Source organism: Pithys albifrons, chromosome 3 (assembly GCF_047495875.1).
Source record: "Pithys albifrons albifrons isolate INPA30051 chromosome 3, PitAlb_v1, whole genome shotgun sequence".
NCBI lineage: Eukaryota > Metazoa > Chordata > Aves > Passeriformes > Thamnophilidae > Pithys > Pithys albifrons.
Window position 1 is genome coordinate 44,125,202 of NC_092460.1, and position 121,896 is coordinate 44,247,097.

Sequence of the window (121,896 nt, forward strand, 5' to 3'; positions counted from 1 at the left end):
ACACAGCAATATTCTCTAATTTGTTCTTTCCTTGTTTGTTATTGGTATTCACTGTTCAAGCAGCCTGCTGATATTTGAGTCTTCATCAAAGACAGATACAAAAAGAGGCTTTAAGGGTTTCATCCCCTTAATGCAATCTGTTGGGAGTGTCTTTGTGTAAATAGAAAGCCAGATTTTTTTCTTGATCCCTCTTAGTCTACAAATGTTTCAGTAACATGAATTCTCATTACTCTTGGTATTTTTTTATATTGATGCTCACACTGTGTCGTGGCCTTTCCTATTTTGATCATAGATAGTGTGATGGTGTTTTTCAGTGATGCATCTCCAGCTCTCCCTGTTTTCCCTTTAGACTCACTTCCGTAAGCATATAGTTCCTTGAGAAGGTAGAAATATAATTTTTCCCCCCTGTTCTCCTGCCTTCCTTTGTGTCATCACTTCTGTCATTCCATCACCATTCCTGCCCAATTTCTCCATTTCAAGTAGTTTCTCTGTGTTAATTAGGATGAAGTTTAGGAAGACTTTCCTTTCACTAGATTTTGTGGCATCATCGGAATGTCACTGATGCATTCTGGTAATCGCTGGACAACCTGCATTCTGCTGTAATTGTTGCTCAACAAATTACAGACAGCTCTTTCACCCACAGGAAAAAAAGACCTCAAAATCTCCAAGAGCTTCACACCTACCTCCTGTTGTCCCTGCTGTTGATGTCTAGTAGTGATCCCACCACTGCAGTGCTCATATTCTCATTGGGGTTTATCAGTAGAACTCTAAACCAGGTGTGATTTACTGAACTGGGAGATTCCAGGGTCTTCCAAGAAGCCCAAAGACTTCCAGGTCACCTTCTTTATACCACTTTTCTTATATTTATGTACTGACACCATCAAGCTGGCGCCATCCTGCCTGGTTCTGACTCTTCTCTGATCCTGTAATGCATAACCCTATTCCAAGTAATTTTAGGCCCTCAGCTGAGTGGTTAATACTTTCCGGGGAGCTTTTATGGCAGCTCTTTCCTTCAGCCTGATGTCAGGCTTGCAGGTTAGAAAGCTCACAGATAAAGAGGGGGTTTGTGTGTGTGAACAAGCCCCTGACAGGGAGAATGGTGCTTGAGATGGGACATTCATGGCAAGGCCTGTGCTGATAGGCAGGAGAACGGCACAGCTGGGAATGTTTTGGAAACCTCTCCCATGCCATAATGGCAGCAGGTATCTCAGAAGATCAGCTGTCTTCAGCAGAATGAGCCCATCTGAGGCCCTCAGGAGGGAGTCACCAGTCCCTGTCATCCTTTGATCCCTTTGGGAGGCTCAGAGTTAATCTGCTGGGTGCTGCTCACATCAAAGCAAAGCTCTTGTCATGAGTATATTTTTAGAGTAAGAGTTAAAATGTTAAGATTATCCTCAAGTTTAGGGAATACCATAAAACACACTTGATAAATCTATAAAATGAGGCTGGCTGAATATTTCTGCATTTTGCTTAAATGGAAATACATGTTCTAAAATTTAACAAAAATAATTGTTCTAACTTTCCTTTTCATGGGTTACAGTAAATCTATAAGGGATGTAAAATAGATACAAGTGGGACACATTACCTATGCTTTAATTTCATTTGTTTCTGTCCTTAAAAATTATGAGAAACTCAATTTTTATTTATTTTAATGGCTTACTGATGAAGCTTGTGGTATTTCAGTAAGAAGGGTATGTGGTCCATATCCGTGGACTTGATTACAGGGCTTGAGAAAGAAAGGTATTATGGCCATTCCTCCAAAAGGAGGAAACATGGAAGTGATGTACTCAGGATCCAGGGAGAGAGAAAATGTCTTAGGATGAATTTTTTTTCCTTTTAAATTCAATGGAAATACTTTCATTAACTTCTTTCATGTTAGCTTAGCCATCTCATGTTAACTGAGGAGGCATTAAAGGATCAAAGTGGCTCCTTAGCTGATGGAGAAACTGGGGTTTGTTAGAAACTAAGCCTGGGATTTGGAGGTCCAGGATCATCATTTGCAAAAGAAATGTCAGAACAGTATCAGTCAATTTTTATTTATTTATTTCTAGTCTGTAAAGGAAACATTTGCATAGCATAGGCCTTGGAATCAGTGTGTGCTCTGGCTTGATCAACTTATCATTTTGTTTTATATCTGAGTGTTTTCTTCCATGTCTTGCATGTCATTAAAGCAGTTGTGCTCATTATTGCTGAATCAAACATTGGAAACTACAAAATAAGTGACTTGTCTTCATGCACAATCTCCCTGCTTTCCAATCAAACAGATTGAAAATCAAGCCACCAAATATGCCCAGAACAGAGCTGTTGGTGAGGTAGTTAAAAGGCTGAGGGACAGAGTGATACAACAGGCAGCAACTATTCAAGGCAGCTTTTTACCCTACAAGCAATCACATGGGAAAATCAACAATAGGGGGAGGAAAGTTTTCAGATGTGTCTCACGCACTTTTCCCAGAAAGATTCTTGTTGCCTTAGTTATGTGGCTGCTCTCAGAGCTCCAGTTAAACCCTCCAGAAACGTTCCAGTTCCTGAGGAGTTAAACACATCTCATGCAGGTTATTGTTGAGAGAGAATCTCAACTTGTCTTTAAAGACATAATGAAACCTTCATTCTTCCGAGTTGTCTAAAGACCCTCAGGTGAGTATCTTTCTGCAGTTTCATGCAGAAAGGGAAATGGCTTGGAAGTGAAGGAGAGGGAAAGAGGGGGCAAAGAAAACACATAGAACATTTTTCTTAGTATTTCTTGTTATTAATACACTTATTAAGAACATGTAAGCTGAAACCCTTCCTTCTATAGAGCCCTGGCACCTGTGGCACACACCTTTGGGCCATTTGCTATTTACACTGCAGTGTGATAATCTGAAAGCTTGAATGTTGCTGGGAGCTACTGCAGTAAGGTGTGTTTTGTCACTGTGAGACAGAACAAACTCACCCTACCTGCTGCTTTTCCTCCTAACAGCGTTGGCTGTCTGGGAACAACTCACATCTGAGGCAGCTGTACAGCACCAGAAACTACTGAACAGTTAGTCTTAGTGATGTTATTGTTCTTCTATTGCAGTGGGGATGATGCATTTCTCAAGTTTTGGCAAAGCACAAAGAATAAAAAAAAAACATTATGAAAGTGCAGCCAGGTGTGTGCATCCTGGACTGGGATGTTCTTGCACCCTGTTTGCTCAGCAGACTCTTGAAGGTTTAACAAGACCAAGTGCTGGGGCAGCCCCTGGAATCCCTCCAGGCTGGGGATGCCCACATGGAGAGCAGTGCCAGGAGAAGGATTTGGGGGCGCTGGACAGCCCCCTGTGCCACGTGCCCTGGGATGACCCTCCCTGAGCAAAGGGGCTGCAACAAGTGAGCCACTGGGGGCCCTTCCAGCTTCACCTGTCCCGTGGGATTGTAATTCACAGCTTGAGGACACCTTTTAGCTGCTTGTCTGTGGAGTACCAAAGGTGTGAGGTGTGTTGGTGAAGGGGATGCCAAACTCCACCTCCTTTACCAGACAGGCCCTCTGGCTTCCCTGGGAGCTGGGCAAGGAGACACAGCCCCTGCCTTTACACCTTTCACTCCCTAATTTTTGGTACAGTTCAGGCTCAGGGAGATGGGAACTGAAGCTGTGTTAGGGATCACAACCTTTATTTGTGACTCCACTTTGGTGCAGGGTTACAAATACCTCCTCCTCCAAGGTTCTCATCCATCCTCCTCCTTTAAATAAGAAGACACTTTCCCTTTTGTGATCCAATCAGCACAGGAACAGGACCCAGTCATACAATTTAATGTAACTTAATCTTGCATGCAGCTCTGGCAGAGTTCTATCACTGGCTTTTTCCTCTAGATAAAAGTGCTAATAGTTGAGACTGTAGTCACCAACATTACTATTGTGACTGATTCTCTCCAGCTTTGATTGGATTTGTGCAGCCAGATTTCCTTATCTCTACTACTAAGCATTTGATCTGATGGTAAATACTTGTTCAACTGAACATAAAATGTGCTTGCTTATCCAGAAGCTTTACATTCATAGAAAGGAATGATAATTTGCTAATTATTCTCAAATTTTTAGCACTCCTTATGCTGTTCAGTTATTTAATGAATTTCTTCTTTTAATCTGTACAATTAGCTAAAATATAATGGCAAGAGTAGTTGCTGTAGGAACACTTGGAAAGCCAGGACAGAGCCAAGCAGGAGAGTTATAAAGAAATACATCCAAGTCAGGAGTTCCAAAGCAGCTGAAGGAAATGAAGAGTTTGTAGAAAACCTTCAGCAGCAGCAGGGGCTGCAAGTACAAGTTTTCAGGGGAACAGGAGGTGGGAAAAGCACAATAAAACCAGGGACTCTTCCACAGCAGACTTAGGTAACACTGAGAGGGGCACAGTGGGAGATGCTGCTCTTCTGAGATGCAGAAAAGCATCTCTGAATCCATTCTGAATCCAGCCCTTCTTGCCCTGGAGATGTTTCTGGCAGGCTTGTGGGGAACAAACAAATTCTACAAATGACACTTTTCCTCCAGTTTCCCAAAAGAGCTCCTGTCACTTCTTCTGGCACTTTTTACTTTTCAGGTGAAGTTTAATCTTAGCCTGTCGCTCGGTGCTTTGGCTTAAACAGTCTCAGAAAATACAGTCAAATTTTGCTCTCTGACTCTCTCTGTACTGAACTGAAGTTGTACAGAATAGAACTATATTTAAATGTCTTACTGTCAAGGTAAAGGAAGAAAGATAATTTTCAGTGTAATTTCAAGTTCAGCCATAGGATAAAACACACAGATATTTAGTATTCAAGATGGCCATTACATAACTCACTTTATTTCTCATCTAACACTTGTTGACAGTTCGTGGCTTGGCAATGGGTGATACTCAATTTAATCTTAGACTGAAGTTTGGGTTCCCAGGTGGAGGCTGAGTTATCTGGATTTTGTGGCAGTACTGGAAGGTTAAAAAAGCCCCAAACATTATCAGCAATGAAACATGAAACAATCCTTTCCTGGGACACCCAGAACTTTTCTATTTCTACTGAAGGCTATTGGTGAAATTAGAAGGAGATCAGTGATGTGATTTTTAGCACATGGATAACTTTGCTCTCTGTAGTTCTTTGGCTCCTGATCCAGCAAAGCCAAGAGGGAAACTGAAACCTGTGGGATGTGAACTAACTAAAGAACTAACTTGTCCTCAGCACTTCAAAAACATTCTAGTCTTAGACTTATATTTCATCCTAAATTATAGTGGGTGATTTTATAATAGTGATGCCCAGCAACTTTTTCTGTTCTGTGTAAAAAGCCAGAAGACAGTAACTGGTCCTTTCAGGGAAGAGACACATCAGTGACAAGTTTGAGTGGCAGGATATGCAGCAGGAACTCTGTGGTGTGAACTGGTTACGTGCTGGTTTATGCGTTTAATTTCAAGTGTTGCTTTTGGATGTTTAAATTGTTAAGGAATGTTGCTAGTAGAGGTTGCTGAAATGCCTATAATGTGATTGATAGGTGGATTAGAGCACCAGGAATCCCAGGGAGAGAGCAAGGTTTGCTCCTGGTACAGACATTTGCTCACCCATATAATGAGCATGTGGCCTTCATTGGTTTGCTGTTGCTGAGGAATGAAAACCAGAGGAAAATATTCATAATTTGGAGGCACATTTCTTTCATCTCAGCTATTTGCTTACCCCATCAGTTGTTTTCCCTGATTTCAAGGCTCTGGAACTAAAGATTTCAATTTTCAGCTCTTGAAAATGAAGACTCTGTGGAGTCTGAGCCAATGGCTTAGGGTGTAATAATTCACTTCTCATTCATTTTATGTTTATGCTTTAAGTTTAGATTTTATCAGTAAAATTCTGGTGCCACTGAAGTCAACAGCAGCTTTACCACTGTTTTCAAGGCCTGTTTTAACTTCCATGTTGTGCCTCTAATTTTCCCCACAGATACCTTTTTTCTGACATACCATTATTTCCTGCTGTCATTATTCCTTTTAGAACTAAGGCAAGAAGAAGAGCTGACACAATAGTCAGGTTTCTCTTCATTCAGGTCTAGAAGTTTAGAAGGTTGTGACTATAGCCAGCTAACCATGTGCACCTTTACATTCAGTAGCCTCATAAAAGATGTTTGAAACAGGTTAATCTCAGGGAAAATGAGTGTGTCAGCTCTTTGATTTAAATCAAGAATCAAAACAGTGTTTTGTCTGTATTTAAAGCTTTTGCCAATTATGGGAATCACAGCTTTTCTTTCCATATGTTACTATATCTCAGAGTTGTAAAAGAAGTGTGACCCACATTTAAGTAAGACTCAGAAACCAAAAGGCACAGAAAAAAACACCCCTCCTAACTTTTATTTTTCAGTGATTTGTGATTCACTAGGATAGAGTCTGTAGTTTCAGAAAAAGAGACCTGATTTTTTTCTTATGAGCTTTAGTGGGAAGATAATATAAGTGCAAATGTTCTTGACTACACTTCAATAGAAACTGGAATTGAAAAAAGGGAAGGGTATTGGATGTCTGTAATGGGGAATAGGATTTAAAGGGTAAAATGAGGAGTTAAATTGATGCAGAGAAGACTTTTTTGTGATTCTTTAGAGCAGTTGTACAGGCTCTTGTATGTCAGAGTATGTAAATCTTTTTAAAAGAGAAGAAATATTCCTTTACAACAGCCCACTACCTTGGTGTTTTTCTTATCAGTCAGGAGGAGGATGCAGGGGATTGTCAGAGTGTACATTTGTCCTTGTGAGTTTTTCCCATTTCAAAATCTGTCATGAATTACTTCACTCCTCTACATGACTCACACATTGTAGGAAAGTTCTAAAACGCTCAAGAGGCTGCACAAAATGCTTTTTCTCTTTTCCCCCAGAAGCAAAGCAAAATAGGTTCCCAAAGTATCCCTGCACAATGAGCAGGAGGAAGCAGATCTTGCACAGAGACCAAAATAGCCTTTCTATGGCCTAATAAAAGTGTCTGAGTCCTCCTGGGCTGGGAGTACTGGGTGCCCTGCTGGGCTGGGGGACAAAAGGCTTGGAATTGGATGGAATTGCTGTTGGGAGGAACACAGGCTTTCCTGGTTTGTTTGTGCCATGTTCCTGAGCTGTCCATCAGGTATATTGAATATATGTCGGTATTTGCTGCACTTTGATGCTGTTCTTGCAGATGGGAGCTGGAGTGGGGCAGGAGTTACGTTATGGAACAGCCCAAACCAGAGGAAATGATGCTCAGTATCACTCCAGGGCTGCTGGAGAGGGTCTCAGCCAGCTCAGTAATGAGCTGATGGATGTCTGGGGGGTAAATACATCAAGCCTCTGGCAGTGAGGCTGGTAGCTATTGTGATACAAACATTTATTTTTAAACTTGGTTTAGAGGAGCTGTTGGGAAGGTGACTCTAAAAATTACCCTGGATTTCAAGTCTTCTGTGTTTTCAGAAACTTCCTGTTCAAATACATTTGATTTTGAAGGCAAAAATGTGGGATTTTTTTTCTTAATTGTCTTCTCTGCAGCCTCTGCCAGGAAAAGAAGTTCTGAGTTATTTTTTCCCCTCCTTTTGTGAGCAGAGCTATTAAAGATTCTGCAATTAGAAAAGAATATCTTTGTACTGCTCATTCATGGAACAATCTATCCATTCATGGGAATGATCTTTGAAGATGTTCTTTGTCCCTGAAGTTTGCAACATGGTGATCTTCAGGAAGAGTTGGTTTTCCAGCTTCTCTGTTTGCTTTTTATTTTCTGTGATTAATTAGAATACACCCCTTGAATTCTCACCATGGATATGCACAGTCTAAAGGATCTCATTTTACAAATGACTTGTACCCTTAAACCGTGTTAAAATATTTGCCTGTTGCCCATAGAAGTCTAGAGCAACTCCTTGTTATTTATGTTTAAAAAGTTTTCAGCTGATGTGTGAAATATATTAAGTTGAATAATTATGTTAAAATTAATTTGAATATTTCTATTTAAATTCCTATAAAATTAAGTCAAATATTCCTTGTTAGGACACCTATTCTGCCTTCTGTGAAGGTACGAATGGGCTTGACTTTTGGCAGTTCTTGGACAGCTTTCTGCTTCATCTGAGGAATTCCTGTCCCAGCTGCCTTGTTGGGAAAAACTGTAACATTAGCAAGAATTGTGCCAACTGCTCCACACCCAGAACACTCAAACAGAGGAGGTACTTCCTTGGCTTCTGCCATCTCACAAGGTAGAAAGAAAAGGTTGTGCAGAGCCTGCAGTAACCTGATATGTTTACAGAAATGAACACACTTTGAACACTTGTATTGGGGATCAATATAAAAATATAGTATTAAAATATGCTATTATCAAGCTGAAGTTGGGTGGCTTTTCCAAGTTCTCAGTGATTTAGGACTCCATAATCCACTGAATTCCTTGAATTTAGGTAAAATGCTGGAAGTACCTCTGGTGGCTGCTTAAATCCCTAAGTCAGATACAGGGCAGGTAAGATCAGGTGGGATGTGCAGAACAGAGCCCAGTGCAGGGTAGAGAGGAAATGCTGCAGCTTCCCTTCCTGGGAGAAGGGATGCTGCTTAAAACACCTGGAGTTCTAAACTTCCAGCTTCAGTTTAATGATAAACAACATCTAAGCAATAAAAAATTCATTCTAAACACTCAGTGTGGAGCTCTGTTTAACTCTGCAAACAGAGACAAATTCATAAAAATAATGACAAGATGCAGCAGGACTGACAAAGCTCCTGCTCAGCAGCTCCTCTGCTGAGGCACTGATGATGTGATACACACACATAGGCTGATTTCCCAGTTTTATTTGTCTCCTACAGCATTGCTCTTGGCTCTGCTGGGAGGAATATTTATATGTCTGCTTTGTTTGCCTTTCTTCCTCAATTGGACAGCTGAGTGAATCAAGGACATCAGTCTGAAGCCAGAAAGGAGAGGGATCATGGAATTGTTAGAGCTGGGAAAGAGCTCCATGAGCACTGAGTGTAACCTTTGCCCAAACACCACTAAACCACCTCACAAAGTGCCATGTCCACTCCTTTGTTGAACAGTTCCAGGGAAGGTGACTCCCCTGCTTCCCTGGACAGCCTGTTCCAGTGCTTACCCACTCTTTCAGAGAAGAAATTTCTCCCAGTATTCAGCAGGAAACTCCCAAATGATCAGTCTTGCCACCAGTTGGCATTTGACACCATTTACTGTCATGCTCTCATTTCTGTTTCAGTTTGGACTCTGCTGGAAGTTGAAACATTTTGAATTTTGCTTCAGAATTTCCTTCTTTCAAATCCTTTGTTTCAGAATCTCAACAAAGAATGTAGAGTGGTTGAAAACCTGAAGATCCCTTGAATTTTCACATTTAAGGATGGTCAAATTTTTATGTTTATGTAATCTTCTCTCAATAATTGAGAGTGGGAAAATTCAGAAGGTTCTCAAACACCTGAAGTAATTAAGGTGTCAGAATTTAGGCCCTTGTTATGGTGGCTGAATTGGCAAATGTGAGCCTTGCTTCCCATTTCCAGCCATGCCTTGGTGACTCACCAAGTTAGTTTTGCTCCATGTTGTTGATAAATCAAGGATAATCTTCCTGGAGTTGCTCCAGGATCTAATTGTTTCTAAGATAATTAACATTTCCTTCTATGTGTGTAACTGATCCTTGCTGGCTCTTGAGTTTGAGGGAGACTTGAACAGCATTGATTGGAAAATAAATAGAGAATTACAAAACTTAACCCATCCTTGCTAACCTGCAGCAAGGGAAATAAGCCAATATTTAAGGAATTAAGTTTACACAGAAGTGAAGTAACGATCTTTACTGGGGATCTTAGAAACCAGAAAACAAACCCACTGCTGCCATGAGGAACAACAAAAGGGAAGGAAACTGGAGGAGATGAAAGCTCCCATTAAGGTAAAACATAGATGTTATTTTATTTTTTCCTTTTCTCTGGAAAAACCCCAGATGATAAGGGATGCAGAGCTAGCTTGTGATCACGCTCATTACTATCTTGTTATCAAAGCAAGAACCAGATGGCACGACCTGAGAAGGGTAAGAAGAATGTTTTCTTTAAATAAATAAGCAGCACTAATAGATTTCAGAACATCGTGCAATGTTGATCTTCAGATCCCATAAATATTCAAAGAGACCCTTGCAAAATAGCTCATTAATGATAAAAACTTACTGTGTTATTAAAAAAATTTCCCCGTTTGAATAATACACAATTTTTGCAACGTTGATGACATATTGCAGTTATTTTTCAAACTTTTTTCTGATTTTGCTATTATTAGTTGTATTTAATGTTTCTGTTGTAAAAGAGCTGTTGTGCTGTGGGGTCTGTTTTACCTTGTGCTGTACATAGACACCTTCTCCTGTGCTGTCACTCACTGTCAAGCACTGACATGCAAAAATGACTCCCAGAAAACTGTCCTGTAAAAACTCTTTCACCTTTTTAAACTTCACAAAGAGTTGCAATGTTTGGGCAACAAATTAGCACAAGGGAAAAATTAATGTAATTTTTTTCATTAACTGTGTGCTGGTTTAAAGGTGAACCAGCAGGGGAAATGAACTCACCACGAGAGAGATTATAAGTCAGAGCTAAAATTTAATAATAATATTACAATAACAACACTGACACACAAGGGAAATTGCTTTCAACTCACAAAACCCCAGCAGTATAACCCAGTGTCCTGGGGCACAAACCCAACGGGGTTTGTTTGCCCTTGTGCTGAGACCCCTGTGGTTCCCCCAAGTCCAGAGCAAAAGGAAAAGAAAAACCTGTTGGTGCAGGTGAGGGCTGTGGTCTGGGCGAGAGCGGTGATCTCCTCCTGTCGAGGTCCTGCTGCTGCTCTGGATCCGACGAGAGGTTCCCGAGGTCTTCTTACCCACCACTTATGTACCCTCAGGGAGCTCTCAGTCCCTCCCCCTGGGCGGGGACTCACACAATGGGTGATTAACTCTGGGAGCCAGGGGGTGTTGAGCTGTTGATGGCCCATTAGCAGCTCCGCCCCCCTCAGGCTGGGTGTGAAGGTGATAATGACTCCCTGGGCAGCTGCTGCTAATGGCCCATTGACCTTGGGGAATGAATAGAGGGGGTAGAATACACAGCTTTGATCACCCCCACACAGGGTTAGCTGGTCCCTCCTGCTGAACTAGGACATTATCCACCCCTTATTCTACTCCATCTAGTCATTCCCAAATTAATGCCCTTTTTACCTATACATATATATACACATATGAAAACATTACAAACTCTTCTCACTCAAAATTAGGTCCCCTTGTGGTACACAATGTGTTTCTCCATCTTTTTGCATTACCCACCAAGTGCAACCAGGTCCTTGAGCAAAGACAATCCCTCGGATGGGTTTGCCTTTGTTTGAGGTGGGACTCACCCAAACAGTCTTTCCTAACATACCTCTCATATGGACCCAGGGACTTTATCTCCATCTACAGTATTCAAGAGTTCTGATTGGGCAGGGCCAGCTCGATTGATGGAGCCCCGGGTGTTGACCAACCAGGTGGCCTTTGCCAAATGCAGCTCCCAGTGTTTGAAAGTTCCCCCACCCAACGCCTTCAAGGTTGTTTTCAGCAGTCCATTACATCGCTCAACTTTCCCGGCAGCTGGAGCATGGTAGGGGATATGATACACCCACTCAATGCCGTGCTCTCTGGCCCAGGTGTCTATGAGGCTGTTCTTGAAGTGGGTGCCGTTGTCAGACTCTATTCTCTCTGGGGTGCTGTGTCTCCACAGGACTTGTTTCTCAAGGCCCAGGATGGTATTCCGGGCAGTGGCGTGAGATACGGGGTATGTCTCCAGCCATCCAGTGGTTGCCTCTACCATGGTCAGCACATAGCGCTTGCCTTGGCGTGTTTGGGGAAGTGTGATGTAGTCAACTTGCCAGGCTTCCCCATACCTGTATTTCGACCACCGCCCACCATACCATAGAGGCTTCACCCGCTTGGCCTGCTTGATGGCAGCACATGTGTCACAGTCATGGATAACCTGTGAGACACAGTCCATGGTTAGATCCACCCCTCGGTCACGAGCCCATCTGTATGTCGCATCTCTGCCCTGATGACCAGAGGCATCATGGGCCCATCGGGCTAGAAACAATTCACCTTTATGCTGCCAATCCAGATCTACCTGAGAGACTTCAATCCTGGCAGCTCGATCCACCTGCTCGTTGTTACGATGCTCCTCATTAGCCCGGCTCTTGGGTACATGAGCATCTACGTGACGGACCTTCACACTCAGCTTCTCTACCCGGGCAGCGATGTCCTGCCACATCTCATCTGCCCAGATGGGTTTCCCTTTGCACTGCCAGCCGGCCTTTCTCCAACGCTCCAGCCATCCCCACAGAGCATTGGCCACCATCCACGAGTCAGTGTAAAGGTAGAGTCTTGGCCACTTCTCTCGTTCAGCGATATCCAAAGCCAGCTGAACAGCTTTCAGCTCTGCAACCTGACTTGATCCACCTTGTCCTTCAGTCGCTTCGGCAACTCGACGTGTAGGACTCCATACAGCTGCTTTCCATTTCCGGCTTGTCCCTACAATGCGGCAAGAGCCATTGGTGAAGAGAGCATATCGCTTCTCCTCTTCTGGTAGCTGGTTATATGGTGGGGCCTCCTCAGCTCGTGTCACCTGCTCCTCTTCTTCTTCAGAGGACAATCTGAAACTCTCACCTTCCGGCCAGTTAGCGATGATTTCCAAAATCCCAGGGCGATTAGGATTCCCTATCCAGGTTCGCTGCGTGATCAGAGCGATCCACTTACTCCATGTGGCATCAGTGGCATGATGGGTAGAAGGAGCTTTTCCTTTGAACATCCAGCCCAACACTGGTAGTCGGGGTGCCAGGATGAGCTGTGCCTCAGTGCCAATCACTTCTGAGGCGGCTCGAACTCCTTCATAAGCTGCCAGGATCTCTTTCTCAGTTAGGGTATAGCTGGCCTCAGATCCTTTGTATCCCCGACTCCAGAATCCCAGCGGTCGTCCTCGAGTCTCCTCAGGTACTTTCTGCCAGAGGCTCCAGGATGGGCCATTCTCCCCAGCTGCAGTGTAGAGCACATTCTTCACATCCTGTCCTGTCCTGACTGGCCCAAGGGCTACTGCATGGGTAATCTCCTGTTTATTCTGCTCAAAGGCTTGTTGTTGTTCAGGGCCCCACTGGAAATCATTTTTCTTCCGTGTCACAAGGTAGAGAGGGCTTACAATCTGACTGTACTCAGGGATATGCATCCTCCAAAAGCCCACGGCACCTAGGAAAGCCTGAGTTTCCTTCTTGTTGGTCGGTGGGGACATAGCTGCTATTTTCTTGATCACCTCTGTTGGAATCTGGCAACGCCCATCTTGCCACTTCACTCCTAGGAACTGAATTTCCTGAGCAGGTCCCTTGACCTTACTTCGTTTAATGGCAAAACCAGCTCTTAGGAGAATCTGGATTATCTTCTTTCCTTTCTCAAAAACCTCCCCTGCTGTGTTCCCCCATACAATGATATCATCGATGTACTGTAGATGTTCTGGAGCCTCACCCTTTTCCAATGCAGTCTGGATCAGTCCATGGCAAATGGTGGGACTGTGTTTCCACCCCTGGGGCAGTCGATTCCAGGTGTACTGCACCCCCTTCCAGGTGAAAGCGAACTGCGGCCTGCACTCTGCTGCCAACGGAATGCAGAAAAAGGCATTGGCAATGTCAATGGTGGCATACCACTTGGTTGCCTTGGACTCCAGCTCATACTGAAGCTCCAGCATGTCCGGCACAGCGGCACTCAGGGGGGGTGTGACCTCATTGAGACCACAGTAATCCACCGTCAGCCTCCACTCTCCACTGGACTTTCGTACTGGCCATATGGGGCTATTAAAGGGTGAGTGAGTCTTGCTGACCACCCCTTGGCTCTCCAGCTCACGAATCATCTTGTGTATGGGGGTCACAGAGTCTCGGTCAGTGCGGTATTGCCGACGGTGCACTGTGGCTGTGGCCAGCGGTACCAATTGTTCTTCAACTTTCAGCAGTCCCACAGCAGAAGGGTCCTCTGAGAGGCCAGGCAAGGTGCTCAGCTGTCTGATTTCCTCTGTCTCCACAGCAGCTATGCCAAAGGCCCAACGCAGTCCCTTTGGGTCTTTGAAATATCCATTCCTCAGGTAGTCTATGCCAAGGATACATGGGGCTTCTGGACCAGTCACAATGGGGTGTCTATGCCATTCCTTCCCTGTCAAGCTGACTTCAGCTTCCAGTACAGTCAGCTGTTGGGATCCCCCTGTCACCCCAGAAATAGAGATGGATTCTGCCCCAACGTATCCTGATGGCATCAACGTGCATTGTGCGCCAGTGTCCACTAAAGCTTTGTATTTCTGTGGGTCTGATGAGCCAGGCCACTGAATCCACACAGTCCAATAAACCCGATTGTCCCTCTCCTCTACCTGGCTAGAGGCAGGGCCCCCCTAGTTCTGGTCATGGTATTCACTGTGCTCTCCCTGTGAATATGACCGGGAGGTTCCTTCAAGAGGATCGGGCATAACATCATCATTCCTATACTGTCTGGAGCCTTGCCCACGAGAGACCGGAGCAGCCTTCAACCTTGAAGAATTCCCTGTGTTAGTTGTGCCTCTTTGCAATTCACGTACCCAAGCTGCTAAGGAAGAGGTGGGTTTCCCATCCCACTTCCTCATATCTTCTCCATGCTCATGGAGGTAAAACCACAGATTGCCGCGTGGAGTGTACCCTTTCTCCTTAGCCGGAAGACGCCTGCTTCTGATGGCAGAGACTCTCGTTTGTTCTGGAGAGATATGAAAGAGTCCTTCCTTAATCTTCTCTTCCAGTTCAGCCAGTTTTGTTTCCACAGCTGAGACGTGGAATCGTAATGGAGCAGTGACAGTGTCTTCATAAATCCTGAGTTTGCTGACCAGTGCACCCACCTTGTCTTCTCCCTCTCTCCACTGCAATGTTGCAAGGTAGAGAGAATACATTTCTGGCCCAAGTCATGCAAATTTTAACCACATCTGGGATGTGCACTGGACACCATCTGGACTTTTAGGGAATCTCTCATCCTCTGAAAAGATTATCTCCAGTACGGCTAATTCCCTTAAGCACCGGATACCTTGTTCCATTGTGTTCCACTGTCCTTGCTGTACGTGGAGGTCCTCCTTACAAAGATATCTCTCCCTCACGCTTGACAACAGTCGCCGCCAGAGACTGAGTTTCCTGTCTCTTTCCAATGCCTTGATCAATGACAACATCTCGAGAAAGGGATCCCAGCTGCCTTGCCTCACTCCCATCTAGAATTGTATCATTGGCTGCAGCATCCCAGATTCGAAGTAGCCAGGTCAAGATGGACTCATTTGCCTGTCGTGTGAACTCTCTCCGGAGCTCACGCAGCTCTCCCAGGGATAGGGACCGGGTGATTATTTCTGGCTCCATTTCTTCTGCTTGAGATGAAGGTCCTGACTCTTCCTCATCATGCGCTATACGAACTGATTTGGTCTTTGATTTTCTTTTCTGGACAGGGGCAACTGCTATCAGTTTCTGTTGTCCTTCTGGCTCAGTCGTGGTCTGGGTGGACATGGTGCTGGTTGATGTGTCTCTCTTCCTCTCTGGCTCAGTCGTGGTCTGGGTGGACATGGTGCTGGTTGATGTGTCTCTCTTCCTCTCTGGCTCAGTCGTGGTCTGGGTGGACATGGTGCTGGTTGATGTGTCTCTCTTCCTCTCTGGCTCAGTCGTGGTCTGGGTGGACATGGTGCTGGTTGATGTGTCTCTCTTCCTCTCTGGCTCAGTCATGGTCTGGGTGGACATGGTGCTGGTTGATGTATCTCTCTTCCTCTCTGGCTCAGTCATGGTCTGGGTGGACATGGTGCTGGTTGATGTATCTCTCTTCCTCTCTGGCTCAGTCATGGTCTGGGTGGACATGGTGCTGGTTGATGTATCTCTCTTCCTCTCTGGCTCAGTCATGGTCTGGGTGGACACGCTGCTGGTTGATGTATCTCTCTTCCTCTCTGGCTCAGTCATGGTCTGGGTGGACACGCTGCTGGTTGATGTATCTCTCTTCCTCTCTGGCTCAGTCATGGTCTGGGTGGACACGCTGCTGGTTGATGTATCTCTCTTCCTCTCTGGCTCAGCCGTGGTTTGGGTGGACATGGTGCCTGTGGATTTGCTCCTTTACTCCTCCTCCTGACAATGCTGTACCACACCAAGCAGTGTGCGGTAGGCAGTGGCCAGGGCCCAGCAGGTTGCTGTGAGCTGCACATCTCTGGGACTACCAGAGCATCTTCCTTTCACATAGCTTAGCATTTTGGCAGGGTCCTGCAGTTGTTCTGGGGTGAATTTCCAGATCATTTGAGGAGAGATGGTCTCCAAATACTGACCCATATCTTCCCACTTCCCATGCCACTCAACATCATCCGCTCCCAGGGCAGGCCTCCAGCAAGTCTCCTTAGAAAGCCCAGTTCTGACCCTAAACATGGTGTATACAGTACAGAGGAGACAAAGCAACACTAACAGCACTAACAGTAGGATTATGCTGTCCCTAACATCAAAAGGAAGCTCAATATTTTCAATGACTGTTGTAGCAGAGGTGAAAAGGTGGAAGTAACCATCTCTGCCTGTTTTCCCCACAGTCTGGGTGCTATTTTTAATGAGACCCCAGAGGTCACAACCCAAACCAGGACAGGCAGACCAGACTGAATATACATTCACAATGAAATTCATTGCTTCTGATGTTATGACAACATAAACATAGTATATTAATAAAGCAATTTTGATCCTTCTCCCTGGTATTAAAGAGAGCATCAAAATAGGCACATGGTTCCCCATGTGTCGAAATATGAACAGGCCCAGATACACCATCCACATGAATACATCAAGCAACATGGTAGTCAGGGAGTTTCTGTATCCAAATACACAAAATGAAATTGTAATTCTGACTTCTCTCTCGTGGCCCCACGTTGGGCGCCAAAAGATGTGCTGGTTTAAAGGTGAACCAGCAGGGGAAATGAACTCACCACGAGAGAGATTATAAGTCAGAGCTAAAATTTAATAATAATATTACAATAACAACACTGCCACACAAGGGAAATTGCTTTCAACTCACAAAACCCCAGCAGTATAACCCAGTGTCCTGGGGCACAAACCCAACGGGGTTTGTTTGCCCTTGTGCTGAGACCCCTGTGGTTCCCCCAAGTCCAGAGCAAAAGGAAATGAAAAACCTGTTGGTGCAGGCGAGGGCTGTGGTCTGGGCGAGACCGGTGATCTCCTCCTGTCGAGGTCCTGCTGCTGCTCTGGATCCGACAAGAGGTTCCCGAGGTCTTCTTACCCACCACTTATGTACCCTCAGGGAGCTCTCAGTCCCTCCCCCTGGGCGGGGACTCACACAATGGGTGATTAACTCTGGGAGCCAGGGGGTGTTGAGCTGTTGATGGCCCATTAGCAGCTCTGCCCCCCTCAGGCTGGGTGTGAAGGTGATAATGGCTCCCTGGGCAGCTGCTGCTAATGACCCATTGACCTTGGGGAATGAATAGAGGGGGTAGAATACACAGCTTTGATCACCCCCACACAGGGTTAGCTGGTCCCTCCTGCTGAACTAGGACAACTGTGTACATCAGGTAGTTTCACTGGTAATCTCAGTCCACAAGATGAGTGGTAAAAACACCAACAGACCCAAGCAACCAAAACTCAACCCAAAATCTCATTCATATGAGATAGAGAATGAGCTGGGGAGAAAATCTGCAGGTCTGACATTTCTCACTGCAACCTGATTTAGTGGAGATGTCCCTGCTCGTTGCAGGACATTGGACTGGATATCATTTAAAGGTCCTTTCCAAGCCAAAGTATTCTTTGGTTCTATTATTTTCATTTTTTTTCTTGATTCCCATTATTTATTAAGCTTATAGAGAGATCAAACACTTTGTCAGACTTGTTGGTTCTTGTTAGAGATGATTCCTTTTACATTCCAGGATTTTCAAGGATCTGACAGCAAGGGAAATGGCATTATACAGCCAAGGGACTTGAAGTAGTTCTTGTTCACATTTGGCATTCCAATCACCCTGGAAGAATCCAAGGTATGGCAACTCTAAATGATTAGTTCTTGCAATAATGGATCTTTTGTGGGATTACAGAGCAGGGACTGACAATAGATGATACTGTACAAGAAATATTTTACTTTGTTATGATTGTGACCCCAGATCAAGACACTGTGTTACAGGAGGATGTGTCTTACCATGCTAAGCTCAATTAAATCCATCAATTTCCAATGAATTAAAAGACAGGACTTTCTCTTGGCTTCAGTGTTGCTGATCCCTTTAATTCAACATGTATTTTATTCTTGGGTGGCACTTTAGGTCAGTGGTTAAGTTAACTTTTTTCATCTTTTTTTTTTTTTTTTGGACACACAAATGCAACCTCTCCTTTTCAGGGAACTAAATTTACTTCCAGTATTTCCAGCCTAACTAGATGTGAGTCAGTCAAAAGAAACATGCTGCATCCCAAATACATAACAAAAGAAAGCAAGGCAACTTCCTGCTGGGTAAAGATTTCGAGGAATATCACGAAGTGTTTTTACAGACGAGTAATTTGTTGTGAAGTGGGGAAAGCTTGTCTGCCTTCCCCAAAGAGGAGCTATGCTATGAACTGGGCTTGCAGTGGCACAGATGGCAGCTGTGTGTGACATTCCATGGAAAGCTCCCTTTATTACAGCTCTGTTTAAAGAACTGATCACTAATACATACAATCAGGGTACTGCATTTTGCGTTCAAACCGCATTGACTGTATGGATTTTTCTTAGCACTGATTCATCTCTGAAGTATTTTCTACTCCATTAGAATTGACTTTCCATTCTTATTCCTTATGGCACACAGGAGAGTGTCCTTCTTGTGCAGTTATGTGCTGCATAACTTCCCTGCCATCAGCCACTCCTCTTGCAGAATAGCTCAAATCTCTTCCGTGCCTGCTACGTCTGGAACTTGAATAAAGGAATTGGAGTGAAGCTGAGGCTAAATTAGGCATTACCATGCACAGAGCACTAGCAGGGGAAGCCACTGCAGAGGGAAAAACCTGAAGCTTTATACCTAAAGAAATATGACAACTGTTTATGAAGCTAAACCTGGGTCTGTGAAGGGTGATTACAATGCTGAGCACCCCAGGCTTGTGTGACCAGTTTGAGCCACCTGAGAGTGGATTTTTAGCAGACCAGTTCTCTGCCCCTCAAAGCAGGCACTGCAAGGCTGCAGCACTGAGAGCTGGAGGACACCCTGATGATTTGGTCCTCAGGGTGGTATTTTTGGAGTGCACTCTGTGATTACGATGTGTAAGCCCTGTCCTCTGAGTCTCATGCAAAGTCACTCATTCCTTTGCACCTCTGTAAGGAAGGGAAGTCAGGGACATTTAAGCTGTTAAGTCACTTAAGGACATCTGTAATGCCTTTCCATGGGGAACACATGAATATTTAAAAAGAGCATTTCTTTCTCCAGGTATGATACAGATGAAAAAGGATGTCTTACTCACCAAGAATTTTTAAGGAACTGGGGATTGAGTTGCATCCACTGACATGGGCTCAGCCAACACATCACGGAAGAGACAGCTCTGCACATTTACAAGCACATTATAATAATCAACAAAAGAAGCATTCAAAGCTGGAAGAGCAGTAGAAACAGCAAACTAAAGCTCTGCATGTAGAAGAAAGGAAAAATCAGACCAAGTAAGTTATTTATGAGCTTAGCATATGAGTTTCAGTGTTTGTACTTAGTTTAAGATGACACTGTGTGTAATATAAATATAATTTCACCAAAAAAGACTCTGAAAAGGAGCCTTCGAAGGTACTGGACAAGCTTATCCATAGTGTTATTCCCTTGATTTGCTGGAGATAAGCCTAACTTGGTGTGTCCTGTGAGATTTCTCCTATAGACAGATATTCTCCAGGGCTTACATTTCTTACTTCGTGGGCCTTATGGCAGCACCTGTACTGACAAACCAGAATGGCCAGAGCCATCCCCAGAATGCCATCTCTGCTGCCAGACTGCCCAAACTGTCCTCACCATGCTCTGGCTGTGTCAGCTCATGTTTTCTGACTTTTGGGAGCAAGAATCCTTCAAGGGCAGTTTGCAGGCAGCTGCTCCCCTCTGGGGGCTGAGAAGGTTCCCTGGCAGATGTGCCAGCTGGGCCTGGTGTCCAGAGCCTTTCCTGGCTTGATTATTGGTACCAGCTCAGAGTGAGGGAGAAGAGAGAGTGCAGTTTCATCCCCCTGCAAGTCTCTGCCCCTCCAGCTGCTTCAGGCAACATTAACTGAGACCCTTCTGATCCATCCTGGTCCATGGCCAGGTGGCCACAGGTCAGCAGTGCCCTGGAGCCAGGAGGGACATCCCAGTCCTGGGGGGGATAAAGCAGAGGGAGAGGATTGTTCTGCTCTGCTCTGCACTGGGGTGGCCTCACCTGCAATAGTGGGGCAGTTTGGGCAGACACAATATAGGAAAGATATTGAGCCTTTGGAGAGTGTCCAAAGGAGGGACACAGGGCTGGGGAAGGGCCTGGAGGGGAAGTTGTGTGAGGAGACTGAAGGCACTTGGTGTGTTCAGCTGCAGAAGAGGAGACTGAGGGGAGACCTCAGTGCAGGTACCACTTGCAGAGGAGGGGCAGGCCCTGATCTCTGCTCTGTGGGACCAGGGACAGCACCCAGGGAATGGCTGGAGCTGTGCCAGGGCAGGGACAGCCCCCAGGGAATGGCTGAAGCTGTGCCAGGGCAGGGTCAGGTTGGATCTCAGGGAAAGGCTCTTCCCCCAGAGGGTGGTGGGCACTGACCAGGCTCCCCAGGGCAGTGGGCACAGCCCCGAGGCTGTCAGAGCTCCAGGAGTGTTTGGATGATGATCTGGGGCACAGGGGGTGACTCTGGGGATGGGCCTGGGCAGGGCTGAGGGTTGGACTGGGTGGTCTTTGTGGGTGGGTCCCTTCCCACTCGTCCTATTCTGTGATTATGCTCAAAGACCCTTTCCCTGAAGCTGGACAGGGCATGCAGGACACTGCAGTCTGTCCCTTGTCCCTGTCCCTTGGCTGAGGGCCACGCAGCAATCCCAGGTAGCCTCACACCCCTGTGGCAACAAGTGAAGCTGCTGTCCATGGCCCTGTAGTTGCAGCATAACCAGCCCTGACAAGGACAGCCCCTGGCTCCACATGACAGGAACAAGCATCTCGTCTCCCAGCAAGACAAATCTGTCTGAAACAAAATCCACATTTGGAGTTAAGAGGTCATTGCTCCTGAGAAGAGCATTTGACAAACAAATGACAGGCTGATGTCCTCCTCAAAGTGGAGTCTAATGATCCGTGCTTGCCCCAGTGAGTCAGCAGTGATGAGCCTGCTGCTGGTGCTGCTGTTACAAATTCCTGCACCTGCTAGCACATTGAGGCAGCAGGAGAATCCCCTGCCCAGCACAGTGCTGTTAAAATTTCCTGTCTCCAGGCTGTGCACACACACCAGCTGGATGCTTATCATGTGTTGTTCTTTCACTCTTCTCCCGGAATATTTTATATTTTTATATTTGTTTAGGAGTATAAACCCTCAGGAGCAAAACCCAGGTAAAACATACCCCCAAGAGCACAGATTTGCTTTCTTTTGTGCCTGGAAAAGTGCCTGGAAGTTGCAGAAACTGATAAATTATTATTGATGAGAATCATAATTCCCCATGACGTTGTTGGTAAAGTTGATAACACTCATAAACAGAGAGAAGCAGCCTTGTCTTGCAGCTAAAGGGGCAGCTTGGGAAATCAGCAGACAAAAAATCCTCCACAAAACAGAAACAGAAGCCTGTAAGCTCAGAGTTCTGCCTTTTTACCCTGTGTTTTAAAGTTGTGGTGTTCTTTTTTGTCAGTATCCCAAACAGGCTGAAGGAATAAGAGCAAAACTGTCCTTTCTTTTCAGCATCACATCTCTCCCACCTGCATTGCAGCTCTCTGGCATAAACTGCACTTACAACACCCACAGGTACCACTGAGTGTTCCACCTGTAAAAAATTGTGCAATATAAAGCAGAGATGGTGAGACAGCTGCTGCACTCTGGGCATTGCTTATTACTGGATTTGTAACTGTCTGATGGGACACTTAGGTCCGACTGCCTCACACTGGGCTTTTCCGCTGGTTTTGGTACCAGCTTGGTAGTCTTGCTTGGATAAAGAGCTCTTTTGGTCAGGAACTCTCTATTTCTGCCTTGGTAGTCCCATGCCAAGTGCAAGGCAGCCCTGCCTCCAGTGCTATAAATAAGAAGCAGCTCTGGAAGGCAGGAGGATGCTGTGCTGCAAGCAGAAATTATGCAGCGTGTCTCCAAGATGCAAATACTCATCTTGAAGCAGCTGGAGAGTAATTAAATCAATGGAGAAGATGGGTAAAAAATAAACCAGTCATGATGTGACATGCTGGCAGGTCCACATCCTTCAGAATTATTTACTTTTGAGAGCCTACTATAACAACTATGTATAGAACCATGCATATGGCAATGATACACACAAATACATATATATGAGTGCACAGTCACTGCCTGACTGCAATTTGGAGCAAACACAAATTGGAGACTGGGTCACATGAGAACTGGATGTAGTTACCTCCTAGAAACTAGAGCCAGATATTCCTGGTTGAGGTGGAGCAACCCTCTAATAGATGGGTGTGGAATGTTCTGCCCCCTGCACTGGGGCTCTCTCATCCTGAGCAATGTTAGTTTGGTTTAAACCTGCAGAAGGGACTTTCATAACTCCTTTCCAAATTTATATTCCAATTATTTGTTAGATTCTGCTTTGCTTGATATATATATATATATATATATATGTGTGTGTGTGTGTGTGTGTGTGTATATATATATGTGTGAGTGTATATATATATATATATAAAACACCTAGTTCTGATTTTAATTTCTTGAAATTTCTGGCTCCTGCAGCTTCATCTGGGAGTGAGTTCACAGCTTAATCACTGGTGGTCTGCAAAAGTACTTCTTGTTATCGATTATTGCCACCTTTCTGTTCTGCTGAGTGTTCTCTTTCTGCCTCCCACGCTTCCTCACCCCCCTCCTGCATAGTGGGAGCAGCTCCTGACTGGTTTGCTCTCTCAGGAATCTGGATGTGCACGAGGAGTTGAATCCAGACCTCTGAACTTCTCAGGTTCCTCGGAAGGCCCTGCAAAGTCATAAATGACTCTTCAGCTGAGGTAATCTGATGAATGAAATCCATGTGGGTGTGAAGGCAGAGATCCAGCTGAGTGTCCTCCTGCTTCAGGTTCCCCAAGGCAGGTGAGATGTGAGAAGCAGGCGTGGTCCATGCCCTCCTACTGCAAAGGTCAGTGTAAGGAGATCAGCTCCTGGTCAGGAAAAGGGATGCAAAACCTCTCCGTGGGTCTCAGCCCTCCTCAAGGAGCTGGAAAACTGATTCCTTTCACCTGCTGGATTCAGACTGGGAGGAAATATTCCTAAGGTGTGAGTTCTTTGTTTCTAGGACCCACTTCAGCAGCCCTGGGAGCAGCACCCACTCCCCCTGCTGTGATCCTGTGTGAGCCCATCCAGCCTGTGTCCTCACTTGTGCCTTTCTGCAAGGGCTGTGACCTCACCCCTCCAGCTCTGGAGCAGTTTCATGCCCTGTGATTGCACACTGTGAGACAGACAAAAGTTCTGGACATCTTACAATTCAAAACATACTGCTGTGCACTCTTTTTTTCCTTCTCTTTTGCTTTTGTTGTAACTCACAGGAACAAATGGCCCAAATTAGAAACAGACACTGAACAGAGGCTCTGCAGCTCTTTAAGAAAGATACAAAACATTTGCAAGAAAATATTATATTTTTTTTGGCATTGGAGCGTGATCTATAGTTTTAATCCTCATTTTCTCCATGCCCATATTTACTACTATGAGTGGAATAATTACCACCTGGAAATCTTTTATTAGACCAAAAAATGTTGAATGCCTCAATTTGCCAAAAATATGGCTCTCAAAATCTCAGCCTTTACTTCTACTGGGAAGATTGAAGTGGGGGATGACAGTGGTGATGAAGAGTGGCACTGACAGTAACACACAGCTGCAAAGGGCTGCAGAATTTTTCTGCCATGAGGGTACAACATAAAATGGATCATATCAGGATGGAAGGAGCAGTGGTAAGGAGATTTCCAGGGCTGGCAGAGACCAATCTCTCACTGAAACAACAAACTGCCCTTAAGGGTGGCTCAGCTGGTTTTGGCTTTTAAGTTGCAGTATCCTGTTTTTTAGGAGTGACTCTCTTGGTCTCTTATGGCTCCCCCACTGCCCCTTCACTGTAAAGCTGTGGGATGTTAACCCCCAAAAACCCCCCAAAAGCAATCCCTCTGACAGGAGACTTTAAGTGTGTGTCTCTGCTGGAAAGTCTGTGGGCTTCTGAAGATAATAAAAGGTAAAACTCAGAGATGTAATTAGCAGATGTTGGATCTCTAGGGCCTCATGTCTAAGAGGAGGCTGAACAAGTGTAAGCTGGTTAGTCAGTAATTAGAGACGTGGAGATTGGAGGGAGGGAAGGCAGACTGAGGGCAAGGGCCCTGTGGCTGCTCACCCTCTGCACCATCCAAGCCTGGCTGGGAGTGAAAACCAAGGGCCACGTGGTAACAGGAGTAGAATGTGAAAGAGGGGAAGGAATTAAGTAGAAAACAAGAGATTTGAAAGAGAGAGAAAAAGTGATAGCTCTTCAGGGGCTTTTAGAGCCTCTAAACCACACTGGCAATATTGCAGTTTCCTTGAAAAGACTCACATTGTGCTTTGAAACACACACACACAGTGCCTGGATTAATCATAAGGAAGTATTTTCTGGAATATTGCAGTAGTAGGAGCTATCAAAGTTTCTAATGACATGAACCCCAGCCAGGGAGAGAGGGCAATCCATGCAGCTACAGAAAGAAAGCTGGAAGGAACAGTGCACTCCCAAGAAACCTTGAACTTCTGAAAGACACAGGTTTGGTCTAAGAATGCAGGAGGAGGAATCCTTTGAAGAATTTTTAGCTGGTCTTAAAATACCAGATCAGTCAAGTAACTCTGACATTTCAGAGGTTCCATTTTTAGGGATCAGATCAAAGATCCAACAATACAGAAAAGATCCCAGGAAGGTAAGACATAAAAATCTGTTTAGTCAAGCTAGGGCAGTTGTGAGGGACAATGTGGAATTACAGGACCTGCTGTCTGTCAGGAAGGGGAGAAGAGGAGAAGGACCTGCTGTCTGTCAGGAAAGGAAAGGGGGAAGTTTTCAAGGGACCCTTCAGAGCCACCTGCAAGTAGCCAATGTGAAATAGGTGAAAATCCATAGATTCATGTTATGTTCAGGAGTTTAGGAATTTTGCAGCAGCTCTAGGAAATGGCTATTTTGCAGCTGGAACAGCAGAAGCAAAAGGGAACATCCTCCATATGTCCAGAGCAATGTGAAGGTGCACAAACATGCAACACAACAGAATATCACAGAGAATTGCTGGGCAAAAGCTGCACAAGTGGCTGCAGACTAAGGATAAACACTCCCTAAATTAAAAGCTGGTGCTCAGTCAATGTTGGCTCCAAACACTATAAAATATTTGACTCAGTCTTCCTTCATGTGGAGAGATCCCTATCAAAACTGAGGGTATCTAACTTATTATAAAGGATTGTATGACCTTAAAATGAAAATTCAAGCTACACAGGCTGGTTTAAATTTATAGGCAGAAAGAGCTGATGTTTTGTTTAAGATGTACTTGGTTAAGGCATTGAGTCTGATAAAGGGGAAACCCAGGAGATCAGTAGCAGAAATCTTCAGTGTCAAGACTTTGAGGCCTGAATTAAATACAGGTAAGAATTGGTGTCTCAGAGAGGTTTCAGGGGGCTGGTGTGAGTCAGGAGAAGCTCTGAACATCCTCCCCTGGGCACGTGGCAGCCCTTGCACTGCTCCAGGTTTGGGCCAGGTGTGGGTTTGTTGCAATAGTTGTCTTACCGTGTCAAAGTGTCTCAAACCACTGAGAGTGGCACTGCCAAAGCTTTAGAATTTTAATGGTTGCATTAAACATCCTGTAACTCTGCTCAGGACAGGCTTTAAAAGACAGAACTGTATTTTGCATCAGCTCTGAATGGAGAGACAAACCAGTGAATGTCCCAGGGAGCACTGGAGGCTTGAGCCAGGCAATTCCATGTACAAATTAAATGTATGTGGCAGGTTGGGTTTGAGGCTTATTTGTGAGTAATTTGGCCATATTTGAATAAATTTTATGAACATCCCAGCCACAAATAAGCTCAAAATCTTTCCCTGCCCCTCTACCCCTGCTTTATATATTTGTTTATCATTTTTAGCTGATTTAACAAAGGAACTAAAATAAACATCTGCTGTCTTTCAGGGATAAATTTGGGGATTAATTCCAAGATTTCCATAATGTTTTCCATAAAGGGATAGAAATAGAGATGGCTGTGTAAAACAGGACACTAGAAGAATTCCATTATTACTTTGACGATGATCAGTTCAAAAGTCATCTAAACAGGTTTGTGTATGATTATTCAGTGAGGATCTTTTTGGTCACACCCACCAAAGCTTATAAGCTTCTGTTGAGGATTAAATATATATATATATATATGTGTGTGTGTGTGTGTGTGTATAGATAGATAGATAGATAGATAGATAGATAGATAGATAGATAGATATGTATATGTGAAATTATTACTTCAAACTAATGGAGGTGCCCACATGCTTAAAACTGCATATGTGTGAAAAATATTCTTACATAATGAATTGCTTTTTCAGGCAACAAGACTTGAAATGGCTTCTTACATTAAGGACAGTATGTTTTGACTATGTGTATTGTTTGCCAAGTTGTTTTATTTATTTCATTTAAGTATAACAGAGCAAGAGTGTGAAACAGACCTCCTTCAAAAGAGAAACACAATTAAATCAAGTTATAAAATAGCATTAACTTTCAAATTATCCAGTGCTGCTGCCACAACAAGCTGTGCTTTGAATTCTCTATATTAATGTGAGTAAGCAGAAAAATCTCTGTTGCAGAGAACACAAAAGACCTGCCCCAACATTGGGTGCTGCAGTTCCTGCACCAAACAGCCCCCCAGAGGTCGTGGGTTTTGTTCTCCAGAGCCTGCCAGGCCAGACTCTTTTCTGAAATAAAATTAACCAAGTCTTTTCAGAGTTCACCTTTAATTGGATGATCAACTTTTTTATGAATTGGAACCTTAATAAGGAGTCCGCTGCTTGTTCCTTCTCAAAGACCTCTTGATGATAAACACCTCCATTCATTGTAATTTTGTGCAGATTATTCCTTTCTTGATCCAAAATAGTCTTTGCTAAATAATACAGAGTAGATTAGCATATGCATTTAGTTTTATTACTAAAATTTTAATGCCCACTTGGCAATTTATTTCTCTGCTGAAATGGTGTTGATTATTTCCTTTTGCACACACTGTCTTCAGTATTGGAGCCAGCTTGACACAGGGAGCCTGTGCAGCTGCAAGATGCAAAATCAGGCCTCTTGAATGGGGTTTTTTCTTACTAGCAGATATGGGGTCTATAGTTAATTTCTTTTCCAGCCTGTTTTATAAAGCTTCCTCTTTGTTTTACTGGCTCTCCCATTAATTAGACATTCTTGTAACTGGATATTCCGGTGATTGGTAGCTGAGGCATTGGCCCCCAGGGATTTGCTGTGGAAATAGATGATAAAAGTGTGATACAGGAATTCAGTTTTAAACCAGAAAATCAGGGTTCTGTGGTGGGGCATCTCCTCTGTCAGGTCTTGGCTCTCTAGGACTTGTCAGGACCACGATTCTGACAACAGAACTGAGTGTAAGACTGAAAAAAGTCCTCGGCTGCATAGGAATTGCCTACTCAATACCTGTGTGTAAAGACTCTGTAGTCTGATAATTAGCTATAAAATTATTAAACTCTATTCAAAAGCTCTTCATAGGTGTAACTCTAAGGTCAGTCTGGGACAGTTCCATGGGAGCCAGAGGGTCTGTATGGAAAGCTCCAGGTGCATGTCCTAGTTTGGAGGCTCTGGTGACCTTCCAGCAGCAGGAACTGGCACAGACTGGCTGCTCTGGCTCAGGGCTGGCAAGAGAGGCAGAGCAAGGCCCCGGTGGGGATGAACTCCACAACTCTTTAGACTTGGTGAGAGTTCTTGTTTAAAATACTTCAGGTGTCTTTTCACTAAGTGTTCACAGGATTTTGAAGGAATTTAGTGGTTAGTGCTATTCATCTTAATTTTGCATGCTAAATAACTTTAGTGGTCACATATTTTCAGTGTATGTGAAGCTTGCTTTAATTCCCATCTTTCTGTAGTAAAATATCTTTGTCACTCAATGAAACTAATTTTATTCAAAGTCCTCTGCCAAAAATAAACCACAACAAAACATTCCCAAATTCTGTTCAAGAGCTCCTGATTCTCCATGGTGATATTTGATGCAGAAATATATTCACTGTTGTTACCTGGAGCGATCTGCAGTCAGCTCTGTAGCCCACACAGCTTCCAGTGTGACAGAACACGCAATTCTCCAGTGTGTGAGATCCAGCAGATGTTTCAGCTGACAGCAATTCCACAGGTTGTGAGTGCAGCCTGTGATTTCCCAGCTTTGAGTTGGGTTTCCAGGGATGGGCTGGCCACAAGTGAGCACAATAAAACAGAACAAAACCCCTCACTGGAGCAGGAACCCACTGCACTTGAAGTAGCACTTCAGCAGCTCTGAGTGCAAGGTACTTTTGTGAAGCTGAGAGTTAAGGGAAAGCACCAGCACTTAGCACAGGGAACATCTGTTCCTCACCAAAAGGTCCAAGGTTTGCACTCTGAGGTGAGAAAGAGCTTCAGGGACAAGGTTGGGAGCCTGCCTGTCCTCTGGCCACACTGAGGATGGTGTTCAAAACACTGGGCTGTGTTTCAAAAGCACAGAGCTCCTGCTGATGGGCTGCAAGGTTGGGCACTGGGACCCAGGCCAAAGCAGGTCTGCCCTGAGCATCTGGAGATGGGCCTGGATCTGCATCTCAGAGTTTGGTTGCCTTTAATTGACAGGATGGGTATCTTGGACCTGAGAAAGATCCTGTTAGTCCCAGCCCAAGCTCTGCACACTGACACCACAAGCTTATCCTGAAGTGCTGCTGCAGTGCAAAGAACACATCACAATAATTAATAAGCTTGACAACAGTGAGATAATGATTTAAAATCATTGATATCTCATTGTGTGTTCTCTCCCTTAGCTTGGGAATCAGCATTCATGAGAGCAAGCTCTCTTATTCTGATTTCCTGAGAGCAATTGGGGATGGCAGAGCATCTGAACAGCAGCAGAAACAAAAGCAGCCTGCACCACCTGCAAGCCTTGCAGTGCTCAGCTGAGAGCAAACCCCAACAAAGAGGAAGGAAATGGTTACATCATCTTATGGTTTGTTGTACAAGGGAAGTTTTTCACAGGGTCATCCCATCTTATTTAATGTCTGCTTTTTTCTGCCTGGCTGGGGACTCCCCCAAAGGCTTCAAAACTTTTCTGCTCTCAACAAGCTTGGCCTATGCAGGAATAGCATCTTCTGCCAACTGCTTGTATTCTGTAATTCCACAAAACAAACATATCAAATCAAGCCCAGAGGCTTTGTGAAGGTAAGGTTTGGAATGAAAAAAGCAAATAGCAAATTATCAGGACCTACCTTTCTCCTCCAAACCCTTTTTCCTCTTCTAGTTGTCTGTAAATTGTGTCCCAGGCATGTAAATATGTCTTTCAAATAGCTCTGTTGAGTTTCCTAAGGTGAGACTTGTTATAACTAGATATATGTACTACTGCAGGCAGGCATTATGGTTTTGTCAGATGAAAGGAGCATGTAGGAACTAAGGATAAAGACATCTGATCAGATGTGAGCACGTTACAGTGGTTACAAAGTTAGCACCTGTCACCTGGGGCTCTGCAAGGATCTGCATTTAATGCTCTTGGCAACTCCTGATTCTGACACAGGCAGATAAGGTGCAGTAGCTGTCAGGCAGCAAGTGTCCTGGTTTTCCCAGCTGTAAAACGAGAGCAAGAAAAATAACTGTTTCTCTCTAGAATTTTAAAAGCTCTGAATGAAAAAAAAAAGAAAAAACTGTGTGTTAAGCAGTCTTAGACTGCTGTGTTGGAGTCTACTGAGATGCAGCAGCCTCCAGAGTAAATAATTCCTCCTGCCCCAGTCAGATTGTTTTCAAGCATGGGACACAATATCCAAAAAGACTTGAAGGAAACACTGCTGTTGCACAGAACTCTAGAGCCATGTCACTGCCCCTGCAGTTTCAGGCCCAGTTTAAGCTCGTGGCTCTAGGGCAGGGTTATCCCTGCAAAAGTGGTTCTGTATCCCCAGGACTGTGGTCCCTCCCTCCTGCCTGGTGCTAAAACTTGTCTTCCAGCCCAGTGACCAGGCCCAGGAACATCAGCCTCAGAAAAGCCTGGCAAGGGTATGTGGAGACAAGATTTGGACACCCCTGTGATGTTTTAACTTACTGGGGTCGTATTGTCACAACTTTGATCCCCAACAAATCAATCCAGAGCTTTTCTAGACTTCGGTGTCTGCCACTAACTGGAACTACTCTCTCACAAGTTGCTGCTGCTGCAACTGTTTCCTAATCCCTTTCCACTAGGAAACTTTAGAAATCTCCCACAAGGAATAGGCTGGGAATTTTGTGCAAGGGAGGAGGAGAGGAGAGCAAGGAAGCCTTCAGGATGAGCTGAGGCTGATGAGGATGAAGGATTACTGAGTGTTTTACAGAGCAGAAAATGAACTTGCCCAAACAAGGATGGTGGTGGAGGGGACAAAAGGTAAATCCAATAAGCTCAGGTGAGTCTAATTAAAACAGTTTAATGTAAATAATTTAATGCAGCTCTCTAACCTTTTTGTTTGTTTCCTTTCTTTGGATACTTGTTGAGCCTTTGCTTTTACTGCAGATTCTTGTTTATTTCCACACTTACATTTACATGTTGCACAGAACTACAGACTATTTTTGGCTCACTTCAACAATTGCATCTCATTTTTAAAAGAAAAATTCAGACTATAGTTCTGAGAAACGTGTTTTGTGCCTTCATGTATAAAATACCTGCAGTTAAAAGGCATATGGATCTCAGGTATTTCCACATGAGCTGCTAAATGGCTGCTTAAAAAGACTTCTCTTTAGGAAGGTCTGGGTTTGCTTAAATAATTTCAATTCTTGCTCCTCGGGCAGTTTCTCTCTGTGGTGAAGAAGACAGTGGAGTAAACAAAGAAGTGGAGTTTTGGTGAGTGCTTGACCATTTCTCCTTTAAATTACCAGACAAGTAGTTCAGGAACCTTCTCAAGAACCTTGACCTTTGTGAGAACTTCCCAGTTCTGGAAAGTTTTCCTGAAAATTAGAAACCACCTCGTAGACATCAGAAGAGCTATCAAGCTATAACATAATTCTTTAAAAGCTCTGATAAATTAGCAATGACTGACTGATTAAGCATGTAAGTCACATGTATTTCTGCTGAGTTTTAACTCCACAAAGCCCTTATTCTCCTACAAAGGAGTGGGAAGCCTCACCATGTTTGCAAATAACAGGAACATCATCAAAAGGTGTGAGTAGAAGTCTCAGTCCTATTTCTTTTCACAGTCCTTTCCTCTGGCTTCTCCCCTCTTAGCCAGCAGGAATCAGGTATAAGGAGAGCTGAGCATTCAGGAGTCCAAATGTCATTACCTTACAGCTCATTCCTGAACTTGGCCAAGGATGTGAGAGTTGGTTAAAAAGAAGACAAAAAAAAAGGAATACTGAGTATTAACTTGCAGCTTATGTTCTAAGAAGGAACTATGTTTCATTTTCAGAAGTACGTGCTCAAAGCACAAATAAAATGAGACAAATACTAATCAACACCCAATGGCAAACTATATAAAAAGCCTTCTGCTCTATTGCCATGGCAATAACAGAATGTTGTGCCAAACAAATCCACATAAAGCTTTACAGTGATTAAATCTTCTGTCATAAGGTAGAGGCTGGAAAACCAGTGAGATCTGTCTCACCCTCTTCAAGAACCATGTCAGGCATCAAATAAATGCAGGGCTTGAGAAGGAGAAGGAGAGAGCACAGGTTTGGAAGGAAGGGGGACCCAGAAACAGCTCCAAACATTTGTGATGTGGTTCCAAAGGTTTATAATGTGTTGCAGGCTTTTGTAGCTGGTTAGAGACTTTGTGCATGTCAGCCAGCAGAAGGCAAAGTTTTACCAAAGTGCTTATTGTAAGTGTAGCTTTCTTAAAAATTTTATAAGGTTGCTTGAATGCATTTTATTCTCTGTAAATTTAGCATTAATATTTATAGTAGTGCAACTGTTACTTTGTCCTTAGTGGCAAGACTACATTTAATAACAGTTATTTAAAAAATTGTTGAGGATTTAAAAATGTTTGTATTTTCAGCTTACTGAAATTAAAATGAAGTCTTAATAGATAAAATAGATTACATGGTTCTAGTGTGTGAAACACTGGAATACTTTGTACAGATTAGAAAATGCCACATTTCCCCCTTTCCTGCTTTTGTGCTGGTATAAATCCACTAAGTTTCACCAGAGTCCTAACAACACAAAGACCAATTGTATGAACTTTAAAATATCTGGATCATTATTTGAAGAATGTATTTGTGTGCTGCAATATTGAGCCACCAGCAACCTTTAGTTAGGGAAGGGCTGGTTTGAAGTGTCTTCTCCTCCCAGAAGGTGCTCAGCATCCTTACCCACTTGTCAAGCTGCACATTCCTGGGGTCAGATTCTACAAGAGTGTGTGTTCCAACGTGAAGTCTCTTCAACAGTTAGTCCTCCAAGATGCATGAATACTTTCCACCTCAACTTAGCAAAAAAATCAAGTGCCTCCACATCTTTCAAGGGTCCCTGACAGGACTGGAGCTGTACTGCTTTTTAAAACACTGAGCATTCACGTTGAACAGTTTGCTGTGCTGTGTTAGGGGGAGAAGGGAGAAATCCATCATTAAAATCTGAAATTAATCCCCAAGGGAACATTTTTGAAAAGGCAAAGCAAATACAAAGCAGGCTTGCAGTGCTAGTTCAGCTTTCCAGATGCTCTCAAATGTTTTCTTTTCATTTTGGGTTCAGTCCAAAGCTTCCCACACCTTTAGTCTCATCCCACCCTGGTTCTGGGGTATTCCTGGGCTCCTGTGCTGGTTTAGGAGGAGGCTGCTGCTTAAATTGTTCACTTTATCCAAAACCACCACAATTTTGGCCTGCAAAGTGAGTATCTAAATTAATGAGTTATGCAACTCATTCAGGCACGTTGGGAAAACTGATCATTACACTACACAATCAGATCACTGAAGTATATTAAAAAGTAACAAGTGAAGTCTGCGGCTTGATCATTAAAGTTTGGAAAATTTACTCAACTAGTAAAATATGAGCCTGGGATGACTTTTGTCTCAAATGGCACCTCATAAATAAAACCCATAACCACAGAGGCAAACATTCACAAACCCGAAATTAAGTTGTGGAGTATTTCCTAGAAAACAGCTGAATAAGGAGAGATGGAAGAAAAAAAAGTCTTGTGGAAGTGGTTTCTAAATGTTTCATGTGTCATGTGGATCTTTTGATGGCTTTGGCACATGTTGATGAGCTTTACATTGTGATTCACTCTCTAGAACAGACACTGCAGCATCTGTACATGAGCAGGATACCCACTGAGACACTTCACTGAGGAGCTGTAGGGCTGTGCTGTACAAAAGAGAATTAAAGAAAGGTAAAGTTTTATGAGAAATATGATTGCACCTTAATGTTCCAATAGGAAAGAACCACAGTGATGACTTTTTCCTTGGTATTTCCAACTGACTGCAGAAGAGCTGAGGGAGGAGGCAGAGAGGACATTGTCCTGGGTGGGATGCTCTTAACCACCAGTGGATCCTCTGAGGTTATTTGTAAAAGTCCAGGCCCTGTAGCTCAGAATAGACATTTTCTTGGCTGTCTTGTGATTAGCAAGGCCTGAGTGGAGTTGATCTGCTGTAGAATCAGTGGCCAGTGCAGTCAGGACTAAGGAAAGCTGCCACTGGGAGTCAGACTCACATGTCCCACCCACTGTGAGCTGTTTCAGGTGGGGAAGGGGAAAAAGCAAAGCTCTGTGAAAAGCACTAGTTCAGGGCACATTAGTCAGGCTTAGAGCAGCAAAGTGTTCATACAGAACCAGCACAGCTGCCTGGAGAGGGCAATGTGTGGACAAGGGAGGGATTATGATCAGAGCCAAACAATTTACTGTTTAGCCTACCTTGTTTGTTTTCAAATGTGATTTTGTCTGAAATGGTGGCTTTGGGAATTACATTGAAGCCCAGGGCTTCTTTGCAGGAAAATTTGCAGAACGTTTCAGTATCAAATCAGGCATTTAGATTTAGGTTCATCCTGAACATTCCATTTCCACAGTAAAGTCTCCATTGTTCAGCTCCTCTGCAGTGTCTCTGCAGTCTGTGCCACGCTGCCAAGTGCCTTCTTCACCAGCTGAGTGCCTTTTGTTTTCAACCAGTGCCATCTAATGAACCTGCCTGCAAAACTGAAGGCCTCTTTGTTCCTCTCTGATGGCTGAGGGAACATCCTGCTTCTCCTTGGGTAGTACCTGTGGGAGGATTCCCCCCACACAGTAAGTTTGCACCTCTTCTTGGAGTCTGGCACTGTGAGAACTGGAGCTCCAGGTCCTAATGCCATGATCTAACTCATGTTTCTATTGATCCATAAAAAACTGCTCTGAGAATTCCCCTTCCTTGTATTCCTGTGCATTACCCTCTCCATGCCTGCAATGTGTTGCCCCTCACTGTGCCAGGATACCTGTTTTTGGTACCTTTCCCCATTTATGAGTTTGTCAAAGCTGCTCCTGCCTTTCCTTCTCTGTTCTTAGTGATGGAGAAAATGGGATTTCAGTATGTGAACTTGTTCTGTGGGATGGGAGCCTTTCACTCCATGTTTACCAAGAGTAGAGGAAAAGGTGAAAGCAGAGAACAGAGTAACAGGCCACCAGTTGTGCTGCTGCTGGGTTAGACCCTGCTGGGGAAACAGGAGCAGTGGCTGCTTCTTCTTTATCCAGTTCTACTCAGGCTTAATATTTTGCAGTTATTTAATACCATAGTTATTTTAATTGCATGTAGAAGAATGTGAGAGGTTTCTCCCAGACAAGACAGAGGCACGTGGGCCACCTTTACCTCATTGTGTCAAATCATTTTGCCAAGCCATTATATACAATTACATATTCCAAACCTTCCCAAGAGTATTTTATCCTTCAAATGTGACCTCAAAACATGAATCTGCCTGTTGCAAGCAGTTGGTCAAAAGGAAAATGGTACAGTACAAAATGACCCTCACTGAAGTTTTCATCTTTTATTTATAATTGGGTTTATTATTGCAAACTCCTGTTGCACAGCAGCTCTGAAATCCTCGAGAGGGGTAAGTCAGCACTCAGGTTAATGGAGCAGGACTGAGCACTGCCAGATGAGGACACAGCTCTGCTCATAACCCATGGAGAAAACAGCAGCTCCTCTCCAGTGCTGAGAGCCTGAGAGCCAGAGCAGGCTGGCTGCTGAATTCCTGGTTATCTGGACAGGAGAAGAACATGCTTTCCCACTGCAATCCATGCTCAGGCAAGTGAAGCCTGCTGCTTCCACATCCTTAGGGAAGAGCATTTCTGGGAAACAGCTTGAAAATATGCTGTAGGAGGGTCTCTGGGCTGAGCATAGAACTCCAAAACTGTGCACACTGTCACAGGGTGATTGCTCTGGCCAGGGCAATTCTCACAAAGAGGAAAGGCATCCTGTTTCAGGGGAAGATACCAAGCTGTTTGCCAAGGCCTGGCTTTCTGAGCTTCCCCAGACAGGGAAGGTCAGGCTTGTGACAGGGCAGTGAACAGAACCAGAGAAACTGTAATTTCTCTTGGTGTACTGATTTACTTTCTAATTAAGAATTCCTCTTAACAGAAAAATCTCCCAGAAACAGGAAGGAGCTGCAGGAATGGAGCTTCTCTGAGCAGGTGTGGGTGGTGGAGCCTTCTTTTATTACTAATCAGCACAGTTATGCCATTTATAGAAAAGGACATGAGGCTGTGCAAGGAACTTTCTAAAGAAGAAAAACACAGCCCTGCTTTGAAAAGCAAGCAAGATCCATAAGGTGGCCCATGAGAGATGCCTCCTAATAATCCCTCATCTCTCAGGAAAAGCAGGAGGTGGGAGTGGGTTTTTACCTCCACCCGAAGTGCTCTCAAACTCTGTCAGGAAACATGAGATGGATGTGCTGAGCAGGACAGTTAGGAAATCTGGACTTCACCTGCAGCTCAAGACTACTGGTAACCCCAGTCTGTGTAAAAGGTTACTTTCAAAGGCAGAAATGCCACTTAAATGTCTGAGATTTTGGGCTCCAGCTCCCTTATTTCAGCTAAAGGTGATTATTTTAGCTGCAGGTGTCAGAGTCAGGGATACATTCTGGATGTATGAAATGCACAGGGTGGAGGAATGTTCAGTCTGTCCTTTGTAAGAACAAGTGATTTATTTCTTTTATTGGCTCTCCAAACATTTTAAGATCAAAGTGCATTAGATCTGCAATAAACAAAATGAAAAATGAAAGAAATTAGGAAAGTTTGCACTCACAAAATACTGCCTCTTTAAAAGGTTGAGGGAAGTAGCACTCTCCCTAAGTCCTTGGCTTCATTAGGATAATTAAAAGCTGTGGCCCGGCTCCTGTGCCTGCACAGCCCATTCCTCCTCCCTGCACAATAATTCAGCTGCAATGCCCACCCTGCACACGTGTCTCATGTAAAGCACAGTTAATCCCCCAAAGAGTTCTTTGCATCTCAAGACAGTGGAGTTTTCTGATTGGGAGGCAGGTTTCTTGCAGCTCTGTGAGAAACATATTTTCTTTTCCATCCAGTTATAATGATCATGTGAGATGTGACAAGGAAACAGGAGCGCAGGACCAAAAGCCATCTGTTTCTTTTTTGGGATTTCAGATTGCATGGAGCAAGAAGGTGGCAAAGCTTCTATGCTTCAGCATGGGGGTGGAAAAGATGATAGTAACATTTAACATGCTGCAAAGAAATAGCTTTGAACCAAAAAGAGATATTTTTTTGTTGTTGCTGTTTTTACCAGGACCTCTTAGCACAGCTATAGTAAAACTGGCTGCCACTTGTGTTGGTGAAAAGTTTGCTTTCAAGATATTTTACATATTTAGGTTAGACACTTGAAGTGGGTGTAAAGTCAGTTTCCTTCCATGAAGATAAGTCATTTATTCTTCAAAATTCTGATACTGCTATTCAAAATTATTATTATTTGACATTGTGCCATTCCTGGAATTGATTTTATAAGTAAAACTTGGTTTAATTTTTAAAAAAAAAGTTTACTGCCAATTCCACATGTCAAATGGAAACATTGAATAGATTTCATTGATATTTAACTCTGTGAAAAGCAGCTTTTTGGATGCAATTACCTTTTTGGCATTGTCAGGTCTGTCCATAACAGCCTGGCAGTGCTTCGCCCTGCAGTTTATTACAACCAACTCTATTTTTTGTCGTTTTACTTCTTCTTGCGATATGACCACCTACTGTAGTTACCCAAACGTGGGTTTCCACCCTGCAGAATTAGAATGGGCTTTTAGTCAGTACTAAACTCCAGGAGCAGGTTTTACAAACCCAGCCCCGCTGGGGATGCCCAGATTAAAAGCACCGCCCTAAAGACACCTGAACTCAGAAAGGAAAGGGGCATAATTGCCCTCCCTTTCATCTCAGGACTGGAGTGCCTGTTCAGTCAAAGAGATTTCCACTGCTTGCTAAAGACTATTCAGATGAGAAGAATAGTTTGGGATATTTGGGCTGGTTAGCCCCCACTTCCCTTTTCTGCTGCAGTAACAGAATAGCCTCCTTTGTAAGATCACCTCATTTTTTAGAGCAAGTTTCTTAGTTTGGGTCACTCTTGGAGTCCCGTGCTTTTGTTGGGCTGTCACCAGCTGGATCACATTTGTAGTCTGTTTTTTTCCCCCTTAGCTACTTGCATAGCCCCTTCTCCCTTTTGTGGTGCAAGCCAGAATTCCTCGAAGCAGGTTTTACTGCCTGCAGGGTCTCCAGGGCTGCCTTCTCCATGGATGTTTCCCTCTTGAACTGGCTAAATGCCACACAGTGGTCTGGGATTTATTTAGTGGATCCATTGCTGATTCTCTGTGTGTGTTTCTTGTCCAGACTGAGGAAGGACAAAAAGTCATTTTGCCCAAATCTGCTTTGGGAGCTGTCAGGGAGAGGCATCCTCTGAGACACCAGAAGTGGTGACTGCTGGTTTGAACACAAGGGTTTACAGATATTTCCTCTTCAAAAGAGAACAGAGTATTAAAGAGGAGTTCTGGGATACAGGTGACTGACATTTCCAGTGGCTGACTGAGGAATGAGTAAGAAAACTGTATTTAGCCTTGTTAATTTAAGTGTGCAGCTGGGTGAGTTGGCTGTGGCTGGAGATGTGTTTGCACACTCTTGTGGATAGGCAAGCAGTGTAAAAATTTGGATGCAGTGAAAATGTTTTCAGGCTATCATTCCATGAACATTTGTTGTTACATTTGTGCGAGATTATTTTTCTCCTTATCTCAGAGTGTGGTTATGAACTATAATAATCACAGGTTTTCTAAAGCAGAGTCACAGAGATGCTATTGCTAATACTGAAGGTGTGAATTTAAAGCACAGTAGTTCTTTTTCCCTAGCTCTTTATCGGTAGGTTTTCTGTTTTAAAAGTTTCTTTTCTTTCAATTTTTAAATGAATCCACTTCCAGTTGATGGGGAAAAAGCCTTCACAGCACAGCATAACAGGTATTTCCCAGGGGGCTAATGCAAGTTCCTTTTTTTTCCCAGTAGCTCTTTTGTCCTGTCCTCCTTGGACAAAGGGTAAGCATTTGCCACTTCCTGCCCACCTCTCAGTTATGTTTCTTGGTTAAAGCTTCCCCTAGTTTAGCATTAGTAGTTGATGTAACCTTGAATTTAGCCTGAGTGACTGAAGTCATGGCACGACTGGCAGCACAAACCTTCTGATCAACCCAGTGCTGATCTCAGGGGATCCTGGGAGGACAGTCTGTCATCAGATTCTGCTTCTGCTGAACTTAAAATGAATTGTTGGCACTGTTGGTTCAATGTGGGTTTTCCTACTCCAAAGAGGAGGTGAAACACAGGGAAACTTGATTGAAAGATTTTGGGTTTTACTTAAAAGCACTCCCACCTTCCTGCTCATGATGGCATTAATGATGTTGGGCAGCAAACTGAAAGACAAGACATGGAGCCTCCAACCTTGGGCACGTGACTGACTCCAGACAATCCACCACTGCAGATACACCCTCTGGGTTCTTGGGCCAACATTCTGGGCTAGAAATTGCAGACAGCAGTAGGGCCTCATTTGCAATTACAGCAGAGACACTGCACAGTCTGCCAAGTTATCATGCTGTGGACGTGTAAAATTTGCAGAGGAAAGCACTGAAAACAAAATGAAAGTGTTTGCCACTTCCCCCTTGAAAATAGCCCCTAAAATAGGCTGTGTGCTCTCTCCACAGCAGCCATGATTCTGGTGAGCCATCAAGTGCAAGTACTGAACTGAAGTCTCAGCACCAGGTGGGAGCAGCAGTGCAAATGTGGTCCCATTCTTTCTTCCTCCCTGTAAAGCACTGAGCAGAAGAGCCAGGCTGGGCTCAAGGCTGAGTGAGGAGAACACAAACCTTCCTGAGCTATGGAAAGTCTCAGGTGGGGTTTTTTGATTTTTTGGAAGCAATAAGGCAGCATCTCCAGCTGAAGAGTCCTCCAGGCTAGATCCTGTCTACTTTACACTCAAGAAGAAGGGAAGGGACACAGGAGCTATTTTATACTTAAAAGAACCTCAGATAAGTGAGGGAAAAAAAATCTTGATAGAAACTGTCATCCATAATAGCAACGAGAGGCAGGCCTGAGGAGCCTCATTTATATAAGCAGCAGCCTCTGTGAGTGAGTGAGTGAGCTTCCAACCCTGTATTTCCAGAGATATCTTGATTTTGACAGGCCTCTCAAAGAAATGCCTACGTGCATCTATATGGAGATGCCCCAGGAGAGCCTTCCAATCTGGGGGCCATTCTGACTGTTGTTGCTGCTCAGAGCTGGTGCACAAGAGTTACTCATAGTCACAGGCTGGATGACTTCACGGCAAAGGTCTTCTTTTATCCCTTCCTGGGTGATGGCCACTCACTGTTTGCTGTTAGCAAGGCTCAGCCGGAGTCTGTCTCAAGTACTGGATGGAGAATTTCTTGCTGAAGTTTGGCTTCTTGGTCTTCTGAGTTTCTGATGCTGTGCCCTTTTTCATAAAAGGCTAAGGATGGTAAACACACTGCAAGAGAGGTGTTGATTAATATCTTGCCTAATGACACCCCCTTTTTATCACAGACTCTTTTGTCCTCTCTACTTGAACTCCCTTGACTTGCTTGAACCCTCTGCAGTTCCCCAAATGGCTGAACTTCACTTGGTGTTGAAACAGTATCCAGTTATAGCTAACCCAGTTCATCAGGGTGTTGTTCTATTTAATGGAAGTTTGTAATACACTTCGAGATCCTGGTGTGAAGTGTGAAGTATAATCACAAGCACAAAATAGAGTTGTTTTTAATTCATAATGTGGTAGCAGGCAGGCCAATGGGGGAAAGTTGAAAGGAATTTCAGAACGTATCCTTTGCCCTTTGAAGTTTGACTGCAACTTGGCACATGCATCAAAGAGGTGACTGGTTTCCTTTAGGGTTTAAGTCTCTGCCGAAAAAGATCAAATCCAAAGCAATCTGAGGTTCCCAATTAGATTTACACTAAAAATCAATAATGAAGACCCTAGAAAGGCATGCTGGTGGCTCTTGAAACACTCACCAAGTGAGTGCAGCTCATTTTAAGGGCACGCTGTGGTAATCCTTGCTTTGATGAGTAGCTTGTTTCAGGAATTGAACCATTTTATTCAGAACAGCCACCTATGGAATAAAGGCTGTTCAGTGGGAATTGAGCCCAAGCCCCGTGATTCCAGAGGGTGGGATCCCTGCCCAGGGTGAGGCCAGGCAGGCGGCACTGCCCCAGCTCCCCCCGTACGGCTCCTGGGCACAAACTTTATGTGAGTTTAAAGGCTGACAAGGTTTTCTATGTCCTTTTTTTGTGTGGTTTATGTTTGCCCTTGGGGTGAAATAATTGGTTGGTGCAAACACTGAGGAACCTCAGAGGCCTCCTGAGGGGGTGGTGTCACTGAGGTGCACCTGAGAGCATGAGAAACTCTGAGATCAGCTCAGTTGGTTAAAACTTGGTTGTAATAATGCCAAGGTCATGGGTTCAATCCCCTGTGTGGGCCATTGACTTGAGAGCTGGACTCAATGATCCTTGTGGGTCCCTTCCAACTCAGAATAGTCTGGGATTCTGTGCAAAACTCACCTCAGTGGTGCTTAGGCAGGATGCAAGTGCAGCATGGATTTGATTTACATCTTAGAGCCTTATTCTTCTATACTGCAGCTCAATCACTGTGTCTGATCACAGCGTTTAGTAGTTTAAACAGCTCACTAAGGGCCCAATTCAATTAAAAAACACTCTGCATTTTCCTTTTGTCATTGTTCTCCCTGTCTTGTGCTGGCTTCTGCAGAGAAGCTGTGGGGTTTTATTTTTGTTTTAATAAGATGAGCCCTAGGATTCCTTTTATTCCAAATCGTCCTCTCCCTTTCTTTTTGATGTGTTTTGTCATATCCTCGGTACATAAAGGGGTTCTGTTGCTGTAAAATTAACATTTACAAGAGTCATCTTTTGCTTCTTCATTAGTCTGGAAGTCTCTGGGGGCAGTGGCTGGTTGATCAGGACTTCTTGGGTAAGTTCTGGTACTTTTACCAAGCCATGTGTGTTTTCTCAGCCCAAAACTCCAGCAGGACAGGAGGGTGTAAGTGGGCTTGTTTTAGGAATTTTCTGGATTTTCCCTTCTATGCACAGGCTGAAAACAACACCTGTGGAGTTCAGGTGTTTCTGAAACCAGGCACAGCCCCCTGGCAATAAGCAAATGAAGGAATTTGAATGACTGTGTTACAGTGGCAAAAGTTGGGCCACATAACTCCATGAAAGTCAAAGGATGTGTGTGATATACACCAATGGATTCACAGCAAGGTGGAGAAACCATTCCAGGAATTAAAACTAAATATCCCCCTTGAGGAGCTTTACCTGTCCATTCCACAGGTTTTTAGCTACACCCAAACTTACAACAGAAAAATAAAATATTTAGGATTTTTCAGTGCCTGGAATAGGCTTGGATTTTCTGACTACTTCTACATGGAAATGTTTAGCTACTGGAAAAGAAATAACAGATTGAGCAAATTAAAGATGCAAACAACTTGTCAGGGCTGGTAAATCTAAATATTGGCCAATTGCTGTCTCAGTTACTGCATTCACTGTACGCTCTTTCTTGAAAAGCACAGACAATGAGCTACATGAATCCTTTGTGCTTTGAGCAAAACTGTGTTTGTTGTTTAATAAGGAAGAGTTTGGAGAAAACATAATGATTTGCAGATTAGGCCAAAATAAGAAAAAATGGTCATGACCCATTCAATGAATTTTTTTGAATACACTCAGGATCTCACATTTTTTACCTGGAGTTTTGCAGATCAAATTCAAATCAGACTTGGAAGTCACTCAAGTAGTATGTTAATCTCAACTCTGGGAAACCAGAATCTGGATTTTTCATCTGGTATTTTGTCTATGCAACTGCTACAACTCAAAAAACCAACCAGCTAAAACCCAAAAACCCAAAAGCATCGCCTCCTTGTGTGCGAGACATTCCCACTCAGAATTAGACACTCCTTGGAAAAGGAGCACCCGGCTTTACTCGTAGAAGTTTGTCACCACCTCCCCATTCAGTGCCATTTCTGGGCCTGGGGATGTTTGAGGGAGTGGATCCCCCAGGGCTGTCCCTGTGGGCCTGTGTGTGCTCCTGGCAGTGCTGGGGCAGGGCCACCATTTTGTGTCTGAGGGGTACACCTGCCATTTTGTGTGTGAGGTGCAGGGCTGCCATTTTGTATGTGAGGGATATGTCTGTATGTGTGGCTCGGCTTCACGAACAAAGATCGAGAAGGGCTCACCCGTGTGGGTGTATCCTTGGAGCCTGCACAGTGGATGTTTTAGGTGAGGCACAGTGTGTGGAACTGGCCCCACCCTTTGCTCCTCAGGCTCATCTGCCATGGCTGAGTGAGCTTGGACAGTGACAGTGAAGGCCTCAGGGACTAGAACCTGCAGCCCCCAGTATGGTATTGCCAGGAGGGCTCCCACCCAAGTACTGACCGGGCCTGACCCTGCTCCGCGTCCAAGATCTGATGGGCCCAGATATCAGGGAGGCATTTAGTTACCTGTCTGAGGGGCAGGGCCGCCATTTTGTGTGTGAGGGGCAGGGGCGCCGTTTTGCATGTGAGGGGCGCCGCCGGCATTTTGTGTCTCAAGGGTATGTCTGTATGTGTGGCTTGGCTTTGCAAACAAAGATTGGGAAGGGCTCACCCATGTGGGTGTGTCCTTGGATCCTGCACGTTGGATTTTTTAGGTGAGGCACAGCGGGCGTAGAACTAACTCCACTCTTTGACTCTTAATGTTCAAATGCCACAGCCAAGCGAGCATTAAAAGTCAAATTGACACATTATCAGAGTCCTGAAACCACGTAAAATGTAAACTGCTCTCCCCTGAGTATAGAAACATACATGTACCTGACAAAACTTGTAAACAGAGGACAATCACTGGCTACTTTTAGGAGTGACAACACCAATGTTGTTTGTTTGCGTTTCAGAGGAACTCAGTTTATATTTAAGTGAAGAGAAAACTAATGAAATAACAACAAAATATGATTTCAAGGATACTGGAAGCGTTGCATCCTGTTAAAAGCCCAGGAAAGCTTATTGCTCCAGAGGGTGATTATACAAAGACGCAAGAGCTGGTATGTACAAAGCTTATAAAAACCAAAAGGACAATTTTTTTTAAATATCTTCTGCTGTGCTAACAGGATATTTCATGGCCTGTTTCTATAGTAATTTTATTCAAGGACTTTTCTTCCTCTTGTTTAATCCCATGATACTAATTGCTTAGTATTCATTTGGTAAACCCTTCAGCTGGAGGATTGAACTGCTTGGGGTGATGCTTTGGATATCAAGGCTCTGTGGTAAAATAGCCAAATTTGTTAAATTTGGGAAAACAGGGAGAGATGATGGTTCAAGAGCTTTTGTTGAACTAAATACAAATCAAGCTAGAAATAAAAAATGCATGGGATGTATCTTAGGGTGGCCCTGCCTTTCAGCAAGCTGTGCCTCTGCTGCACACCCAGTGCTGGATGGAAAGCCCAGAGAGGCTTCAGTGGTCACTAAAAACCAGGCCTGGCCACGACACTTTGTGCCCTTGCAGCTCTGCTGCCACACGTACCTGCTCCCCAGCTGGGATAAAGGGGTGAAAAAAGACAAAGGAGTCCCAGGCAAGCAGCTCCACACAAGCTGTTCCACTCTGCCCCCATCACTCCAGGGCAGGAAGGATCAGGAGAGACACACCAATCTGGCTCTTGTGGCCCAGAAAGGGAGAAGTAGGAACACTGCCAAATTCCAAATCTGCTCATTCAGAGAGCCTGCTACGATTTTAGGCTGTTTCTGATTGTGTCTAATTAGTTTAGATATGGTTAGTAGCAGCATTTTATAGAGATATTACATTACTGAACTGTTTTTAGATGTGGAATGAACATATTACTACCAGGATATGAAGAGATTATCATCAGGAATTATCAAGTATTTGCTACCAGGAGAGAGAGTAAGGTAAAACCATTAACTTTTGCATCAAAGTACCTCATTATCTTACATAAGGTTTCTTTTATACACAACCTTTATGCTGTCAACTTCCTTCTCAATATTCTAGGGTGGATAAAGCAAAAATATTTAAGTCCATGTGCAGTTGTTTCAAATATTTTTAAAAATTTATTCTATTAAAAAATAATGAAGGGCTCAATCTGTGTCTGAGCACCTTTGTGTAAGGAAATATTTTGAGTTAAATTTCCTCATCAGTTTCTTGGTTCATTCCACCCAGCAAGTATAGAGATACATATCAAAAAGAATCATAAAAAGCCCAAATAAACCACTTCTCTTTTGGTGGCAGGCAAAATTCCTTCTCTTTCCCAAAAGCCTGAGAGGATAAACAGCTTCTGGAGACTCCAGTGACACGTGCAACTGGTGCCCAATTACAGTAATAAAGACCAGGATAGTGCAGGGAGAAGGTGACATGGAGATGTACTTTTCTTAAAGGAAAGGTGGCAGATCAGATCCAGAGCCTGCCAGAGGACTGGAGCTTGCTGACTTTGGGAAAAATCCCTGACTTAGCACTCCAGTGCCAAAGTTTTGTACAACTGGAATTCCTTTTGCAGTTGAATTGTGTTCAAAGCAAGAGGCCGATTAAAAAGACAGGTCCCACTACATCCCAAGGAAAATTAACCCCATGGTCCTGCAGTGGCACCATAGAAAGGTTCAAAAACTGGTTACGCAGGAAAAAGTGTACAGAAGGGGTTTGGTTTTTTTCAGATACTGTACCACTCCCACCATTGGCTTCTGTGTTCAGTCAGTTTTAAGCAAAAACTTCACTCTGAAAAATGAGCACTGAGGAGAATTAAAAATGTCTGAAAGAGAGAGTTGAAACAAGGCATGTGAAAACACTGAGCAGAAGTAACACTGACTTGAGAATCAGTTTCAAATAATAAAAAGTTAGGGCTTTGACAGTGATTAAGTAAATATACCATCTGCACTTCCCAAGAATATCAAAATGTTAGAGGTTAAAATAATCTTGTGTAAACAGAATCTTGCACTAATTTGTAAACAAGTATTCAGCAGCCAGTCACAGACTGAGGCAGGATTGCAGTACAGCAGCTTTTCATTCCATGTGCAGCCCTGCCCAGTTGTGTCCATGAGACTGTCACTCAATGCCAGTCATTCCAATCCCGCTTTGCTGGCTGAATCCTGGACCACAAGCCCCACCATTCCCCAGTGCAGCACTGGGAATCCGGCCCTAGATCCTGCACAGCTGGACACCAGTGAGGAAACCTTGAAATCCTGTTAGAAGGCTGTGTGGACTGTTAAATAGTGCAGATTTCAGGCAAGGAAGTTGAATTTAGCAAATAATACTCAGAAAATTTTAGCTGTCTAATGTAAGCTTCCTGACTGAAAATGTTCTGCAATATGGTGCATAAACTCATCCTGGCTCCTCTCTGAGGCTTTGGTTCTGGCTGTTGCTCACCCTTTCTCCATGTGTGCTCACACTTCCTTGGGGTTTGAGGTCTTGGTGGGGTCCTGAAGAGTAAAAAAAAACCCAAAACAAAGCAGTCCTTATTACAGGACTTCACAACCCCAAGGGAATTTAAGCTTCTCTTCTGATAAGTCTCCCTACAGCTGTAGGATCCTGGGACCCTCCAAGGGGAGCGGTCCCTTCAAAATGTGGACCAGACTCTGGTAATCCTCCTGTGAGAGCCTCTGCTTCTAGTCTGGCTCTTTGCTCCCCTGTGCTCAGCACGATCTTCCACCAGGCAAAGGATCTGTATCCTCTGCAAATATTCAGGTGCCCTGCGTGTCCTCAAACAGCCGATCCATACCTGTGTGCTCTGAATATCAGCAATTCCTCATCCTCAGGGAGTGCCCTGATCCCACAGACTTTGGCAGTGGGGCTGGATCAGCTCCTTGCCTGGGGCTCCCTGTGTCTCTCTGCAGCTTTTCTGGCTGCTTGGGCTCTGCCTTCCCAGCCCAGGCTCAAGGGAGAGAGAGCAAAGATCACCCTCTTGGCATTTGATTTGTGTTTCTCATGTTCCTCTAGGATATGTCATGATCACCATTTGTAGTTAAAGCAGTGCCAGCAACTCTCAAATCAAGCTTTCAAACATGAGATGGGCAAAAAATTCCCAAACCCCACAGAGACAGAAAACTGACTGATCATGGATCTAGATAAAGAAGGAATCTCTGATTCCAAAATCCTACCAGACAGGTATTAATCTGCTGTTTGGTGAGACATCAAGTGATTTGTGGACTCTTTATCTCCTAGGTAACTTCATTTACTGAACCAGGGAAATGAGCTTCTTCCACTCACATTGCTATTTCTGGCTATACTATCTGCAAGGGATAATTAACAATTTCTGGTGCTAAGAGAGAAAGAGGGAAAGGGGCAGATTAATCTGAATTTGCCAGAAAAGTAAGGACAACTGGGATAGTACACACAGGCACTGTCACTGGGCACTTTGAGGGCTTAAGCTCCCAAGTGTGTTCAAAACCAGAAGGAACCCTCAGAAATTAATGCAATCTTTTCTTTCACATCAGGGCCCTGGGAATATTTAAAACTGCTGAAGGGCTGCAAAATGTACCGGGTGAAATATTTGAGAGATGTGCCTGTATTTGAGCACCAGGTGAACCAGATGAACCTGTTCAGGTTGAGTTCTCTCTGAGGAAAACTCAGGCAAGAGCTCGTTGGGAAAGTGGACAACCCCCCTGTTATGGAAGTTTTCACACAGGCATCCCAGGGAGACAGTATTAGCATGGGAAGAGGAAATAAAGAATATTTAAATTTTTTTATTATTCTGGGAAACCCAAGGCAGGGCAAAGCTGAATCATCAGGTTATTTTGTAAAGAAATTTCAGCAAGATAAACTCATGGTTTCACTTACTGCTCACTGAAAGCACAGGAATAAATTTTTAAGTTGTCCCTGTCTTTTGTAGGTTCTCTGACTGGAGGGAATTGCTCAATATTTTAGAATACTATGATAAACCTTTGTCTTCAAAAATATCCTGTAATTATTTTCTCTGGGCATTTACACAGTAGGATTTGGTCAAATGCAGGAAACTGTAGATAAAGACAGTGACTGATTTATAATTTCAAACTAATAAATTAATTGAATGTGGCTTTTTAGTATCTATTCATTAGAAAACTCAAAATACTTTTAAATTCTGACAGTGGTCCCTGTGTTGTGGATTAAATCTACATAGTAAGGGAATTAATTTTGCATAATCCATTTATCAAAAAACAAAGGAAAACAACTAACATTGTCAAAATAACGCTTCCTACGACATCTCCAAAAGCAATTCATTTGAGGAAATTCTTTCTTAAATTTTATGCACTTTGTTAATGACATACTCTTAACTGCACTATTGAATTTCCTCAATTGTCATTTCCCAATTGTATTACTTCTAATACCTTGGCCTTCATTATTCAAAGCCATAATCCTGTTTCTCTTTCCTCTCCTTGCAGTGCCACGTGTTTGTTGTTCAGGACACATTTCTGGAACCTGCCACTGGACTCTGAGCAGATGCCAGTTGGGAGAGGACACCACACCTTCCTCTGTGGCACCAGTGAGGGCTTTGGCTGCTCTAAAACACCCCCAAAGTTCCTGGTGAAAGCAGGAGCTTTATGTGAGCCTGTGGAAGTGCAGCTTTACAGAGTTAGATGGCAAGGGGCACCCTGTCACCTTGCACAGGTTAAAGTAGCCACGGGAAAATCAAATTAGAGGCAATTTGGGATGATTTACCCTCAAAGGGGGTCAGGGTGCAAAGGGAATGGGTGGAAAGATGCAAAGATAAGGGTGCAAAAGGCTTTAGCAGCCCTTGATCATTAACACTTTAACATTTGCAAGGGTATTCCACAGGGTTCATTGTGATTCTAACAGTGCCTTAACTACGGATTCCAGATGGTGACACTCATGCCAGATCTGTTCACACACACACAGGTAAAACAACAATATTTCTGTGTGAGCAAAGGTACCTGTCAAAAGTTCCTCTTGGGTTCAGTGAAATAAAACCCTTGGAGTTTCCCTAATATATAAATACATATACACATATAAATAGGAAAGCCTTTGGGGAAGGGGAGGGGAATGTAATCTTGTTTTTATTATTATTTCTACTGAGTGTACGAACCCTTGCAATGACTCTGAAAGATTCTCAGTGCAGAACACTTTAGCAATATTTTTTTCTGAGAAAATGTTCCCCTCTGCATTTGGGGCCTTTCAGGAAATATTTTGAAGATTTTAAGTAAAACTCAGTTATTTAAGGATGTTCTCCCACACTAAATCAATGAAAAAATTCCTTGTTCCATTAATAGAGAGCAATGGATTTTAAGAACATGTATGCATATCTATCAGCAAGGGACTAGCAAGAGCTGGTCCTGGTCCACTTGTTTGAACACAGGCACAGGTTCCTTATTCCCACCAGGCCACTCTGGCAGGCCTGGTGTCTCCAGTGACAGAGAGGGTTCAGTACAGCCCTTCTTAAGAGCCAATTATAGCCTATTTTAATTTCATTTTATCCTTGTGAGCCTCAAACTGCTCTGCTCTGTAATGGCAACTTCTTTCCTCCCCCCCAGTCAGGTGCAACATGTCCCATTTAGTTTCTGTTATTAATTCATAGAGTTTATGTAGCAAATTAATCATTCATATTAATTAAAGAATTAATTGCTGTTTGGAATATGTAAGATTAACACAAATATTACATTAATTAGTTTTACAATAGTGGATTTAACCATGGAGAAAAACATAAACTACTTCATATTATTGGGTAATGTTGCTTCAGTGGGTCTTGTTTTTGTTTCCTCAAAATCCCCTGTACTTCCTGTTTGATAACTGGGTTTAATCTGATATCAAATCCAGTAGGATTTCCACCCCTGTGCTGGCTTCTGGCATGGATGGTCCAGTGCAGGGCTGAGAATTGGACACCACAATCCTCGTGGGTCCCTTCCAACTCAGCACGTTCTGTGCCTGTGTGACCCCACATCTCCCCAAGGGCTGCAGGGTTGTGTCCCTGCTGTGCCACCTCCCAGGTGCCACCGCCTTTCAGGAGAGGCAGTGCAGGGAAGGGACGGATGTCCCTGAGCTTCCCAGCACATCCTGCCACAGGATTTTTCATTAGTTCGACTGGCAGCAGCATCAAATCCAACAACTCCAAAGGGATTAAAGAACAATCTTTATGCTGTACAAACAAATCAAATCATGCCGAGTTTTTTTAGTGAGTTCTTAAAGGCAGGGATGGCACTTACCAACTGTTTATACAATCTCAAAAAAAAAGTAAAAATAAAAAAAAGCAAAAGAAACCAACAAACTGAATTTCAATTGCCAGTGTTTGGAGACAACCAAGGCAATTTTTCATATTAAAATATCAAACTGCTGGATGGATAAGCTCTGTAATTGAAGAGGAGTTGAGGGGGTTTTGGCAGCCTCTCTCCCTGACCTCTGGGATTAGTAGAGACAAACTCTTAAGGAATGTCTCTCCCTTCCCTCTCTGAGGGTGCAGGAATGGGAGGACTTGGCCCCAAGCACTGGAGGTGGAGCACGGTCCTGGCTGTGCCCTGGGCCTTGTGCTGGGTGGCCACTGAGTGTCTCACTGTGCTAATTCTGAATAATAATTGGTTGGGTTGAAGACAACTACCTGCTCCCTTCCCCTCTACCCACCCTCAGCATTTCCCTGCTGCTGCGTCCCCCAGACCAAACCCCCAAGCCCCTGTGACTGCTTCTGACCTGGGCACAGGTGGTGGAAGGAAAACAGGTCCTTCAGCAGTGCTTTAACAGCAGTGTGAGATTAATTCCCTTCGCTTCAGAGCAGAATAAGCTCTTGAAGGAGGCTGAAGTCTCCCACAAATCTGCAACTGCACAGGAGGCTCAATGTCCCTGCCAGGTCACCCACCTGCCAGACCCTGCACAGCCACATCTTGATGATGCCAAAATGTCCCTCACTCACAGCTCTCACGGGAGCTGGAGACCAGGTGCCTCCAGCTCACCACTGCTAATTACACACTCTGACTGCTCACAGAAACCCTTTTACAGAAAGAAAATGCCACCAGGAAATGCCCAGTGGTGGAGGACACGCAGCACTGGCCACCAGCATGGGGAGAAGCTCCCCAGAGCCACAGCTTGTCCAGAGGGACCAGGTCAGCACCAGCCTCTGTGACCCTGCACTGCAAGAAGACACATCAGCCAAGCACCACAGGCCTTAGAGGTAATTAAAATACAATGCAAATATCACACAGAAAGTGATTTTCACATGGAAGTAGATCATGAAAGAAAAGCCAGTGTCTGCCCCTAAGTTGCCTTCCTTCCCCATCTTTCCTCTCAGGGTTTCTCATGCTGAAGCCCCTGTAGATGGGACTCTCCCCAGTAACACGTGTGGATCCAAATCCCCTGTCCAAAGATAGTGCCAAGGAGCTGCTTTGGGACAGGGGCAGCTCTGGGACAGCCCTTTTGGCACAGCATGAAAGCTCTTTGCAAGAAGCATGAGGAAGGCAGACAAGGGAAAGAAGGAAATCAGTCAGAGGAGGGAAGGAAGAAGAGATCTGTCGACTCTGCTCCAGCTATTTCTGTCCCAGGGCTTGGCATGGAGCCTGTAAGAGCAGAATAGAGTCTCTCTGTGCTCCAGGGATGGAGAGAAGGGCAGAGAGGGCTGAGGCGAGGCAAAGGGACAGAGAAGAAAGGAGAGAAGGATTCACGTGGGCCATCTCCCACACTGGCAACTGGCACAGAGCCTGCAAGGCTGGAAACAGAGTGTGCTTGAGGGAAAAAAAGAAATATCAAACTTCTCCAGAATGCAGTCATTTGATTAAGGCATTACTGTGTGAACTGCCTGTGTCTCTGTGCAATTACTGTTTTTATCAGAACGATATGCAGTAGGTCGTGAGCAGTAAGGGATGCTCCAAACACAGGAAAATGAAAATCAGATTTAAAAAAGTAGATAGATACGTTTGCTAAAAAATAATTTTCTTCTGTTTTTGAGTTTTTCTATGTAAAGGCTGTCATGCAGAGGAAAGAGCATTATTATGCTGTGAAAGGAGTCATAAAGAGAATTTTGTATTATATCAATACTTAAAATATGCAAAAATGATATCTTCACAACGCCCCAAAATTATGCTTGGCATGAATTCTTAGCAACAATACAAATATCATCATCTTCAAATAAGCAGGTATAACATGCTGCTCAAATAGCTGTAAAAACAACCTCATCACAGCTCTGGGAGCATCCAGATTTCATCTTTGATGTAGGTAGGTTTTAAGCAGGAAAGGGAAGAAAGTTGTCTTAAACATCAATGTGTATTGGGATGAGCTTTAATGGAGCAACTACATATTTAACATGGGAAGGAGACCTGCTGGTGTGCATTTATGAGCTGTTGTCATTATAAAAAACTGATTCTGGTACTGAATTGAAACAAAGTTATCCCCAGGCTGCTGCCCAGTGTGAGCCAGAGCCTTGGGTTAGCTGGTGTCTGTCTTTATCACTACATGTAAATTGCTGTGATTTAAAATAAAAAGAAGTGGGGGAAGAAACAGAAAAACTGGTGTAACACAGATGTTTCATTGTGGGGTACATCACCTGGCATCCCTTCTCTCAGTGTAAGTCATTTTACAGGGCTTGATCCTGACCTCTGGCTTTGGGGAATTTCAGCCAGCATTTGAGATCAGGACCAGACCTCAGGACTCTGTTTTCTTTCTTTTTTTCTCTGTTTTTTCACCTCCAGGTTTTCAGAGAAGCAGCAGCTCTTCCTGCTGGCTCCAGAGCAGGAGTGGCAGGAAGGTTTGGCCTGAGGAACAATGCATCCCTCCCCTACACTGCACACAATTCCCATCCCGTGCATTAGAATAGATGTTGAAATAGTCCTAATTAACATTTTTAATTTGCATTTTAATTGCCTGCCAGGGTGTGAAATGACGCCTAGGTAAAGGAGCATTCTCCCTGGTTCCAGTGGTTTGCTCAGCTCCAGCCATGCCATGGGGGGCTGAAGCACCCTGGCCATTGGTCATCTTGCAGCATCCCCATGACTAAGGTAGGGCCTGAGCCAAAGCTCAGTAAGCTGGGCTGGAAGCATTCACAGGGTTGCTTGTTTTTTGGCTTATTTTTAATGACTGAGGCTCCTGTAATTAGTTTTTCTCTGAAGATACACATCAGATCTTGATTTTAAAACTGCCAGTTGCAAAGGATCAGCACAACCACTCCAAGGTTGTTTTGGTTCTGTTACTCTCTCTAAGGAAAACACTATATATATACAAATGAATACATGTATTTGTAAGATGATGATGTTTCAGATATGAATTTGTCTCTGTGCAGCTTCCAGTTGGTTCACTCTGCAGTTACATAAAGATCACAGTGAAATCAACCCAAACCTCTTTTTTCGTTTGTTTTTTCCAGCAAACAGAGTGAACTTCCCAGATTTCCACCTCTTAGGGCAAATTTTGCAGCCCTTTTCCCAGTTCCACAGGTCCTCCTGGTGTCAATGCCAGCTCCTCAGAATCCTGCTCAGGTCAGGGGTGTCTGAACTGGGACATTTTCAAACCTCAGCCATAGGGATGCCAAAGGCAGAGGACATGGGACCTCCTTCTGCCACCTTTGCTCACTCAGCTGCTGCCTCTGCTCTTCTGGGCACACCAGGCACTTTGTGCCAGCCACACACCCCACCAAGGCCTCTTTTTTCAGAGCTCTTCTCCCTGAGGCAGTCACTGTGATCCATGTCCTTGTGTTTAGGGACACATACATGGCCCCCCTGACATGTGGATCCATTTGCTGTCCCTCATTTTCCACAAAATCTCTCACCCAGAGTGTACCTGTGAGACGTCCTGTTCAGTTTTCCCTGCAGCTCAACGCTTGGTTCATCTTCAAAGGTTCAGTGACACCATTTTTGGGAGGGAGGTTTCCTTATCAAGATGTAGCACGTAATTCATGTCAGGACAGGAACCACTATGTGGAGGACCCTGCAAAATATACAGCCTCTTGAAGATGACTCCTTATTTAATTACATCATTTAGTGGGTTTTAATTCATTTATTATATGCCATGTTGAAATTGTATCCTATTTCCTCCTCAAAATACTGGGCCATGGTGCCAAGTCATGTGCCTTACAGAAGTCAATTACCAAAGTCTATCACCTTAACATTGTTTCATTTGTCATCCAAACTCGTAATCTCATAAAAAGATATCAAATTAGTTGGAGAAGATCCATTTACCTTAAACTCACTTTGATTAGCATTTAATTTTATTAGCCCCATTTAATTCCTTATTACTGAAGCCTCGCACAATCAATCCCATCACTGTTTTTTTTTTCCAGGGATCAAAGTCAGGCTAATGCTCTCTCACTGTGGCCATCCTCTTTCCCTTTGGAAGATATTGGCACAATTTCAGCTTTCTCTGGACTGCTGAAACTTCTCTCATGTCCTAAAGTGTCTGAAAATTCATTCATTATTAGCTGTTTAAAAACTCCTCAGCTCTCCTCTCAGACACAAACTTATGACTGGAGAAATTTGGTAATTGCCATTTAACACCCTCTTTCAGGACTGCTGAGCTTAAAAGTAACAATAGATAATGCCCCACTACCCCTACAGGCCATTTTGTCTGCAACAGCAAAGATATTTATTTCAAAATATCACCATTCTAATAATACTGTTGATGAACCTCCCATTTCTATTTGCTTTTGCATTATTATCATTACCATTTCAAGCCACTGATAGCCCCTGTGTGGTTGCTTTACCTGTCCCTTTTTAACAAGAATTTCTCCCTTCATATATTTTTTCCCCACTCTGCTTTTATTTACGCTCAAAATCAGGATGTGTTTTGTTTTTTAAACTAGTTTGAATCTTTCTGCATTCTGGGACTGTTCTTTGGCAATCTCGATCGACAGTTTGCAAACACCATCTACATTTTCCTGCTTAAATGTGTTTTTTTTTCCTCCTTACTGATGTGTTAGTTATTTGGCTTTGTGAAATGCTCCTTTTGAAACACAAAGAGTTTATCTGAGGTGGTTTGTCTCCTCATTTTGTGTTCCCACAGTGATGTGCCCAGAACCATGGCTGCTGATGCCTCAAGCTGCTTCAGCATCCTGGTCCTGTGAATGCCTTGTCCTTGCCCGCCAAGATGAGATGTGCTGGAGATGGCCCTGCTGGAAGGAGCCTTTCTGTCAGGAAATGCCATCTGGGCACCTCAGAAATACTGCCTGGCTGCAATCTCCCCTTCATGCAGTCACAATGAGGGCCTGGAGGGGAAGTTGTGTGAGGAGACTGAAGGCACTTGGCGTGTTCAGCTGCAGAAGAGGAGACTGAGGGGAGACCTCAGTGCAGGTACCACTTGCAGAGGAGGGGCAGGCCCTGATCTCTGCTCTGTGGGACCAGGGACAGCACCCAGGGAATGGCTGGAGCTGTGCCAGGGCAGGGACAGCCCCCAGGGAATGGTTGGAGCTGTGCCAGGGCAGGGTCAGCACTCAGGGCATGGCTGGAGCTGTGCCAGGGCAGGGTCAGGTTGGATCTCAGGGAAAGGCTCTTCCCCCAGAGGGTGGTGGGCACTGACCAGGTTCCCCAGGGCAGTGGGCACAGCCCCGAGGCTGCCAGAGCTCCAGGAGTGTTTGCACAATGATCTCAGGCACATAGTGGGATTCTTGGAGTGGTCCTTGGCCTGTGCAGGGGCAGGAGTTGGACTTTGATGATCCCTGCAGGTTCCCTCCCACTCATGACAGTCCATGATTCTGTGATTCAACTGAATGTCATGGTGAGAAGTGCACATCACCTGGGGGGACTCCACAAGCTTTACTTCTTAGGCCTAGTGGACGAATGTGTATTCCAGCTGAGTGACTTCACCAGCATCACCATTCATTCTATAGTGTGAGCCAGTTTTGCTTCCCTTTTGCTGAGTTGATCTTTTCTAAAGAGATTATAAACAACTTAATCAACATTCCTGTCACGTGTCATGCTATTAGGTTTCATTAATATCAGCTAGTTCTAATGCATGGTTCTAAACAAGCAATTTCTATTCCTTGCATTTATTACCTGGGCTTTTAATTTTGATACATAATCAATTTAGGAATTTCTGCACACCATAGTCTGTTTCTGTTACATGTTGCCACTATGGAGAGTGTGAACAGTCTGAGGGTTTGGTGGTCCCTTCTTTGTCAGACACTTCTGTTAATTGAACCCTCTCCCTGCAGCTCCAGACAGCCCAGTTTTCTGCAGAAGTGGAGCTCTTCCAAACCAATCTAGTTTTACTGTTGCCCTAAAAAGCCCAAATTCTTTAACTTTTACCTCCTGCTTAAGCAGCATTTTCACTGTCAGGTCCTTGCATCTTCTGATTTCCTTCATTTTCCTCCAAGAGGATACCTCAGACATCCCTCTCCCTTAGTTCCTTTTGGAGTGTAATTTTTACCGAGTTGGATCATGCAGCAGTGCCTTCTGTTTTCATGAAGTGCCATCCTTTGTGCCGTAGTTCCTCCTGCCAGTTCATCTCTCTGGTGCCAGACTGTCCCTTGCACAATATTTCTTCCTCCACCTCTCCATGCAACAGAAGTTGATTTGCCTCCCTGGTTTTGCCTTTTCCTTCTCCTTCCAGGAACCCACTGAGAGGATACTCTGCATTTTTCCGTCTCACTGCACGAAGTTCTTAGACCTTTCTTGTGGAAATAGTAAAGGCTGTGCACCATATTTACTTACCAATCATCGATCTAACTACTCCTAAAGCAAAATCCTTCCCCCCAAAATGAGCCTTTGTGCTTGCTAAGCTCTGGTTCCTGAATTTGAAGTCCCCATATCCCAGCTAAACCTTCCCCCTGGGAAGGAGGCTGCTCTCACATGGCCAGCAGGGAAGGTCCAGCACAGCAGGTCTCTCTTGGCTTCAGCTCAGCTAGGAAAGGCCACAGTGCAAAGATGAACATGGCTGCTCTGGAAAACACCTTGAAAAGCTGCACGAGCCTTTGGGTGAGGTCATATGAGCATGCTTTTGGCTCACACTTGTTTAGGTCTCACCAGCATAGATGCCCACAGGGAGGTGAAGAGCTCTGCATCTTTGGAGATACTCAAAACTTGCATCAGCACCCTCTTCTAGTGGGAACAGCTTTGCAGTCCTCTGTGGCCATGTGCACAGGAAAGGAAAAGCCTCTGTGAAGCCATCAAGGAGTCAAGAGCAGTAACTGCCTATTACAGCTATAAAGATCTTCTAAAGAGTGCAAACAGCCTTTATTTTTTATTAAAAAACAAAAAAGCCCCACATAGCACCTTCCTCTTCAACTCAACATGTGGGCTGTGAGCTCCTGATGGTTTTTAGACCAACACCACAATTGCTGAACACAACTGCTGTTAATAATGCCAGTGCAGGCACTACTGAGACAACACTGTTCTTTAAAGGACGCTCTCCTTTTTCACTCAGACATGGAAGAGAAGCCAACAGGGAGCACGAAACATCACCGTCACTTCTGAGAGCCCCATTCAAGTAATTTGCTTTCATACATTTTGTTGCTTTCCATCTCCCAGCTTTGAGTTCCTTTTGTTGTTTCTAATAGATAACAACAGCTTCAAAGTTTGGAGGAACCGTTCCTCTTCTGCCACTGTTGTCCTTTTTTCTTTTATTCCTTTAGCAAATGTTGATTTTTTTCCCCATGTTGAAAGGAGCTGCTTTAACAAAGCACATGCAGGATCCAGGAGAGCTGAGTGTCTTGCTCTGTGGCATCCTGAGCTCATGGAGAGATGGGAGGACCCTTTCCTGACCAGAAAATGCAGCTGCACCCTTTCCCCCTCCATTTACCCAGACTTGCAGGCTTGACAGAGAAATTCCTGCCCTCCTGATTAAAACCTGTGCACTAGAAGCTCCTACACCTTTATTTTAAGGGAGAGCATATGCTTGATTGGATTAAAAGCAATTAAGAAATCCTCTACTTGTAACTTAGAAGAGGGCAGAGTATTTCTGAGTTTCTTGCAGTGTTTGTGAGTGCTTGGGGGATTATTACCTATCATGACACAGCTCATGGAGTGTCGACCCTGGTGCAGTACTGACACAGCTACAAGCAGCTGATGAAGTTCTTCATCATAGTTTGCTGAGTGGCTTGTCTATATTTTCATGATTTATTACTTGCCTGACTTTCTTTTAGGTGTTGGAAGGAAGAATGAATCAATCCAAGCATTTTCAGAGCAGGGGCTGCTAATTGCAGAGTTCTGTTTACCGCTCGAGATCTCTAGTTTTGACAAGTCTCTTGACCGCACGTTAATCCGTATGATTAATTATTCGTAAGGGCATCTGCAGAAACCAACCTGGTAGGTAACACTTCAGAGCTATTATTGCCTTCTGAACAAGCAATAAACATAATTATGTACACACTGTGTTACAGCCATAATAGGTGGGGAAAGGAAATGCTTCCCAGAGATGGGTATCCAATGGGCACAGGCTGAGGTGGTGAGGAGCAAGGTTTGAAGCAGTTCCTTCTCTGGACTCCTTGGTGCCTTCAGTGGCTTTTCCTTTCCTGGGGATGTTGCTACAGAGGACTGCAAGCAAGGGCAGAGGTGCTGCATCACCTGGTATGTCAGTGAGGGGTGGAAATCCTGGTCAAAGCACCACAGGGTGCCAAATGCTTTCACCATTCCCCAAAATCTGCACGAGACAAACCCCAGTGCTGAGGGACTCTGCTGGGCCCTTTCCTCTGGAGGCTTGCCCTGCTGTGCCATGGTTCCCCTTGCTGCCCTGCTCTGCCTAGCTCTGTCTGATTCTGGCATTCATTTCCCCTGGAATAGGGCTCTTCCCTCCCCATGGAGGGTACCCACCCCATATGCAGGTACTGCCTTACCCAGAGGGGCTGAGGGTGATGCCATGAGTTGTCCCCAGGCTCACCCCATACAGAAGGACCTGCCTCCTTGTTCTACACCACTCCTGGCTTGCTGCACGTCTTTGAGCTGGTGCTGCTGGGGAAGGTGTTGGGTTTATCTGTGAGCTCAAAAGCAAGACCAGGATGGGTTAAGGCTCACAGATCATCCCTGGGGACACCACAAAGGTATCCAGAGTGGGGATGTCCATGGTGGAATGCTCAGGGAGCCCCACCATGAGTGGCACAAAGTGTCAGAGACCAACAGGATGACCATGGGAAGCAGAGGAGCTGGTGGCAAAAGAAAGGTGATCAGTAGTCAACACATGTGAGGCAGCTCTGTGTTCCTTTTAAAATGCCAGGTAATGGATGCAACCAGAATGGCTGGGCCATGCAACAGCCTTATGAAACAGCAGAGAGAAGAGAAACACAGCTTTAATCGCCCCCTCCACTTACACTGCTTTATCCTGCATAACCTCATTATTCCTAGAAAATTTCACCCAGGCCATATGGTGGGAGGTGAAGTGGGAAATTTCCCACTGCAGCAGCAGCCACCTGCCAGGGTGGGTTATAAGGCAGGTGAGAGTACCCCAGTGTGCACAAAGCCCTCCTCAGCAGCCTGGAGGTGAGGTGCAGCCCGTCACTGCTGGGACCTGGCCATTGCTGCTTCGTGTCCCTTGTGCCTCACTGGAGGGGCAGCACCACCAGCCTGAAACAGCAACCCAGCAGTGGCAAGGCCCTCTCTGAAATTCCCAGCACACAGCTCTGGGGCCATGCAGGGGTACAGATGGAGTGCCCTGCCCCACACCATCAGCTTCAGCCCCACACACCCCCAGGCAGGGTGTGTCCCAGTGGACAAGGGGCACTTGTTGAGGGAAGGCACCCCAGAACCCTCTGTGACCCCTCCTCCCTGCTCTGGTGGCCTCAGTGAAACGGTTCACACCACCATGCTTGGTACTTTCCAATATTCCCAGTTTGCACTTTTCAGTGAGCTGGGCCAATGCTGGCCCCACAGGACTCTCACAGCCAGGCTCTAACTCAGTGGGGAGCGGGCTGCACTAGTGGCAGGGCTCCTCAGTGCCACCCTCAACTCTCCCCAGCCTTTCCTGGGTGCTGGGCAGCTCAGCTGGTTGGGCAGAGCGTTTTCCTTCTCCTGATTTTGAAGTTTAACATGACCATAAGCCGTTGCAAGCATGTTTATAGCATCCAGCATTTCCCCATCTGGCCCTCCTCAAGCTGCTCATCCCATTCAGCACACAGAAAGAATGACAAGAAAAATGTAGTTGGAGTCCATGAAATGGCAAACCTGTCTGGTGCCCTGGATCAGAGCAGAGGGCATGTTGGGCCCAGGCCCAGGGACATGTACTGAGGTTAATTGCTCTGCCCAGTTTTAGTCTGTCGTGCTCTAGAGAGGGAATTCACTTCACTGGGCATGGGGAAACAAAGCAGACTGGTTTGTGGAAAAGAAAAGCCTGTTCCTTTAATCTGTCTGAAAGCTTTTGGTACATCAAAGTCCTGGCAAGAAGAGATGTTGCTGATATAATTGGTGTGGACAATTGCAAAGGTTTTATAAAGACCTCTGTGAAAGAGCTATTCATGGCAAAGAAGGGTCGTGGTTGGGCAGTAGCTAAGAAACAAAAACCCCCAAAGCAGGATGAGGGCTGTGGAAATGACACACAACTCTGTATCCCACCCAGCAGCACCCTCAGTCCCAGGGCTGCTCCCCACACGTGGTGGATGGGGTGCCCTCTACCAGCAAAGCCTGTGATGAGGATGAGGTGATGAGGAACTGCCAAGGGCACCACCAAAACCAGGGGAACAGGCCAGAGGGGGGAAAGAATTTTCCCCCATGGACACAGGCTGGGTAAGGCTGCCTGGGAGGAAGGAATGATGGTTGTTCACCAGGAAAGTCCAGCTGCCACTTCTTGAACACAAACCCCAGTGAGGGCCACAGGCAGCTCACCACAGTGCCCCTGGGGGTTGTGAATATTACCCCAAAAGCTCCTAAACAAATGAAGATATTGGATAAAGATCAGGAGAGAAAGTAGCAGGGAACTGTTCAAATGCTACCAGAGAAAGAAAGAGGAGGTTCTCTTTTGGCATTTGCTGCCTCTCTCAAATGACACATCAAAAAAAATGAGGGGAGAGTTTCTGAGATGGGAAAGCAAGAGAGTTAGAAATAGAGTCTAGCTAGAACTGAGATTATTTTAATTTCTAGACAGAGTGAGTAAAAAGCAACATAATGGCAGAATACAAAATAACAAGCAGCACAGAGAACGTACATGTAAATGCTCCTATTTTCACTTTTCACATAAAAAGAGAACAAAGGGACAGTCCATAAAGCTGAGCAGCAGAACATGGACAAGCAGAAGTGAAACACTGTTGTTCTAATGCCCTGTGCAGCATCATCCAGGGAGCTCCCTGCTCCCACACAGCACTACAATCACAGCTGCACAGAGACTTGCAGGGAAGGGGCAGGAATGTACCTGAAAGCAGAGACCATTTGCAGTTATATTGCTCTATGTGAGTTACAGGAGCAGTGAGCAGTAATATGGGTTTTAAGAGAGAAATTCTCATGCAAACAGCAATAAATGGGAGGGGGGCAAAGATGCCCATGGGCAGACTATTCCAAAAATTTCCTTCCAAGGGATGCCTTGTTCCTCCTTCCTCTGAAACATTTATGTTGCCTATTGGCAGCAATTGGTGATTGGAGAAGACAAACTGCCTCTCATCTCTAGCTCTCTGCTGCAGCAAGACCAGAGCTGCTGTCCCCACACATCCCTCTGAGACAGGGTTTGTCACCCTGACTCCTTGCAGCCACATCCCCAGTGAAGGAGCAGGGCCAACCTGCTGCTGCCACCAGCCTCCCTCCCTGCTGTGACCTCTCTGGAGGCTCTGACCTTGGGGGCCACCACGCAGCAGCACCTGAAAGCCCAAAGCTGTTTCCCCAGGCTGGGGGCTGAGTCCCAGTCTGCTCGTTCCTTCTAGCCAAGGAACATTTCCCATCCTCAGCCATATGTGACTGAGGGAGGTATAAATAATCCTGTCTTCTTTTTTATCCCCCATTGACGTGCAGTGATATCTCCCCTATTCATTGCTGCAAAGAACCAAAATTAATCTCGGGAACATTTCTGCCTGGTGATGGGAATGCACGCCTTGGTGATGTACAACAGCACCTTCCTTGGGGAGCTGTGTGGTCCCTGTGGCTCCCTCCCAGCTCTGCACAGGCTGTGGTTCTGCAGACACACCTGTGAAGGTCAGCAGTGGGGAGGTGGGGCAGGGAAAGACTTGAGAGAGCACCCCAGAATTTAAACAGGGCTGACAACTGCACAGCCACATTTGTGGAAACCTTCCTTTTCACAGCCTCCTTCCTCTGAGGTGCATCAGAAGGTCAGGCCCTTCTGTGCCCACAAAGTTAAAAAGTCACCTTGCCTTTATCTCATCTCTGTAAAATGTGTCCTTACACTCATGGTATGAGCCGTCCTTCCTCCAGCTGCCAGCCATGCCCAAGGGATGGGACCCCAGCTCCCCACCTCCACTGCAGCCCTCCCTCCTCCTTGCCCTGCCTCCCAGGCACACCTGGCACGCTCTCCCACCACAACACATCACTCACAGGTAGTGGGTGCTGCTTGCCCCTCTCTCTGAAACCCCAAATTCCAACTTGCTCTCCCCTGCAGGAGGTGTGGGAGCGGGAAACTGGCAGGCAGAGCAGGGCACCCTCTGCCCATCGTCCCCAGCCCCTCTGCAAGAACAACTCTAATACCCCACAGCCAGGCCCCCACCCCTGGGGAACACAACACAGCTGGATATTAAGAGACCTTATTTTTTGTTGTGTGGTTGGTTTGGGTTTTTTTAAGACTTTATTTGTCTAACATGCTTGACCAAAAATTACAACAACATTCAAGTTATGCCAAAATGATTAAATAATCTTTAAGCTTTCATACCTCAAGTACTTTAAATGATATTTTGAAATTAACAGCTGCTTTCATATCCTTTCCACATAAAAATACACAGTATTTGGAAGATACCTTAGGAAAAATCATTTTAAGAGAATAGTTTATGGTTGACATAGAAATTTTGCTGAGGCCAACAAAAGGACCTCTCCCCCACTTTAACATTTTAGTCTCTTAAGTGCCATGAGCGAATGTAAACATTTCAGACTTTAACATACAGCCAATTTCCTGCCACATTTGTGGCAAACTGCTTGAATTGTGACTACCTAAGACACTTTTATTCTAACTACATGCTATTGTTCATCCTCCCAATGACAGCAGCAGTTTGTATTCAACTCTGAATTGCAGTTCCTGCTGATTTAGGAGTTGATCCTGCAATTTCCATCCCAGGAGACTGGACAAGAGTGGCTCCATGTGAATTCCTGGCAGGCTGCTCAGGCACTTGGGAGCCTCTCACCCAAAACCCCCTGGCAGGCATCACCCACTGTTGTGGGATTTGTTTTCAGGAAAAAGCAGCACATGAGTTTGGACACAAGGTCACCCAATAGACTACAAGGAATAACAGACCTGTGACTTGTCATGTTTCCTAGGGGTCTGGTGGCTTTCTGTGGCTCAAATACCTGTGCTGCCAGCAGCTGATGGAAGAGCTGCTGCCCTTGGCAAACCAGCAGAAAGCAGCATCTCTGCCCACCTTGCTCAGAGTTGAAGCTGCCCCAGCCTGATTTTGCAACACAGGTATTATAAATCGTGTGTGTGTGTCATGTATGTGCAGCTGCTCCATGAAGCTCACACTGACACCCATGTGTGGGGCAGAAAGGAACACACACAGGTCCCCAGTGCAGGTGTTGGGCTCTGCACAGACCTGCACACAGCTCTGAACTGCCAGTGCTGAGCTCTAGATTAATGCCTAGATGCCATCAGCCCCAAATTCAGGATGTCCACATTTACAACACAGCAGTTGAACAACCTCCATCAAGGCAACAGCAGATGTTTGTTAGGCCAGAGCAGAAATCCACATCTTGCAGAGTGTGTCTGAAGCTTGTTTCTTTTTTATCTTTTTTGTTTTTGTGGGTTTGTAATCAACTCTTAAGCTTCTGCCTAGGACTGGACTGAAGTCCCAGCACCTTCAACCCCTCTGCTGCCCTGCAGGGGAGCTGCACAGGCAGTGCCACTGTGGCCACCCCAACCAGCTCCTGACACGTGCCCTGCTCTGCTTGGTGGCACATGCAGCATGACAGAGGGGTTTCAGTTTGTGTTGGGGCTCTCTCAGGGGGTCCAGGAGTGGGCAAACAGCCACAACAGGGCAGGTGACCCCTGCTCTGTGCCCATCAGGGTGTGCCTGTTACTCACAGCTCCCCAGAAGCGAATCCCCAAACTACACCTTGGGGTGGCACCTTCCCCATGCCATCTGTGACACTCCCCTGAGACAAAGTGACCACAATGACATTTAACCACTCCTGACCAGGGCTAAATTCAAATCTCAGCACTGGCTGCACATCCCACTGACAGGTCTTAAACCAATGGTCTCAGTGGGTGTTATTTAAAATACCATTACTGAGCACTGGGTGGGCTTTTTGTGTGTTTTTTTTTCCTTTTTAAATACAACTACATATCACTTTACCATATGAAACCAGCTATATTTTTTCTTCCTTTTTTTTTTCTTTAGGGAAATGTCATCCTTTTTTTTTACAGGCAAGGCCAGGTTACAAATTCCTGAGTTTATCCTGCACTTAACACAGTCTCCCTTCCTGACTGCTGAGCTGTTTACAGCATGCTGGCAATATGCACCATTTCCCTTACCATCTGTAATGCCAGATGTAGGAAAACTTCATTTCACTACAGTGAATTAGGGCCTCTATTGCATTGGGTTTGAAGAGATGCAAGGATTTAGACCTGCAGGACTTGGAGTAATAGCTTTCCTCCTGTGACTGGTCATTTGTGCAGCATCTTTTACATTTGCCATGTTAATTAAGGGAAAACATCTTTACCATCATTTTTCTTTTACCAAGAGCTCACTGGGAAACATGTGAAATGAGGCAATCCTAGTCTAAACACTCAAGTTTAAACTGCAAACTTTCTTAAAGAAGCACTCTTTGAAAGACATTGTTCTTTTAATAAGTCCAATACATGGTATATACAAAAGCCCCTACTAGATAGATATATATATGTGTGTATGTATATATATATATATACATATATATGTGGAATGCATTCACTTTTCTGTGTTCACAAATATTTTAATGGTGAAATGTTAGTCTTTACTCTGTTTCTGGCACCAAACTGTCTTTGTTCCTCATCCACTTTTGTGACTCAAAATTTACCTGTGAAGAGCTAGCAGGGAAGAAAAAGAAGGATTTTGCTTTTTTTTTGTTGTTGTATGGTTCCCTATTGGGATTTTCAGCCAGCAATAGAAAGTTGCTAATGTGTTGGGTACAACTTTAAATCCTCATTATGATCATGTGTTCCTTGGAGTAGGTAAGTCAATGACTATAGGTGGGTTAAGTGGCTGGTAATTCACAGTGCACACAGATGCATTCACATAGGTAGTAGTTCCATCAGCCATGACACCATAACCTAAAAAGGAAGAAAAACTCTGATTACTCTCATTATTCATTGTCTTTTATATTTTTCACCTATTCACCTTTATCTCACAATGGTAAGTGCCACATTTACTACTTAGAAGGAATCAGAAAATTCTCTTGGTCCCTTAAACCAATACCATCTTTGTCCTACATTGTCTACAGCAGAATTTTTTTTGCCATCTTTTAAATTGTGTGAGAAAAGCAAAGCAGACCCTCACTAGCCAGTGGCAATGATCTCTGGCAGCAAACTCTTCCTCAGAAAGACACACATTTCTCTGCAAAGTTTTTTTTCTTAAAACCGTTTTAGTTTTGGAAAGGATGAGAAGATAGACCTTAGGCATTGGAAAAGAAACATCATTTAGGTTTGCAGTCATCAGAGCAGCAAATTATGGGCAATTTTAATCTTTCCACCTTCTTTTTCCTGTCCTGTGTTGAACATAATTTAATTAACCAAAAATACAAAATGTTATGTTTGAGTTTATTAACCAATTCCCACCAAATTTGATGGAAAGACACTAAAATACCTGCCCAGGGAGAAAAAAAATGGCTTTATTAATGCATTCTTTAACTGAGACGTGAATTGACAACATCTCATGTCTGTCTGGACACCCAAGTCAAACAATTCCAAAGCTTAACCTGCAGCAAATCAAACTGCCAGCTCTGATGCCTGTAGAGATACTGTGAAATGATGTTTCAGAAAGTGAGCAAGAAGGTCTGGTGTCATGAAAAAACAGCCACAATCTCCACTGTCAAAAAGCTCTTAATGAATGACTAGGAAAAAAACATAAGCTTCTTTACACTGAACCTAAAATCTTAGTGTTGGAAACTTTCATTGCAATATTTTGATCAACATGAAGAATTCACAATCAGAAGTACATGATTTTGGAGCAATCACTTGGTAGAAAGTGTTTTTATTAAAATTCAATCTTACCATTAATGAAGTTAATAGTGAAATATATTTGTTTTTACACACCCTGAGTTCCAACTATTCAAACCTTGGGACCCTAAGGTTTCTCTGAGAGCAGTTTTGTGTCTTACAGAAGCGTTGGAAGTTGCATAATTTACAAACAAAGAAACAGTAGCCAAATTCCTTTTTTTGTTGTTGTTTTTTTTGTTTTATTTTGTTTTGTTCCTTAAAATACCCTGAATAAGGCAGGGCCTCCTGGACTCCCCATGGAAAAACCACACCATAACTGGGGACAAGGTAGGGAAGAACACCCTGTCAGGTTCCTGCCACAGCCATTTCTCTCAGCCAGGTTCTCTTTGCCGCAGCAGAACTGCTCTGTGTCAAACACCAAATGCACAGAGGACAGTCAGCATTGCTGCTGGGACTTTGTCTTCTTGGTTACATATTTGGAAGACTCCTAATGCTCCAGCCTTCACTCCTGTCCTGGTGCCAGCAGAGTTTCCTTGGCCATGACCTCAGCCAAGTGTTGGGTGTGATGGGAAAACCAGGATTTTCAACCCTGCCATGCTGTTTGTCACCTGCACAAGTCCAGCAGCAGCAAGCCCATGTGTGAGGGTATTTTTTGGCAGACACAGCAGTGCAGAGGGGGAAGAGAGAAGAAATATCTCTCCTAAGCATCTCTTCCCCCCCAGATATTCTGTAAATGACACCTGCAGATGTGGCTTTCCTCACTCAGAGGAAGAACTCATCTGTTCCAATTAGGCATTCTCTCCCCCAATTCAGCTTCCTTTGCACAGGCTGCCTGCAATGGGAGTTCTCCTCTGCAGAGGTTCAGCATCCCACTGCAGAACAGGCTGTGCACTTCCGTATTTGTTTGCTCTAAATTATGGTAGTTAACAGGAAGAGTTCCTTGTTTCTGTGCTCCGATACCACCTGTGCCAACTACATCAATTCTCGAGATTTACCATTCCAGGGAGGTGCCATTCCCTTCCCCTGAGAGCCAGAGCTGGGCTTGGCTTTAGTAGATGTGATTTTGTTTACCTGCCTGAAGCTTCATGGCTTGCTGTTTGCTTAGATCCCCTGCAACCCCCTGGGCTCACAGTTTCTGAACTAACAATGAGTTTGGGCTGCTTTCTCCAGCTCTCTTGGTCAGGACACCAAAGCCTGCTCTATCAGGAGTAATTACTGTGTGACTTAATAGTACTCTGGGCATGAACCAGCCATTAACAGGTCACCACACATGAGGAGAATGGAGCTAATCCCTGAGCTGTAAATAATGATCTGAACACCTCTATCAATGTTACACCAGCACACTCTCAGTAAAGTCAATTCCAATGCAGGGTGAAAGTTCCCAGCAGCAAGTCAGGTGGGATTTCATGGGAAGGGCAATGGTTCTTCTCCAAACCAGGAGTCTCTGAATGCCAGCTACTCCAGTTTCTCCATTGCTACACTGGTGAGACCTACAGAGATCCCTCATCCAAGGCTGGAGCAGGCCCAGAGGCAGCAAACTGGCAGCTGTGGGGTACCTTTTCCTGCCAGTAAGTTCCTATTGCCAAGGGCTAAGCAGCTGATAATAAACACTTACACACCAATGGGTTCACTTTTGCACAGCCCAGTGGTTTCTTCTTCTGAAACACTGCTTGAAATCCTTGATATTAGGGCAGGACAGAGAGCATCCACCTTTCCCTTTGCCTGCAGATGAGCTCCTGCTGAGTGTATTTGTCACCATTTACTGACTTATGTGAAGGGAACTCACTTTTTCCCCAGCTAAATATCAAATAGTCAAGAGAATTTCTTTGTTTTGTCTGGGAAAAAAATGTTTCCCCTGCCAGATATTTGCATTAACAAATATCTTGGAAGTTCTGCACAAGTCAGTGGTGGCATCTCTCTTGATTTCAACTTCATATATGCACTGATGGGGAGAGACAACTTTGTTGTAGAGTCTTGAAGATTAAGCCTTAGAAACCCCTCAAAGCATCCCTGAGACACAGAGAGCTTACATGAATTATCCTAAATCACAGATCCAGCTAAGGAAAATGCAATCCATCAATCCTAATATTCTGTCACTTTCTGTGACTTGTGTTCTTGTTTTAAAATTCCCAATAATCCTCCCTGTGAAGGAAGCATCACCCTGTTCCACAGCTGTAGGAACTGAAAGAGAAGCTGAAGTACAAATATTGAGATGCTGCTATCAGCCAATTTCATCTCTCTATATATGCAGCTAAATAGGTATCTGAATTCCAGAACTGTTTCAGTTTGAAAATGCCACTTAAACCTTCTGTGCTTGCAGTTTCTAAACATACATAGAAAGAAATGTATTCTGACCTTCATGGATGTGTCCAAACACATGAAGCCTTGGCTGTATTCGCCTCTGGACTGTGTTCAGCAGCTCAACACATCCTACCCGTTGCATTTTCTTAGGAACCCAGTCTAGAAAACCTTTGGAGAGAAAGGAAAGCTTTGAAGATGACAGGTAATCTGCAGCTGGGCTGTTCTACAGCATTTCTGATGGCTTTTCACAGAAGAACTGAAGTGGAAAAAACTGTGTGTGCCTTGGTGAGTAGAAGAGGAAGGAAGGAAAAATACTCGAGGAAAACCATAAAGCTCATCTGGATAAAACAGACTATGATAATTCTTACCAGTTGTTTTTCAAGGAGTAAAAAACCCACTGCAATTAAAGCATTTTTTGCACTGCTGTTCATGGGAAAACTCAATGGTTTACCTGTTTTGTTTTTTTTTTCCTTGAAGAGGGTGAAGTGTAAAGAAAAGTGAGTCAAAAGTGAGTGTCTAAAAAAATCTAAATGGACACTTAGCTATTTAAATCTAGTCCTGGAATTCACTTTTTAAATTGAACACTTTAACTGATGTAATGGACTCTGTGTTGCCAAGAATAAACTGATACTGTTATTATACTATAGCAGTGGAAGTCAGGTGAGGAACCTACTCCGTGGCCAAAAATTAACATCTTCAAGTAAAACTCGTTTAACCACTCATGACATACCTGCCCAAATTTATGGATAGGAAGAGAAACTCAGGCCTTTTGCAGTAGATGTATTTAAGTGCTGTATTTACATGCACAAAGACTGTGTGAAAATGAGTGTTTCTTATGAACACAGACAGAAATGTTACACCAAGTTGCCTCTTTGTCTAAAAATACCGCAGGGGGGTGTTTACTGCCAACTGAAGTCTCATGTTTCCTTCAAAGGAGCACTGTAAGAAGGATGTTGTTGTATTAGAGGGTTTGCAATAACCAATCTGATTTCTGTCTGTTCTGTCACTGTCATCAGGCTCAAATTTGGAAGTCTGAAAGACCAATCTTCCTGGTTTTATTCTGAGGTTCTGATATTTTCCCTGTCACAGGTCTGTGTCTCCTGGGCTGCTGCAGAGCTGTGGATATTTTGTGCCTTTAGCAGGTTTTACAGAGCCTGGCCCTGGTTTTCACAGGTTCACTTTTGATGTCCACTCAGGCATGGCTAAACAGCAACCAACTGCCTTGAAAGAACAGAACTGTGGCATTCAAGCTGCTGGAAAAGCTCTCAGATTCACTAGAGCTGCAGGGTAAGTTCACACATTGAGAAATGTTCTTCAGCTGCCAGTGCCTTAAAAACTGGGCTCAAGTACACTGTGGGGTTTTATGAAAACAGCCAAAGTTTGCCCTTGTGTCATAGTTAGAGAGCCAAGTCCAATTTGCAGAAATAAGCTGGGAATGCAGCATCCTGAGAGCCCAAAAGAGTTAGCTCTGATGATGCTCAAAGACCCTGAATTCCTCCCTGCCTGGCACCTGAGAGGGGCATGGCCCAAAGAAAGCCCCTCTAGATCACACAGAGCAGAGCAACATTCACTCACAGCATCAAGGGCAGGTCAGAATTCACTGCAGCAAACAATAAGCATTTGAGATGCCAAAATGCAGCCAGCAACTCCTCTGGAATCCAGTCAGGCTTTTGTTTGTCAGAATAAACATCTTAACACCACAGGTTTTGTTACTTCAGTGATTTGAAACACTTAATTGTCAAAATGTCTGCGGTGAACGTAAAGCCAAAAGTGTTTCCACTTCAAAAACTTCCCAAACAAAAATCCATAAAATTAACTTCTCCATTAAATTAAGCATTATTTATGTTGAACATGTTTTTGTTTACATGCATTATCACCCTTCTGAAGCCTTCCCATATGTTTGCAGCTTATTATGTACACCTGACTACACAAACTAAGAATAATTGATTACACCTAGCTACAATTAGAGTTCATCTTAGGGTTTTTTTAATGTTTGGTTACTTGAAACAGGTTTCTGCAGCTGTCAGGAAAGTATAAATCTTTGTCACAGACAATCAGGCAGACAGCTGCAGATGAAGACTTAAAGGTGAAATTGAATTAAAAACAAAAGAAAAGTGAACTTTTGGAAGAGAAATAAAAGAATCATAAATGCAGAGCTTTAGGAATTGGGGAAAATACTTTAAAAGTTACACTATGCATAAAAGCAAGAAAAATATGCTGATATAGAAATGAGCATTAGCACTGATCCCATTATGATAAATACTGTATTTTATAAGCTATGAAATATATTACATGTCTTTATTAATAACTAACAGGTCACTAACAAAATGGTGAATAATAGCTGCTTTAAGCTTTGTTTTCTCATCCTGTGTGAACCTTCCAGGTTCATCCCAAAGCCCTAGTCTAGAAGAAAAGAGAAAAATTACTTGGATTTTTAATACAATTGTTGCCCTGGTGTCAGGGAGAGCAGCAGCTGATGCCCTCAGGCAGAGGGGTCTGTGCTTGAGCCACCTATTAATGCATCAATAAGAGAGAGACAAAGAAACGACAACTTTTAAAAAAAGAAAATTCTTGGAGAGTGGTTGAAGATTAAAAATTTTAAAAATTTTAAAAAAGAAGAAATATTGAGACAAGGAGATGGGGGAAATCACCTTATTCCATTACAATCAATGGCGATGGGCGGCTCTTCCTCAGAATTGCTACAATTATTAAATTACTTTTCAATTATTAAATGTATTATTAAAGTATGTCTGTAGAGTACCAGCTCTGCAGTGCTCTTTGGAGTCTCCTCCCTCTGCTGATCCCAGAGGTGCTGGAGGGGTTTGGTGCCTAAATTATCAAGGTGATAAATCTGGGTGGTGCAAACCCCTCTCTCCACTCTCCAGCACTGGATTGCAAGTGACTCTTTGGATCAGCTGAAGGTTGGATTTTTTTATACAGCTGGTTTTCAAAACGGGTTTGAAGTGGTGACAAAGCTGCTGACAAACTCTGGGGCTGATGGCTCAGGGTGTGAGCAGTTCGTTTCTGCTGCACCACAGGGGTTCAGGCTAAAACCAGTCCAGGAGACTCCACGGAGGGGAAGGATCCAAACACGGGCCCTGCTGGAGAACCTGCACTCACAAAGCAGCACTTTCCCCCGGGATTAGAGAGCAGTGCAATGCAAACACCTCTCTCTAAAGAAAATAAAACACAAACCCTCACGATACTTTCTCCTCCAAGCTCTGAAAGAGAAGAAAGGGTGGGAGACAAGAGGGTTTTAGCTTCAGGAAATTGAGGAATCAAAAGGTTCAAAGAAACCAACTGCCTTCATTTCACACAGAGCAGAACACTGAAGTACAGGCTGCGTGTTCATGTCCATTTATTAAATTTATTAACTGATTTAAACACACAGTCACATTAAATACAGATTGCTGTGTGTTAAATACATTGAAAAACAGCCTGAAGCCTTTACTGACTCTGGACAACTTTCTGCGATTATAGTATTTCTGTAACAAAGGTAATTTCACAGTGTGCCAGGAATACAAGAAATCTCTTATGGCTTTTACATCACCTATATTAATATTTGAAAAACACACATGCAAGACTGGATTTTTTTATCTCTTCATGTTGCCAGATTGTACTACAGGTAAGCAATTCACCCATGCTGGCCAAAGAACCAATGGCAGCATTTGGGTTTGTGAGGCAGAAGTTGCACCAAGGGGAGGAAAAACAGAGATTCCGGGTACTTGTTGGTGGGGGAATGCTACTGCAAGCTGGGGAGAAAGTGAGAAAAAACTGAGATCCTAATCCTGCATTTCAATAAGCAAGCTCCATGCTTTCAATCTAGGAATTTCACCAGTGGCAGATTAAACAGAGGCACGGGAAAAGAAGCCCTGCAAATTTATAGAGCTCATTAGGGCTTTATGTGCTAAGGTTTTGGTTTTTAAGCCAGTGTTTAATTCCCTGCCACTGAGCACAGGTATCATAGGTGATCATGAGCTGAAGAGTTACTTTGGCTTTTTTTTCACTGTGTTTCTAAGGAGAGCCATCAGTTCCTGTACAATATCTGAAACATGCAGCTGAGAGCACTGGGATTGTCTTACCGAGAGGTGGTCCGTGTGTTATAAGAATATCTATTCCATCTGGAATAAGGTTCCATTTCTCTAATAGTGCTTGGCCTCGTGGAAGATTAAAGCCCCAGCCATAAAACCAAGGTTGCCTGCCAAGAGAGGAGGAGAATGTCTTCAGTGCTACTTCCATGTACTGGTTATCTAATTAAAATCCTGAGACTGACTCTTTGCTGGCATGGAATCTGAAGGCACAAACAGCATTCATTTTCTTCTCTGTCAGCACAGTAACCCCCTCTTTCCACACAGCCAGTGTTATTTACCTTGGGTGGCAAATCAGTGCAGTCCTTACCATTTTCAGCAGACAGTAAAATATTCACAGCATTTCTCTAACTGCTCTCAAGACCTGGACACCAAGACCTTCATCTCACAGCATTTAGACTACCTGTCTCAGACACCTACATGTGACTGTTTCACAGTGGCTCCCACAGCACTTGGCCCTTCTCCTGTGACCAGCTGGGCAAGGCCAGACCCTGGCACAGTGACAGACCCCACTCCAAAGTCAGACACATCCTCTGTGCTGCTTTGTTTCCCTAATTGGATGCATCCCATCAGAGCAAGAATGCTGCTGCTGCTTCTCTCACACATAAATTTCTTCTGTCCTCTGGTGTGTTGACTTGCTTTCAAGTAAGACTTTCCATATTCAGGATTTCGTATTAGACAGGCATTTACATTTTTTAAAACATATTTATGGAGCAGTGGGACTGTAACACTGCCAGTCAGAACACAATTTATCCATATCTTGCTATCCCATTGATTAAAACTACTGTATTTCACAGCAATTACATCACAATGTTAAATTATGTCTTGCTGCCTGGGCTTCAATTTGAGGTCATAAAATTGAGAGGTTAGTTTTGGGTTGGAGAATTTAGGATTTTTGACAGATCTTCTGGGCATACCCATATTTGAAGAACATTGAGTGGGCTGCTTCTCTACCACAGACAAAAGAGCCTCAACTACTGATGACTGAGAAGCTTCCCCTGTCCACAGCTGAGAGCTCATCTTCTACTCTTCATCAAGTGCCCTGGATAACCAGAGTCTGGAGAAACAGGTATCCAAGGCGAAAAACCAAAGAGGTGAAACCACTGGAACCAGAAATATATCCCAGGCTCCAGAAGCTGTGAGGAGGAAGGTGAGGAGAAGGTGTGTGAAGAAGAGGTACCAACAGCACTAGCAACGAAGCAGGAATCTTGTTCTGAGTCACATTGCTCAGACCAAGGCAGCTGGCTAAAAATGGCATATCCTGTACCAAGGCTACAAAATCACACTTTCCTGGTTACCTGTCCAACTCCTGGCAGCCTTTCCTCACAGGAGGAACAGCACCTGGCTCACAGGTCCGTGACTTCTCACCTCCCTAGTGCTGAGTGGTGACTCATGGTCAGGATAGGAGGCTCAGGGGAGGTCTTATCCCGCAAGAATTTCCTGGAGGGCTGTAGCCAGGTGGGGATCAACCTCTTCTCCCAGGTAACCATTGATAGGACAAGAGGAAATGGCCTCAGGTTATACCAGGAGAGGTTTAGATTGGATAATAGGGAAAAATTCTTCACTGATAGGTCAAGCCCTGGAAGAGGTCTGGCTTAGCTAAACCATCATGCCTGGGATTATTTAAAAGGTGTGCAGCTGTGCCACTTGGGGACGTGGTTTAGCAGTGTTAGGTTTATGGCTGGACTTGGTGTTCTTAAAGGTCTTTTGCAACCTGAACACTTCTGGAATTCCATTAACTGGCTCCTTCTGCAGTCCCAGTCACACAGCACCAAACTCCAGCCTGGGGGGCTCCATCAGCCCCTCCTCACATTCAGCTCACCACTGACAGAACTGGGACTATTTTTATGGCACAGGAATGCCCTGGAAATACAGAAACTGGAGTTGGGGGCTGCTTGGCTATTACAGAAGTGGAGGCTTTATAAAAACACACAGTGGTTGGGCTTTTCCTGAACTCTCCATCCTTTCCTGCCTTGGGATTGTGTTCCACACCTCTCATGCCAAGGATCTTTCTTCACCCGGATGAAAACTCTCAGCTGTTTGGCAGATTGTCTGTAGGCCCAGAGCACGTTTTCCAGGAGCAAAATCTCACTGGCAGAAAACATTTGTAAGGGCAAACAGGAGGCACACCATTTTTATAGCCAGTGACAGTGAGTAACCATCCCTGCTCCCACACATCACGTGCCCTGGAGCTGCTGGGCATTGGCAGACCTGAGATGAGCTCAGTTGGTTACAGCAGGTGCTCATAATGCCAAAGTTGTGGCTTCAATCCCTGTGAGGGCCATTCCCTTAAAACTTGGACTTGATGATCCTTGTGGGTCCCTTCCAACCGCAAATATTCTGTGACAGAATCATCAGCCCAAAGAAACAAACCAAGGGGAAAGCTCCATTTTTCCCCAAGAAGAAAAGATCAACACCCCCACCCCCCCACCCCCCCGTAATTATTTTAAAAACACAATGAAGCATTTCTAAAGACCTGTCACCCAGGTGTGCCCAGAATGTCCCCACAAAGGGCAGGGGCAGCTGTGGGAGCCTCCTGTGCCAGGGCCAGACTCCAGCCCAACTTCCCCCAGCCCTTTTCCCTGAGGAACAGGCACGATGTGCTTGTGGAGACAACCATGAGATGGGAAGAAATGTCTGCAGTATTTCTGGTGGAAAACAAAACCACCCCCGAAGTCCACACAAGGATTCAGTGGAGGATGCTGCACATCTGAGAGGAGAAAGACAAATCACACACTTCAGTGCCCCCAAAGCAAAACCAGATCCAGGAGCACGCAGGGATTTTGTAAATCCCCAAGTCCCTCCTTCTGAAAATTTATTGCAAAACAGCCATCAAAGTTTCTGAGTAGGGGAAAAAATATCTTTTCTAATACCCACAAATGAGTCTGTGACCTGGATATCACAAAGGTAACTTGGTCTAGAATTTCCACTTCTGATGGAACCTGGAAGTTAAATTCTTCATGCCAAGCCCTGAATTTCTGTATTGCTTACTCAGGGAAAGTGTAAAATTTTTCACAATTTATTTTACAATAACGTTTTGCATTTCACAAAGAAAATATTGCCATGCCTGTTCTATAACAGAAAAATCCACTGTTCTCAAAAAATAAACCACCAAGAAAAATTTATTTGGCAGTTAAAGACATCCATCATTAATGTCTTTCACCTCTGAAGTGAAGCATTCTTGTAGAAATGTGCTTTGATTTAGGTCTTACCTTCCCAAAGCAAACAGTGTCTCCACACACTACTGAAATTCAACAGTATTATTATTTTGATAAGAATAATAATTGTCTACACATAAGACTCTGGGGGGAAATATATCAGAAGTGCATTTGTTTACAGCATAATTAACCTCATGTTAAAAACATATGAACAAGTTGTGCAGGTCAAACCATCTCCCCCACAAAAAGGGTTGAATTGTCAGAGTTTGGGGGAGCAATCGGATGTTGCTTTATGTACTGAATTTCTATCTTTCTCTTCTAAAGTAACCATTGGAATAATTTTCTTACAGAATGATAGTTGCTATGACAACCATAGCAAATTTTCCTTTTCTGAAACAGATGTCTCATTTAGTTGAAAATTAGAATGTGAAAAACCCATGGGAAAAATTAATTCAAACTTTAACAGAACACTGACTACAATGTAATCTCTTATAGGTTAACCCCTTAACATCTTTCTGCACTCCTCTAGTAACCTTCTCATAAATTCTAATTAAACCAGTTTAACCTCCTAGAAACAACCTTCTTAGCTATCATTAGCACTTTAGTTGTCTTTGAAAGGATCATTTCTGTTACAGTAATAACAGAAAAAAGTCACACTAAAAAAATAATGGTCAAACATATTACCACTTTAATTACTTATTAGCTTTTCCCCCCCTTTTATTCAGCTACTCCTGGAAGAAGCTAACATGTAGTTCAAGAATTCTTTTGTCATTTAAATGGGGCACAGCGTGGCTTTACACATGGTCTGCTGTGAGGGGTGTGATGCCCTGCACACATATGACCTGTCATCTACCTGAAAACTGAAGGGTTTCCATTGTCAAACCACCTCAATCTGCTCAGCAGACATAAAAAAGGGGGTACTTGATGGGGAGAACTATCACTGTACATGGATTTTTCTAGAAAAGCAATGAGAGATTGAAATTTGATTCTCCATTACCTTGATTAGTAGCAAAATTGCAGAACTAAACCACAATGTGCAGGTCATTGTACCTCCTAATTTTTATGGTTTCCTACATTTTTTTTTCACAGTTGGAAGGTAAGTTCTCTCAGTAGAACTCCTTTGCTTACCCAATGCATCTCAAAGGTTCCCAAACACATGGAACTCGCTCCAGTCTTTCCTCCACAACAGTGGACACTTTTCTGCTTTAGGAAAATGAACATTTATTGGTGGGTGACTGCAAAGCTCAGTGGGGAAAGAATGAATCAAATCCCCTTTCTCAGTCCTGCTGCCCTTCCTGGCAGGAGCAGAGCTGCACATATCTGGGTTTTGGAGGACTGGACCATGTGTGAAGCCACGCTGGGAGGAGTGAGTGAGTGACTGCCCAAGGGCCATGGGGCACAAAGAACAAAGCTGGGATTCAGCAGCAGCATTCCCAGGTACAGCTCCAGCACATCCTGAGTCCCAGCCCAAGAAACTCAGTGTTGGGCACTAAACTCTAATTTTCCCTGGTCTTGGTATAATCTATTATAACTATTATAACTAGCTACAGCCCTGTGAACATGGGGATACAGAACTATATACAATATATACCTTCCTTATCTGCCCAGTGTTCACATTCCTCAGGTGTCCAGATTTTTACATCCCCATCACCTGAATTTAGTTACATTTACACAACTGCCGTATTTGCTTTTTAGCTTTTCCTCAGTAAGTAAGTAAGTCACTTGTTTACTAAGTATTTTTATTGCTCCCTACACCACTTTCTCTCTCTTTTTTTTTCTTGGCCATTTCAACATCTGAAGTAGTACTGAAGTAACACTCATCTCTCTGTCCTTTCTTCCTCGCATGCAGGAGGACCATCCAAAGCAGGCAGGGACAAAAGCAGCTCTCAGGTCATTGGTGCTGACAATAATTAGCAGGGCACTGGTTATTTACAGGCTGTGAAATATTATTCAACATCTTGGCATCTGAGCCAACAGCACAACTGAGATCTACGGAAAATCAGAAGTTTTGAGGAACATGAGGAGATTTGTATTATAACCAACTTGCATGTGAGAGAGACCGGGGTGACTTTAGAGAACAGGGAAGAAAACAGTGTGCAAAAAGAATTAAACTATGCAAAAGAATTAAACTATGCCAAAGCCCCCAAACTTAAATTCACTCATTCATAATATTGTACCCAGGTCCTTTTTTAATGAAAGCCAAGGCCTTATAACTAATAAATGCAAGTGATGCCTAATCTCATATAAGAAAATCAAGAGTGTGCCCCTTTGTCAGTTATTATTTCTTTTGCAACACTGAGTTGATGAAATCATTCCTCTTTTGTTTAGGAAAGGATTTCACACATCTCTGGCTGGAAAGAAGAAAGAATGAGTTATGACTAATAGGAACCGATATTTCTAAACATTAATCTGTTACAGAACAATGAAAAATAAAATGAAATCGACTTTATCTTCATAACAAGAAAACACGAAAGCAACAGGTAAGGAGAAAAATTAATGAAAGACTGAATTTAAAACACACCAACACCAAATGCAAATAGTTTATCTCATTCTTCTGGAAGGCAAAATGATAATATCCCATCTGATGTTTTTTAAAAATAACAAAATAACTGAAAAAAACAAAGGTAAGAGCTAATTTGGAACAATTAGTCAAAAGATTCAACGCTGAGAGTACAGATGCAGAACTGCACAGACTTTCAGTATGGCCTTAGGGATTTAATGCAGAGTTCAGATCTTGAGTTCCATCAGTCTCTCTGATTCTCAGTGGTAAAAATATACACACAGTGAGGTTATCCAGCCTGGAAAAATAATTCCAGGCCCATCTATGCAGGACATCTTTACAATTATTCTCTATCAGATCACCAGAGAGCTGAAGAAAAAAGAATGTTCCTCCACACTTCCCACTGCAGTGGCTGCTGCAGTTCCCTGAGACTCAGAGCTTTGCTGCCTGAGGAGGTGGAATATCCTCCCAATGGAGATGCTGCACCTGGGGGGGATCTTTTTCCCAAAGAGGGACTCTCCAAGGTGCAACAGGACAAAACAGGTGGGATATGCAATAGGTGCACTGAGGATCAATAAAAAAGGCCCTCACAGCAGCCACTTCTCAGTTTAGTAACTTCCCAGGTTTACATTCTTCTCTCCAAATACCAGGAGTAATTAGGCCATATGGACTAACTGTGTGCCAGTTCTTTTCTGATTATCCTTCTTTTCTATTTTTTACCCTTTTTTTAACTTAGAAAATTCAAAGCCATTCTGAGTTAAACAAGCATGAAAATGCTTCCAAGAGTAATAAATTAATACAACATGTGTGCATATATGCATGAAGTGTATTACTTTTAATGTTTTCAATTTAGCAACAGATGAACTTCTTGTTTCAAAAAGCACTGCATATGCCATGTGTGTCTACCTGAAGTGAACAAAATCCAAGCAAAATTCCAGACTTGTGTTTTCCAGCAGTCCTAAAGCCACTCCACAGTGCAGTGGTGGAAACCAACTGCTGCAGGACAGCTTTCTGTACCAAAAAGGCACAGGTTTAACACCTGGATGTTCCTGCAGCTTGCTAGGAATCTGAGATACCTTAAAAATTGTGCTTATCTGATGTAAAATACATATATAAATATTTGGCACACACAGGTGCATCCCTGTGTGAAAATATCGAGAGAGCTTGGTCTGGACTCAGGATAAAAGGGGATTTATGACCTTTGGCAGAAGCAACTCAAGGATTTTGTGAGGTTGTGCAGGGAAAAAAATCAGAAGGGCCAAAGCCCAGCTAAAACTTGATCTACATACTGCTGTAAAAGGCAATAAAAATGTTTCTATAATGTTTCCATAAATACATCAGCCACAAAAGGATGGCCAAGGAGAACCTCCACCCTTTGTTGGATGTGGGGGAAATGCAGGGACAAGGAATGGGGCCAAGGCTGAAGTGCTTCATGCCTTCTTTGCCCCAGCCTTTAACAGCCACACCTGTGTCCTCAGCACACCAAGCACAGGCATCTTGGAGGTCTTTTCCAACCCAAACAATTCAGTGATTGGTTCCAAATTACTCTCTCAGTGGCGAAGAAAATCCTCATGTTCATTCCTTTTAAACAATGCTAATTTATTGAATAAAACAATTTATGAGCAGCGGTTCCAAAGGAAGTTTTCTGATGTTAAACAGTTTTCACAACAAGTGGTAAATTACTTTTCCCCTTAAGATCTGGCCAGGGAGAAGAGAAGGAGCTGTGTTACAATGAGTTCCTGTGATGGTGCTTCTCTTTAGAGTTCTTCATATGAAGTCACCATCTCCTCCTTGCTGTACCAACACACTCACTGTGCGAAAACCCAGGGGAAAGGCACCTCCAGGAGCTGCTGTGCAGCACAGAGGCCGAGTGAGTCTCACCAGGTGTAAACAACCCAAAAGCTGATGGAGCTCTGCCAAGCTGCTCCAGCTGAGAGTCAGCTCCATGCAGAGCTGCTCCCAACTATTTGTGTTTCTCCTGGAACATTGCCAGAGGGCTCATGGAAGTACCCAACTGTGTTTACATCTTTGGAACATCCTGAAATTGCTGCAGTCTGAGACTACAGAGAGAGCTCAGAGTCCTTTTGTTCAAGAGAAAAATAAAAAAAAACGAGAACCCCTCCCCCCCAACAACAAAAATCACTTTAAACTTTAAAATCAGCTCTGTCTCATAAAATTAAACTTTCAAGCAAATGTGAAAAATAAAGAGGAAACTGCTGTGGGGGATTGCAATTTCACTCTGGTGGTTTATGAACTGCAGGAAAGTGAAGCCAATTCCCCGTAGTGAGATTACAGGTCTCCTCTTCTATAGGTCTTAAATTAAAAACCAGCAGAATCCAAAGTAAGCCAGTTTACTGGATCAGAAGATTCAATTATTTCTGCTAAGTAACTGAATGGGAACTACTTCCTTTTAATAATATACAACTAATAATTATTGCCCAAGAAAGGAACTTTTTTCTACCCAGCTAATTAAACTAAAGCAATATATTTTCCAGCTGCTCTCGAATTTAACTAAAGTGAGAAACATTGCAAAGCAAGTAAGCACAAACCCCCACTCACATACAGAAAGATAAGGCCACACAATGTGTTCAGGTTTTGCAAGAAACAGGAATTGCCCCAAAATCTTCTGCTGAAATCAGTATCATTTCTGGTCTATATTCAGCATACATGTGCTTGCAGGACATAGTGGAGGAACACAACTGAAAAAGTTGAATGTAAATAACACTTTTGGCTTCATTTAGTGTCTGAGCTCCCCCTGCAAGAGGTCACTGTGAAAAGTGTCAGAGAACTGATGCAGATCCCTAACCAGTAAGCAAGAGAAAATTTCCTGATTTTCCTCGTCCAGGATTGAGCTGTTCCAGACTCCTCAGCCCCAGGCAGTGGTGGCAAGAAATTTTATCTGAGAGAAAACATTTTTCTGGAATATTCGTTAAGAAGAAAAGAAAAAAACAGAAATTCTAAACTGCTGTGACTAAAAACACCTTGTGGAAAAAGCTAAACAAAATTTCTCAGGCGCAGCTAATAACTGGAATTTATTGCACTGGTTTGACTGGGATGATGTTTATGGACTACAAAAGGTGTCGTTCAGTTCACATTTTTCATTCCCATACCTATTGCAGAGTTTAATTAGTTAACAACAGCTATATTCCTTCAACACGATACAGAAAATACACTAGGAGTTGAGGTATTTTTCTTTTGTTCCACACACTTTTTAAGCAGTGTTAATGATTCTTGCTAATTCATTGCAGTCACTTAATTTGTATGGAAGCATTCATTAAAAAAGCCTCTCCTGAATTCAGGCTGATTGCTCACAAAAGCACCAGCACCTGTACACCCAGTGACTGCTGGATGAGGCTCACACTGCCTGCACTCCCAAGGCATGCAAAAAACCTGCTCTCCAAGAAAAATCTGTGCCATCAAATGCACCAATTTGAGAAAAGTGCCATTAGTTTAAAAAAAAAAAAAGAAAAAAAAGATGGAGAAAGAGAGATGTATTTCTGATGTTAAAACAGCCAGAATGACTCTTCAGTCTCACAGGGAGTTCCACCTGGGCAGGAGCAAGAACTGCTTTGCCGGACAGTGCCCCAGCTCTGACCAGGCTGCCCAGGGAGGGTGTAGAGTCTCCTCCCTGGGGATATTCCAGAGCCTCTGGACACAACCCTGTGCCGTGTGCTCTGGGATGGCCCTGTTGGAGCAGGAGGTGGCACTAGGCGTGAGCCCTTTCAGCCTTCCAAGTCTTCCCACTTCTCCCCATCATCTATGGAGATAATCCATGCTCCAAGGTACTGGTGTTGCAAACATTCATTCCTAAGCAGCTGCTTTAGTGCAAGTGCAGTTCAGAATGGCAATAATTAACACTTAACACAGTGAAACTTTCATTAGTGAGTGCAGGCTCAATCTGCCACTGGAAATCCTGCCTTTGGTGCTCAAGAGACTTTTGGTTCCTGAGACTAAACAGTGTCCCCTTTCTTCTGTGTGATTAAAAATAACCACTGAGTTTTAGATAATAATAAAGGACAAAACACCCAAGTGCCATTAAAAATACTTCACCACACACAAATGATACATATTTAAAAGACCTTAGAGACTGGCATGTTATGCAAACCAATCAAGCTCTCATGGTTTAATTTGCAACTAAAACATTAATATTTTAATACATTAGTGCAATCTAATGTGCATATAGGTTATATATATCCGTGTGTGTGTGTGTGTTATAGGTTATATATAAAAATGCAGCTGGTTGCAGGCAAAGACACTAAGTTAATGCTGGTTGCCATTCACTCAGACCTCACTCCAGTGTTCTCAAAGTCCTTTCCAACTACTGATGAACCTGTTTTATGAATCCCTGGCTTCTAATTATTTACACAAAGGGTGAAGGAAGAGAGAAGGTCAGTGCAGTAACCAGAATTGGAAAGGCAGGATCTGGGCCCTGGTCTTTTAATGTCCAGATAGCTCACCTTGTCACTAAATAGAGCCATGTATGGACAGCACACCTAAACTGGGATTTGGAGTTCTCCAATTAAACAAATCCATTCAAAAAGCTGGATGTGTATTTGCAAAGGCAGGAAAAGAGAATTATTTCAGTATACTAAGCAAGCAACTGCATGAAATTCAGCTTTCTTACTCAGTTGTGAGATCTTCCTGAACTATGCCCGTAAAAGCATCTACCAAAGGACTGTCTTTATAATGAGGGGGCAAAAAAAGATTCACCATGGAAAATTCAGCAGATTCCTGTACTTTTTACAGCTCACATTAGTATGGTGTGGGAAGGGACTGCTTTCCCAGAGAGCTATGAGAAACCTCTCATTTTTGGGTGAGTGGAGCCCAGAGCAGAGAGCTGGGGAGGAGCAGCAGAGATCAGCAGGCACAGACTGCACTGCAGCCCTACATCCAGCACACAGCCAGTTTAACCCACACAAAGGAGCTGCTCCTCTTCCCAGGTTTTCTGGCTGGTGGGTTGGCTGATGGGACTTTGCTACTTCTGCATCTGCTGCTCTGACAGATTAATGAAGAGTCACTTATTACTGCTATTATTGTCACTGTTGATGTCTCCACTGGCCATGTCACCAATTGGCATGAAAACTTCCCTCAGCAAGGAAAAAAACCAAACCAGCTTGCCTGGAAGACTTTCCTCAAGACTTTCTCCCATATGGAGTAAGCAAAGATCTTCAAAAGACCTTGCAACACTCCTCTTCAGGACCAGAAGGGGATGGGAGATGAGTTAGCAGCACTGTGAAACATGCAGTGTGGAAGTTGAGATGTAACCTGAAATTGCATAAAAGATGGAAAGCAATCTCTTTTTTATTTTTTCTTGAAGAGCAGGGCATGACACACAGCTCAGGCAACCTGTGCAGCGTGACAGGATTTGTGCACAAAGGGAATGTGGCAGATCTGATTTGGCAGAAACATTATTTATGGGTTAGTGGGTGGACAAAAGTTTCCTCAACAGATTTTTACAGATCTAATCATACACAGAAAGTTCAAATGGTTCCCTTTAGCCTCTGCTCTGTGCTACTTTAAGACAGTGTTTTGCTTTAATTTAATTTCTTTAGATTTTAATAAGACTTTTGGTACTTTAGTGCCTGGAAAATTATTCCTGACACTGGAAATATGGTTAGGAACACTGCAATGAAGATATGAAGTTGCCAGACATACTGTAAACAGAGCGTAATTACAGTATTTAGAGTTGAAAACCAAAATGGGAAGAGATGCCAAGAGGCATTTCTCAGAAGTTAATATTGGGGATGATATCATCTAATATCTTCCCAAATAATTTGAAAAATGAAGTAAACTGCACACTGATCGCATACACAGGAGACATGAGAGGAGGATGAACTGCAACACAGGGCAGGTTGAAAAGAAAAACCCAGAAAGGTCTGGAGACCTGTGAGGGAAAAAGAGAAGGATGCGCTTAAGAGGGAAAATATTTAATGCAGAAAATTAACACCCATCTCAAGTAACCAAATGGGAAAATGCCAATTTTCATTAAAAAAAAAATCCAAGAGATTTCACAGTTTATTCACACTGAAACTTCACTTTGGGGCCCATGCAGCAGGTTTGACAACTTGTTTGCTACATTTCAGCCTGATGTGATTTGAAAAGGAGGAATAACAGATTCCCTAAAAACCTGCCTTTAGAAATACATCTTTGCTTACTTGGAACATATACCAAATGCTCCAGAAAAACCCAATTTACAGTCCTGTGAGCAGGAATAACACAGCAGCAATGGAACATTAGGGAGACACAGCAGCAGCACACACAAGGTCCAAGGTGGAAGTCAGGAAGCCAAAATCCATCTGACACTGTCAGGAAGTTCTAAGTGGTCACTGTGCAGTAGCGCAAAACCCATGGAATGCACTGATTTGTTGACTTTAGTTTAGAACTATCTCTCTGAGAAAGCCATTACTGTAAGTAATTATATATAATATATAATTATATATATATAATTATATATAATATATAATATTATATATTACATATGTATAATATATAATATTTAATATATATTACTATAAAATAAGAGTCTGAGGTATATTTTTTTTAAAAAAAGGCTTTCACAAATGCTGAAATAAGTTACATGGCTACTGTATGCACCGATGCACCTTAAATATTACCTGTAAATTAGTAAATTAACCTTAAGTATTATCTGTAAATTATCTATCATCTGAGAATTATCTGTGAAACATTATCTGTTGCATGGAAATTGCCAAAAGAATTTGCCCTTGCAATAACATTAACCTGTAATTAGATAAACTCATCAAGTACAGAAAACATATTTTATGGCCCATGGCCCATGCTCCTGGCTGAGGGTTTGAAGAGCACACTCCCCTTTCCCCAGCACCATTTGGTTACCAATACCCACTGTAAAGTACATTATTTTGTCATAGGATTGATTCATTACGAGAAAACACAAACCCTTCATCAATCTGAGTATTCCTTTTCCTCCCAACACAGCAACCCAAACAGAGCTGATGCATAAAAAATGGCTTGATGTGACAGCAATGAACAATATTTATTTTTTTAGGTATGCTTAAAAACCTGCTTACCAAGGGGAGCCATATATTCTGAATCCCCTCACGGTCACTTCAGAGTCTTGGAGATAGATGCAGTTTGTTAGAAGAGACTGTACATTTTCATAGCTCTCTGGCTTCAGCTTAGAAACAGAGGGGAAATAGTAAAAGTCCTGCTTGATTAAGTCAGCCATGAATTCCTGGTCAAAGGTCAACTCATGGTTTCCTGCTATGACAATCTTGTATTCATAGGGCAGGCTACCTAAAACAGTGAAAAACAAACAAGTTACTTGTTTTATTGGAAAATCCAGCAGAAAAAAACAGATATTCCAACTGTCATTGACTCCTGTATTAGGCTCACCCACTTGGAAGGGCAGAGCACATCCCTCCCACGTGTTGCTGCAATTCCTGGTGATCCCAGGGCAGTGACAGGACTGTCCCCTCCGTGGCACACTCAGCATTCATGTGTTGAAATGCCTTCCAACTCATCAGCCTTAAAAACCAGCCTGCAGACTCCTGCTCTACTATTTACCTCCCCTTAATTGCCATTTGTGCTGCAAGTATCACTTACTGTGACAGTGATGATAACTCTCTGACAGAAATTGGGGCTCAAAGAAGATCAGCCTCGGAAAATCACGTCAGGAAAAGAACCAAAGCTGAGGGGTTTGGCAGAGTGTACAAGGGAGCTGTGCCACCCTCACCCTGGGTCAGCCCAGGCTCTGCCGCCCTCTGTGCCCTGGCATTAATACCAGACCCTCGAGCAAGACAGGGATTTGGGTTGGCTGCCAAACCCCCCCAGCCCAGAGAACAATCCCCCAGTTTGCCTCTACCCTGTGTTTTTTCCCCCTCTCCATTTTCTCAGTGACTTCCTCAGCTCCACGGACTGTAATTTCAAGTGACTCATGCTCCAGAATATTTTACAACTGCATTTAGTGAAAAACCTCAGAGCAACCTCCTGGTGAAGGCAAGAATAAATATGCCCACACACGTGGGTTCTTCCCCAGAGCAACTCTGGAACAGGAACTCTCCACCTGACTCTGCATTTGGGGATGAACTGGATTCTGCCCCTGAGACTCAGCATCACCTGGCTCAGAAAGTTCAGCAGAACCCTCTAAGTACATCTGAGAGGAGACAAAGACAGAAACTGTCTAACTGACATTAGCTTTGTTTCTGCACTATTAATTTGAAGACAGTCAGAAGAGGAGACTGGGACCAGAAAAGGAATATTTTATTGAAAGTCAAACCCACCTTGCACAGCAGCAATTTGAAAATTTGTTGTTGGTAACATAGAAGTCTTTAGCAATTTGCAGTGGCCAAAGTTGGCGTGACAGGACTTCAGAATAAAATACAAGTGTGGTTCAGAGATGGGGAAAGAGAAGACACGGTGCCAGCCCAGGGGAGATGCCACCTGGCTGAGCTTTGCCAGATGAAAGATGTGGGCAATTCTGAAGTTTCACACACTTGTTACACTTGTATTAAGAAAATTGACTGTGCAGGTCTTTCCCATGGACCCAAATCGTATGTGCCTTTAGAATATTTAACAGGAACTCTTTTCAGATATTTATTTCAGTGTTGAAGATTCAATCAGTTACCTGAAAGACTTTTCCTTTGTGCTTCTGAAACAGCCTTTTGCAGACGTGCCCTCCACCTCTGCAAGTTTTGCACCAGTTAAAAATGCTGCTTAGATGCTGCCACATGTATGGAGATCTCCAGACGATCATGAGTACTTGGGCAACAGGAAATAAAGAAATCCTGTATGCCACAATTAACAATTCCATTTCTGTTCTCTTTTGCAAATCTTTTCCAGCTCATCTGGCCCATCCATCTCGCAGCCAAGAACCTGTATGAGCTGGTTATAGTTGTTGCTTCCACTAATGTGTTTATGTCATGTTGCTGTCTGTGGGTGTTACTCAGGCAAATTAGCAAATTACTCTAAATGTACAGTTACATTTGTTATGGTTGTGGCCAGAGGAGCTGCTGTACTTACAGCTCTGTCAGCTTTACAATTAGCAACTCTGGTTTTGATGAGTTTGCAGCTCAGTTGGTTGGGTTTTTTCTTTCATTCCACACCAGGCCATGGTAAAACTATTTCTCTCCCTTTGTCTTCTCAACTATTCCCCTTCACCCTTTAAATCTTCATTTTTTTGACTAACAGGCTATTTTTTTGCTGCTTGCTCATCAATTTAAACAATCATTAAACCAAACATTAGCAATACCTGACCAACATTTACCTGAAAACTACCTTAAAGCAGCAACTCCTTCCTACTTCTGATGTACAACTTCCCACTTTTCTCTTTTATTTGTTACTAATTTCTCTGTATTTTCTCTTTCCATCCTGTCCTCCCAACACCAACACCTACTTCTCCCTCCCTGGGCACAGACTCCTGAGTCTGATCTGAGGAGAGAGAAGCCTGAGCACCTCTCAGAGGTGCCCAAGTGGCAACAAACACAGGTGAGAACGTGGCACAAGGAAAGAATGAGGGTGGTAAAGGAGCAGAACAAGTGCCTAGAGCAGCTGGGAATTCGCCACCCTTGAAGACACTAAAAATTGAAGTGGAGCAGGTTCTGAGCAGCCTCCTCTCCACCCAGACCTGCTCTGAAGAGGAGCCTGGGCTCGGTTTGCCTCCAGAGGCCCCCTCCATCCTCAGTGATTCCAGTTTTTAATCTACACTGGAAAACAAACAAGAATTTTAAAGAGCCTGCAATGGTGAAAGAAATGAAAAACTCATTTTGTGTTGTGGTTCTAATGGAACAAATCCATGGCAGACAAGCAATTTCCCAGGACCAGAGAGCACATTCCATTAATTTGGTGTGAGTTCCTCACACTCCGTTAGCAATAAGTAGGACTAAATGCCCAACTGATGCCAGCACGTGGCTCTGGGAGTGGGCAGGGACCAAACTGGCTGACACAGCAGCTCTGTGTGTGCAGTGGTATCAAAGCAAACATGTGGTGTCCCAGGAATGCTGCACACACACCCAGGACAAAATTAAATTAAATACCCAGAAACATTCAGGCAGAGAGCATGTAAGGAACAGATCTGCCCTTCAGGAGTGCCAAGAAACACATGCAAGAACATATGCTGTGGGAGGCAAAGATGTGACTCCAAACAACCAAAAAAAAAGAGAAGTTATGAATTTGGGGGAAGTCACATTTTCTTTCCTGATCTCTCCTTTTGACCAGCCAAAACAAGACAAGTGTTTTTGCCCAAAGCCCAGGGATCCTCCTGTTCTTGGCACCTGAGAGGATTCTGCTAAAATATGCCTGTAGTCATAGCAGGACACAAACGACAACTGGTTGGAAAAGTTTTACCTACACATTTTTCCGTATTAAAATTATTAAAATGCCGCTTGGATGGAATGGGATATATTTGGAAGTTCATGTAGTGATTCTGACATTACCAAGGAAACAAAATGAAGCAAAATGTCAGTTTAAAATATTTTTTGGTGAAGAAAAATTTCTTTGCTAAGCAAAATTTCACTTTCTTTCCTAAAGGAAGCATTTTTATTTTCTCTCACAATGTTTAACTTGCAAGAAACTGAAATTATTTTCCTCCATAATCAACCTCTAAGCACTTCATCCTATTTGGAATTTGGAACCAAAGGAAATGTTTATAAATCAAAGCCCTGTCAGAAACACACTGGCTCAAATTCAGTCCTGGGCTTCAGAGCTTTCTCTCTCAGGCCACATCCAACTTTTGCCTTCTGCCAGTTTGGGATGGGGCTCCAAGGCACCACCCACTGTCTTACCATGGGATGAGAGATTTTCCCCATCCTTCTCCTTCTTCTCTGCCTTATTTTGCCCTCTCCATTTTGTCATCTCCTTTTGCATGCAGTAAAATGCTGGACACACATCTTGCCCTTAATTTACCAGTTTTAGCAAAACATATCTTCTTCTTAACTTGTAGAAGTAAAATGCTTTAGACAACACAAAAAAATCTGCCCTAAATTTCCTACTTCAGTAGAATTCCTTATTCTTTGAGGTTATTTTGCTATCAAAAAGCCTGGGATATCATATTTAGCTCAGGCATGGCCAGATGGTATTATCATCTTACAAATGCAACCACATACGTGGGGTTTTTGTTACAGCAAGCCCTCCCCAGAAAGTTTCTCAGCCTTCATTTGCTCAGGATAAGACTCTGATGGCAGTTCTGGTAATAAAACTTGTATAAGAATATATACATATATTGTTTAGCTGGTAACATCTTTGTTTATCCCTTTCATTACTGTAGATTGCTCATTAAGAAAATCAACTGAACATCTAATTTTTGCATGTTTATGCACCAATTACAACATTATTGCAGCAATTTTTAACTTCTCAACTACAGTAGGTCCTTTTTATGGTGAACATAATTTTTTTCCAAAAGAACTTGCAACCTTGGGGGACCATTACTTGAACTCCACTCTGCACAACGCAAAGCTCTGCACAACGTGCCTTTGTTTACTGCTTCCCTCCATCTGAGTTTGGTCAAAGGAGAATTCTGTGTGCTTACAGGCTCATCCTGCTCCATCAGCAAGCCAGGGAAGGAGATCAACACTGCAGATAACTCAAGAGAAAATTCCTGATGTCTGCACTCAAGGCTCCACTTGTGCTAAAGAGGTTAAGCATCTTTATCAACCAGTCACCTCCTCTGCAGCTTCCAATTGTTCTCAACTTCCAGCTTTGCCAAGATAAATGCAAACTTGTACAGGCATATGTGCTTTGCTTCTCTCCTGGCACTGAGCAGAATTTTTAGTGTTCATTAAAAGCACTGACAATCATGTAAGTGCCCACTTAATGCTCCTTCCCTCTCATTTCAACCTCTCAGAATACAGCAGCGAGTGATACAGTGGAGAGGCTGCATAACTGTCTCAGATTGCTTTTTAGCATCTTTTTGACAGTTCTGTGTTTAAACACAGGGGCTGATGTCTGGGAAATTCACATTAACATACTTTTTGTATGCTGTGCAATCTGGAATAATACTGTAAATGAGCACTCCCTCCCAAGTCCTCTGTAACCTGCTACCTCCAGCCATTCTGGCACTGAAAAAGCCTAATTCCACCAAACACCAAACCAGCAAACACATGCAATTTGTAAAGCAGCATTTCTTTAAACAGACAAAGGCAAATCAAACTAAAGAACGACTTAGGCTCATTGATATCCTGTGTTTTATACACACCCACACACGGGTGAAATTACCTCTAGAGGAAAAGTGGCTTCCTTCCACCCTGGTGTATTTAATCCTCCTGTAATTCTGCAGAACCAACCACTGCCTGCAGCGAACCAGGCCATGAGAAAAGCTGCAGTGAGCCAGGACACAAAGGTGATGTGGCTCTGTACCTTCTATCCACCAATGGTCAGTAACAGACACCTCCAAAGTGCACAACTGCCACAGACTGACCGTCCCTTTGATGTGTCTCCTTGGATTATGGCACTTCATGCCTTGAAAACCACCACCTACATAAGTCACAGGGGCCATTTTCCTAAGTTCTTTTTTTTATTTTTTACTTCCTTGGATAGTTACAGTCTTAAATAATACACTTTTTTAAAGGGATGAATTTCCACCTCAACCTTTATGATATTCTAGTTTTGGTTACAACGTGTACCTGGGGACCAGGAAAGCAAAGGAGACAGAGAACTGAGTCAAAAAGTAGCAATTCAGAAAATGTTTGGCACTTCCTACACAGATCTCTGTGCACTGATACAAATTCCCCTGCAGATCTGCAGATCCCACGGAGGTGCTTTCAGCATTTCCCAGTTGTCACCTCCTGGAAGGGAAGACTACAAAGAGCTGTGTGTCATGTCACAGCACTAATAACAAGGTTTAATGTTTGTGTACAGTGCTCCATGATAGGTGTTCAAAGTGCTGCACTGAGAAAAATTAATCCTCCAACAAATCCATCTGGTAGGTGGATCAAGCATCATCTTCACAGTTTTACAAGGGGGGAACAATAAAGAGGCTGTCAAACCTGAAGGTGACTAGATAGAATTTGGTTGCCTGTCTTCCTCCGGCTCTTTCAAGCATCTCTGCCAGAGGCAGTGACAGTTCCCAGAACCACATCCCAGATTTTTCACTTCCGTGGTTTTTCTCTGCCCTTCTGGGCCACTCTGCCTTCCCAAGCTACACTTGGCTGCTGGTCTGGGCCAACACTGGGTGGGTTTACTCACCTGTTCATTTGAGAGCTCAGGGATCTCAGGGTTTATGGAACCAGAGACTCAGAACCCTGAAGTTTGGCTGCTTCCCATTCCTGGAAAGAAGCCATCCCAGTATTGGTACAATTTGCAAGAAGTCTCCCAAAAGCAAACCTGTGTTTGGAAGGAGGAAATGAAGGGCAAACACTTTAGCACCCACTGGAGCTTCTCCCCAGGAGCACGTGGAAACCAGTTGTTCTGCATCATCTTCCCTATACAGGGATATAACAAGGACTCCTGAGTCCCACAACAGCCAATTTAGGAAGTTTTCAGGACAGAGAACTTCCCCAGACCTGGGGAAATACTGAGAGCACTTTGCTGTGCTGAGTTGTCTGAGCCTTAGGTGGGCACATGGAGCCAAGCCAGCTTACATTTAAGAAATGCAATAAAAACCAACCCTTTTTTATATTTTTTGGTATGCCTAGTCTTTTAAAAATGACATCTGTTCTAAATCCCCACACAGCTCAATGTTTTTCACTGCATTTCCAAAGCCATTCTTTTGTAAATAGATAATTAGGGCTTAAATACTTCTTTCAAGGGGTTTATACATTAACATAAAAATAGTGTAATTACTGATGGTCAAAATGGCATGACTACAATTCATAAATTCTAATTCCTTTTGCTGCTCTGGAGCTGATTTTTTTTCGTCTTCAACATGATTTTAATCTGTTTTAAATGTGAGTATTATTGAACCCAAAACTATAAAATACCTGTTAAGAGAGGAAGAAAAATAACTACCATCAGTTGGCAAAGCTGAACAATAAAGCAAAAGTAAAGCTAAGCCTGGTGACCACAGGCTTTTCTGAACGTCTTTCATCAAGAACTTAAAAACAGTTATGATGTTTATTGACCAAAATTAGCTGATTCTGTCTACAGCATCTATTACTGGAGGATTAGATACAACAAAATCTCATACTAGAAACAGGGAATTCTAGAAGTGCTGGTCCCTCTCTTCACTATAAACTATTTTTAGTCAGAAATAAAAATATAATCATAATTTTAATATAATTATAAAACAGTATAAATATATTATTTTATACTGTATATATTATATATACTGTATATATTATATATATTGTTTTCCACTACAACTCAAAGCCACTTTCTATTTTTTTATTTCCAATTTAGCCTGAACTTCAAATAGGAAGTGTGCCTTAGACATTGGCAAACCTCAAGCAAACAGACTGGAACAAGATATATTATAAAATGTGTTAGTTTAAGTAATCCTTCCAATCCGTGCATGGAAGGGACTTCCCAGAGAAAATATGGAAGGATGTGTTGCAGCTTATCCCACAGAGCTGCTAGTCAGGTCCATGTACTTAGAAACAGTTCCCCCCAATTATTTTTGGCTGTTTAAAATGTTACCTGTTAAAAAACACAGTAAGAGAACAAACTAGATTAAAAAAGAAGGAGAATATGAAATATGAGAACAGGAGAAAGGTCAATTAAGAAAAAAAGAAGGGAGGCACCTTTCATAAACTTTGTAAACTGGCTGTTCATTCCCCTTTCACTTAATTTTCTAAGCTACCCTGAAAAAGTGTAGCAAAACAGAAATCTCACGTCATGATATTGCATGACTGGGCAATAAGAGGACAGATGAAACCCAACATAAATTTATGCAGAGTAATTCAAGTGCTGCAAAAACCACACCAACTGTAGATAGTGAGGGATTCTGAACGAGGCCTTGCCACTCAGGAAAGAGCTGATGGAATTATATCAGGGAATTTTATGATGGTGCCACCTTATTGTTCAGTCACAGTTAAAAATAAAAAGAGAACAATCCACAACAGCAGAAAGGAAACAAGAACTAGGGAATGTCATTATGCCAGGGGATAAATTTGTGGAGTTCTCAGAGCGTGTGCAGTTCTGGTCTCATCATTTTTAAAAGAATATAAAGAGTGACACAGGTGATCAAAGGCATTTAAGGACTTCTGAACAGCCTGAAAAATATCTTAAGGGCAGATGTGGGAAGAGCCTATAAATTCTTAAACAGAATGAAGAAAGCAATTGTTGACCTGCCTCTTGCAGTATTAGGAAATGAAACCAGTAGGTGACAGGTTCAGAATAAGCAGAGTCCACCACAGTCACACTGTGGGACCCCAACTGTGCCTGCACTCAACATTGGCAGAGATCCAAAGGGCAATTAAAACACTCAGAGATGAAAAATCTAAGTATTAAACACCATGAAATACTGCCTACCATGGAAAGCTGAGACAATAAGCACATCCAGTCACCACCAGGACTTCATCCCTCGCACAGATTAAACCTGGCCCTGGTGAAACCCCAACTGCCTCCCTGAGAAGGGGAGAGGAGTCTTAGCAAAAAGGAAACAGGAGAGAAAACAACTAATTACAAAAAAGAATGAAATCAAGCAGAGGGGTTTAGGGGTCAGAAGGTGAAAAGGTATAAATTTGGGTGGCTGAAGGGCAGGCAGAGCACCAGGCACAGGCAAGAGCAGGATCAGGAGCTGTGCCATCTGAGAAGGTCAGGCCATCCTGTGCCCACACAGAGGCAAAAAAAGAGAGAACATATTTGAGGGATGACTCAGCAAGCCAGTGTGCCTCTATTAGCACAACACTTGAGCATGTGCTTGGTGTAGCCATAAGGTCCATGGAAGTTAATGATGTTAATGCAAGATAAATTTTCCATCAGACAGGCACAGAAATTTTATGTAAAGCAGAAAGACGAAAATCTGAAGTCGCTGAAGGGCGAATTGATCTGAGAAGATGAAACAGAGATAGACCAGAGTGACACAGACCCAGGAGGGCAAGAGAAAACAGGAAATTAAAAGGTAGGGATCAATGCTACACATACAGACATGGAGCAAAAGCAGGGGCAGGGAATGCACCTTGTGCTTGGGAGGAAGCTGAGAGCAAGGGAAGGTGCACCTAACAAAGATTCTGGGGTTTATCCCAAGCTGTAATCTAATGACAGCCAAGACATGGATTTGACAAAGATCAAAATAAGTGGAAAGTGAACCCTGTACCATGGGCATGGAAGAATGGGCAGGGAAATTTGGCAGCAGTGACTCAGAATGGCGGTGGAATTAAAAGTCCGTGCCAGAAGCTCTCAGTTCTTCTCCAAAAAACTAGTAAAATACTAAGACAAGGAAGAAGGTTGGGCAGGCTGTGGGAGTTGCTAAATAATGGAAGGTACTGGAAGGAGCTCTCTGGAAAACCCCAAACTGTTGGAAACCAGTGCCTTTCACAACAAACTGGGCAACCAGGGAAAACTCCTAAAATTACCTCTCCAATGGAACTCTTCTCATCATTCTGCCATTTGCTACAGATTTTGCAACCCCTCAGGGTATTCAAGAGTTGATAAATTGTTCACTTAAAACAAACAAAAACTTTGTTAAAAAATACGTTAATTCTTCCCCTTTTTTAATTGCCAAGAAACTTAAAAAAAAATCTTTACCTTGCCAAATTTCTGTATCTCAGAGAAGCTCTCACAAAAATGCAGCTCTAACCACCAAGACCACCTTTTCCCAATTTAACCTACCATGACATTGGAATCATGCCGGAATAGTCAGAAAATTAAGCCCATTTTTTGGGAATAAAAATGCACAGAGACTGTGCAGCAAGTCCTGTGTGTAGCCCCCACCCTTCCTTGCCAGCAATAACCCAAAGCACTCCTCTTCCCACACCAGCAGATAAATGAAATGGGTATTATTTAGAAGGGATAACCATATGGTTTGTATAATTTGTATATGCTATTTTCAGGACATTATTATAATTCGTGGTAGAGACCTACAAAATAGGGTCAGAACTTGCTTTCTGTTTTATAACCACCCTGTTCCATTTGGGTACAGACAGAGAGATGATGGCACTACATCAATATATCACTTCCACATGCTATCCTTACCTTAATACAGAATAATGCAATTATTAAAAGTGGGGCATATTATTGGGTTGCTGAGCTCAAATAAATATTTATCAGCCTTGCTGATAATTATTTGCTAGTAAATACTTGTTTAAATTGTGAAGTCCTGACTTTTTATATATATGTATATTCCATTTCAGCCTACATGCATCTGTCTGCTTTGTGCCTTCCCAGGGCAGAATGCTGTGAAATGTAGAAAAAAAAGGAAAAAGAGACAAGGAAAAAATGCAAATGCATCAACATAAAACTTGAAATCCGTTCCTCTTTAACTGTGTCCTTTCTCTTTTATTCTCTCTCACCCTTTTTTTTCATAATGAAGCACCAGAAGCCACTTTTATTCTAAATTAAGGTGCCTGTAGTGCTGCAGGAACAGCACCGAGCAGGGTTTTTGTCTGGATACAGCACATGCTTTCCAATTCTCACTGTCATTTTCCTCTTTTTCCAGCATATCCCAAACATTGCAGAAGCACATGTAAATAGGCCTCTCTTGCCCAGTGGAACAGAATCTCAGTTTCCAGTGCCAACACTCGCCTGCAGAAGGCTCTGCATCTGCTCTGCTCCATCCAAGGCAGCAGCCACAGGCACACGGGTGGCTTTGTTTGCAATTCCTCTCTGTGCTGCAGCTGAGCCTCAGATCCACGGGAAAACACAACTAAGAGCCCCCAGGGTTCAACAGACAAGCATTCCCACTCACAACAACTCTTTTTGGGGGGGAAGCAAAGCCATAACAATGTATGGAAGAGATTTTATGTAAATCATTAAAGGCCTGCTGGCTTAAATTGTTGCTAGCACCAAGAGGTTGCTCAGTGTACACTTGGGAGTGTGAAGGCAGAACAGATGAATAGTCTCACAAATTCTATTTGCTCCATTGGAAAAATGCAAAAATATTTGTTGAAAATAAGAGGGGGGGGGGAGGGGGGATTCCTGCTCATTACCATTCCAGTGTAAAAGTCAAATTAATATTCATGATTTCTGAGTGTGTGATGGTTTTTACTGGGAGGCAGAAGGGGCAGAGCCAATGAGTAAATAGAACTGAGTACCCACCTAGCCACTCGTTGAATTTCTCCACTTCAGTGGGAAGGCCCAGGTAAAAGTCAAATTAATATTCATGATTTCTGAGTGTGTGATGGTTTTTACTGGGAGGCAGAAGGGGCAGAGCCAATGAGTAAATAGAACTGAGTACCCACCTAGCCACTCGTTGAATTTCTCCACTTCAGTGGGAAGGTCCAGGTGAAAGTCAAATTAATATTCATGATTTCTGAGTGTGTGATGGTTTTTACTGGGAGGCAGAAGGGGCAGAGCCAATGAGTAAATAGATTTGCTTTCAGGTGCACAGACAGAATGGAGTACCCACCTAGCCACTCGTTGAATTTCTTGACTTCACTGGGCAGCCCCAGCTCGGTGAAGTCCCCGGCATGGATCAGCACATCCCCATAGGGCATCTGGATGGGGTCAGTCCTGGAGTGGGTGTCGGAGATGCAGACGAAGCGCGTGTACCCCGGGGGCTTGGGCGCGTCGTGGGGCACGGCGTCCACCCTGGCGGGGACAGCAGCACAGCAGGGTCAGCCACCATCTACTCACTGCTCATGACAGCGAAAAACACTGCAAGAAAGAGCTGCTAAGAGAAAGTTCTATATTCTATTAGCAGCAGGTATTTATCGACAGCGTTGAAGGCACAGCCTGTACATGCTGGGCAAAAACTTGCCTGACTTGTTTGTGGAAAATAAGCCATTTATAGTCTGAAGTTCATAGTTACCACCTTCTAATTTCCATATTAATGACTGGGCAAAACCTTGGGCAGAGCTTTCCTTTTGGCCCCAAATTTAGGTAGTGGTCTCCTGACTTCATCCCTTGGGTGGTCCTGGAGCTTTTTCATCACTGTTGGACTTCTGCCTTTTCTTTGTTCAATGACATGACCTGTCAAACTTGTAAAATCTTTGCTTCAACTCGACAAATCTTGGATCCTTACCATTCCATCCTATTGAAGTGTCTGGCTTGCTTTAATGCATGGCTCCTAACCCATGGCACACTGGTCTTTATACTGGCTCGACAGTCTGTACCAGAACAAAGCGACCCCAGCACTTCATGCTGTTCGTGAGTTAAGTGGGCTTGCTACACAAACAACAGTTTGCAAAGCAGAATTAGAAATTTCACAAAACTAGGAGGGTTTTTTTTGTCTCTTTTCTCTTTCAGCTCAGCATCCTCTCTGCAACCCTATCGCTGTTTTGATACCTTTCCCAAAGACTACACACACTGCCAAAGCTGCCTGATGATGCAGGGATTTGTTAAACCCAACGCTAATGGGAGGTGTAACAATTCTTGATCTTCACATCACAACATTTTCAGTGGGTTTTGGGGGACAGATTAACTTCAAGAGATTAAGGAGAAGAGGTTGGGCTATGGCAGGGACTCTGATACAAATACTTACAAATAAATCAAAGGCATTGCCAGTTTCAAAGCAATAGTACTATCCCACTTCTTTGTTTAAATATGATTACACGGTACACAGGGAAAAGATTTATTTTAGATACATAAATACATTTAAATGCGCTTTTTCTAATTAGAATTTTTTCCTGCCAGTTAAATAATTCCAGCAAATTTAATTAACACATTTTGGGGGTATGTTTGAGTGTGTTCATGCAAAGCAACGTAAGAACTCTCCCAACAGCTGTAAATGTACATTAAAGCCTCAATATTGTCAGGGAAATTTGGTGACTTTCTGGGCTTAATTACACCCAATGAAATCAAATGCTGTGAGGAGTGCGCCTGCATTGCTCAGAGCCCAAAATCAAGATTCAAAACTGAGGGAGAGAAAAGATCTGTCCCAGTTTGATGAGACTTCCTCACGATTTAGAAGAGGAAAGCAGAGAACACCTCTGCTATGCAGGCAATACTTATTGTCAAATCAATCTTTTTAACCTCAATCCATATTTTGTTTGAATGCACAGAAGCCAATGTGTCTATAGATGCAGCTACACTGTGTCTGCTGTTCCAGCTGGGGAATTCTGGTAGAATAAAATCAAAAAGCCAGACATGCAAGAGTTATATTTGTGTCACTGGAAACCAGAGAGATATACAGAATTGTTGTGAACTATTTTACTTTTACAACATTTATTTTGAAAGGACAAATAAAACTAGTTTTGCTCACTGTTGCAGTATATAACACCTATTGCTATCCCTTGCTGGTTGGGCTTCAATTCAGGAGCTTACTTTTACAGAACAAACTCAGAAAAAAATCAAGATATTTTTGCTAATAACAATACTACTTTTGTTTACAAGGAAAAATTCTGAAAGCATTTTATTGCTTAAAAGTCATAAGATAATGATCTTTAATCACTCCATCTTTTCTCTGTCAAAAAAGTCTATGAAATTTAGAGGCATTTTTGACAATTTTGCAGGATTAGTGAGAGTGAGGAATAAATCTAAAACATTCAGATCTTGTTAAATACAAAAAAAAATGGTCTTAGCATTTTCTACAGTGTAACTACAAAACTGGAGCATGAACAAATTATTTTGCACCCATCCCTTTATAGGAAGGGGAGCATCACACACTCCACATGGGAAGCTGAATGGGAAAACCAACAGCCGTACCATGGAAACACCACACAGCACAAAAACGCACGTTCTTTTCCCTATAGTGATGGGGAAGGTGTGGACAGCTTTTTCCTGGTTGCTGAGGTGATGTGTAACTTTTAAATTCTGTGCAACAGGCCAGAGAATTTTGGTGGGAAAAGGCCTTCAACACAAAAAAAAAAAAAAAAAAGGAAGGCAAAAAGGCAAATAAATGAGATGCAGCTTTTTCACCTCGAAGTGATATGCACACACTGAGACCCTATATAGGTAAAAACATATGTCAAGTTTCACAAACACATCGAAGTTGTATTACTGGAAATAATTTCTGAAGGCTCAGTCCCCATGTTCTTGTGTAACACGTTCCCACAGCAGCTGTCACACCAACACCCAATGCACAGCTTGCTGCGTGAGCACAGGAATACAGATCTGCTGATTATTTCTGTGCAAATGCTTTTGTTTTTCTTGAAATCAGCTGGAAAATTTGCAAGAGGAATTGAAAAGCTACATTGGAAAATGTCAGGACAAACCCAGGTTGGTTTATACACCCAATTTCAGTGGTTTCCCAAAGGAGCAGGACAAGTACTTCCCAGAAATGACTGATGGGCTTGGAAACACTGACAGGATTGACCACCCTTCTTGTCAGTGGCAACCCAGCCACCTGCCAAGCACAGGGATGACTGTGAGGGTCTAGAAAGGGCCTAAAGGAGCTAAAACACAAAAGGAGAAACATGAAACTGCCCAGAGGATCAAGGAAGAGCTGCAAGACTGAATTCAGAGGAAAAGGAGCCCTCTGTGGTTAAAGCAGTTTCCTGTGAGCTCAGATGTTAACAAGTTTGTGTGAAATCTGCTTACGGTTCCTACAACATCTCTAATGGAGGTGTTTCCAGCCCTGCACAAAGCCTGCACCTCCCTGAAGTCAAGGACAAAACCTGAGTGCAAGGAAACAGGGCTTTCCCCCCACAACAATCATGGCAATAAGAAGTGCTTCTGTTACCTTTTTGTTGTTGCCTTCTCCCTCCTTTGTTACTACTCTATTCATTGGTGCAAGGCAAAAGCAATCCCGCTGGTATGGGAAAACATTATTTACAATTTCTGTACGAGGAGAAAGAGTGGGTAAGGTTGTGGTACATGTTCCAATTGACTTGGCCTGTTTTCCTATTTGCCCAACCCTCTCAACAGTATTAATCTTTCAGGAGATACTGTTAAACTCTCCAGAGGAACCATTTTCTAAGACAGCTTATTTTCAACGACTTGCTCAGGTGCTGAATTTCTATCATGTAGTTGATGGCCCAAGCCCTCCAGTACTGTAATTTCTTACTGGTTAGAAGTTTAAAAAGCATATTGTTGAGTACCACGTGGATACTGGTAAATAACTTTACTTTCAGCCCAGTAAAAGTCATTTGGCTTTTAAGACCAGGAAGCAAATTCATGAGTGCCCCGGAGCTGCCTGAATATTCACAGAGAAAAGCTAAGCCTGCACAAACCAACCTGCATCTGGCAGTTTCATTTGGAAAACTATTTCTGAGCCCACGTTTGTTTGTTTGTACTTTTGCTGCCATTTGCCAGCTCTATAAACAAAAGATGTTTGTGTGTGGCTGTAACACAACTAACCAGTGCTAACACTCATTTTACTGTTTGCATTTCAACAGGGTCTAAAACACCCCAACACAGACCATCATACACTGCCCTCTGAATGTGAATGCTCACCATCCTCACACACCTGAGTCTGCAGATTCCTTTCACATAATCTAATTTATGCCAAAGAATGTTCATAAGCATTCACTACAGAGACACACAGCTTTCAGTGCTGAGCTTTTTAACTGCAGAAATGTTTGTAAATTAGCAAATCATATTAAATACCAAAAATGTGCACGAGATGATTATTTGTTCAGTCTTCCTAAAGGAAAAGAGTTGCCTTTAAAAAATGAAAAAAACAGCCTTCTGATGTAAAGATAAGGCTGTTCCTCTCTTTAATAAACACAATAAAATGGTGCAGGCATTTTTATTCCCTATAAAAATATTTTACAGTAGAATTTTATACTTAATTTATTTGTAATAGCTTTTACTGTTTTGCTCTTCCTTCTGGCTCTAAACTTTATGTCAGGTTTCATTTTGTAATTATAATTCTCCACTTTACGTTACAAGTAAATCATGTAGAGCAGTTAATTTTACTGATGTTGCCATTATATAAGAAGTCAGAAACAAACACATTATTTTAATCACTCTTTAAGCACTCGGCATTTCGGGCACATCGGGATGAAAGTAAGTTGCCGGATGGATGCCCACACTCTTTTATTTATTGGGCTGATTTTTCCCTTGTATGGAGCTGTCACACAACTAACCACACAGAACGTGTGGGACAGAGAGGGGCTTGGTATTTCCAACAGCTTTGTGCACCAATATGAGGCTGCACAAAGCAAACAAACATTATTAAGTATGCAGAAAGTATCGCCCTCGGAGCATCTCGTGCTTTATTACTGCTGCTGGTCGTTTGTTTTATTTCCCTTTTTAATGCCTAAGTACTATGTATTACACTCCCACTAGTGGAGCAATCTTTCTCCCCTCCTTTAACAAAGTCCTTTCCAAATGGGCTGATTTTGTGTCATTACAGGGATTGTTATCAGAGAGGCAGCAGAGCAACAATGCTCAGGTTCCTCCCGGTGCTCCATCAAACACCACAATGACAAGGCAGCAAGACATGGCTGGGGCAGTACCAGGAGTGCCACACTCACATCTGCACATGGGGGGGCTGGAACCGGCCCTGGTTGATGTTGTAGAAGGTGAAGGCCTGGGTGGGGTTGGAGCTGTACTCGTCCACCTCGATGATGAGCCGGCTGTGCTGGTGCCGCCGCGCTGCCATGATGTGCGACTGGGCGAAGGCCATGCTGGCACGGCTGCTCGGCTCCTCAGGGCAGCATGTCTGCTATCTTCCTACAGCCATGGGGCAGCTCCAGGGCATCTCAGCTCAGCTGCACAGCCCCTGGAAACACCTGCAAGCACAGCGGAGACACGGAGCATCACTTGGGATTTGCTCTGTTTGATGCGACGGTGAAGGGGAGACACGGAGGGACAAAGACTTCTCCAAGGACCCATCACAAACCTCTCCAGCTCAGCCACCTGATGGACATGCTCTGTCTGGGGGAGCATAGACTGGGAGCAAACCTGCTAAAGAACCTGCTCAGGTATTTCAGACATTTAACACAAACCTAAAAGATGAGACAGTCTCTCAGAAGGGCACATTGGATGTTTCTCCAACACAGCCATTGGCTTCCCTTTTTTTTGTTGCGCTGCTGAATGTTGGTTCCCCATCCTCCCTCAAAAAAAACCCCACAGAAACTGAAATGGCCTGTGCACAACAGAAGTGTAAGTTAATTCAGCAAGAACCTGTTTAAGATTAGCTCAGTTGGTTAGAGCCTGGTGCTGGCAATGCCGCAGTGTGGGCTCATTCCCTGACTTTGAGATTCTTGTGGGTCTCTTCCAACTCAGAACACTCTGTGATTCTGTGATCCTGTGAACCAAATCTTCCCAAGGTCTGTGACATTTATTACAGGGAATCATTGCAAGTGGTTGTTCCTTACAGAGCAAACCTTCTCTGCATTGCTCCTGGTTTTATCCAATCACTGAAGGAACTCCTGGCACAAACATGAGCACTTAAGCCACCACTAGCCCAACATTCAGGATTCACTGAAAACAAAGTGATTCCAAGGCTAACACACAGTGAAATGTTACTAAATATTAAAAATGTAAAATCCATACAGGTTTTATGTTTGGGAATAAATTTTTCCCTGAAGGTTGTGCAAGTCTAGAGCAGCAGCACTGAAAATGGGTAGAGAAATAGCCAAGTGAAACCAACTGGAATGCAAAGAGTATCCCCTAGAAACAGAAGAAAGTAATTTAAATGTGAATTTTACTTTTATTTCCCAGCTTTAATAAAAAATGGATTATAAGCTATAAAGGTGGGTATTTTTACAGTATAATTTTACATCCTTTTTAAAAGTTGTCTGACTTAAATATTTACTTTCATGCAAGCAAGGGCTCTTTCCTTCCAGGGAATACAAGCAATCTGTTTCAGAAGATGTGTCTCATAAAAAGCCAGGCCAGAATGCAGCAATTCCCTGACTATGTGCAGTTTGTGGAAAGCAGGGCTGGAAGGATTTCCTGTGCCCTTGCTGATGTGCCTCTCTTGCACTCTGGAGGGACCCCTGCCAAGAGTGAGGATGGGGAAGCCTTCACAGTCACTCCAATTTTTAAAGGTATTCCCAGCTACTTAGGTCCAATTCGGGTTTAGTGGCACTCAAGCACCTCAACATCTTTATAAATCTGGGCTTCAGTCCTTTGCTTAAGCACTTCAGAGGTTGAGTGCTCCAAGAAGTGGTGGTGTGTTTTTGTTTGGGGAAATGTTGTTCTGGGGCAGCTGAAAGGAGAGATCCAGCTCGGTTTTTTTGCTACCTGAATGGCTGTGAAGTGATGACAACTTGCTGTCACTAACAAGCCCAGGAAAACAGTAAGGGAATAAAGGAGTCAGGGAATAAAGAAGCAGGTTCCTCTGTGCCCTCCCCTTGAATTGAGTGCTGAGGAAATGCTGGAGTAACAACCAAGATGGTTTTGGATTTCACACACAGAAGCACCACGAAGGGATGTGCCAAAGCAGGAGGAGGGAAGGGAGGCACAAGCCTGGGAAGAATTCTCAAGTACAAATTGCTGCATTTAGGAAGTAAGAAATTATGACAGCAGATGTGAAGAACCCTCCCCAAGGAGCTCCCTGTATTAAATGATGCATTTGCAAAGGAGTTTGAATAGGCAAGGTCAGAGATTTTATAGGGGGCAAACTGTTCTAAGTGAACCTACTTCTGGTTTAAAAGAAACTATTAGAACTGGTGACCTCTAGAAATATTTTCCAGTAAGATAAATAATTTATGATTTTGCAGCTCTACATAAAGATTTTGAACTACCTGGAAAACAGAGCCTTTCTTTTATAATTCAGGGATTATGTCCACTTTACAGACAACTGAACTGTGGCTACAAAAGTCCTTAGGGACCCCAAAAATCCCTTTGGCCTTAGGAAGTTCTCAGGAGCTCACAGAAGCTGAGGAAACAGCTGGACAGAAGTTCACTCTATATACATGGGGAAAATGGGAAGACAACATATTTCACTTGAGGTAAGAATTACAAAAAGGGGAAAGGAGGAAAAAAAGATGTGACAGCACTGCTAAGCCTTGTACTCAGTGAGAGTCACCCACTGACAACCCTGGACACATAAAAGCATAACGACTGGGGAAGGGGAAAGGTGAAAGAGAAAGGGGAAAGGGGAAGGTGAAAGAGAAAGGGGAAAGGGGAAAGGGGAAAGAGAAAGGAGAAAGGTGAAAGAAAAAGGGGAAAGGGGAAAAGGAAGGACAGGACAGGAGAGGGAAAGATAGGTCCTACAATAAAAATAAAATAAACAGCAATCACACAAATAGCCTGTGCTAAGCAGAAATGAGATATGTCACACACAGAATCAGTCAGCAGAACTCAACAGCAAGCTCAATTCAAGCTCATTTCGGAATCACACACAGATGCCTTGGAGCCTTACCTTTCAGTCTATAGTTTTCCTCCTGCATAAGTGACTGGCTGACTGCTGACACTCTTGGTGTTTGACAGAACAAGCTGTCTCTCTCCAGCTTGACTGATAACCAGACTGACACCCATTACTCCCCTCTTTCTGCTTCCATTTCCAGTAGTCCCCCCAAATCGCAACTTCTCCTTTCTTTTAATCTTCTGAAATGTATTCCTTTCCCAAACCAGGGTATAAAATGCAGCAGGGAAATAATTATCTGCTTCTACAGCATGCAAGTTTTAAAATCGTATGCCCAGCATTACCAACAGAGAGAGCTAAGGCTCCAATCCCCACAGCAACAACATGCTAACCATGCTCTTCCCCCAGACTTCTGGAGCTGCGGGATGTCTGCCAGGGAAAAACAGAGAAATGGAAAAAGCACTGCAAGAACATGAATACTAAAATAAATATCACAAACCTTGCTGTTAGAATCACAGACTGAGGAAAAGCTATTAAATCAGCTAAGCCATCTCCTCACTGATGGCAGGAATGCTCTCCATGCATTATTTTCTTCTGCTTTCTGCAGTGTGTGCTCAAAGGGACCCCAAAGCCCACTGGGCAGGGTGGGCACTTCTCCACACTCTGCATATCAGCCGCAAACTCTGGGCACTGAAACATCCCTCCAATCACTGGGCCAGGCAGGTGCTTGAACCCAGACATATTTAATTCCTTGGACAAGGTCCTCAATTAAATCTTTCTTTTTACTTTTTCAGCTGAAATTTCTGGTATTGTCTCTCACACTGTTCTTGTACAAATAGCAGAAATATTTCCCCCTTTACAGGGATTGTGCAGCCTATTTATCTTTTTCTCTTTTTGCATTTCAAGCCAATGTTTTATTTTAATTCACGTCTCCACTCACAGGTTTTGCTTTATCCGAGGTTCATCCTTCAGTTCCCTCACATGTCACTGTCTCTCTCACTCCACTGTCCCCACTGTTCTCTCCATCCTCTACCCTTTGCCTCAAGTCTGAAACCACCCCTGAGGCTTCTTGAAAACAATTCCAGCCACGAATCCAGACTTGAAAACAACATGGCTCAGGCAGATGTCGCTGAAATAATAATGAGAAACCAAGATAAAATATTGATGATGATAATGATGATAATAATATTAAAAAAATCATAAATTAGGAGGGGAAACTACAAAGGCATTCTCTGCTGAGAAATGCACTTTGCTACCAAACATCTGGAGGTCAAGAAGCACAGCATGACTGCAGCACATCCCAGCAGGAGCTGGAGAGGGGCAGTTGCCAGTTTACACCAACAGTGAGACAGCACTAAACACGGGGACTCAGCAGGACCAGGATCAGAGGCAAGGTGGTGGCTCCAGAAAACCTGTTAGTTTTGCTCAGACAGTCTGCCTAGCTGGGGTCTGGGGAGGCAAAGAAGAAACAAAGTGTAGTATCGAGGGGGGGGGGAAGGAAAAAAAAGAGGCATTTTTGTGCAGCTCTAAAACATCAAAGCCGTGTTTTTCTCAGGGAAAGTAAGACAAGAGCAGCGAAATACCTTAAAGAGGAGTGTGAGAGTTTGTTACGGACCACAAAGTGACAGAAACTCTTCCAAGGGCTTTAATAAGAGTTCAAGTCTTTCTTATCATACAGTGCTCTTCATAAACTGCCATATCATTCTTTAAACAGGGAAATGGAGCCTTTATTTAACCCTCCAAGAAAGCACCACAGTGTACTCTGCACCAGTGGTCCCAACTGTCACAGGAACATTTCTATAACCACCAGTGATAGGCTTCACTGACAAAAATCACTATTTTTGGTTTATCCCCTGGCCAGGAGTTAAGTGAACATACTGAAAATAGTAAAGCAATCACTCACTATAAGAAATAGGCTGGAAATACTAAGGGTTCTTGCTGTCTAAAATACCCATCCTCGATCCTTCAGGTAGAGGCCAATCAATGGAATTAGTCTGCTCTCTTCAGTTCTAGCACTGGGAAATGAATGCTGAAATAATCCTAAAATGACATAATTCTGTGGGAAAGGATGAGGCAGGAAAAACACTCTGCAGATGAAGGATTTTCCAAAGGGATACACTCTCCTCTTCCTCATTTTCTGAAACCAAAGGCACTGAGTGTGCCGTCAGCACAATCAAATGGCACTGAGACTCCTGTACATTTGGATGATCACGCACTTCTTCTGATGGACTAGTTAGGCTTCCTAAATAAATGCAGTTTGTTGTAAGAGAGGAGCATTTCCACTGGCATTTCAAACAAATAAAACCAACACGTGCTGAAGTGAAATACACACTTCTAAGCCCTTTTCCCAAAGCAAACACTGCAATTGGTGTCAGTGAGAACTAAACAACAGCATTAAAAAGCCATCAGGCTCCTCTTGGGTACCTGAATTACAACCTTATAACCTGTGGTGCCTTTGGAGGCCTGAGGTTGTGTCAGGGGACACAAAAGGCACTCACAAATCTGTTGTGCTGGAATACTGCTGCAGAGTTGTCTTCAGGGCAAAAATTGGAATTAAACCTCCACAAACGCCCCTTTAGCCAGGCTCTCACACTCCTCATCTGGAGCACACATGGGCCACTATGGTATTTTCAAACCCCTTGTCTGTGGTGTTTGTTTCACTGAAAGAGGTCTTAAGTAACCTGCCTGGTTTTAGTCTCTGCTCTGTTCTGGCTGCACGAAGTTACGCCAAAGCCATCATTTATTAAGGGAACTCTTTGGATTGCCTTTATAAAAAATAGTCTGAGGTGGCTTTCTGAGCCAGCAAACCTGAATTTGATAACTGTTACCAGTCAAATAATGCTCAGCTCTGTGGCCATATCTTTTCCCTGCAAGTTGGAGCTATTCCATCCACAGAGCCAAAGGCAGGGGACAGAATTCTGAGCTACTTGTAAGCCTCAAAATCCTCCTCATTTTGTTCAATTCTGTTTAGAATCTCCCGTTTCACACATCAAAGAACACACACACACACACAGATATCTGTATCTCACATATATCACATATTTGTTACCTGCAGATTTACAGGGCACTGAGCAATCTGGTTTGTAACATGCAAAACAATCAGTGACTTCAGCAAGACCTCTTATTTCTCTATAATTACAATCATCTTAACCTTCATTAGGAATAAAAAGAAAAGGCAACAAAGTCCCCCAAGGTATTTCTCCCCATGCTAAAACACACATCATTGTTCTCCTGTTCGGATTCTAATGGTCTGTCAAATACAGGATGAGAAAATTCTTCACTGAAATGATTTTTTTTTTCCTTCAAATTGTTTCCTTCCATTGCTCTCGAACACAAATATTATACATGTTTCTCTCATTACTTTATTTATAAAGAACACCAACAGACTTGTTAGTTTTAGCTGTCATAAAAAGATGATATGGACACAGCAAGTGGGAATTGAGATAAATTATTTGCCTTTTGGAACAAATAATTTGTTCCACTTCTGTGAAGTTTCCCACCAAAATATACTGTACCTTCTGTATGCCAAAGGTCTGACCAGGCACCCACAAAAACACAGACATTGAGCTCAGGAAACATAAAAACCTAAGAAATCTAATTCTGTATTTATTTAGAGCAGTTAGAAACCTTCTTAGTCTTATTTTAAATAATTGTATTATTTAAAATTACCTTTCCTCATTTCCCTACCTGGTTCCCAAAACTACTCTAACTGAATATTCCATTTATGAACATTTAATTTTATTTTGGCTCATTAGCAGTATCATTCTCTGAATCAAATACACTGCTCATTTATTCAATTTAAAAAAATAAACACAACCTAATAACACTGCTTTGTTGCCACCTTAAACTTCTGCTTTACCAAATATCCAATATATTTAAACACTGCATTGCTCTCAGATTTACAAATAGATTGAATATTTGTCAAGGCATTATTGTGATCCCACACAGACATTGTCTGAATGGACAAAACATTGTCATATTTCAATGAAATATTTAAATGGATACATTTTTCTTGAGTAAAACCGAATCTTTTCCCTGAAAAATACTCTGTCTTGCTCAAAATTATCTGTATTTATCCAAAAATTTCTGCAGAGATAGAAAATCTATTTAAGTAAATACCTGTAGAGAAGGAAATTTTAAATAAATATCCAAGAGCCACCAAATTCATTCCTCACTCTTAAAAAATGTGCTTTCATCTCTGGCAGTAAAACAAAACCCACCCCATTACTGAAAACCATGTGTATATACACATTCATAAAGGACAATCAAAAGTTCCAAAATTATAACACTTATTCTAAAAAAATAGCTACAAATACAGGTTTTGTGGGGAAATATAAAGAAATGGACATTCCAGCAGCAATAAATTGGGGTTGTGAGGATTTGATTCCACACTTAGGTCTGCAGTTTGGGCATGTGAGCTGCTTCAACTCCTGAATCTCTCCAAATATCACTCACTGAAAAAGTCTCTGAGTCCTGATGTATTTCACAACCAGCTTGAGTTGATTTTTAACTGCAGAAGGTGCTTTTTCTCCACTCTTCTGTGCCAAGTGGGCTCATCCACAAAATAAAAGTCGCCAATCCGTTCCCACAGTCTGAGATTAATGACAGGCCAAAGCGCCAGCACAAAAAATACATGTCAGAGGTGGGAAGCACAACACAGTTCACATGCAAATATATCTGTAGTGATGCCACTTCCAACATCAGTGTACTTTTTTCTGTTAAGGTCTGGAGTTAAATTATAAAATTGATCAAGCAAACCCTTAACAGCTACATTTTTCTCTCTTAGACACAGAACTTTGAAAATTAAGTGTGCTGTCCTATTCATTCTGTTGTCTCCACTTTTCCCTCATTTCGCTGCAGCATCCCACTGAAATCCTTCATGTCACCTGACTGATGTGCAGGGAGGGAGTCACCTTGTTATCTTTATTTTCCCAGGTATTCCTGGATATAAGGAACAAACAGGCAGCAGTTGTTTGGACCACTCACTCCTCCAACCACATATAAAAGCAGCTAAATCCTTTCCTCCAAAGAAGAAGACAGGGAAGATAGAAGTGGGAAGTCCAAGACACACAATCCTGCAGGTGAGTGTTTCAGGTCCTGGATATTCCCCAGACCTAAAGCAAATCCTATTGATTAGCAAAGCATCCAGTGCCTCAAATCACTGCTCTCCTCAACATTTTATTTGGGCTGATGTAAAATTTTCCTGTGGCACAAAAGATGCTAAAACAAACCTATACACAGTTTAGGGGTGAAAAGTAAACGCAGATCAAAATGAAAGAAAAATATTTAGGAGGAAAATATCCAAGCACTGAAACGAAGTCACTACACGTTTTTGGATTTTCTTTTCCCTTCTGTCTTATTTGATCAACATGGTGAAATCTGAACATTTTTTGGTGTTGACAAATCTGAAGTTTCCACTAAAACATGTCAAAGTTGACATTTTATTGTTGTTCTTGTTCAAGCCTCAAGACTGTTCACCTCTGTCAGTAGCCAAGTTTTAATCTACCCCATCCCCACCACATTAGTCAATGTATCTTGAACCTTTACCAAAAGCTACTCATTTTAGGGACAAAGTGTTGAGGGACAAACTGAGGCATCCCTCAGAGCAGCAATATAGTGGAGAAAAGCTCTGCAAGGACAGAGTAAGACATTTTCCACTTTTCTCCCAAAGAGCCAGAAGAAAGGCTGTGCATGATGTCCCAAAAATTGCAATGTGCTGTAAGTGTGCACAGAAATGCAAGAGCAGAGGATGCTGGACACATCAGAGCCCCACAGCAACACAGAGTGTGCCCCAAATCCTTCAGAGCCTCCAGAAACCCAGCAAGGGGTGTGGGAGCAGCCAGCCCAGGAGGCAGCGAGAGGCTCGGTGTGATGGCAGCACTGCCTGCCTTCCATTGCCTTCGAGGGAGAAGGCAAAAACCAGCAAGATTAGCACGACAAAAGGCAGAGCAGCGAGGAGATGGGATGTGGGAAAGCCAGGAAGGGTGCTAAGGAACCAAGCAGGGTGTCTGTGGCTGCCAGGAAAGGGAGCTGGGGCACAACAGCCAGTCAGGAAAAGCAGAGAAAAAAGGCAAGGAAAAATACCAGTCCCCATCAGGCTCCTTCGTGTGTTGCTCTCCTGCTGCTCTGCTGGCTTTGGGCTTTGGGTGGGGGACAAGACCCTCACCTGCCATCGGGGAACATGGACCGACTGCATGGCAGAGCAGCTGAGTTTAAAAGGGTAAGAGAACATGCCACATGGAAAAACAACTTTCTGAAAAGGGATATATACTAAATATAGTCATCTTGTTTGCAGTAGAAATGTATAAATTAGAAATACGGAACAAGAAAGGGCTGATACTTGCAACTGAAATTTATTACACATCTGCGTTACACCTCTCAGTCTGAGTAAAGACGAGTCCCTACTACAGGAGTGTGAGTGTGGTTCTCCACAGTCCCAGGGAATAAAGCACATTGAAGTGGTATTATGAACTCATCTTACTCCTATGGCAAATAACAGCATTTTAAATAGTGACCATCTGGAAATTGCTGAGCATTTTGTATTTGGGCTGGTGCTATGAATCCCCAACCAGTTATGACTGCAGGTTACTGCACATACACCATGATGGCTAATTGTTAATCCTAAACCAATTCCCACTGTCATATCAAACCACAGCACAAATGTCCCACTTGTTGACATGTGAACAATGAGGTCAAGCAGTGAGCAGTGCCCAGGAGGGAGTTGTTCCCCCTCCAGGGGTGCTCACTGCACAGGCAGGGGAATGGCCAGGACCAGCACAGCAGATCTTGTGCTGCACTGTCATCCACAGCCTTCCCAAGCATCACACCCTCCTGCTCTTTTATCTGCACTAACATCGGCTGAAAAGGGGATTTGCTAAGAGGAAGTCAAAGGGGACAGTCCAGTGACTTTAAAGAACTCTCTGACATAACTAACTTTGCTTGTATCTCAGAACATAACCTGGAATATGCAGGGTTTGAAAGGAAGTATCTATTTTAAGTTAACAATAACAATTAGAGACCACTTGGTTCTCAGACACTTTCACACAAACTGAATTTACCTACAGACAACGGCCACGGAACTCAAAGTGGTTTATGATCCAGATCACCCAAATTAAAGTTCCCAGCACTACACTGGGTCTTATTTTGAAAGCTTACACTGTATGTTGCAACATTCTAATATATTTTAGGGCAACAGAACATACAAAAAGGCTCTTCCTTCGGTTTACCTTGCACATCCCCTCTGAATTCTTCAAAACAAGATTCAGCAAGAACCATGTTTTTACTGTTTATTAGCCACAATGAAAACTGTTTTCTGGGACAAAAAATGCATTTTCTAGTTACTATTTGATATTGTTTTCATATGTCTGAAGAAAACAAACTGCCTGAGTAATTGACTAAGCAGTTACCTGCTTTCAGGGAATTCGAGTCTCCTTTCTTATAATTCAGTGACAGAACTCCAGCTGACTTAAAAAATAGTGACCTTTCCATACACTTCTGCTCTTCCTCCTAAAGAGAAGAGCCCAGTCCTGTGTAACTCTCCAGGCCAGGAGGACTGCACCTGAAGCAGCTGGTCTGAACATATTAAGGTCTTAGAATGGCATAATCTGGAGATTTTTTCCTGATTTCACATGATACATTCAACTAAATAAACATGATGGCAAACAGCACTATTTTCTCTGAACCATTAACTCAAGGAGCAGAAACATCACTGTCAGGATCATCCCTGCCTGCCAAATGAGAACTCCAGCTCACTTTCCATTGCTGCTGACAGTTTCCATAATGAGCATGCAGCATTAAATAAAAACCATGACCTGTTTAAACAAAGATCAGAGCACCAGGTTTATCTCTGCATTCTTTAATGTTTGTTGTTTGGCATCACAAACTGACACCAAGACAAGTATCTTATTAACACCAGCCCAGAAGGATTTTGTTCAGGGCAGGAGGTGATGGCTCTTGTCCACCAAGAAGATTTGTGTACTTTTAAAATGGGAATTTTACTTCATGTGGACATATACAGTCACTCTGTTTTGAATTAGACCAAAGGAGATGAGAAAGAGAAAAGATAGATGGGATAACAAGCAAGAAATCTGAAGGTTCTTCTGTCTCAGATAGCTTGAGACAATGAAACAAACCACATGAGTCAAGCTAAAACCATCAAAATTTCATGGGTAATAACTAACATTAATCAGTTCATGGATGTATCATACATGGGATAACTATTGTGTTCCATAATTTCAAATAAGTCCATATACAAAACAGAAATTAACCTCCCCTACTTTTTGGTACTCCACCAGAAAATTTACAGTGCCTAGCACCAAGGAACTGTTTATTATGAATGGGTGCACCACAATCAGCATCTTACAGTGTCTCCTTAACTGGTCTTCTCAAAAGATGCACACTTTTTCAGCAGTCAGATTTCAGATATGCACCTTAAAAATGTAGGCTTGTATATTAAATCTCTGCTTTAAAAAACTGAGAGTTTGCTTCCTCCCGAGCCAATCACGAAGTTTAATAATCTTGCCTACTTATCAATTTATCCACAATATCCAAAGATACTTTATACTAGTCTGAATGAACTAGGAAATTAAACTGAATTTGAAATGCTTATCCATACCATACATTAGCAGCAGATATCTTAATTACGATATTGTCAAGGTATAGACTGGGTAAGCAGAAATCTTCAACTATTGATCTTACGCCAAAGAGAACGGGATGCTTAAAATCCGCCCGGTCCCTGCATGTTTCCCATCCTCATCCTCCGTGTAACGCACGGACAAGAGTGTGCATTTATCAATGTGTTCCACGCCACACACAGAACGCTGGCTCGAAGAAAGCAAGATATTACAAAGCAGTGAAATCCCTACCTAAACGTGCCCGCTCTTTTTTTGTCCGCTCCGCAGCTCTGAGCGTGCTGGATGCCAAGGAACGCCGCGAGAAACGCCACGGGAACCGGCGTGGATCCCACCAAACTTACGGAGCGGTTTCCTCCCGGAACAAAACTTTGGAGGTCACTCAATGCTCTGCTACGACAAAGGGAAGTTCTTCCTCTTCCATCACCCCTTTCCCCGGCTGCGCGCGAAGGGGAAAGCAGCGGACAAGGCGCGCACGGCTGTTCCGCGGGGGCTGCTCTGCTTGCCGGGGACACTCCGATGGCGTCGGTGACACCTGGGCACGGCGGGGGATGCGGGGTCTGCGGGGGTGCCAGCCCAGCCTCCGCCGCAACTCTGCCAACAAAGTAACTTCCCGGCGGGGCTCGGCGGGGCAGGGCTGCGCTGCCCCGGGTCGGAGGGGCACGGCCGAACGGAACAGCCCCCCGAGGGGGTGGCAGGGTCCCCGGAGCGCGGTGACAGCCCTTACCTTGCTCCGCACCCGCTCTGCACGGCGGTACCGGGGCACAGGGTGATGCTGCGAGGCTCCCGCCGCCTCTGCCTATCTCCCTCCCTCCGCCTCGCCCCCGAGGCTCAGAAAAGCCCTTCCCCTTCACCCCCCCCCCCCCCCCCCCCCGCCCGCCTCACTCTCTCCAGCTTTGGGGCATATATATATATATATTTATTTGGGGGTTTTTTTGTTTTTTTTTTTTTTTAAGAAGCCGGGGGAAGCTTGGTTGGGAGAGGCAAAGCCCTGACGCGCTTGGGGGTGGGGGGTTGGGGGGGTGCGGCTTGGGGGGGTTTCAGCCTCTCGCACGGCAGCACAGGCAGCCCCATCCCCCCGTCCCCGCGGTGCCCAGCGCCGAGCTGTGCCATCCACCGATCCCGCTCCCGCTCCGGTAGCGGGCCCTGCGCGATCCGTCCGCGGCGACACCCGCCCGGGGTAGCCCCCGCACCCCTGCCACGACCCCATCCCTGCGGGGCGAGCCCACCCCCCAAAAAAAATATACGTACCCTGCCCGCCGGGGGCTCGCTCGGAGGGCGCAGGATTTGGTGCGAGCGATCGTCTCCTTCTCCGGGAGCTCAGCCTTCCCCTCCCCCGCTCGCCTCCCCTCCCCCGCCTCCTCCACCTCCTTTGGGGGGCCAGGAATCCCCCCGCACCGCCCTCCCTCCCTTCTCCCCTCCCGGCCGGTCGCGCCGCTCCGCTCCGCTCCGCGGGGATGGATGCTGCGTGCGCCGGGCTGCTCCATGGCCCGGCGCTTCCTGCCCTGGGGATGCTCCGTGGCCCGGCTCTCCCTGCCCCGGGGATGCTCCGTGACCACGGCCGGGCTGCGCTGCGGCGGAGGCAGCGCGGGCCGTGCCCCCCGCCGCGGGTGCGGGTCAGCGGGGGCGTTGCGGGCCCGCCCCCGGCGGGAGGGGACGCGGCTGCCCCTGGCCCGGGGCAGAGCCGAGCCGGCATCCTTGGGGATGCGCGGTCGGGAGACAGCGGCAGCTCCGCGCCGGCCTCTCGGGGGGATTGTCGGGGGGGTCCCGGTCATCCCGTTCTTCCCGCAGAGAGGAAGTTTGGCGGAGGGGCCGCGGAGCCGCTGCCCGTGCCTGGGGGGGCTCCGGGGTTCGGTGCTGGTGGGGCACAGGGGGACACGGGGGGGTGGCAGGGAAAGCCCCTTCCATCGCCTGGTGTGTATCTCAGAGGCACCGAGCACGCACAGCTTCCCTCTGCCTCGAAATCAGACCATGGCAGAATCATAAATATCTAAAATTGCACTCCTATGATATTATGAGTGGAAAGCAGAAGAGTTGAGCGCGTACATGGAGGAGAGGCAAACGACATGTATAAAGGGCTTTGTCGCACCACTGCCGAGCGCTGCTGGAAGGAAATGTGCTCAGAATCCTTCCAGGAATCAGGTTAATTCCTGCCCGCGCCTTGCCGTGTCACCTGCGAGGCAAAGGGATACTCAGCAACTATTCGGGGAGTTACATCTGGGTTTGGTACACACGGTGATTTAGCTCTGCTCTAGCAGCGGCTTGAAAAAATCCCGAGCTGGAAAACATCCATTCTGGAAAAGAAAACTGCAACCCGGGCTTTTCTCCTATGGAAATGAACGGAACAGAAGGCATTAGGAAATTTCCTGGAGGAAATAAAGGTCTGTGTGTTGCCAAAGCGGAGGCCAAACTCATACACAGGGGGACACCTCAGCCACCCGCTGGACACTTCTTTGTGCCATGGACAGCGGCTGGGCTGGGCATCAGAAACCCAGAATTGGCCCTGAGAACCTTCCCACAGGTCCCTGTAGTGGCAAAACATGTATGTACCTTGAAAGTTTGCATTTTGACATGTCAGCGTTTCTACAGCAATATAAATGTGCTGGAAATTTTTTTTGATCAGCCTAATGGTTAGGACCTGTTAGGAGCTGCAGAACATATTCCCAATCAATTCACTTATTCAGATGCATGAATACAAGCTTAGAAAAGTAATTACAGGCACCTTTTTTTGGAAATCTTCAGGCTGTGTGGTTTCCCCATGGGAAATATGAGTAATAAATTCATACTAAAAAAAAAAAAGAAAAAAACCCCAGCAAATGTGCTAAGCATTGTTCTTGTTTGGTTTTGGTTTTAATATTAAATATTGTTGGTTAGCTGTTCCAAGTAAGGTAAGGGTGGTTGGATAAAAATCCTTAATTTGAACTGCTCTTTAGAAGAACAAACAGAAAGATTTGATGTTGGTAATTTAAATCTTCACTCTTTAAATTGCACTTGTGTTTCTTAAGATAATTTTTTGTTGAACATGTAACATAAATTTGCAGCTGATCAGTATTTACAAATCTGGCTATTTTGATTTTTCAACAGAGATGACATTGTATATATACACATTGAATGAATATGGTTTAGCTTGAAAACATTTTATCCAGAATATTAATTTCTCACACCTTATTGTTACAAAATGATGAATAATACTTTAACGTTTTGGTTATTTATGATTTGCATCAAGTTCTGTTTGTGTGAAAACTGACATTCAATTAAAATTACTCATTAAGATTACCTTAAATATTCTTGATGCATTTTGAAGGTATGTTTACATTTTAAAATATTTTATGAAACTATTGAAATAATGGCCTGTTGAATGGGAATTAAATTGGAAGTTTCTAGCAGCCATGGCTCTCACAATCTCAGAGAAAGCAGATCTCACCCTCTCAGGTTTAGCTGTAGATTGACAGAGAAAAATAGGCAATCTTCCTTTTTTCTACTCTCACGTTGATTTTTCAGCTTTAATACTTCTCTAACTGAGCTACTTGAATGGATTGAAACAAAGAAGATATTCAGAAGAAGCTGCAGCTCTCAAAAATTGCTTTCCTGCATCAGTTCCATCCTGTCCCATCTGCTTAGGCAGAGGCTTCAGTCAGTCCAGAGGCATCACCTTCAGAACTTGGGCAGCAAACAGCTCTTGGATTGACTCTCTCAGCTCACATCAGTTCACCAGGGCCAGTGCAAAGCTCAGGTTAGTGTTGCAATATCAAGTGTAAATTGAAGAGATGCAGATAAAATTTCAACATAATAATATATTATATTTTTCCTTTTATTAACTAATGAATTTTGGGGAATGATATTATGAAATAATATTGCCCAGTTAGGATAATACTTGTAGGGATTTTGATCAAAACGTGGCATAGTGAAGTAAGGAGCCCCTAAATCATTACCCTTGGTCCTACAAAGGGATTGTTACTTGGAGGTAGAAAAGCTTATGTATCCTATCTTTTGAATTATTAGTTTTGAAGACAGTAAGTAATCTGTGTGACTCTTCACTTACACAGCAATTGACAAAAATTAATTTCAAGGGATAGGGGAGGAAATGAGCCCCTTATCTAAAGTGAAAGGCAGTTGGGCAAAGGAAGTTCAGGAGATTACTGGGGAAGGCAGAACTGGATAATAAAGATAATCCTGTACAACAGGACATCATTTCTGCTGAATTTTCGTACTGCATTTGGCTTTTTGGTGGTTGGCTATTATTTATGTGTGGTTTAATTTAAGCCTGTACTTCAACACCACCACCACCCCCCCCCGCCCCTAAAGCAAACAGATCTAGTCTCCTTTAGGATTTTTCAGCTTCTTGAGTGGTTTGATTTGTACAGATAGTGCAGAGTTCTGTCAGCAGTGTCAGTGCAGAAGAGGAGCAGTAGCCCAGTGCTGAGTGAGAGCCTGGAGATCTGAAATCTGCAATCCATCCTCTCCTGCCTTATCCATTCCCCATCCTCTGCCTCTCTGCCATGTCAGACTTCCTGCACATGCACTGCAGAGTTTCTCTGTGCACCAAAACCAGGACTTCCTAAACTTGTCTGTCTTAATTATGATGCTGTCTTGAAGGATCACATTTAATGCACATGTGCAAGGAACAGCTGATCCACACATTCCATGTGGTCTCTGCCAGGACACCTGACTTTGCAGCAAGCAAGTGAGTGCACATGAGCTCTGATCCTTTATTGTATGTCCACAAAACCTGGACAAACACAGAGGAACATGCCTGGTCAGAACTGTCGCATGGAGAGGTTGATGTGTTGTCCAGAACGGACAGTAAAACACACACACAAAAAGTTGCACAGTGGGGGGTTTTGCTGAATTTTACATTTCTTCCACAGAAATTTGAAAACTAGTTTTACATTTCTTCCACAGAAACTTGAAAATGGGTCTGATGGGCAGTTCTAGCCAGGTGGGGGTTGGTCTCTTCTCCCAGGCACTCAGCAACAGGACAAGGGGGCACGGGCTCAAGCTCTGCCAGGGGAAATTGAAGTTGGAGAGCAGAAAAAACTTCTTTGCAGAGAGAGTGCTCAGGCATTGGAATGGGCTGCCCAGAGAGGGGGTGGATTCCCCATCCCTGGAGGTTTTTAAAGTGAGCTTGGCTGTGGCACTGAGTGCCATGATCTGGTAAAGGGACTGGAGTTGGCCCAAGGGTTGGACTTGCTGATCTTGGAGGTCTTTTCCAACCCAATCAATTCTATGATTCTATGATTCTATGAGTGACTTATAGCCCATCATCATTTCTTAGGTGGGGAGGAGGTCTGTGACATGTGTGATATTTTTAATATAATAAATACATAGTGCTTAGCACTAAACATATCAGTCAAACCAGTCTCATGTGGTTTTCCAGGAAACCTCAGTGATCTTTCAGCTGTGGTGAGGTGTTCCCTCCAACTCCTCATGGAATATGGAACTGCAGTGCTCTGTCTGTGGGGAAAGAGCCTGAAGCCACATAATGATGTCTGTCCAACAGTGTGAAAGAGGAATTCCCTCCTCCCAGCCCTGCACAGTCAACATTGCCTGCTGGTAAACTTTAAATTGCCCAAGTTACTTAATGTCATGACTAAAAGCCATTTGTTTCTTCCTTGTATTATGTTGTGTCAGACAAAATAGAAGGGACAAAGTCTCACAGTGACTTGCATACCCAGCAAACAATTGTACGCTGTCCAGTTGCATGGGTTTGTCTTATCCTTAAAAATATGGTCTATAATACTATAGATACCATAGGGCCTTTTCATTGGCCCATTGTGAGCAAAATGAAAAGCTCAAGTGTTGAAAAGCAAAGCACCAGTGTGTGAATTGTGGAACTGAGCAGGTATTTGCAGCAGCTACAGAACAATGGCAGGAGCAAACCTTGGGCAAACCGTCATTGTTTCATCCCAAATGTGCCAAAAATGGCTTTGGAATGATACTCAGCTTTTAATTAAGACAAATGAGAAATGCCAAAAATCACCCATTTTACATGGTCACAGCAAAGTCATGCAGGATGTGGAATTTCTCCTTCTTAAACACTGATGCAGTTCCCAGTTCCATTTCATTGGAGTTTTTCTCGAAGTTTGCTGCTGTCAGAGGCTGCAATACCACAAGTAACTCTAAAGCCTGAATAGCAGTTGCTCATGTTACTAATAGTAAGATGGAATATCTGCATCCTCCTGGATTAAACAGAGGAAATTAAGGATAGTGAATAAAAAAGAAAACCCAGTATTTGTATTTTGAAAGCTCTGGAATTACATATTTGGAGCAGCTCTAAAGACGAGCTGCTGTTCAGAGTTAGGAATTTGAAAATGTAACTGGGGGGCCATCTATAGAGATAAAAGGGGGTTTGTTTGTGTTTTTTTATCATTTATAGTTATCCTTCAGCTTAGAGGGAAAAGTCCATTTCAACAATCAAGTGGACATATTTGTGCTCCAGTTTTAGGAACACATCCCTCTTATAGGCATTAAACACTGTTTACTAGTGGAATTTTCATTTATTACAACTGCTTCATGTAGTGTCTTTCATGTAAACACTACAAAAAGGATTTAGTGCTGGATTTAGAAGTTGGGGTTCGGGGGATTTTTTTTTTCCCCTTTGTTCTTGTTTTGTATTTTATTTCTTTGGAGAACTCTTTTTTTTCCCCCCCCCTTTCAGGAAATTTCACATAATCTTTTCCATTCGTCATCAGCCAGGTTGCTGATTACCAGAGTAAGTGCCAAGCTTTCAACTCCTTGTCATCAATGGGCTGTGAATGACAGACAGCATTAATGTTGGCAAGCTCCCACTCTCCTTTTGCCTCTCCCAAATGGAATTAAACGGCACTAATACAGCGAGAGAAAAGCTGCAGCTTGATTTTACTCACCCTAATAACATAACAATTAAATCAGAGGAGCACACAATAGAGGCAAATAAACCTATCATGACAAGGAAATTCAGAGGTAGGGGAAGTGCAGATCTGCCACTCAGGCAAAAACATGAGTAGAGCTTTGCTTTCCCCTTCCTTTTCCCTTCCCCTTCCCTTCCCTTCCCTTCCCCTTCCCTTCCCCCTCCCTTCTTTCCCCTTTCCCTTTCCCTTTCCCTTTCCTTTTCCTTTTCCCTTTCCCGGCAGCACTGTGTGACCTCCAGCAGGATGATGAGGCCAACAGCTGAGGAACCAGCCTGGAGAAAGGCCCCAGGTGTTCCCTATGCTGCTGCACCTTTGCTTTAAGCAGAAAGGAAATCGTGACCTTCTCCAAACGATCCCCTGACAGCTGGGTAAGGAACAGAAAGGGTGGGCTCATAACACACAGTTAGAACCGCACTGCACACCTTGTCCTCTGGGGACAGCTGGCATTATCCTGGGCTGAGGAAGGGCTGAACCTTTCCTGGGAAAGAGGGGTCAGAGGATGGGTTAGAGGAAGAGGGAGGAACCAGAGTCCTCACCTCACTTGCAGAGGACTGTGGAGGTTTGTAGGATGCACAGGTACCACTGGACATTTCTGAGGCAGAGAAATTATCAGGAAATGAACACACACAGGTTCCCCTGGACCAAGGTGAGTGAAGAAGCCCTGGAATTTCCCCCCAAGCCTGTAATTTCTTGCAGCTGTGCTCTGGGATAGGAAGCAAGTACCCTGAGGAGGCTGAGAACTGTAGGCACAGCTCTGGGCCAGCAAACCTCCTTAGAGTGTTGCCCGTTCACAGAAACACAAACCGACAGAGTATCAGTTTATGCGGTGCTTTATTTGCTGGGCCCGGGAAACCTGGGGACTATTGTCCTAAGCCAGGGTTCCAACGAGCCATTCTTGAAGACAGCTTTTATACTTTTTCTACAGCGTTGTACGTGCACAAAGACACACGGTCTCGTTCATAAATCAGTTACATAGGTTATATGTATACAATTGATGTCCGTCTCCAAGGGTTAAAAATCTACCACGCTCGTCTAACACAGGATTCTGGTTAATTAGGCCCCCATCACCAAACCTTTTACATATGTTGATTCTAATCTTATCTTTAAGCAACAGTTTGTTTTCTTCCTCAGGTTCTATTTACTTCACTGATCGCTTTAATTATTGTCCTGCTGTTCCTAGCAAGTTCCCAATAGTTTCTGGGCCCCCACTACTGTTTCAGGTTACCTCACCACAGGCCCAGTTAAACCCCGTAAACCTTAGCATAACTACTTCCACAGTTAGATTTACAAATATATTTGTAACAAGAGGGCACAGCAAATCTGCAGGAATGCAAAGAAATGGTTTGACTAAACTCAGACAGAAGCGAATAAAGCCAGAAACAAGGGGCACCATCCCCAATATGGAAAGCATGGAAAAGCCAGGATGGTCCCCAGCCAGAGCACACACAACTTCAAACATGACAGTTCTTAGGCCAGCCCGGATAAACAGACTCTGAGTGGGTCTGTCTGCTCCTGCAGTTCTGGTGACTAATAGAGACTGTGAGCTGACAGGTGGTACCTTATAAATCCAGCCAAATTCTCTGAAGGACTGTTCAGTGAGTACTGGAAGTAACCAAGTTCTGTGCTGTAAGTTATTTACAACTGTGAACAAATTGTCCTGCAATGCTGAAGGCACTTCAGTCTGATGATAATCTTCCAAAGGAAGAAAACCTTGGCTGAAACCATCTTTAAACAAAGCTTAGAGCAGGATATTCTATGTTACATTTTTTGCAGATCTGGAGCAGGGGTGAATTCTATATGTTTGATCCTGTGGCTAAAGAGTAGTGAACAGCAAAAAGGGAAAAAAGGATGCACTTAAAACAAAAGAATGTAAAGCCACTGGAGTGAATGAATAATGTATAGCAGCAGCACTAAAGAGGTGTTGAAGGTTTCTGTTGGATTTGTTCTGAAATAGTATTGTTGCTTTGAACAGGCAATTGCAAAATGGCCCAAAAGACCTTTTGGGGAGGTGCCATGATTTACTTCTTGATTCAGGGAACATCAAGGCTGCAGTTCCAAGGCAGCCCCAGACCCTCCGAGGGAGAAGCAGCACTTCAAACAGACCTCAGCTGGTTTTGCCATCCAGCAAAGGAAGAAGATGCCACAAAGGACGTGGGAAAAGCATGTCAGAAGAGCACAACTGAGCCTTCAGCTGTTCTGGTGTGTCAACCATAATTCTTGTTAGAAAAAAACAACCCCATGGCAGATTTGGTTCCTGTACAGAAACTCCCCTGAACACATTAAAGGTTTGCTCTGAGTTATCAGGAATAGATGATTCCCGAGACTCTGTGAAAATTTCATCTGATTTTCAGACTGAATATTAAGTGAA

At 43.6% G+C, this 121,896-nt stretch overlaps 1 protein-coding gene and 1 long non-coding RNA gene across 8 annotated transcripts; one reads left to right on the top strand and one right to left on the bottom strand.

Moving 5' to 3' along the window:
• Positions 1 to 62,237: 62,237 nt before the first annotated feature.
• MPPED1 (metallophosphoesterase domain containing 1) lies at positions 62,238 to 113,978 on the bottom strand. 7 transcript variants are annotated; one of them, XM_071551539.1, is made up of 8 exons: positions 113,890 to 113,972; positions 112,983 to 113,173; positions 101,226 to 101,483; positions 96,275 to 96,456; positions 84,906 to 85,131; positions 72,196 to 72,311; positions 68,168 to 68,281; positions 62,238 to 64,927 (listed from the first exon to the last, which is right to left on the bottom strand). In XM_071551539.1, the coding sequence occupies exons 3-8, from the start codon at positions 101,375 to 101,377 to the stop codon at positions 64,809 to 64,811; spliced, it is 909 nt and encodes a 302-aa protein (XP_071407640.1). In that variant the 5' UTR covers positions 101,378 to 101,483; positions 112,983 to 113,173; positions 113,890 to 113,972; the 3' UTR covers positions 62,238 to 64,808. The 7 variants fall into 7 exon arrangements, with proteins under 7 accessions (XP_071407640.1, XP_071407641.1, XP_071407639.1 ...); XM_071551540.1 differs by lacking the exon at positions 113,890 to 113,972 and adding an exon at positions 113,366 to 113,463; XM_071551538.1 differs by lacking the exon at positions 112,983 to 113,173 and having other exon boundaries at positions 113,890 to 113,978.
• Positions 113,979 to 116,156: 2,178 nt separating this feature from the next.
• LOC139670183 (uncharacterized) lies at positions 116,157 to 119,829 on the top strand. Its single transcript, XR_011697431.1, has 3 exons — positions 116,157 to 116,371; positions 118,016 to 118,191; positions 119,751 to 119,829. It is a non-coding gene; the product is annotated as an uncharacterized lncRNA (long non-coding RNA).
• Positions 119,830 to 121,896: the final 2,067 nt, after the last annotated feature.

Excerpts from the sequence above, each read along its gene's own strand:
- MPPED1 (XM_071551538.1), bottom strand. The coding sequence starts at position 101,377 with ATGGCCTTCGCCCAGTCGCACATCATGGCAGCGCGGCGGCACCAGCAC. Across the intron at positions 96,457-101,225 it reads CAGCCCCCCCATGTGCAGAT|GGTGGACGCCGTGCCCCACG; the intron begins GTGAGTGTGGCA and ends TGTCCCCGCCAG. Across the intron at positions 68,282-72,195 it reads AACACACGGACCACCTCTCG|GTTTTCTAGACTGGGTTCCT; the intron begins GTAAGACAATCC and ends TTCTCTCCAAAG.